Below are 143,222 nucleotides of genomic sequence, written 5' to 3'. Positions count from 1 at the left end.
GGAAGAGAGACCATTTTCAAAAGGGGAAGATGCCCTAAAAGGGAAAATATATCCTGAGCTAGGTGAGTAGGAGAGATCTGTCCTGTAATGCAACATCCCAGGTACAAACAAGTCTGTTTAATACCAAACATAAGGTGTGTTGGTTTGCAACAAACCAGGTGACTCAGTGAGATCTCAGCATCTTATAAATTGACACATAGTGAGTCACTCCCCAAGCCTGCACCTGTCATGCCTTCTCTTCCCATAATGCAGGAGCAGGGAACTTTTATGAGTCTGAGAGCCTGATTACCTGGACTGTAAAGTTCTTGGGGGTGCATTTCAGTAGCAGGTGAGGCCAGACTTCACACACACACACACACACACACACACACACACACACACACATACACACCGGTCACATAATACATTCAACACAGATGCACACAATAACACACACTGTAACACCAACAGGGGAGCCCTGTTCACACGGCGAGCTCTTGATCCAAGCTGAACCCTGCATAGCAACATTGATCCACTGCCTTGGCAGTAGATCAAATCAAAACAGATGTGTCAAATGTCCACTCCTGTAGATAATTCATATACTGTATCTGAGTACTGTTTAATGGTGCAATGGCAATCCTAATATTGGCCTTTTCCACTAAATACACAAAAAATTCTAAAAGCTAGAACTGTCAATTTAAGTCTGCTCCTACCACACCCCTCTGTCTTTAAGGCTACACACCACACAGATTGTCACAATCTAAACTTAGGGGCAGCAAATTGCATGGTATATTGTATTTCTATATGGTGGTACCTCGGGTTACAGACGCTTCAGGTTACAGACTCCACCAACCCAGAACTAGTACCTCGGGTTAAGAACTTTGCTTCAGGATGAGAACAAAAATTGCATGACGGCGGCACAGCAGCAGGAGGAGGCCCCATTAGCTAAAGTGGTACCTCAGGTTAAGAACAGTTTCGGGTTAAGAACGGACCTCCAGAACGAAGTAAGTTCTTAACCAGAGGTAGCACTGTACTAAAACAGAAGTTTTATTAAGTTTAAAGTATTCCAGAAATGTCCAGTTTTTTAATTGTACATAATCAATCTATCTCTACACAAAACAATAATTATCTCCAAAAAGAGCACAAAATTTTACGTAAAGAATTATTGCCGCACTTTGATGATAAAAGCACCCAGTTGGTAAAATGCTAAAAGCTTTCCAATGGACAATGAGAGCCTCCAAGGGAGAGGTAAAATGTCTACCGTGTTTCTCATATTATAAGACACGTCTTATATTTATTTTTTCCTTAAAAAAACACACTATGGCTTATTTTCAAGGGATGTCTTATTTTTTTCCTCCTCCTCCTGCCGCGGCCGGCATTGCTGCTGCGCCTATCACTATGCCTTATTTTCGGGGTATGGCTTATATTCCTTGAATGCTTAAAAATCCTGCTATGGCTTATTTTATGGGTATGTCTTAAAATATGAGAAACAGGGTATCTTAGCGGAGTCCACCTTAAAAACCAGATCAGTTTATTCAAGATGAACAGGTTTCTTGGTGAAAATTTCCAGTAACTGTTTTGCCTGTGGGTAAGCCAACCTGTTTCAGGGAGGAAATCTTTGCAGAGGAAATATTTGTTTACCTACATGTATCTTTAGGAATGAGACACAAATATCAAGGCTGATACAAAGCTTGGCAGCAAACTTTGTGGAAATAATAAATGTGTTTGCAAGATTTGTTTGACCAGTTGTGATTCCCAAGATATCTGCCCACAAAACTGGGAATACTTCAGAAACTGAAGATTGCAGCTACCGTATACAGTCATTGTACTGTATATACCGTATATAGTCATTGTACCCACAGTGTAACTCTATTGAACACAATGGGGCAGTTAGGCTGCAACTCTATGCACTTTTACTGGCAGTCTTTCTCATGGTTCGACAGGAATTTTGTCCAGTCCTTTATGTGGGAATATCACAGGTTGAACCTAGAATCTTCTGCACAGAAATCCAAATCGTCTCACAGCGAGCATTAATTTCCAAGAAACATACGGTAACTTAAATTGATGACATGTCTATAGTCAACACCGTTTTCTCCAAAATGATGGAGAAGGCCAGTTCATACTGGTACTATTATGTATAGCAGGAAATCCTGATAGCTGGGTCAGCTGTACTATTGGGCAGTGTGAGGTAGCTGCCTCAGGCAGTAAATGCTGAGGGAGCAGTGATGTCCCATCGGCAGTGTTGAACCAAGATGCAGCTACCAGTCCGGCTGGTTTCTGTACATAAAATGGCTGGGGGTGCCATCTTTTCCTCTGTCTCAGACAGCAAAATGTATTGGGCTGGCCCTGCCTAATTTAAGATTTTTGGACTGTGGTGGTTTAAAAATTCAAGAATGTCTTGAAATCTGCAATACGCATGGATCCAGAGACTCGGTTGTACATCTGGAACCAGATAGTACACTGTAATCTCCTAAAGCTTTGCAGTATATTCCTGGCTAAAACTTTATGGGTAGGGTAGTTCTCTGTTTCACTCTCATAGAGGTCAGTATCACAACAATTTGAAAGTTATGACTGTGGCCTAACTTGTTATTCAAATTTGTGAAAAAAGGAACACTGTATTCCAATACCTTTCTCATTGTTTGCCTCCTCTTCTGAAAACATCTGGAGAGAGAAATGAAGTCATCACAATACAAATTTATCACTTTGTATTAATTACCGTAATATTTATGTGGTTTCATGTTATGAGTTTTCTTTCTACTACAGTATCTGCACAAAGTTTTGCTGATGTTGTGATTTTTTCCCAATAAACACAGTGCATTTATTACAAGATTGCCCAGACAATATGTAGTGTTTTTGTTTTAAATCAAAGTGACTCCACCATGTAAGATGGGGGACCAGAAAAAGTTTGAGTTGATCGGCAGGCAGCCAGCCACCCACCTCCTATACACCCTGTTCCTCTCCACCTCTGTATGTCATCCTCCAGAGAGGAGGGCAGAGTACAAGATGGTTAACTCATTTTCTCCCCCTAACAAAGCTGAGATAGGTTTATAGAACATGATGATTAGCCCAAGGTTAGGGATTCAAAACAAAGTGTAAGTGTCCCTTGTCTGATCCAGACATTCTGTTCAACTACCATGTAAACAGAGGCCTGAAAAGGCACAAGGCTGATTAGTTTGCATACTTTGTTCAGAGATCTCTCTGCAGTAGTTGCCATCTCTTGTTTCTCTCCACTTGCAAAGTTCCTGTACCTTCCAAAGCTGCATGAATAATTACACCAACTTTATATTAAACAAATGCAGCTTACCCGGTTTGGAAATACAGAGGACAAAAGGAAAAGCTTTACCCGCTGAGCATCTGCCTGAAATGCAACTGAGGCGTTCCCACCCCAGAGGACGTGCCAAAGGCAAACCCTACCAACCCTGATCCCTGAGAAAAGGAGATGCCGAGAGCCGTGCTGCGGAAAGACCAGCTCCTTCATCCTAAAGATGAGGGGAAATGTGGTACTCTGCACATGCTCAGAGACAATGACATTCATTCACAGGCCCCAGGACTGAACCCCCACCTTCCTAAATTTAGGGGTCCCCAGGGAACCCTGAGCGCTAAACCTGAGAAGCCGCGCTTGGCGCAGCCTCCGGCTCCCCCACTTCTGGCGCCCGGCGCTCGCGCCAAACTTCTCCGATTGAGCGCCCAACTTCAGCCCACCCCCCCGCCTACCCCACCCGCTTTCCCTAACCGAGGAACATCGCCGATTGGCTGGGGCGCAAGAGTCTCCGCGCTCCAATTGGCTGAGGGGGCTCGGCTCCTCCGCGCTCCTTTCCACGCCCACCTTTTCCGCCCTCCGCGGGCCAAATTCAAATCGTTGACACGGGCGGACAAGCAGCTTTCAGCCTAGCGAGGGAGGGGATGGCACGCGTTTCGTCTGAACGGCGACCGCCGCGTCGCGCCCGAGATTCCCTCTAAGCGGAGACGGAAGGTGAGGGGGGGAAACACACACACACACAAAAAAAAGGTAGGTGAGGGCGGGGCGGGGGTTATTCTGGTCGCGGGGTGTTGGCGCCAAACGATTTAAACTGGATCAGGGGAAGTCTCCGCCCCGCTCCCATCAAAAGCCAATCAGAGGCGCCATGCGCCCGACGGGTGGGAGGAGCTTATCCCGAACGAAAGAGCGCGGGTGGAATCCCGGGGCTGGAAGGAGGGGAAAGTTGACGTGGAGGAGGAGGGGGTGAATGACTGGTAAAGAAGGAGCTGTAGCAGAAGGCAAAGGAGACCTTGGGGGCGTGCTTGAGAAACTAGCCCGCAAAAAGGTGATTTTAAATAGTGGGCGTTTGGGGGCGTTTTATTTATTTATTTTTAAAAGTGCTGCTTAATGGTTAAATCGTGTTTGCTGAAATTAATAACCTTAACGATATTAAGCTCAAATCTGATTGACGTGTACTTTGACAGATGCACCATTCTTTGGTTGTATCTGATTAAGGAGCCTCTATCCTATGAAAGTGTGTGTTGTGATAAGCTTTGTACATTTTTATGGTATCTTGGGGCTCTTTGCTTCGTTTTTGCTACAACTGGCTTCTGCTTCTGTGATTTGTAACAAATAGCAATGAATTGGACCTTGGAGGTAGCACAGGGCACACTGGCCAGATTCGGTTCCTCCAACAACCATGATAGCTGCTGTACAAAGTACTGGTGCTTTATTTCATAATATCACAGGCCTGCAAGTTTAAAAAAATCATATATAATTATGTATTTCACAACACAGGTGCCCCACAGAACATGTACCTTTGCTCCACAGTACTTTAAAAAATGTCTGGGAACTGTTGGGACAGGGAAAAGAAACCCACTCAGCTTGATAAGCAAGGGGCAGTCCTTGATATGTTTTCCAGAGAATGAATGCTCACCTTTGGACGGGATTACTGGGAAGGTTGTTTTCTGGATGACATACACTGCAGTCATCAAAACTCTAAAGATATGTGCAGACTGGCAGCCTTGGAGTCAATCTGCTGTGGCTGCAAGAAGCTGGTAATGTGCTGCCCACCATGTTGTGTAATCTGTGGTTATCCATTCTGCCAGTAAATGGTGGGAACCTCCAGTTGCAACTTGTTAAACAGATATTGACCAGTGTTTGCCAGTCTGGTGCAATCCAGATATTTTGGGCTACAACGTCTATCTGTTGCTGCCTGAATGCCAGCAGGGGCTGGTGGAAGTTGTACAGTGGTACCTCGGGTTACAAACACTTCAGGTTACAAACTCCTCTAACTCAGAAATAGTACCTCAGGTTAAGAAATTTGCTTCAGGATGAGAACAGAAATTGTGCTCTGGCAGCGCGGCGGCAGAATGAGGCCCCATTAGCTAAAGTGGTGCTTCAGATTAAGAACAGTTTCAGGTTAAGAATGGGCCTCCGGAACGAATTAAATTCTTAACCACTGTAGTCCAAAACATCTAGGGTGCACCAGATTGGTGAAAGTTGGTACAGTCATACCTCAGGTTGAGTACGCTGTGGGTTGCATACTTTCGGCTTAAGAACACGGTTCCTCCCCACGCGCATGCACAGAAGCATGCTTCATGCATGCGCAGAAGCACTCTATCAGCACTTCGTGCATGCGCTAAAGTGCCGCTTGGGCTGTGTAATTTTCGGGGTGCGAACGGCACCCAGAAACGGATTGAGAACGCAACCCAAGGTACCACTGTACAGACCTTCCTACAACCAGTTTGGACAGAAGTCTCATGCAGCATTTTCTGATCATCAGCCTTTATTATTTTTCTTTATTGTTTTTATGTTATAATGCTGGTTTGGCAACTTCAGAATCACAAACTTGACTGAAGCAAGAAACCTGAAACAGGATTAAACAAAACTAGTGCTAATCTAGACACATCCTTCAGCAAATTGCATCAGTCCCTTTCATGTAAAGACATGTGATCATAGGAGGAGAAATTTAGCAATATGCAAGAATAAGACTCATGTAGACACATTCTTAGCAATGGAGTTGGGAAATCTTTTCATAACCCTGCAATCCTAAGCATGCTGCCTATGGAGTAAGTCCACCTAAACTCAGTTGGCCTTCTGAATACAGGTGCTTACTGCTGTGTGGCACAATTTGTCATCTGAATGAATGGCCAAAGTCCTCATTCTAGAAGTCTTGCACCAGTATTCCCACATCAAATTTGTTTCAGCATCTCTTGTAAAATGATGTCGTCATCATCCCACCTTTCCTCCACGGAGATTAAGGTGACATACGTGGCTCACCCCCTCCCCATTTTTTTGCCACAACAACCCTGTGAGGTAGGCTAGGCTTAGAGAGTGTCCTGAGGTCACCTAGAAAGCTAACTGACTCAGTGTGGACTTGAACTCTGTTTTCTAAATCCTAAGTCCAACACTGGTCACTGTACCATCACAGACTTCCATCTATTCTGTTTTTTGTTTTGTTAAGTGCATATACATAAACTAATTTTCCTTTTTTCTTCTTCTCAAAGAATGCTGTAAAGGTTGCCCAACCAACAAAGCCCTTATTGTATTTAATTCAAACTAATATGAATAAGAGAAAAGCTTGCAGTGGCAAAATGAATGCTGAAGACAAGGTAACCTATCTGAGACTGTTCAGACTCCCACTTTATCTACCGCATACCAAGTACAGTGGTACCTCGGGTTATGAACACGATTGGTTCCGGAAGTCTGTTCATAAACTGAAGCGTGAAGTGAACTTTCCCATTGAAAGTAATGGAAAGTGGATTAATCCGTTCCAGACGGGTCCGCGGAGTACTCAACCTGAAGCGTACTTAACCTGAAGCATGGGTATAATTGGTTCCGGAAGTCTGTTCATAAACTGAAGCGTTCATAAACTGAAGTGAACTTTCCCATTGAAAGTAATGGAAAGTGAATTAATCCGCTCCAGATGGGTCCACGGCGTTCGTAAACCGAAAATTTGTAAACCGAGGTGTTTGTAAACCGAGGTTCCACTGTACTGGCATCTCAATGCTGCTCATTGGGCCGTGGTTGACACAGCTCTAAAATAAACAAATTGCAAATTACATATGAACAACCATTGCTATGCTTGACATCTTCTGTTTGTTGTTTGGTTTAACAATCTGGTTTTACTTCAGTCTTGATAAAGAACTGGACCTGAAGAATAGTTACCTTCACTAACATTCAATCATTTTGTTCTCTGCATCTGTACGGAGACAAGTCACTTGTGAAGCTATTGTCGAAGGAAGTTCCAGACCCAGCAATGGGTAGAAACAAAACCCCATCAATTTAACTCACTGTATTTTATCAGCATTAAAAATGGCCACTCCTTTGACTTTGAAATTAGCTGACCAAAAAATGTTATTCCTAACTTAGGTTTTCTTCATATAATTTTCATGTTCACTGGTTAAATGAGTCTCCTGGAAAAAGCCACTGTGAGAAGAGAATGCTGGTTTAGATAGGCACTTGATTTTATCCACAGGCATGGTGGCTATTTTTCCTCCCTTTTTCAGGAACTTGTTTACACTTTTCGCTTTGTTAGCAACAAACAAAACTTACTTGTGTTTTGATGCCATCCATTTTTTTGTCCCCAACATTCAGTCATGTAGAAATGCATGATGTTGTATATCAAAACACAAGTAAATTGTACACATTATGCGGGGTGAGCCTTATTTTACTGCAGCATGTATTTCTACCCTAAAGCAAAACGATCAAGACTGACTGAAATACTTAGGAAGTCTGATAAAATCCCCTAGGAACTAAACAGGTGAAAGTTCTGACACATTGGTTTTCAACTGGTGGTATACTGCAGCCTGATCTAAGATGGGTCACAACTACCACCATAAAAATACATGGCAAAATGTAAAGGAATGTGTCCTTTACATGTTTGGGCTAAAGGTGGGTCCCAGGTCTGAAAACATGGCAGACTACTGTTTTGACAACAGGCACTTGATTGATTTCAACATGACATTGGTTGGTTTATTGATTAAAAACAGCATTGCTTTTATGCCTGGCATTGCTAATCTCGAGTCACACAGTTTCATTTCTTCTTGGCTCAGGAAAATTGGTCTTTTGAACCACATGAAAGCACATTGAAAACTCCTCTGAAACAGGGAGCGACCTCCAATTGGCTTTTGGCAGAGAAGCCGCCTCCTGCTTCTGGCCATCTGACAACGCCACCCAAACCTAATGAAATCTCTCCTGGAGACCCATGGACACCGACAGCTAACCTGAAAATGCTAATCAGTGCAGCTAGTCCTGAGATTAGAAATCGAGAGCAGGAAAAAAGATTGTCAGACAGCAGAAGTGAAATCCCTGAGGTAAAACATTTTTCTTCTCCTTATCTCTATAAATATTAGTGAGCACTGTACTCAAAGCTTAAGTATGCACTTGAAAAGTAGCTCAGCTTTGGTTTGTTTCAGTATTTTGTGCTAGACCTCAAATCTGGAGTGTTAGTTATTTTTAGAGATTATAGTGTGTGCATAGCAGGCGCTTCAGGGTAACTATTATTCTGAGGCTCACCAGCTGTCACCAAGAAGGCACTTGGCATTGCACATTGGCCAGAAATGCTGTTACTAAATCTGTCGAATCTTAATATTTTCCGTGTTTCTGCATTGTTTTCTTTCCGCAGGACCATTTGTCAGGAGACGAATATGAAAAATCTCAACCCAGCCGTAAAGAGAAAAGTCTAGGATTGCTGTGTCACAAATTTTTAGCTCGCTATCCTAGTTATCCCGACATCTCTAAGAACAATGAAATTTGCCTTGATGAAGTAGCAGAAGAGCTTAGTAAGTTTGGGGCTAAGATCTGGTATTTATTACTGGAAAAAGCAAAACTCATTTCACACTGTTCAAAATTATAAGCGATTGATTAGAGTCTTGGTAATTCTTATAAACAACTTTATAATGTGGTTCAGTATCCTTAAACCCTCACTGTAGCTGATACTAATAGGTTATTACATTAATAACTACCATTTTTATTTATTTACTAAATTTATATACTGTCCTTCATCCAAATATCAAAGGGTGGATTTTGTACTGTATTTTGACAAAACATATAACATGATACCCCACCCCACCCCCCAAAAATACCCTATCACATTTTAAAAGCCACAGATTGTTTAAGCAGCCCAAGGCCTGGGAGAAGGAAAATGTTTTTGCCTAGCGCCTAAAGATATGTAACGAAGGTGCCAGGCGAGCCTCCCTGGGGAAAGCATTCCACAACTGAGGAGCCACTGCAGAAAAGGCCCATTCTTGTGTTGCTTCCCTCTGGACCTCTCATGGAGGGGGCATATGGAGAACGGCCTCAGATGATGAGTGCAGGGTCTGGACTGGTTCATATGGAGAAAGGCGGTCCTTGAGGTATTGCGGTCCTGAGCCATTCAAGGCTTTATAGGTCAAAACCAACACTTTGAATTGGGCCTGGAAAGTAATTGGCAGTCAGTCCAGGGCTGGTGTTACACGCTCAAACCATCTTGCCCCAGTGAGCAACCTGGCCATTGAATTCTGCACTGACTGAAGTTTCCAAACAGTCTTCAGAGGCAGCCCCATATATTGCAGTAATCTAATTTAGAGGATACAAGGGCATAGACAACAGAAATTATAGTCTATCCCTGTCCAGATATGGATGCAGCTGGGCTGCCAGCTAAAGGTCATCATAATACAGGTGACTAATCAGCTCCTTACAGCAACCAGGAATTTGGAACGGGCATGTTATAGCCAGTCAGACTATGTGGAAAGAGCATAGTCTTTCGTTTTCCAGTCTTCCAGTTTTCACGTGGAATCAAGATATCATCACAAGGGTCTACCCATCTTCCAGAATGTGACAGGATTAAAAAGCAGGTGGAAAATAACTTTTAAAAAATTGCCCTTCCTACAGATGTTGAACGCAGGCGTATCTACGACATAATGAACGTACTAGAAAGTCTTCACATGGTGAGCCGACTTGCCAAAAACAGGTATTCTTGGTATGGGCGTCATAATCTTAAGAAAACACTACAGATTTTGAAAAAAGTGGCTGAGGAGAACAACTATAGTCAGCAAGTTGAGCTGATTAAAAGAAGACAATATGAAGAAGAGCCTGAAGAGGATGACCAGAAGATTCAGTTGGTAGCAAAGCATGTTAGGCCAAATGACCACACAGACATCTGCTTTGTGGAACTTCCTGGGATGGAGTTTCGAGGAGGTACATCTTTGCTTTGTAGTTTTGGCATGCCAGTATCTTCTGATTTGAATTTGATTGGTTGCAAATGCTTGCATCTGGGGCAATGTTTAATTAATTAGTTGGGTTAATTTGTTTTTAACTCTCCTTATGTTTGGCTTGTAACTCTCCTTATGACTGGGCAGCAAATCATTCTTTAGAAAGACAGTATATAAATCCTTTAAATAAATAAATGGAATCTGCATGGAAACATTTATTGGGGGGAGGGGGTGTGCCTGAAGCCTAGGTGAGTTAGGAACAATGATTTCAAAGTTCTCATGACTTGGATTACATTCTGCCATGGTTATCTCTCCGTACAGCTTCAGTAAACAGTCGTAAAGACAAGTCTTTACGGGTGATGAGTCAGAAATTTGTGATGCTGTTTCTTGTTTCAACCCCGCAAGTTGTGAATCTTGAAGTTGCTGCTAAAATTTTGATTGGCGAAGACCATGTTGAATATTTGGATAAAAGCAAGTTTAAAAGTAAGTGGCAGAAATTTGCATATCTTCTCTATACTGTGCTTGGCCTAAGTGTCTTAATTTTTATTTAAACACTTTTAATAATAATAATAATAATAATAATAATAATAATAATAATAAATTTTTATTTATACCCCGCCCTCCCCAGTCAAAAACCGGGCTCAGGGCGGCTGACACCAACAGAACCACAATAAAACATAAAAACAATTAATTAAAATACAGATTAAAATACAGTATTAAAATTTAAAGTGCAGCCTCATTTCAAGTAGGCCATAAGTGGCCGACACCAACAGAACCACAATAAAACATAAAAACAATTAGTTAAAATACAGATTAAAATACAGTATTAAAATTTAAAGTGCAGCCTCATTTCAAGTAGGCCATAAATCCAAGCCATGAGGGAGAAAAACACAGGGGTCAGGCTGAGTCTAACCCAAAGGCCAGGCGGAACAGCTCTGTCTTGCAGGCCCTGCGGAAAGATGACAAATCCCGCAGGGCCCTGGTCTCCTGGGAAAAAGCGTTCCACCAGGTTGGGGCCAGTACTGAAAAGGCCCTGGCTCTAGTAGAGGCCAATCTAGCCATCTTATGACTCGGGATCTCCAGAATATTATTGTTTGTGGACCTTAAGGTCCTCCGCGGGGCATACCAGGAGAGGCGGTCCCGTAGGTACGAGGGTCCCAAGTCGCATAGGGCTTTAAAGGTCAAAACCAGCACCTTAAACCTGATCCTGTACTCCACCGGGAGCCAGTGCAGCTGGTAAAGCACTGGATGAATGTGATCCCGCGGCCGGGACCCTGTAAGGAGCCTCGCCGCGGCATTCTGCACCCGCTGGAGTTTCTGGGTCAGCTTTAAGGGCAACCCTGCGTAGAGCGAGTTACAATAGTCAAGCCTGGAGGTGATCGTCGCATGGATCACTGTGGCCAGATCGGGGCGAGAGAGGTAAGGGACCAACTGCTTGATGCGGCGGAGATGGAAAAATGCCACCTTTGCTGTGGATGCAACCTGCGCCTCCATGGAAAGGGAGGCGTCAAAGGTTTCCCTGTAGCCCATCAATACAAGACTAAAAATATGAAAAAAATTAAGATAGCATACTAAGAATGTAGGTGTTTTGCAACTTAGTATGCCCTTGGTACAAATGTTCCCAGGTGGGTTTAGACGTTAGCTCTTAATGGCCAGGTTTGGCCCAGTGTTGGCCCATGCAACTGGTTTATTAGAATAAACTCAAATAATGTTCCCCCATTTTCAATCCTCACTCCTCCCCTTTGCTCATCTTTGAAGATATCATGATTTCTTAAATCATAGTTTCCTATGATGTCCATACTGGGAGGCTGTGGTTCAAGAACCAGGGTATCTAACAAGCCAGGCACACAAAAGCAGGATTGAATACACAAGCACACACCTTTTTTCGGTTAAGTAAACTGGCTGATTGGACCTAGATAGTGACTCCTGAACCAGACGTTGATGAGGTTGGCTTCCTCATAATTCATGCACAGGCCTTCCCAGTGGCTGTTTCAGATGTCATTGCTTAACTGGCTAAGCAAGTCATGAAGGAGCCCAGCCTCCTCTACCTGCTTCTATCCTCCTGCACAGCCAGGAAGAATTTGGGAGTCTTCACTTCCACTCAGTTCACTGCAGTTTGTTGTATTATACAAACTGATCGAGTGGTGACATATCAACTATGGTTAGTTTGAGACAGGAATGTGTAACATTGGCAGGGATAAAGAGTTGTCCAACATTGGAGGGCCATGGGTTCCTCATCTCTTGTTTGAAACAAGCCAATGGCATGCAGCGGATTAACTGTAGCTACAGTCCTGTGTTCAAGCTGCAGCTAAGTTAAAGCTTGTGAATGTGGGAAAGGTTACTCTTTTCTCATCCAGCTTCCATCTAACAAAGCAAGGTGTCTGTTGAGAATGTTCTTCAGTGGGGACACAGTTCTTTGGGCTCCTACCAAATTAAATTTTCCACAGTTTCCTAAACCCCACCCTTCTGTCATCCACACAGAAGCTCATTTAAAAATATTGAGCATATGACTTGACCAAGGGACCAAAATTTAACTATTTGTGTACTCCTGTCTTGTGTGTACTCCTGTCTTGTGGATCCTTGGAACATAAATGACCCCATTGCTTTTGTTTTGTATGTTTAAAGCACAATTTGGATGAATAGGAGAAGAAAGCTGATGTTTTCATAGTACTGAACCTCTGCTTAATGGTGATGTAGTAGTACTGCATTTTCATTTGTCTTTTAAACTTATTTCAGCTAAAATTCGAAGGCTGTATGATATTGCTAATGTTCTCAGTAGCCTTGAGCTCATCAGGAAGGTTCACGTTACAGAAGAGAAGGGTCGCAAACCAGCATTTAAATGGACAGGACCAGATGTTTTTTCAGAGATTCTGGGTAGGTGGACTATTACTTCTGTACTCTAGAATTGCAGGCAAGTCCGTGTTTCCGCAGGGGTTTCGTTCCAGGTCAAAGCATGCATTGGGGGAATGTGCATAAGTGTGCCCTGTTATGGCACTATTCCTCCCTCTTCTGGGGTCCCAAAGGACCTGCAGGTCAGTGGTTACATGTCAGTTGGACTCGCCTAAAATGGTCGCTGCCTGTCATTGTAATGGTGAGGCTTTCTTATCCACTGCTCCTTGCTGCTACCAACCAAAGAAGGCTTTTTGTGAAAGGCATTTTTCACTAACATGTAGATATAATCATTTCCCAAATAGTTCTGCCAAAACAAAGGCTTAATAACAATTTAGTGTGCGGTTGATTTATAGCTGCACAGCCTGAATCTGCACCCACTGCGATTGCTTCATCTCATCCTGCGGAAGGGAAGTCTTCCAAAGAGCATTGTTCCAAGAACCTCTTCCCTACGAGAAGCAAGCAAGGCTTCATACGGCACCCATCTTTAATGAAATTGGCAAAGGATGTGCAAAGCAATCAGAGGAAAATTAGATCTGCTCCAAGCAGTCCTGTCAAGAAAAATGCAAGTACGTAGTTGAAATATAAACTCTATTCAGTGTCATCGCGGAGATGCTATTGAAATGTTGAGTGGTTCTGCTTAATGCCTTAGCGCAGAAAAACAAACAAACCCCAGTTTTTCTTGCAATCTCTTGAGCTGTCTGCTCCTGAGCAGCCTTCCTTAGTTTGGCTAGACTTATACAAAGGTATGTCCTATACTCAGGTTGGAAAGGCTAATGGGTAATTGTGTTAGGTGCAGTCACAGGTTTCATTTGAAGCTTTGAAGTGTAGTAGGCTCCATAAATGGCATTTCCAGCTGATGACTTTGAGTAAAAAGGCGCTGAAAAACCTTGAACCCTTGGAGATGCTGTGTCGGATCAAAATGCTCTTAATATGACAGCTCCATGTAATCCTATGGACTTGTCCCACTGTGGCAATGGCTGTGTGGGTGGCCAAATCCAGGCTACAAGACAAACTGTATGCAACACCTTATGAGCAGTACCATAAGGTGTTGCCCTTCCAGTGATGGACTCTGGAAGGCCATGAATTGCTCATCCTCAAGCTATGCAAACAGTACGGTTTTAGTGAAATCTCTTTATTTATCTCTTCTCCCAAAGGTCAAATTCCACCAAGCTTTCCAAGCAAGATGGCTCAACTTGCAACAATATGCAAACAGCAGCTGGATGAACAGTCAAGGTATGTTCGTAAAAGAAGAGATGCATACAAAGCCTGCCTATTGAAAGCAAAAAATCCCAGCTAGGTGAATCCTCCAGCAGCATATCACACTTACTAACACTACTCCTCAACAACAGGACTAAAATTAACATATTTGGTGTAAGAAGAGCATGACTTAATGTTTGGCAGTGCTTTCTTTTCTAAATAAGAAGAGCCAATTCTACTGTATTTCTTTGGCGGAGCCATTTTGGATGCAAGGATTTTAATGCTGTGGATTTCTTTTCTTAGGGAATTCAAGAAGAGAAAAATGAAATTGGAACATTCTACTTTGCCATCCCCTCTAGGTCTGCCACCCAAAACTCGTTTGAAGCCTAAACCATTCTTGTTACCTTCTCAGGCTGAGATCCTACCTCTGATCCAGAACTCAGTACCTCCAGCAATGCTACCTCTCCATCCCAATGTGCCCTATGCATTATATCTGCACCCTTCCCAAGCACAACTAGTGACGGCATACAATCCAGGTTTCACGGTGCGGCCTGTCCACTGTGCTAATGTGGTTGGAAGTAAGTCCCCCAGCTCCCAAGTAGCCCCCGGTAAAGTATTTATTGAAGACAATGGCAGCAATGGAGAAGGAAGTGCTTCCTGTGCTAAAGGCCAGGACCTCTGGCTGGCGAAGGAGCAGGAAGGTACAAAGGATGGCATGGTGCCCGAGAGACCTTTTAAGAGACGTAGAATGGAGGGTAGTCCAGTGAAAAAATGTGCGAGTGAAGAAGTGGCGCTGCATGATGTGCTGCTGGTAAGCTGTATTAAAGTGCACACTTTTCCCAGATACTAAATGGGCGGCTAAGGCATGAAATGCATGGGATAGGGCTCTCTAATTGGTTGCTGTGGAAAATCAGTTCAATAGTTAAGGGCTCCTGTGAGTCAGGTTCATGCACAGGACCTGTTTTTAGCAGTGGCAGCAGCAGCTTTTTCAAATCTCAGCTGTGCCGCAGGTAGCAACATTATCGGTACAGCTCCCCTTCTGACTGCCTGACCTCCACTCTCTTTCTACACAGCCTTAGGAGCAGAGAAAGAAAACAGCTTAAGAAATACAGTAAGTTTTATTTTTTAAAAACAACAACAGCTGAAAAAGTTCCTGCCAACACCCAAGGCGCCAAATTCATTTCTTCCTCCCCATTCATCCCTATTGCAAGCCCACCTAATGTAGGGTTGCCATACATCCGGACATACCTGGAATACTGCAGTCGGAAGCAGTGTCTGGATATATGGCAACCCTGTGTATGGCAGTGTTGTTTTTGGCGATTTCCCTTAAAAATAGCTCAAAAACTCATATTTTTTGAACTTTTGCCAGAAAAGCTTAACAATCTTTGGCAAAGCTAAGGAAAAATTCAACAATTTTGGCCCAACAACTTTTGTGTCCAGATTTTCACTTTTTGAAATATGGCAACCCTAACCTTATGGAGGAGGCTATCTGCTTGGGCTCCCTCTTAACTTCCAGGTAGCTTTGCTTTTGTGGCATTGGAGCATCCAGTTACTCCCCATATAGAAGGACAGCAGTTACCCAGCCTCAGAAGAAGCTGTCTTGTGTTTTTGGATGAGTTACAGCTCTGGGCAGGGCTTCTTTTCAGCAGGAACTCACCAGAACTCAGTTCCGGTACCTCTCAGGTAGGTGCCATTGCCATTCTAAAAGAACAAGGGAGAAGTTTGTGGTGTGCACCTCTTTTTCTAGAAGAAGAGCACTGGCTCTGGGCCTGCCTTCTTCCATCTGGCAGGTATATTCAAAACTGCTGCCACACACACTAACATGATGTAACACCATCTCCTGCCGGGGGAGGGCGCGTGGAGACGTAATTCATACTTCTTTCACCCTTTACAGATAATGGGCTAAAGTATGCTTTGGGAAATTGTGCCCTAGATGCTGCAGAACGGTGGGACACATATTACAGAGTGCACTACGTTTTTGAGCAAGCCTGTTATTTTCTGCCTGGCAAATCAGTAATTGCAGATTATCAGTTGTTGCAAAAACTGCCCTCCTTAGGGCAGAGCTCTTGTGACCCATATATTGAGCTGCTCTTTTTTAATAAGAAGTTGATCCAAAGGTGTGTGTCCAGAAGTCTTCAATCATTGAGATGGAACATCAGTGAGCACAAAGCAATACATAAGTAGATCACATTCCTCAGTTGAAATGAATGCAGAAGGCATTAAGGAGTGGAAGAAATCCTTTGTAAAATTGAGGCATCTGCACACAGAACCAGCTGCTGCATTAGATTTATTTCCTATTTTCCTAGCCCTGATCAAATGTTCTGGAAACTATCAAATGTATTTACTGTGTGCACTTTGATGATAAAGCAAAGTACTGTACTAGAGTATGCTTGTACTTATCTCTTTTCCTTTTGCACTTCAATCAGGTTCATCAGCTATTCCCTATTCCTTTTCCCACTCCTTCTTGAGTCTCTTGGACCAAGCTAGTCCTGCCTTTTCTGCTATTGATTAAATTTCATAACTTATTTTTACTTTCCCTCTGCCTTGTTACTTTTACTGACTTTAAGCTTGGGATTCTTCTGTATTATTGGTACTTGGTGGCAGTAGCCAGGATTTTTATACTAATTTTGTGGGTGGGGTGTTAATGAGGTCTAGAACAGGGGATTGCTGTGGTCAGGATTGGCAAGTAATGTGAGGGGGTAGAAGACTCCTTAGTAACAAATAAGTGACAACATGACTAAAGAAAGATGAAATAGACCTCTGTTGGGAAGGATTACATAAGGATGACACCTTTTGGAGAGGCACATTTCACCAGCTTTGCCAAGGTGAAGAATGTCTTGAATCTGACTAGTGTCTTGTGTGTGTAGAGATCTGGGGATTTCAGTAGCCCCAATCAGTTGCTTTTTATAGCTATGTTTTCAAGGCACCGTGTTTCCCCATATATTTATTTTTTACTCTGTACTGTATTCCTGTTTTTCTGAGTGATGACAGCCAGTTGCTTGTTTCAAAGAATGTGGTTTTATATAGATACAGAATTCTGGGAACTGGATATCTCTCCGTTGTGCTTTGAGGAGTGCAATAGAGGGTGGGGAAAGTCCAGCCTCAACTTAGGAGAAGGGAAAAATAAGAATTGTGTTGGAGGATGGAGTTGACATACAGAATGCAGGAGAAGAAGGAGAACAAGAAGGGAGAAGGCACCTTTAATATTACTCATTCTGAGATATGCTTTCTGTGTGTGCGTGTGCGTGTGTGCCTGCCTATTCTGGGTGGGGTTTCATTCACTCTGAAAGAATAGATTTGGGGCTGCTCCCCGATCCAACTTTGTCACTGGAAGCTTAGGTAGGCTCATTAGGGAGGGGTACCTATTACCATGTACAGCCAATATGCCAATGGCAATGATTATTGGACAGGAATAGTCTTGCCATAGTGAATAATGCCTTAGTAGCCTCAAGACTCAGTTATTGCAATGTGTTTTATGTAGGGCTGCACTTGGGCCTAGTCTGGAGGCTTCACCCATTACAGAACACTCCAACTGTAGTGCCATTGGGGAGAGACTATCACCAGCACATAACTCCATGCTCCGAGGCCAGGCTCCAGATTCTTGTTTTAACTTGCAAAGCCCTTAACAACTTGGCTCTCAAGGACCACCTGATTCATTATATCCCTGCCTAATCACTGAGGTCTGAAGTTGTTAGCGGTCTCCCATGGCTTGGATCCACCAGGAGTCGCACATTCAGCTTTGTGGGCCCAATTGTATGAGACTCCCTTCCAGTTGAGGTCAAACAGTGCCTGCCCTTTGGTTGAACTTCCATCACCTACTGAAAATTTTGTTTATTCCAAAAGGCATTTTAATTGAATTCTGATATTATACTTTTAACTTGTTTGTTGTTTCTGTCCTGAGTCTCTTGTAAACCGCTTAGAGACTATTGTAATTAAGCAGTATATAAATTGTTGAAATAAATAAACAATATCCATATGTGTGTATCCCCTCTAAATTAGCCTTTGGTGTTTTTTTTTGCATTTCCCCCACCCCAGGGAGTATCTGTTGAGAGCAAAAAATCCCAATGTCCCATAGCTTCGTGTCTTGACCAGGAAACCTTAACTTCATCAGCTGTGAAACAAAGTAAATCTGAAAAAGCAGATCAACACTTGGAGGGTCCACCTAGGCAGCAGAGGCAAGGGGAATTTTTGGAACCTGACAGCGTCACCACAATGCAAGAGATGCCCGCAACATTTGCAATCCCTACACACAAGGTATACTTCCCCTTAAGCACATTTGTCCTATATCTTTGCTCTTCTGAAAGGAGCACTGAATGTCTTAAAGTCGGCATTTTATGTTCTATCTTTACAAAAAAAAGAAAGAAAATTGGATCACATTCAGGACCAAATGTAGTATCTGATAGGTAGCTTCAGCCCATGGACATTTCCCCCTCTTTCCTTTTATATTTTAATTAAGGACTGCTGCTGGAATTTACTGTATTGCATTTCATACAGACCCTCGCTATTTGGACAAAGCACATGTTTTGCGTGATCTGTGAGCAGAATTGTAGAATGCAATAATGGACATGTCATACTGTCCAGCAACACTGATAATACATCAATAAGTTGCCCATATTAAAATTATCCTTTATCTATAAGACTCCAGGATGAAAATTAATGGTCTTTTAAAATATTTTATCATTTTTTAAAAAATATTTTAAATCAGAATGAAAAAGAATCATGCATTCTGCAAGCTTGTAAAGCACAAACACGTAGCTCCATTTAAAAGTTTCTCCACCCCACCCCAAATATGTTTAAATTTCGTCATTATTTATGGATGCCTTTTGCTTCATATACATGAGGTCCTCATTTTTAATGTGGCATGGAAAAAGAGGAAGAAGGAAAACGTAGAAGTGTGGCATGAATTGAGTGTGAGATGGTCCAAAATTGCATCAGGATGGTGGTTGTTTGCGATCTTCTCCCTCCTACAAAGTTATTATTATCCATTGCAACATTGGACAAGTGCAGTGTCAAACTTCGTTTCGAAATATTGGGCTAAAACTCCCATCTTAGCCAGCAAATGGTCCAGGACGATGGGAATTGTAGCGAAATCTCATCATTTGGGGATCCAGTGTTGAAGAACATTACAATATAGGAACCCCCCAACCACCCATGCTTTGCGAAGAGGGGTGGTTTTCCATCTTAGAAATGGCATGGCCAAGTTCTCTTAATGTTTTCCTTCAGTCCCAGTGGCTTTTTAATTGTTAAATAAGACATCAAGAGATCCAGTCATTGTTCTGCCATGATCATATCTATTTTGGCCCTTTCTTGTTTAGGAACAGTGCAGTACCTGGGCTAAATCTATGAATCTATGTTGATTATTGTTGTGAATATAAACTGCACATTTCCCCTTGTTCTTTAGACTTGGTTTCCTTCAGGATACCTTATACCTCTTCCTCACTGTACCAAGCTTGGTAATGAGACCATTTTTTCTAACAAGGAGAAAGCTGAGATGTGTGCAGCAGAACAGAAGTCTTATAGTTCTCCTATTGCTGGTGTGTATTCATTAACTATGCCTCTACAATATTCCAGACTTGTTTATATCTGATGATTCCTGTCAGCTAATGATGAAGGACTTTAGGTGGGAAATTTAACTACAGCTATTGTATGCCTGAGGCCTGTGCCCTCCTCATTCAGCTTTTGCAATGGTGGCTTGTCTCACACGGTTCCACTTTCTGTGATCTGAAGAAGATGGATTTAATCAGTTCAGTAAAATATGTATTAACAGTTCTGAACTCATTTGCAGAGGGCTTACAAAACTGCAAATAAAATCTGTTTTGGTTATCCTTTTAACAATTCATTAAATAAATGCTCTTATTGCCTCCTATAATTCTCATTTCTTTTGAGCGTTTCTTTGTGTTTGTTTATTTCATAAAATTGATATGCCGCTGGATTGTTTTTGTTTAAAAAACTTCAAAGTGAATAAAACAATAAAATCATCAGTAACAATCCATAGAAACCACACAGTAAATCATTCGAAACATAAAATCAACAATAAAGGGAAAAAACTAATTAAAACAAACATCTACATTCTACACATGTTCCATGTTCGTGTCTTGAGGGGGCCAGTTTATTCAGTCATTGAATGTACCAATGTTCTAGGTGAGTCATTTTCTTGGTGTTGCAGGACCTTTTCAGAGTTTCTTATGATGTGATAGTTTGTGCATTAATATTCTATGCCAAGGTTTCATTGCATTCATCTGAAGCCTGCTGTGACCAAGCTTCTGGTGTTTGGCTGGACTTTGTGTTCACGCCTGCCAAACATTGGCCTGTGCTCCTTGACGCAGAATTATTGTCATTTGTGACGTTTCTTTCTTTCTTTCTCCTCCTCATAGGTGGTATTCCAGTGACGTCTGAATTTACTGCCATTAATCTCCCTGCTTTTCATATAGCACCTGTGAACCTAAAGCTACCCGCATCTTCTGTAGCTACTGTCCCTGTGGTGAATGGCACTGCTGTGGCTTCAGACCAGGCTGATTCGATCCAAGCCCCGAGCGCTTCAGTTATGAACTTTACACTACAACACTTGGGACTGATACCAGCCAATCTACAAATGTCTGCCAATCAAGTACTTGGATCTGGCCCAGTTTGTCAAGGAGCAGAACATGCTAGTTTGGTTTCAAAAAGTGTAGGCTTCAAACAGGATAAAGCAGTACAGAATGTTTTGCCACCGTACGGTGATGAGTTAAATGGTAAATCAGTTTCAGCAGCTTCTTTACAGCCGGTAAGAGAGCTTTTAAATAATAGTCTGTTTCAAATAAGACTGATGGGTTATTAACACATATACTTGCCAGAGTGTACAGTCGCTCATAAGCAATGGGGCATTTACTTGGTTAAAACTGTTAAAAATGCAGACTCTGCTAAAAGAGCAGTGCAATTGTATGAAAGGGGCTAGAAAATTGCAGAAGGATACCTAATACAACATTGTGAAATTGGCTGTTATATTGGCAACCCTCTCCGTATTTACAAATATTTACCAGTGGACCAAAAGCATTAATAGAGCATGCTGAGAGAGGATAATTAGTAAGACTTACCAACAGGTGGCGCTGTGGTCTAAACCACTGAGCCTAGGGCTTGCCAATAGGAAGGATGGTGGTTCAAATCCCTGCAATGGAGTGAGCTCCCGTTGCTCGGTCCCAGCTCCTGCCAACCTAGCAGTTCGAAAGCACGTCACAGTGCAAGTAGATAAATAGGTACCACTCCGGCAGGAAGGTAAAGGGTGTTTCCGTGCACTGCTCTGGTTTCACCAGAAGTGGCTTTGTCATGCTAGCCACATGACCCCGAAAAACTGGACAAACGGCTCCCACAGCCAGTAAAGCGAGATGAGCGCCGCAACCCCAGAGTTGTTCGCGACTGGACTTAACTGTCAGGGGTCCTTTACCTTTTACCTTTACCAACAGTGTCCTTTTCACCTGCTTCTTATTTCCTTTTCTGTTGTTCCTGTTTTTTCTGCTTAGTTACTGTATTAGAAAGCTCTAAACAGGGTTCTAAAATATTCCTTCAGTTTAGTCATTTGTGCATCCTTCTGGCCAGTGATGTCAAAGCATTTTAGTTGTTTCAGTCTCATCACTTGCAAATTTAAGTTTTCTCTTCCATTCAGGCCACTGTTCCTGTTACATCCAGCATTCTGGGTAATTGCCATGCCTTCCAAGCATCATGCGAGTCAGCTGAAGTTCCTGAGTTTTGTTCATCCTTTCATGAATCGGATAGAATATCTCAAGCAACATTGGCAATTCCACAAAGAGAACATGCTGTTTCAACAGAAAATAAATTTTGAGTTGGTATAAAATATTGTTGAACTCTTCCCCCAAACCGATATGATTAAAACACTTATTTCTGGTATTATGAATGTGTATTCTGGAAATAATATTTGATCATAATGATGACTTCTTCATACTTGAATATCTTTTTAATTACAGTTATACTTGATCAACTTTATATCTTTTTTATATAAAAAAGTAAGGACACACACCATTGTCTGTAAAAATACCACTTAAATAAGCAATTTGGAATAATTCCATTAAATGTCTGACTTCATAGTTGTGTGGAATAAAAGCTCTTGTTCGTTATTTTTATAGAAACATACTAAATATGTACCGGCACATTGCAAGTACCAAACATGTAATATATTGTAATTTTTTTAAAAAAAACTATAAGGGGGCTCTTGTTACTTAAGTTTACATAACATTTTAATTTTGTGTGTTCTTTAATACTGTTGCAAAGTTTTAAAATCTTAATCACGTCTGTATAAATTATAAGTTTTATTTAAGGGATTAATCAATTTCTTCAAATTAAATTTTGTGTCAGTTTTCTAACTTTTATACTTGTGGGTTATTTCTTGGCACTGAAACAAAATGAACAAGCGCAGAAAGAGTGTGCATAAGAACGTGCCATATGTATATCAGTATGGATAAGGATAAAATGCTGCATAGTGCCTTAAAATGGACTGGAGTGTGTGAGGATTGGACCAAAGTGTCCATTTCTCCAGGCTCTCCAGCTTAGTTGGCCTCCCACCAGGTGCTGTCAATATAGTGACAAAAGTGTTGCCAACCAATCCTTTCACCTGCTAAACATGGTTATATCCATGCTTACAGGGGTCAGCAGAAAACCCCAAAATGGAGGGTAGGACTGAGCCAGGCCAGGACCCACTGAATCTCAAACTGCCCTCAGTTTCCGTATGATGGCATTGGGTCCAATTATTGCCCTAGCCTGGGGTTGTCACGGTGATGAAGCCTGATTGTTCATCCCCTACTTTCTGTCATGGCTGTAGATGCAGCAAAGCCTGTGTGTGTGTAAAAGGTTAAGATTTGTGCCCCTAAATCTGACTAAACCCTTGCCAAGGTTCAAAACCATGCAACCTGCTATGTGGATGTCATTTGGAAATGGCTGCAAAGACTTGTCTGTTTGGGTTGTAGCCAGAACAACTTGGTTTTTACTAGCTTCTCGAGCACATAGCTCATGCCCTTTCCCCCCATCTGTTGAATGTTGTCTTAATGTATAAATTGAGTAATAGATTGCATCTAATAAAAGCAAATGGAATCTATGGCACAGATGCGAGAGATTGAAATCTCTTCACCCCAGCAGCTGTGATTTTTCAGTATAGAAAGATGCCATGTTTGAAATCACTTTGACCTAAGGCCTGTTTACTATAATTTTATGCATACTATTATTAGTGTGAGCATCTTAGACCCCAATCCGAAAGTTAGTGATCTAGAAAAAGAAGCTGTATTGCTATTTGTAAATAAGTTTGTTTAGTGTCATTACATCAGAGTTGATATAAAGCACTACAAAAATATGAATGGAAGTACTACAATGGGCTTTGTATCGAATCACATTTATTATCATTTTCCAGTATTTCTAACATTAAAGCAGAAAAAAACAAGCTAGATTTTGAAAGGAATAATTAATAACTGAACAAAATCAATAGTGAGTCGAGGTGACAAAGGCCTGGGAAAAATCATAATCTTCCTGTACTTTATCACCCCGTACACTCGGTGTTCAATAAAAGATTGGCTTATCAGTTTTTATTTTTGAAAATTTTGCAGCTGATTGTTGAAAAACCTCACCATTCTTTCAGAATGAAAGAATGATCTCAGGCTAAAAGCCATCTCAAGCCTACTCTGATTTGTACTTAGTTCTAAGGTCCTGGGACCTTAAGGGCAGGTAAGAAATTGAATTAATAACGATGATGAGGCAATGATTATGCCTTCCACCCTACAGATCATTGGTCTGTCAAATATTTTGTCTACGTTGTCTTATTCATTTGAAAACTGCATTTTTATCTTGCCCTCTACTCACTTCTTAGCTCCTGCAGGTACTCTTTTGATACATTTTATATGAAGGATTGACTTAGAAGAATGAACTACACAAATTTATGTTTTGTATACGGGAAAAATACAGTACTCTTCTGTTTGCTATTGAGCCACTGCAAGATCAAGGCTTCCTGGCTCTGCTGAAATAACAACTTCTCTAAAACTTGCTCTTTTGTTTCTTCTGTTTAATTTCTTGAAGGTTCTCTGGTTCACGTTTACAACATGACAACCTTTCTGTTATTTCATTCCTATTTGTATCTCTTAATACCATCAGTGATCTGCTTATCAGACTTGCTGTGCTTTTCCGCCAGGCTGGCAAAATATGACCTCATTACTTCATTCACTTGCCCGCCTTGGGAAGCTCTCTTTGATCTTGGGTCTGACTTCATGTTCTTGATGTGCAGCTTTCAAACATTTGAACGGCGTTCGTAGATGCTGCACATAATTCCGTCAGTCCAAATAACTGCATCTTGCACTTCTAGTGATTGAAATAAAAATTGAAGCAGCTGCAGTGAATCATTTGATGAATAACAAACCTGCATTTCCACTTAGATTGAAATAAATAGAATCTATGGACAAAAAGAGACACTTGTGGTTCCTTTGAAGTCAAATAAAATTATTATAGCTTCCATGTGCTCCTGTCCTGAGTTATTGCTGTATACACCCATGTGCTGGAGTGGCAAAATTGTAAACAATTACAAGCTTAGTTGTTGTTGTTGTTGTTTAGTCGTTTAGTCGTGTCCGACTCTTCGTGACCCCATGGACCATAGCACGCCAGGCACTCCTGTCTCGCACTGCCTCCCGCAGTTTGGTCAAACTCATGTTCGTAGCTTCGAGAACACTGTCCAACCATCTTGTCCTCTGTCGTCCCCTTCTCCTAGTGCCCTCAATCTTTCCCAACATCAGGGTCTTTTCCAAGGATTCTTCTCTTCTCATGAGGTGGCCAAAGTATTGGAGCCTCAGCTTCACGATCTGTCCTTCCAGGGAGCACTCAGGGCTGATTTCCTTAAGAATGGATAGGTTTGATCTTCTTGCAGTCCATGGGACTCTCAAGAGTCTCCTCCAGCACCATAATTCAAAAGCATCAATTCTTCGGCGATCAGCCTTCTTTATGGTCCAACTCTCACTTCCATACATCACTACTGGGAAAACCATAGCTTTAACTATACGGACCTTTGTCGGCAAGGTGATGTCTCTGCTTTTTAAGATGCTGTCTAGGTTTGTCATTGCTTTTCTCCCAAGAAGCAGGCGTCTTTTAATTTCGTGACTGCTGTCACCATCTGTAGTGATCAAGGAGCCCAAGAAAGTAAAATCTCTCACTGCCTCCATTTCTTCCCCTTCTATTTGCCAGGAGGTGATGGGACCAGTGGCCATGATCTTGGTTTTTTTGATGTTGAGCTTCAGACCATATTTTGCGCTCTCCTCTTTCACCCTCATTAAAAGGTTCTTTAATTCCTCCTCGCTTTCTGCCATCAAGGTTGTGTCATCTGCATATCTGAGGTTGTTGATATTTCTTCCAGCAATCTTAATTCCGGCTTGGGATTCATCTAGTCCAGCCTTTCGCATGATGAATTCTGCATATAAGTTAAATAAGCAGGGAGACAATATACAACCTTGTCGTACTCCTTTCCCAATTTTGAACCAATCAGTTGTTCCATATCCAGTTCTAACTGTAGCTTCTTGTCCCACATAGAGATTTCTCAGGAGACAGATGAGGTGATCAGGCACTCCCATTTCTTTAAGAACTTGCCATAGTTTGCTGTGGTCGACACAGTCAAAGGCTTTTGCATAGTCAATGAAGCAGAAGTAGACGTTTTTCTGGAACTCTCTAGCTTTCTCCATAATCCAGCGCATGTTTGCTATTTGGTCTCTGGTTCCTCTGCCCCTTCGAAATCCAGCTTGCACTTCTGGGAGTTCTCGCTCCACATACTGCCTAAGCCTGCCTTGTAGAATTTTAAGCATAACCTTGCTAGCGTGTGAAATGAGCGCAATTGTGCGGTAGTTGGAGCATTCTTTGGCACTGCCCTTCTTTGGAATCGGGATGTAGACTGATCTTCTCCAATCCTCTGGCCATTGCTGAGTTTTCCAAACTTGCTGGCATATTGGGTGTAGCACCTTAACAGCATCATCTTTTGAAATTTTAAACAGTTCAGCTGGAATATCATCACTTCCACTGGCCTTGTTATTAGCAATGCTTTCTAAGGCCCATTTGACTTCACTCTCCAAGATGTCTGGCTCAAGGCCAGCAACCACACTACCTGAGGTGTACGAGACCTCCATATCTTTCTGGTATAATTCCTCTGTGTATTCTTGCCACCTCTTCTTGATGTCTTCTGCTTCTGTTAGGTCCTTACCACTTTTGTCCTTGATTATGGTAATCTTTGTACGAAATGTTCCTTTCATATCTCCAATTTTCTTGAACAGATCTCTGGTTTTCCCCATTCTATTGTTTTCCTCTATTTCTTTGCATTGCTCATTTAAGAAGACCCTCTTGTCTCTCCTTGCTGTTTTTTGGAAATCTGCATTCAGTTTCCTGTATCTTTCCCTATCTCCCTTGCATTTTGCTTGCCTCCTCTCCTCTGCTATTTGTAAGGCCTCGTTGGACAGCCATTTTGCTTTCTTGCATTTCCTTTTCCTTGGGATGGTTTTCATTGCTGCCTCCTGTATAATGTTACGAGCCTCCATCCATAGTTCTTCAGGCACTCTGTCCACCAAATCTAAATCCTTAAACCTGTTCCTCACTTCCACTGTGTATTCATAAGGGATTTGATTCAGATTGTATCTTACTGGCCCAGTGGTTTTTCCTACTTTCTTCAGTTTAAGCTGGAATTTTGCTATAAGAAGCTGATGATCTGAGTTACAGTCAGCTCCAGGTCTTGTTTTTGCTGACTGTATAGAGCTTCTCCATCTTTGGCTGCAGAGAATATAATCAATCTGATTTCGATGCTGTCCATTTGGTGATATCCATGTGTAGAGTCGTCTCTTGTGTTGTTGGAATAGAGTGTTTGTGATGACCAGCTTGTTCTCTTGACAGAACTCTATTAGCCTTTGCCCTGCTTCATTTTGAACTCCAAGGCCAAACTTGCCAGTTGTTCCTTTTATCTCTTGATTCCCTACTTTAGCATTCCAGTCCCCTGTAATGAGAAGAACATCCTTCTTTGGTGTCATTTCTAGAAGGTGTTGTAGGTCTTCATAGAATTGGTCAATTTCATTTTCTTCAGCACCGGTAGTTGGTGCATAAACTTGGATTACTGTGATGTTAAAAGGTCTGCCTTGGATTCGTATCGAGATCATTCTGTCATTTTTGAGATTGCATCCCATTACAGCTTTTGCCACTCTTTTGTTGACTATGAGGGCCACTCCATTTCTGCTACAGGATTCTTGCCCACAGTAGTAGATATGATAGTCATCCGAACTGAATTCGCCCATTCCCTTCCATTTTAGTTCACTGATGCCCAGGATGTCGATATTTATTCTTGTCATCTCATTTTTGACCACATCCAGCTTACCTCCACTCATGGTTCTTACATTCCAGGTTCCTATGCAATATTTTTCTTTACAGCATCGGACTTTCCTTTCGCTTCCAGGCATATCCGCAACTGAGCGTCCTTTCGGCTTTGGCCCAGCCGCTTCATCAGCTCTGAATCTACTTGTACTTGTCCTCCGCTCTTCCTCAGTAGCATGTTGGACGCCTTCCGACCTGAGGGGCTCATCTTCCAGCGTCATAACTTTTATATGCCTGTTGTCTTTGTCCATGGAGTTTTCTTGGCAGGGATACTGGAGTGGCTTGCCAGTTCCTTCTCCAGGTGGATCACGTTTAGTCAAAACTCTCCACTATGACCTGTCCATCTTGGGTGGCCCTGCATGGCATAGCTCATAGCTTCTCTGAGTTATTCAAGCCCCTTCGCCACGACAAGGCATTGATCCATGAAGGGGACAAGCTTAGTTAGCCCCTGGCAATTTTGCTATATCTAAAGCAAGTATATACTCTTACTGACCCTGAGGTCAGTAAAAGAATCCTCCATTAGTAATTGGACTAAATCTAAATCTGCATTTTCGGAGAAACATCACCACATTTCTCCACGAGGGGCACTTTGGTCACCTGACTCTGAATTCTAATTGGCCAAATGTCCCTTGTGACCTCCCTGCCTCTTTGTGGCAGGAAACCTACAATGATATCCCTCATAAACATCCCATACATGCATTAACTAGCAATTAATGTCCCTTTCTCTCCAGCGCTACCATTAATCTACTTCTGAACTAGAGCTAAAACCCTTCAGGAAATGTCTTTCCTATTATTAAGTAGTTCAGATTCCCAAATAGTTTAGCATTACAGGTTTTAACACTCACTTGGCCACTCTACACCTCTCTTCAAGCCTTCTTCACCCCCTGGATGCCTGCAGGAGCAAAATGTCTTCATCATAGCTCAATCCCTTTATGTTTGCCTCCTCTACTGCAGTATCTTCTTGTCTCTCAGCCATGATTGTTACCGTATTTTCTTTGAATTAGTCTGGACTCTTGTAAGCACAAGCCACTGTAATACCTTACTCTTCTTATAATGTTGAACTAGATTTAAAGGCTTGTGAAGGTTTCATGCCACTTCTAAGCTTCTTCACAGTCCTCTCCTTACTCTTGCAATGCCTAACTGTGCCCACCAACATCGTCCAGGGTTCCAGGTCTCTTAAACTGTTTCATTCCCTTTTCTCTCTTGCAGTTTCAAGCCTTCACGTTTCTGACTTCACAAACATCTGACTAATTGATCTATTGTTAAACATGACCTATATACAGTTGTTTTTTACTAACCCACCCACCCAACCTTTTACCCAAACAGGAGGAAAGGAAAGTCTGGGTTAATTTTCTATTTTCCCTTAATTTCCAGATGCCTAGAATGAAACTTTGACCCTCCCTGTGCAAAATGTCGGAAGCAAAAAAACGACCATTGAAACCAAGTAAAAACCCAGAACAAAATGTCTGAAAGCCCCATTGTGTGGCGATGTCCCTTGCTCCCCAGGAAATAAGACACAAGACACAGTGAAATAATTTTAAGTGGGCGAAAAGGCCACAACTTTATTGGTTTCGGATGTTGAGCGGTATTGGCTTAGGCATTGGAACCTAACCGACTATATCCGACTGTTACCCGTGTGTTACAGTCTGGGAGAAATGAACCACCAGAAAGGAGCCCAATGATGTACATCTACTGAGACACCTCCTGTGGCCACCGTTGGGGGGTGCCATAAGGCCCTGACCTCCGCAGGCTCAGGACAAAGCTACCGCCCCCGGAACCCCTTTAACGGGATTAAATCTTCAATTTCTGGGCAGAGGATGACATAATCTGCCCCCCTTCTTCTTCTATGCAAATTTCCAATGCCTGACCACCAAACCAAGTTGTGACGAATTGCTATGAGGTAGGCGAAAAAACCAGTTTGGCTAGTCCAAGTGGAAAAAGTCCTACCAGGCCCCCCGGCCAACCAAGGCGACCAACCGAAGTCCATAGCAGCATCGGCCTAACCTGCCTAGCCTAAAGGGCGGGTGGGTGGGTGAACCGAATGGGCTGAGAGCCGGGGCAGAAGAGGCTGAGCCCGCCTCCGGCTCGTTTAAAATAAGGGAAGCCCCGCCTCCTGGCCGACCCTATTGGTCGGCCCAGGTATGACGGAGGTGGGAACTCCCATCTCGCGAGGGGGCTGAGCACTCAGCCCCCATTGCGAGAGTTCACTCAGGCCACGCCCACAACACCACCTCCGTGAGATGCGGAAGTGGCTTTTCTTCACAAAAAGTGAACAGAGCATTCTATAAGGCTTTGTCAGAAAAGCTGCAGCTTGACAAAGTAGCGATGAGTGCCAACTCCACGCAGTTGATACCTGACCAACTGACACAACTGTTATTGGCTTTAGGTTGTGGCAACGCAATTCTCATATTATTTTCTTTACACGACTTAGTATTCATGTAAGGTCTTTCCCTAATGGCCATTCATCACAGCTGTGGGCACCGTCCTATTGCTGCCTACATTGTTGAGCAGTGTTTCTGCCTTTAATTTTATTTTTAAAGATTCAATCATAATTGACCTTTCACCTAGCACATGCCCTGTGTGACACATTGATTTATTTAATTCCTTTATATCTAGGCAGCTGCACTTGGAAAGGGCATCTGGGTGTAATCGGAGGGCCCTGCATTGTTCTGCAACTTGCTCATAATTGGTGCTCAATCCAAGGCTTTGTCACAAGTTATTTTAAGCCACCTGATAGCAGTAGCATTGCTCATGTACTCCTTCTCCTGTGCCCCATCACACACACACACACTTCTCCCCTCACCCTTTCCTAGCCAAAGCTTGTAACTACTTGGAAGTATTTAAAGACTTCCAGATCCTAGCTTAAGCTATTCAAAAAGACACAGGAGACAAGGGGATACAACTCATCTTGGTAAGTCATGATGATAAAGTCTCAAAAAGCTCCAATTACGGTATGTTTAATGAGGAGCATGTTGAGCATTTTCCTTTTCATTGAGAGAATGTTTTTTTTCCTATATCTCATTTAATTTACAAGCCAAGGTAGTGTTCTGTATTTTAAGTTTGCGGGGACATGATGCTTTATGTGAAGATTCCTGACATGCTGATTATTGGCATATTTATTTTGGCTACTTCCAAATGTTGTTGTGGTTCTCTGATTTTTCCTTCCAATAAATGAATGTCTATTTAGGTACAGCACAACTAAAAATGCAATGCTGGCAAAAAATATGTTAAGACGTGGCGGTTGGCATCTTGATATCCAAAAATTCTGTATGATAGATTTTTAAAATATCCTTAGAAAGATGAAAATTATGTGCTGTGTGGTGTCAAACCTCTGATACTGAATGAAAAGTTTGCTGCTCCTGATACTAGCACTAGTAGTAATTTGGAAACAATTATAATTTATGACAGCCAGATCTTCAGTTTTCATTATTAAATGGTGTTGTTTTAAACTGGAATCAGGCCTTAAGTTTCCTGTTAGAGAATTGCGGGTGGACTAGCCATCTAATTATCTTAGCCATCTTATATCACAAGAAATAGTAATTCAGTTGTTTTGCTCTAGCCGAAATCATTTAAGAATTTCTGTGTTTTTCTTCATAAAGAAATAAAGAAAATAGAAGTTTATTGAAGTCTATTTGTTCTTTAAAAGACTCTATGACAGTAGTGTTCCTAAGTCAATATTTCCTTAAACTTGAAATCTTCAGTATCCAGTATCATCAAATGCATTCAATGTGAGAGAATGCATTTATGTGAGAGAACAGGTTTAGTGTAATGCTCTTAGAAATGGCAGTATGAATAGTCCATAGCAGTTCTTCTATAGGTTTTCCAGTATTATGTTTTCTTTATAACTCATATCAGCTCAGATTATTTTGTGGTGTTTTTTAATGCTTTAAGCTGAGAAAGAATCAAAGCAACTCCTGTTTGTAATATATCAACACAAAATCTGCCCCATATTCTTTTTGACATTTAGAGGGTCATTTTTATGAAGGAAGGATAGAACTTGATTAATCTTTCACTATTCGAAATCCTTTGACTCAGTTAAGAATACCTCAGTTGTGGTTTTGTCTAGCACCACTGAGAGAAACTCAGCACGACTTTTATATTGGGGGTGAGGCTGCTATAATAAGAAAACAACTCTCCTGGCAAGGACTGGGTCAAGAACAACTTGATAAAGTTGATGTGATGTTCAAATGTCAAGCTAGCATTTGATCATCCAAGAAAATATGACTCAGAGACATCAAGAAAGCGCCATGAGCAAAGTAACTCCCCACCCACTAATTCTGCGGTACATCTGAAACATGAGTCAATGAAGAGGACATGGTGCTGACTTTTTTGCCACCAGCCAAGCAGCTGTGATCATATCACCTCTCCATGCTCATAGAATATGGCCAAAGTATTCATTTCCCCTTTTCTCTCTGAGCTTAATGACAATGCCAGTCACTAATAATAATAATAATAATAATAATAATAATAATAATAATTTATTATTATTATTTATACCCCGCCCATCTGGCCGGGTTCCCCCAGCCACTCTGGGCGGCTTCCAACAAAACACTAAAATACAAAAATCCATCAAACATTAAAAGCTTCCCTAAACAGGGCTGCCTTGATGAAGGAAGTGTCTAGACCAGGGGTAGTCAACCTTTTTATACCTACCACCCACTAATGCATCCTTCTTGATGGTAAAATTTCCTTACCAGCCACCAGTGCTCGATGGAAGGAGGATTCAGCTTGTACCGTAGAACCCCCTACCGCCCACCTAGAATCCTGATACGCCCACTAGTGGGTGGTAGGGACCAGGTTCACAACCCCTGCTCTACACCCCTTTTCTCTCTTCCAGCCATTACCAAACCTAAGAGGTGATTGGTACTGTAAAAGCCTGCAGCATGATGTGTGGTTCTGGATTAATTTCATGTTGTTTTGACCTATTAAATACAAAGGTTAGCATAACTAAACACACTGCCAAGTCCTGGTTTCAAAGAGCCTCTCTATACAAGATACTTTCACTAATCTCCTACTGAACAAAGTTCCTCTGCTCAGGACTTTAATAGATACACCTGCTAGATTGCTTTTGTTACGTGAAATTCGCACCTGGGCCCTACCATCAAGGTGAGGCAAATGATCTATCTATTAGGCCAGGCATCCCCAAACTTCGACCCTCCAGATGTTTTGGACTACAATTCCCATCTTCCCTGACCACTGGTCCTGTTAGCTAGGGATCATGGGAGTTGTAGGCCAAAACATCTGGAGGGCCGCAGTTTGGGGATGCCTATATTAGGCCTTGCTTGCACCATACAAGAAAAGCAGCATCACATCAGCTTAAACATTCGGACATTCGGCTTCCCCCAAAGAATCCTGCGAACTATAGTTCGTAAGAGCTGAGGGTTATTAGGAGGCCTGTATTTCCCTCACAGAGCTACAATTTCCAGAGTTCTCCAGAAAAAGGGATTGATTGTTAAGCCACACTGAGAATTGCAGCTCTGTGAGGGGAATTGAGGTCTCCAAACGACTCTCAGCACACTTAACAAACTGCAGCTCCCATAGTTCTTTGCGGGAAGTCATGACTGTTTAAAGAGGTATCATACTGCTTTAAATGTATACTGCAGATAGGGCCTCAAAGACATTCACCAACCCTTTCAGGAGAAGGTGAAACAATAGTGTGGGAGGCAGCATGCCTTTGAATACCAGCTCCTGGGCATCACAAGTGGGAAGAGTGCAGATATGCTCATGCCCTGCTTGTGAGCTTCTCATGGGCATCTGGTTGGCTACTGTGAGAACAGGATGCTGGACTAGATGGGCCTTTTGCCTGGCCCAGCAAGGCCTTCTTAGGTTCTGACTGTGCCGGTGCTGCGAAACAACACTTCAGAGTTGGAGACTTGGCCTGCGTTGCTAGCAGTAGCGCAGGTGATAAGCATCGGCCAATATACAGACATGCATGCTATGGAACTCTTTGGAGCAGATCAGCTGGTACTTATTTTGAGCTTGTTAGCACTGATAATTAGATAACTGTAATTAAGAATGTCAAACATCTGTAAAAGGTCCTGCCACAGCTTGAGTACAATGATGCAGAGACCTCTCATGACTGCAACATGTTGAAGAATCTGGTAATAACAGCAGTAATGGAACAGTAGAAATCATGGGTGTAGCCAGGATTTTTGTTGGGGGGGTCAGAACCTATGATTTATATTGATTTGGGGGAGCAGGTACCCCCCCTGCCCCCCTTTGCTATGCCCATGGGTAGAGATAGTGGATATTGAACCTACTCAGAAGAAGACTGCTAGGAGTGATCAAACTATCCAGAGACCGTCCAGATTTAAAGACATGTTTATGTAGGATTTTGAGGATTTAGAATTTTAGAAAACGTGTGTAAGTCTGTGGTAAGCTTTCTAATTTTAGAAGCGTCACTCAAATCTATTATTGTTCATTTTAATCTTTAAAAAAATAGGGAAAGGGGAAAGGTAGTATAGTTGTTGTTTATTTATTAATACTCCTGCAGGACTGTAGTTTCCAGGAGAGAAACTGGAACTTTTCTGTAAGAGATAGAAGAAGAAAAAGGAAGCCAAAACATAGAGAGCTACCCAGGGGGTTAAGAAGGAGCTGACAATTTAAGGGCTATTACAACAGGGGTGGCTACCCTGTGGTTCTCCCTTCACCATCAGCCATGCTGGCTGGAGCCGATGGCAGGTGGAGTCAAATGAGATTCAGAGGGCCACAGGTTAGCCACTCCTGTGGCACAGGAATAAGAGGCTAAAATAGGGTTTCAAAAAGTGAAAATCTGGGCACAAAAGTTGTTGAGCTTTTTTTAGGGGGGTGGGGGCAAAGTTCTTGGTTGTTTTTTGAAAAATCTTTCCCCCCATGAAGTTTATGCCTATTTTGGAGGAAACTTGCCCAAAAATCAGCACTGCCAATATGGGCTGCCATTCCTCCCGGATACTCTTTCTGATGGATGAATCCCGGCTATGTCTGGGAAATTCCAGATGTATGGCAGCCCTGACAACTCACTATTTAAAGAGATTTCATTGTTGGACAAACCTCAAAGAGACACAACAGAAGGAAACTGCTCCATTATCTCACTCTTTTCACTGCTTACCTGCTCAGAGAGGACAACTGAACAGGTAGTGAGACTGGCCCTGGGCTCTAGGATTATGCAAAGGAGAGGACAACCCTTCTCTATTTGTTTTTTTTTCACACCATGCATAAGCCAATAAACCTCTGTAATGTGTCTTCCCTCCCCATTTTTTTCTCTAAACTATAAATGTTTTAACCTCACCTCATAGGGGATTTGCTCCAGCTACTTGATAATTTGGGTTTTTTCCTTTTCTACTCCTTTTCCAATCCTACAATATCCTTTTTGAGCAGATACACTTTCAAATGCTCTGCGCAGATGTGTGCATCACTGTGCTGTAAAATCCAGCATGTGGGAATTCATTCTGCAGTCTGCCTTCGTAACCAACCGTATCATATCAGAGACACGCTGCCCGCGGGAAAGAATTCCTTTTAACTTCCGTCGCTGAGCAACACCACATAGCAAGCTGTGATAAAATAGCATCTGCTCAGGGGGGAATAAGTGAGAAGACGGAGCTAAATAAAGGAAAGGAGCTCAGCTAGAAATATGAGGCAGCAGAGAATATAGCTGCCTACTGGATAGGGTAGGCAAAAGAGGATATTGGTGTGCATAGGGTGGTTTTGGTGTATAGCTGAAAATTTAGGAGGAAAAAATGGAATAGAAATGTGAATCATCGCACCATGGTGGGAAAGACTCTGACCAGCTGAGCTGTGTGACTGCTCAATCTGCTGTCCAGGTGCTGTTGATGGGCAGCTTCAACTTCAGGGCACCTTCACTCTCTTATTTTTAATCTTTAAACCAGACTTCAGACAGAGGGCTTTCTTCCAATGGATCCTCAAACAGAAGACTGTCCTCTTTAAAATATGATGCACAGCCATCCTAGGGTCCAAATGTAGCTCTCCAGACCTCTTTGTCAGGCCCAGGCCACACCAATTACTGGTTTTGCTTCCCATCCCAAGTGTGTTTGCCTGGCTGGACTTTGTCCTTGAACTCTGGTAATGCCTCTTGCTTGCCTGGATGGAGGATAGAAAAGCTAAAAATTGTATTTGTTATTACACTCACTTTTGCCTCCACCCACCACTGCCTGGTGGTCCAGAAGAGAACTCAGTCCCCAGGCTGAAAGTTTTCCCACCCCTGTTTTAAATCAATAGAGTTATCCTATTACAATGGCATATTTTCCTTAGCAGTTTACTAGGGACTGGACTGCCAGGTATACCCTTATTCCTGATGAATATACATGGTCAGGAGTACCCCCAATGTATCATTGCAAGAGCCAGTACAAATGCATTCGGAATACAACTCTATCTCCTCTCCCTCCTCCTGGGCTGAGTACATGTAGTTAGGCAACATTTCCTTCTCAAAGGCAGAATCCTTCGTTTCCCCTTAATAGGCACACAGCATATTTCCACTATAATGTGGCAGAGGCTTTACTTTATTCTCGATGTGGAGATGAATCCAAAAAGTTCAGCAGCGCCTTAATCTCTGAGGCAATTGCATGCAAGCAGAGTAAAAGTGAAATACTTGGAAAGAACAAACTGCAGTTTGAGAAGGCAGGTGTGAACACATCACAGGCTTTGATGAAACGGTAATTGGAGCAGCAAGAGATGTCAGCTGTGTACCTGGTTCAGAACTGGAGGGGATTTCTGTGCCATTAATAGTTGCACAGAAGGCAACATTTCTTGGAGTGCATCTTTTTTAAAAAGGCAGAGCTGAAAATTAAATTCAGCTGAAAATGTCTGTGCAAAATTGGCAGGAAAATTTGGGGAGCTTTGCAAATTAAGCCCTATCCTATATGAAGGGTATTGTTGTTGTTAGATTTTCTACAAGGGCCAACATTGATGCCAAAATCCAGCATCACCTGAGCTCTGCGAGTGCAGCTTTCTCCCAATTGAATGAAGTGCAGAGTGTTTGAGGACCAGGACATTCGCAGGGAAACCAAGATGCTTGTTTACAAAGCTATTATACTACCAACCTTACTGTATGCTTGTGAAAAGTGGACCATTTATACATGCTATCTCCAGCTCCTCAAAAGAGTCCATCAGTGGTGTCTTCGAAAAATTTTAAACATCACTTGGGAAGACAGGCGAGCTAATGCCAGTGTACTGGAAGAAGCAAGATCACCAGTGTCAAAGCAATGATTCTTCAACATCAACTTCATTGGACTGGTCATGTTGTGCGGATGACTGATTATCGTCTTCCAAAGCAACTGCTCTATTCCGAACTTAAAAATTGAAAGTGTAATGCTGGTGGTCAACAAAAGAGGCTTAAAGACCCTTTCAAAGCAAATTTTTAAAAATGTAGTATAAACACCGAAAACTAGAAAACACTGGCTTGTGAGCTCTCCAATCGGATAACAGCCTTTACAAGGTGTCATGGGCTTTGAAGACACTCGAACTCAGGACGAAAGTGAGAAACGCCCTAAGAGGAAGGCATGCTTGGCCTCACTGTGATCAACTCCCGCCCAGAAACCTATGTCCCTACTGTGGAAGGACGTGTGGATCCAGAATTGGCCTCCACAGTCACTTATGGACTCACTGTTAAAACCGTGTTTATGGAAGACAATTTTACTCGGCTATGAGTGATTTCCAAAGAAGAAGATTATTGTTGTTAGATTTTCCCACAGAGAGGTAAAATTCAGATTGGGGTGGGTGGGTGATATGGTCTGGCCTTTTGATGCCAGAAGGGGATTTGATGCAAGAGGAGCACTGAATAAACACCTATCTGGAAGTCCCCAAAGTCTCAGGAAGGCATATCAGTTTCACAGTAGCAGTAGCAACCTCTGCTTGCCTTTCTTTTCTGCCGCTGCCACCAGAGGTTTTGGAGCTCCTCTGAGTGGTCGCTCTCCAGGAGTCCTCAGAATGCTCTAGAATGATACCACGTCATGATGTAGCTTCCTTCTAAGGGGCATTCTGAAGGGCTGTCGGAAGGGTGACTACTACTAAAGAGAGAGGTGGGAGAGAGCAAACTAGGTTACTATTTTGTTCTCATTCTGGCTCATTTGTATTTTGGTTTAAAGGTGTCATTGCAAACCAGTTGAAAGTTTCAAGGATGCCAAACTGGGGAGGTGGAGCCAAATGTGGTGCGTGTGACAAGACTGTCTACCATGCTGAAGAAATCCAGTGTAATGGCCGTAGTTTTCATAAGACGTGCTTCCATTGCAGTAAGTGGATCTATGCTATTTTATTTCACCAGCGAATCCACAATGTACTACAATTGATTGTGGCACTAACCCTACTTGTCTAAACAGAAAGGAACATGTGCAAAATGGAGGTTTATGGTGGAATAGTTATTATTTCAGGGGTAGATGGGGTTGTCAACCTGGGAAAGTAGCCCATCTAAGAGAAGGAAAGCTCTAATCCTAAACCAGGCATAGACAAACTCGGCCCTCCAGATGTTTTGGGACTACAGCTCCCATCATCCCTGACCACTGGTCCTGTTAGCTAGGGATGATGGGAGTTGTAGTCCCAAAACATCTGGAGGGCCGAGTTTGCCTATTCCTGTCCTAAACTTCTGCTGCCTTGTGGAATAAAAAGCAAAGCAGTAACCCCTGCATAAATTCAGAGTGGAGCCCCAAAGATGGTTGGATGGCACCTTGCATGCTTCCTTCCAGCCAAGCTGGTGCCCAACATATTGCTCTGCTTTCCTTGGGACCACATCAGCTAGGTCGAGAGTGGGGTCTTGTTGCCTGGGCAGCCCAGGACCTCCATACACACTGCCCAGGCTTGTGCCCTGGGGATGTCACTTGGTGCTGCTAACACAGTGGTTTAACTGGAAGCACACACCACTGTCTCTTGGGAAAGACAGATGCCGACAAGTTATTATCTTCAGTGAAGAATAGGGAAGAAATTACACTCAGTTTAACTCAACAACAACTTTATAATTTATATGCCACCCATCTGATAGGGCTGCCCCAGCCACTCTGGGTGACTCCCAACAAAATATTTAAAAACAATAAAACCAGATGTTTCAGATCAAACAATATGAGCATCAGATAAAGTTAAGGGAGAGAGGACAGGGTTTAAAAAAGGAATTGCTTAGCAAGGCATGGATAGAGGATTGATGGCTGGCAGACAGCAGCTTGTTTTCCTTACTGATTGTCTCTGATTGGTAAGACATTCTCCTCTAATGTTCAACCCCTCATTTACTTTCCCGTAATTTAAACTGAGATCCATTGAAGATAGGATAAAGAGTGATGGTTTTAAAGTACAGGAAAGCTGAGGTATGGTTAAACTTTAGAAAGGACTTCCTGCCTCTACAGCCCTGATCAGTAATTATTTTTCTTGCTGGCTCTCTGAATGACAGACTGACAATGAATGGTGCAGGGCAGTTTTAAGTGGGCTATTCACAATTCAGTTTCTCTCTACATAGTTTCTGCCTCTGCTAGGGAGGCAGGCAGTACTCTGCCTCAGCAGGTGATGACATTTCTCTTCCTGAAAGTATAAAAAGGGGGGAAAGCCCAAAGATGTTCTCTACCAACAATAAACCACATAAACTGATATCAAAATCCTTTTTTATTGGAATGAATAGGAGCATTTGTGAAGCGCATGCTACTATCATTAAAGACATTCTAACAGGTTGAAGATATCAATACACTTTTTAAGTTATTGGGTATAAGTTTTCTGTTATAAAGTGCACCAATTCTGTCCATGTTGAGCTTCATGCCCTGTTGGCATGGTAGTCAGCAGGTGAGTATTGCCAGAAATTGCAGACACCCTTTGTTCGAAGGATGTAAAGATGTAAATCTAGGTTTATTGCTGTCAGTTTGGGGCTGGAGTCCCATACATGCTTACTTGAAAATTAGTCCCATTGAACTGAGCAGGATTTATTTCTGAGTGAACATGCCTTTACTTGTATTGTGAATGTGTAATACCTTCTAGCTGTGCTGCTGTTGGTATGCTTTAGATTATACATTCTTTTGTATTGCTTTTTGAAACTTTGTTAGTTTTATATACAGTGGAACCTCGGTTTTCGAGCATTTCAGAAGCCGAATGATTCAGAACCCGAATGCCAGAAACCCGGAAGTAATTGCTTCCGTTTTTGAACACGTCTTGGAAGTTGAATGGCTTCCGAGGCGTGTTCTTTCCATTTCCCCCATTGAACTTGCCAACCACCCATTGCTTTTTGGTTTTCTCGGTCTTCTGGAATGGATTACATTCGAGAACCGAGATTCCACTGTATATGTATATAGTGTATGGTCTTATGCTAATGTTGTACAATACGCTGGGTACATTATTCAAAAATGGGGACATAATTAATAAATTAATATATTGATTATGATAGCAATAATAACAACTTAAAGCAAAGCAACAAGAATCTCAAATCCCCTGGCAAAACACTAAAACCACACCAGTCCATGTTGTTGTTGTTGTTGTTTAGTTGTTTAGTCGTGTCCAACTCTTCGTGACCCCATGGACCATAGCACGCCAGGCACTCCTGTCTTCCACTGCCTCCTGCAGTTTGGTCAAACTCATGTTCGTAGCTTCGAGAACACTGTCCAACCATCTTGTCCTCTGTCGTCCCCTTCTCCTAGTGCCCTCAATCTTTCCCAACATCAGGGTCTTTTCCAAGGATTCTTCTCTTCTCATGAGGTGGCCAAAGTATTGGAGCCTCAGCTTCACAATCTGTCCTTCCAGGGAGCACTCAGGGCTGATTTCCTTAAGAATGGATAGGTTTGATCTTCTAGCAGTCCATGGGACTCTCAAGAGTCTCCTCCAGCACCATAATTCAAAAGCATCAATTCTTCGGCGATCAGCCTTCTTGATGGTCCAGCTCTCACTTCCATACATCACTACTGGGAAAACCATAGCTTTAACTATACGGACCTTTGTCGGCAAGGTGATGTCTCTGCTTTTTAAGATGCTGTCTAGGTTTGTCATTGCTTTTCTCCCAAGAAGCAGGCGTCTTTTAATTTCGTGACTGCTAAGTAGCAAAATCAGCTGCAGCAAAGATTCAATCAGAGATTAAATAAAAAATCCATCAAAAACTAGAGATGTAAAAGCAGCTCATAATGTGCCATCAAATGCACAAAATCATCAGCCTCTTCTTATTTCTATAGTATAATGCAGGCAGAAAAGTACCCTTCCTCCAGTTTTTTTTAAATTAAATGCCCATTTATCTGCAGCCCTGTGACTGACTTGAAAGATACTCTTTCACGTGTGGCTTGCTATTTACTTACTTTGCTTCCCAGCTGACTTTTACTTAAAGCACATCTGTGGTGGACATGTGGCATGATCACAATTTGTAAGCCTAAAACTGATTCATGACGCCTGTGCTGCTTCTGCCAGCAGATTGACGAATATCTCCGAGCTGTTTCAACAATAGCACTTCAAGGGCTTTGACTCAATCTGTTGCAGCAAACAGATACTCTGTCCCGAAGGGGCCAGAAATAGAAGCACTTTATCTGCATCACTCCCCTTACACACAGAGACACACAAAATCATTTTTTCACAGAGAAGAATGCAGAAAAGGGACAGATCAGCTTCACATAGTGCCAGTAATGTCTTGCTTTACTGGTGTTAATTTTAGGACAACAATGTAATCTTATACATCACTCATCTAAGAGTAAATGCCGTTGAACTCTATAGGATTACTTTTGAATAGACACATATACAGTACAATTGCAATTTTGGTTTCTCTCTTCCCCCGGGGCTCCTATTTCTTCACTATTTAGGACTGGATTCAAAATCCAGTGATAGAAAATTAAATATCTCCAGTGGCATTTCTTCCATTTTATACCACTCATTATATCAGGATGTTTTATGTCTGAAGAGAAGATGGCATTTTCCACAACTGAAGCAAAGTATGAAAAGGATTGGAGGAGGTTACAATTCTGGTGATGGCTTTATTAAGTTCTGTTAATATGTGTAGAGGTAATAATCACTTTTAGAATCAGAAAGCAATTACTTCCCAAAGTGGCGGCTTAGATGTAATACACATTTCTGAAACACAAGCAAGGCTTAGTAAGACCAGACCTTGAAAAATATATGCAGCATTTATGAATACCCAAAGCACTTCACATAGATCTTCTTACAGCGGCGGAGCTTCATGCTCCGCCACTGGGGGCGGAGAGCAGGTGCGCTGCCCCAGTGATGTGGCGTGCGTTCTGGGGGTGGGGCACACCGTGCGCAGTGACGTGTGTGTTTTGGGGCAGGGTGTGCCGTGCGCAGTAGCGGGGTGCACGTTTTGGGGGCAGGGTGGGCAGCGGCGATGGCGCCCCTGGGATCGCGTCGCTCGGGGCGCACTGCCCCCACCTCCCCTATCTTCCTATGCCCCTGTCTTCTTAGTAATCTTTACAACAGCCCTGCAAGATAGGCCAGTGCAGTTAGTCCTGTTGTGGAGAGGGCAGGACTGTATGTGGTTTGCCCGAAACAACTTAAAGAGTTTGTGGCTGAGGAGAGATTGGAAAGAAAGACCTCTACAATTTGGTATTTGCTCTCCTAACTTTTCTGGGCCATTGACCTGTAATTTCATTAACAGATGCGAGTAGCATACTTTGCCACTGATTACTAAGTAGCTTTTAGTAGACCTTTAGGCTCCAGGAACCCTCTCCTGTCCAACTCCCCCAAACCTATAGCAAACTGCAGGTGCATATGTTTCAGTGCATTTGCTTCCTTTCCAGTGGCCTGCCGAAAAGCTCTGGACAGTACGACGGTAGCAGCCCACGAATCTGAAATCTACTGCAAAACTTGTTATGGGAGAAAATATGGCCCAAAAGGGATTGGCTTTGGACAAGGTGCAGGCTGCCTCAGCACAGACACCGGAGAGCATCTTGGGCTGGATCTACAGCAGTGAGTGGAATCCTTGGTTTTTAAAAAATAATTATTATGGCCTCTGTTGCATCAAGTCACTTCATTAGTTTCCATAACAACACGCAGGGGAAGCTGTAGCGCGGACTTTTCTTCAATAGATCTATAATTTTTATCCATTTTAATGATGTTCTGTCCCTGCAGAATATTACTTGAAAAAGATTTCCTATGCCAGTGGGCAATTACTGGCAAAGAGCCTTTGCTTTACATATCGTCACAGTCTTTACTATTGCAATTGTGACTCATTAAGTGCAGTACAATCAAAGGGATGGGTTCTCAGTACAATGGTGAAATTATTTTTCTGCGTTGTACTGAGATGTTATTAATACTTGGAATAGCCACAATGCAATGTGTATTGTCTAAGGAAGGCGGGCAGAAAAATGACTGTGGGTATTTTATATTTTTTGGGGGAAGGGCTGTTTCATTTGCAGAATTCTATGTTCATAAAGACATGGAATGAAAGGTTACAATTGCAACACAGTAAGGATAAGAAAGGGAGCATTACAAGATGTGTGGTGGCATGAATATGCTAATTCCATAAAGATTTTCACCACTTGTAGAATCAGAATATTATTATTTCCCAAACCTGTAACCTTAAGGAAACTTAATTGAAAATTGATAGGACTTACTTCCAAGTACAGTGGTACCTTGGTTTTTTAACGTCTCCGTTGATGAACATTTTGGTTTTCAAACGCTGTAAACCCGGAAGTAAATGCTTTGGTTTTCGAACACGCCTCAGAAGTCGAACAGGAAATGAGGCTTCTGCTGAGTGCAAGATCCTGAGGCCTAGCTATCGGCTTTTGAGTTTTTGGTTTTCAAACGTTTCAGAACTCAAATGGTCTTCTGGGATGGATTACATTTGAAAACCGAGGTACCACTGCACGTCTCATGGAGGAGAGGTTTATTGAAGGGTACTAGGCATGGCGGCTACTTTCTGCCTCCACAGAATGCCCCGTCTTTTTGTCTAAAGTATTTGTATTCTTCAACCAAAAGTGATTATTGTTTTGTTACGGATGCCACGACACATGTCTTCTGCTTGTACTGCTTAATTTAGCTGCTCTGAGATAAAAAGCTTAATGTACACTGAAAATTCTTGTCACCAGCTCACCAAAGCCAGCTCGTCCTTCCACTCCTACCAACCCTTCAAAGTTTGCCAAAAAATTTGGCGATGTTGATAAATGCCCTCGTTGTGGGAAGTCAGTGTATGCTGCAGAGAAGATAATGGGAGGAGGAAAGGTAAGAAACAGGCTTAAGCAGGTGAAGTGCCATTGTATTATAGCAGAGGGGCAGCTGCCAAAATTGAAATTTTAATCAAAGAGAATGGAAAGCACATGAGAGTGCTAACTGCTTGGTGTTGCTTCTGAAAAGACACATTTAGGGTTGACTTGTAAAGGCACGTTTCTGTTCTACGTTTAATTCAAACGATCAGCAATAGTTACAAGTAGGTAGCCATGTTGGTCTGACGTAGTCGAAACAAAATAAAAAAATTCATTCCAGCAGCACCTTAAAGACGAACTAAGTTTGTCATTGGTATGAGCTTTCATGTGCATGCACACTTCATCAGCAACAGGTAAGTCCATAGACCAGATTAAAAGAAAACAAAACAAGCTGCATTTAAATTCCACATAGAAATAAAATGTTTTAAGACTTCACATAAAAACACATACAACAGAATTTTACTAATTTTACTGAAACAGCTTTGCTTTTATTAAGGCAACTAAAAATTATTATTTAACAAATGTAAAAACCATTCTAAGCTGAAGCCATTGAAGGTGGGGGGTAAAAGATAAAAATAGAATGAAACACAGCTCTAAAAACCACAAACTCTACAGCCATCTTAACAAATTCTTTTTAAAAAATGCAATTAATATTCCACAAATGACTGGGTCAAACCCCAGGGAAAAACTTATTAAACAAAAATGTCTTCAGTAGGCATGCAAGCATCATGACACGAATGCTCTTGTCTAATTTCAGCTAATTGTCTAATTGAGTTTATATCCTTAAAACTCAAGATTTCTACCATAGTTGCCTGAAATGGATTCTAAATGTATTTTCCTGAGGCTGGAGGGCTTGACTGCAGAAGAGGCTACCTTCCCAGTCAATTACTGATTAGCTCCTTGTAATAAAAAATCTTAATGTTTCTTCCTCTCCCCAATATTTCTGCTGCCCCACAGAAGGACACCAGTGCAATGGGGCTTTTCCGTCTCCCCGCACCTGCCACATGCCTTCCATTTGCTATAGGGAGGGGTTCTCCGAGAACCCCCAGAATGGTGAGTGGGTGAGGGGAGGCGAGATCATTCTGTCAGGCAAGCAGAACTGCCTACACTAACAGCATGTTTGTAAAAGTGTGATGTCGAATTCCTCTCATGTTCTTTGTAGTGCTCTCCAATATCAGGAAATGGAAATTGGTACTTGGTGTGAATTTCTATTAACAGATGGAACTGGAGGACATTCTCTGGGTCAAATGATGTCTCCCTCTAATCATGATAGGCAGGACCTTCCAAGTCTTTTGCCTCCTCTTCCAGGAAGAGGAATTGTCTCACCCTCCAGTCCAAACTGTCAAAGGAGGAGCAACTCACGTGTTCCGATTCCCACATTGCAGGGGGTTGGACTAGATGTCTCTTGGGATCCTTACAACTCCCCAGTCTTATAATTCCTCCGCTCCCCCAAAACAAAAATGCACAGGAACAATATAAAACATAGAAACTTAGAAAGTAGATCAACAATTGGATGGAACAAAACACAAGCACTAAACATGATATGTATGATGCAGGCAGAAGCCTTAAAATCCAGCCTGCACCAGAGGTAGTCTGAGGAAGAAGATGGTCAGAATGTCCTCCAACTCAATAGAAATTCACTCTCCATTTTTACCAGATGGGGTTGGAGGCCATTCTTTGAGTAAAATATAATATAGCAGTGTCCACATAAACCCAGGAAGGTTTAGTCTGACCAACAGCTAGGCTACCCTCTGGAGAACCTTTCTTCCAAAGGATAGACCACCTGAGGAAGATGGGTCAATCTTGTAATGTGTGTTGGGATTGCCAAGTGGCTGCATGACAAACGTACAAGAGAGGAAAGCAACCCAATGGAGCACTGAGGTAACAGTCCCTTTCAGAGAATGGGGCATCATTTCTTTGGGTGTCCACCAAACCCATCTTGTAAATAAAGCTAACATCCAATAATATAGCAAAGCAACTCACTATATTCTTGAAATCCTTTCCAAGATGGCGTTCCCGCCTTTTTCTTTTGCTGTGCCTAGAGCAGGGCAGGAAGCCTTCCTCAAGTGGCAAAGGCAGGGAGTAGATCTGGAGTTAGGGGGTGGTCCTGCCCCTGCTGTCTTCCTCAAAAGTTTAACTTCCTGCCAGTGGTGAGATAGGCAGAGACAACCCGTATCACATTCCCTCCCTACAAGAGAATAATAGATTCCATCTCTTCCAGTCAGTCTGGTAATAGATTTCTACCCGAGCTGTTGAAAATGTTAAATCTGAGGAGAGATGTGTGGGTGTCTGTGCAAAGGGAGTTAATCTCTTTATTTACCAATGCATAAATCATGGAAAGGTAAACCTGCAATGTCTCCGATTTCCTTAATACTCTTTTGCTTTCCGTTTCAGCCATGGCACAAGACATGCTTCCGATGTGCTTTCTGTGGGAAGAGTCTAGAGTCTACAAATGTCACAGATAAAGATGGAGAGATTTACTGTAAAGGCAAGTGTAGTTGTCGTGCTTCAAACCTAATTCAGACGAATGAAGGTGCCTCCCTTGAAGACTTGTGGAGTTACCAAAAAATCTTTTTTTCAGAGTGAAACTCCGCTGCCACTTGGTTTTCTTAAAGGTCCTAAAAGAAAGAGGCTGCCTCTACTGCTCACATTTGGGTTGCAATAGCACTGGGTTCCTACCAGAAATTGGAAATATTAAACGAAAGGGGAGGGGGTCAGGATGGGAATGCTAGCTTTATGAATTCTAGGTGCAAAATTTCACAGGATCAAATTGTCTTCTAAGGGCTGGGCTAAACATGTGAGAAAATATATCAAGCTCCTCCCTCAAGTATGAGATACCCCCATGTCTTGACACCACACTATTCTGAATCTTCCCACATCAACCTGCCAGTGATGCTGAGGCAAGGAAATCCAGGATACCCTCTTCCCCTGGTGTCTTTCCTCTCCTTCTCACCCATGTGAAACTAGGCAAAGGGCCATTGATCTGTTAGTGCAATGTGGTTTTGCCCCCACCCCAATTGGCTCTTCAGGCTCAGAACCCCCAGAACAGCACACAGGCAGAGGGGAGGGGGATCTGGCAGGTAGAAAAGCTTGCACTGATGGAACAGAACGTTGTAGTGCTATATACTGAATTCCTCCCAATCTCATTTAAATTACACATACTTTGGCTTAGTTAAAATGTTATTGGTTGTTCCAAAGGCTTCTTCTAGAGAAGCTGAGTTTCAGGGATGGTCTTGAAGGAAGTATGGGATATGTTTTGTGTTGAGTGCCATGTGAAAACAGCTCAAAGATAATGCCTTTCTTTCTTTTCCAGTTTGCTATGCAAAGAATTTTGGTCCTAAAGGAATTGGATTTGGTGGCCTCACTCAAATTGAACACGCTTAGGCTTGTCCAAATAGTAACACATGATCAAGAACTTATTAAGAACACTTTTTTCATCTGAAGAAGTACTCTCCTTTCTCCTTTCTTCCACAAGTTTTGTAGAATGGTGCAGGAAAGCTTGATGTGAGAGGTAGTGTAGGAAAACATTTACTTTCTTAACAGCTACTGTTTAATATCTTAATTTCTGGACTGTTCACAAATAATTTCAGAATTGCTACCTATGTTAAATAACAGCCGCACTGGATAACTGCATATAGGATACCACTATAAACATAGGAGTGCCTGGTGTGCTCTGGTCCGTGGGGTCACGAAGAGTCGGACACGACTAAACAACAACAACATAAAGATTATTGCTTTTACATCAATGTTAAATAAACAGAACCTGATTCCTATTTTACATTCTGCTGCTTTTAAGTGCCACAATAGCACTTTTGAAGACGTGTTGTTGGTATGTCATGAAATAAAGATATTTGACATTAAGCAGCCACAATAATGTTTTTTAAAAAGCACTGTTCCAGTTACTACCAAGTCCATTTATGAGTATTATCTCATAATTTTTTTTTCACTTTGAACCTCTCAAAACCATGCCATCTCTCCTTGGGAAAAACTTGGGATGGGATTATCTCATCTCCAAACAGATATTACAAGGACAGCACTGAACGTAGAACCACTTGCTTATTGGCAGCCTGCTTTAAAATAAAAATATGCTTTACAAGTGAGAGTGCTGAAAAAAGGATGTTATATTTACCTCTTGGATTACAACTGATCATTTCTCAAATTCTTCTGAGTGTCTAACAGAGCCTGTAATATAATTCCACAATCCTGACTCTGAACTCTATAACCCTTCTAAAAATGGACAGCACTTGTAATTTTAGCAACAGAAGCCCAGTTTGATACCACCATCTTTCATCAAGAAAAAAACTTGACAGGAATAAGAGTGAAAACAGTATTAAAATCAAATCATGCTGCTGCTTCCTTAAGTTGTAATACACATGTTGCTTTTAATGCCATGGTGTCTTCTAAAATGACACATTGTGTATTAGCGCAAATAAATCCATTCCTATGTAGAACTCATCTACAAGCAAGTCTCTCACCGTAATTTCATTATTTCTGCTATTACATTTATATTTATATTCTGCCTCACCTCCAAGCTCAGGGAAGTATAACTGGTCCTTCCTACCCTATTTCAACTTCAACAACCACTGGAGGTATATTAGATTGGTTTTTACTGTATTCTACCGGTATGTTGAAAACGTTCAATTAAAAAAAATCTGCTTTGTTTTTTTTTAAAAAAAACCAACCCTAGAGGTAGATAAGACTAAGAGACAGTGGAGGGCCAAAAGTCACCCATTGTGACTGAGTGTCAAAGGTAAATCCAGGTCACATCAGTTCTGACATTTTAACTGCTACTCTATTCAAGATCTCATTTTTCACCCAGCCCTCAAATGTTGTGTTTGTATGGGAACTAAGCCTCATATCCAAAGCAAGAATCGTACCTCAAGACCAACAAGCTTGGACTAATTCTATAATCTTAAACAATGTATGTTTACTGATTATTAATTTTGACCTGCTATTCTTCAGTGTGACTTTTTTTACTCCAGTATGAATCTCAGGATACACAAGACTCTTGCTGTGTGTCACGTCTACTGAGACGTATGATTTGTGGTATTTAAGAGCTGGACACCCCTCTTAAACTTTAAGAAAGGTGAACCACAAACCTGTAGTCTGAAACAAGCCCTTCAAATGCCATGAGAATTTTGCGAACTCGTATTGAAGCTGCTGCTACCTGCTTTTAAATGCATTAGCACAACTGAGAGAAGTATTTCAGCCATTATTCTTCATTATTCAGTATATTAGGGCCTTAGCCACGGTTACTATTTCATTTATAAATGTTTTCCCTTGATTAGTTGAAAAGCCAGTAATTACACTTGTAAATACAAAAAAGTTCTAATTTAATAATGTGAGCATGAATATATTAAATCTAAACAGCCCTTATATACAGATTTACAGATCAAAGAGACAGTTAAAGTTACAAATCAGTTTTCATATACTAAAATATTTTGAAATTCAAAGCATCTCTCCCCACCCTTAATTATCAAGTGCAAATTTTAATGGACACATATGAACAGCAATGGCTAGGAATTCCAGGCTGCTTTACAAAAAAGGCCTGTCATTAGCAATTGAAAAGTGACATTTCACAGTTGTACTTACTTCCAACCTATTGGAAGATTTCATATATGAACTACAGTTGTCCCATTGCATTATCCACTTTGCTTCAGTTTGTTCATGTAAAACAACCTTTCCCAAAAGAACAGCAATACAAATATAGCAAAGGAAATTCCGAAATAAGTTGCAAACTGTAAAATGTATACCAAATATCCATATTTATTTCAGCTTCCAGCTGAATCCCAAGGACCTGATGTAGGTTATCTTCACACAGCGTGAACATTTCTATCCTTCAATGAATGAAATATTAGTGTGTACTGCTTAGTCCAGTCAATGATGTTGGGCTTCAACATTCCAAAGCATTTACACTGGAAGAAGTCTGCTAGGTTCTGAAGGCAGCCATAGCTAGGAAGGGGAAGAGAACAACACAATGAGAGTGGAAATATTTTCCCTTGTTTTGCTAATAAACAAAGTGTTTGTTTATTAGCCCTGGGAGAAGGAGACTGCTGAGCAGCACTCCTGTGAAGGGGCTGTTTGTGATAACTAATTTCTCAACATGCGGCTATAGCCATATAGAGATACTGGTTTGTATATATGGCACTTCCATACAGGCCTTTACATACTTCCAATGTACTCAAAATGGACATAAGTAATGCATTTATACGCTAAAAGAAATTGATCGGATTTAGCTATATGTGACAAACTTTTACAACACAGAAACAACATTAAAACTAAACAGCATCCCCCATCTGTAAAAGGTTTCTGACAAGTTTTGGGACATATTGGTTGGTTCTAATAAAGGCATTGGACTCTTGTGGGTATCTATCAAAACAGATATTAGAAGAGCTATCAACTGTATCCAGGAAAGGAATGCAAGCTTGTGGTCTATTTCAGTCTGCAAGTCCTTGCCATGGATGAAGGGATCCAGCTCAAGACTGAGATGTCTCTTCTTCTTCTTCGGCAATCACTCGTAGCTGAGTAATATTGTCTTCCATGAATACGTCTTAACAGTGAGTCCATAAGTGACTGTGGAGGCCAATTCTGGATCCACACTTCCTTCCACAGTAGGGACATAGGTTTCCAGGCAGGAGCGTCTCCACCCCCATCATTCTGCCCGGACACTGAGGTCCAGCGCCGAGGGCCTTCTGGCGGTTCCCTCACTGCGAGAAGCAAAGCTACAGGGAACCAGGCAAAGGGCCTTCTTAGTAGTGGCACCCGCCCTGTGGAACACCCTCCCATCAGAGGTCAGAGAGATAAACAACTACCTGACATTTAGAAAATACGTAAAGGCAGCCTTGTTTAGATAAGTTTTTAAGCTGTGATATTTGAGGTATTTTAATGTTTGTTGGAAGCCACCCAGGGTGGCAGGGGAAGCCCAGCCAGATGGGCAGGGTATAAATAATAAATTATTATTATTATGGTGAGGGTTTGCCAAACATGCCTTCCTCTTAGCACATTTCTCCCTTTGGTCCTGAGTTTGAGTGTCTTCAAAGTCCATGACACCTTTGGTAAAGGCTGTACATCCTTTAACATCCCAGTTTGAGGGGTGGTGGTGGAGGAGGGAATGAATAACAGCTTTGTTTCTCAAGGTCACTGCAGATGCTGCAAAGCAACATGGTTCTTTTGCACCAAGGTTAGGTGGAGGTCCCCTCTATATCATGTGAGTGATGCAGACATGAAACAGAAACTCTCCATACAAGTCTTCCCTAATCTTGTGGTCTCTAGAAGTTGAAGGCATATTGGCTTGGGATGATGGGGCCAAAAGTTACTTACTTATATGGAGTTTTCCTGAGTGAAACGGGATGCTTTGAACGCTTACTCTGCTTCCAGAGGGCGCTCCTCTCATGTGAGGTCAATCCAAGAAAGGTAATCTTGAAAGAAACATACAAAAAATTGGAAATTGCCTATTACATGCAATTCAGAAAGAATACGGAAAGAAATGAAGCTCTACATGAAATGTCAGAGGTACCCAAAAGATAGCATTTTCTTGCATTTTAATGAAGCCATAAAAAACAGGGCCCCTTTCAGTTAAAAGCATACTAACAGTGGAAAAACTGTGTGAGAGGTACCACTAACAATTAATGCTGGGTTCACCATCCTAAACTATTGACAGAGGTCTCAATATCAAGCTGTTAGAACTGTGTGCTTGAATCACTTTCTGTGTAATGCTATTAATTATTCAGCAACTTATTATTGGGCACAAGATACCAAGTCAAGAACAGTATCAATCTTAACTAAATTCTGTAAGCAGGCATTCTTACTTAAGATTTCCCCCCTGTGCAGTTTTAATAGCTCAACTAGAAACACATCTCCAATCACTGCCCCATATGCACAGTTCAAAAGAGTCAAAATCAGGAGAAGAGGAGAAGGGTAGATCTCAGACTCCTGCGAGAAATAACTGCCAGTGGGAGGGGGGCTACAGAATTCCCTCCTCCTTAGAATGTGCTCATGATGTTCAGCACATTCCGCTTGATCACAGCTTAAAGAAAATGAGCGAAGATGACTAGTTGTTGCTAATACACTTTTCAATGCTCGTTCCTTGGCTGAAAATGAGCGCACAAGTGGCTACTTATGCAGCCGAGCTGGCATCCTTGATTTGTAACAACACAAAAATAAAGAAGAGGAAAAGGTGACTTAACACTCCCAGGCAGCGATCTTCAAAGGTCATAAAGGGTTTAGCATGGAATAATGATGCACAGCTGAGCTGCCCGACAGTTTTCAGTTTAGCACTAGCCACTCCACTGGACAGGATCAATTATTCATACCATATTTTTAGAAACTGGCAACAGGACTATTTTTCTCTCATGTCCTTCTATCCGAACAGAACATTCTCAACAAGCATTTGCTACACATGAAACTTAAACTAACAGCCAACTTTGAAGGTCTAGTTTACCTGCAGCTAAAGCAAGATCCCAAATCTGGAAGTAGGGCAATTAAGAGCAAACCGGGCATGCTACACACCAGGGCAGGGGATGTCAGGCTTCAACCCTTTCATAAGCTGCCCAGGGAGACTGAAAATGAGAGCAACTCTGTTGTACAGTCACATTAAGAGGAGGACTTGTGCAGTATTGGCTGCTGGTGTGCTGGCATTCGAGTTGGAACCAGTCCCATCTCTGGCACTGGGGCACCACTTTGTTGCTTATGCCAGCGCTGAAGCTACTATCCAATCCTCTAAGCTGCTACATTTCCATAATAACTTAGAATACTGGATCATCATCTATGTCCAAACTTCAGAGGTGAGTGTGGATCTTTATGTAGCCAAAACACACAAGAAGGAACGCCAAGGCCTGGAGAAGTACAAAAAGTCTTTTTTGGGTGGAGAAATGGACAGGGAAGGGAGCCCTCCAAAACAACCCAATGAGAACTGAATAGTTTCAGTAGCCACAGAATTGGTTTGGGAGGGAAACCAGAATGAAATATCATGAAGGAAGGTGTGGGTGACTAACAGAAGCACTGTGCTGTAACCTTTTGTTGCTGGTGTACTGATTCACTGAAACACTCTTGACTGCCACCTACTGGCCTGAGATGTGGTGAGATCTGTACACAAAACTGAGGTTCAGTATTGAGATATTAATTATAGGGATGCAAGTGTAGGTTGCTGAAGTAGTATTACAACTGAAAAACCTTTAAGAACAAACCTTAGATAAAATCAAACAGTACCTGATAGAGCTGAAGGATTAGCAACAACATAGCCCATGACGTGTGGAAAGATATTAGTGTGAAAATGTACAACACCCATGGTGAACAAGACACAATCTGTGTGAAGGAAGTCCAAGCGCCATCTTGCCAGTATGTTGTTGTGCAGTGTTCTGACCAATCTAGGACAAGGAATTTTTATTTTCAGTTTTTAAAAAAGCTTGCCTGAGAACAGATCATGGTGATCTACCCAGAAGATCCAATCTGTACATTTACTACAAAAGTATTGTTCACATATTTAACAACCCACAGGACTAGCTGAATGTAAAGATAACTAGGGAGTGCCGTTCTCTCAGCGCGGCCAGGGTCAAAGATCTATTTGTAGCAGAACTCTATGAATTGAAAATAAAAGCTTTACGGAGAGATACTGCTCAACGTGCACAAGCTTCCCTAACAAAAGGTAACCTCCATTTGTTCCCTTGCCGTTTACATAATATTTTTTTTGTGTGTGTGTGCCAGAAGCTGTGCATTTTGCAAGTAGAACTGCTCACATGGTAATTTCTCCTGATCTCAACCTTTCATATTCCAGATTAGGACTCTGGAGTTTTTTTTTTTTTTTAAAAAAAAACACATTTTAGCTAGAACATGAAACAGTAGAATTTCCTAAAGTGCTACTCAATACAAGGCTAGGTATCAATATATAACAGTTTGTGGCAAACTAATTAGTGAAATAAGTGCAGGGAATACATACGCAGAATTGTTCCATATAGTGCCCAGATATTCACCATTGTCAGGAAAACGAGAAACAGGACAAAATAAGAATGGTTGCCAAAACCTAGATTAGAAAAATTGGTAAGGATTTGTTTATACCACAGTCACAAGACAATTCTTCCACACCATATCCCTAATCATCAAAAAATGCACCCAAGTACAGTAATTCATGGAAACAAAACTAGTTCAGGGAAATTAATAACTAAAGTTCTACATGTTTTCCGCTTTAAGAATTCAGGGGTTGGCCATTTGAGATCCCACCCAAATCACAGCAGTGTTAACAGAACAGAAATGTGCATGTTTACTCTGAAAAGCTCAGTAAGGCTTACTTTTATACGTATAGGATTTCAGCCTAAAACTACAGTTAATTTCATAACGAAACATAAAATGTATCTTAAGTACTTCAAGCCCAGCTTTTTAACAATACCCAAACTGTGCAATGTGCTTATGAAGCTACCATTACATTTTAACTGGTTGCGGTTCCCTGTGCAGCTTGTCAACATCCCATCACATAGCACTCAACTACTAGAATTTCTCTACATGATCTATTAAGAGCTCTGCTTTGAAGTCTCCAGAAACATTCCTGGCACTAACGATGGACTTCTAGTTCTGCTAAATTAAGCTCACCTATGCATCGTCCAATCCAAATGCAATGTTGGTCATATCTAGCTACGCATGAGTTGCAAGTGTGGCAGTGCATGGATCTCAATGGTTTTTTCACCTGGTGAAGAATGCAGGGGAAAGTAATTAACTCATGATTCAGACAATATATTCACAGATATCCTGCTTAGCTTTAAATCTTCATCCTTGCTTACTTACAAAACCACACAAAACCCAACAATATGAGCCACCACTTTGGGTGGCCAAGATCGTGGCTTGGTTGGATTCAGAGAAGTGCAAAGTGCTTCCATGTATGAATGGGAGGCGGGAAGTAGGGACGTTCCCATTCATGTAACATAAAGGGTACCATTCTGAAGGCATCCACTACCTTTGGGGAAATGGGTTTAAATCTGAATGCAGGCCAAGGCCAACAAGCAGGCTGCAACAGCTGTTTGTTGCCACTGATGGGCCACTTTTGTTGGCACTCCTACCAGGTCTTGTAACCCCTATTTCACGAGCTGTTAAAACAGCACAGCAGCTTGCAGGATTGGGCTACAAAAAATCACTTATTATATATATTGAATGGGGTATGCATGCGCATTTCACACATCCCCTGGGATGTGCTCAGCCTGAAATCAGACTCTACAAAAACAAAACTGCTGATCTGCAAGTGCGGTTGCTTGCAAACGTCTGGTGGGCACCTGGCTGGCTACTGAGAGAAACAGGATACTGGACTGGGCAGGCCTTTGATTTGATCCATCTGGGCTCTTAGAACACTTAGAACTCCTGCCATAGGACTGGGCTCTTTGGTTCTAGTCTCAAGAGCAAGCAGGAAGGAACTGTGCAAGAAGGCCTCAGCTAACACTTGTGCTTAGATGCTTGCTGACCAGCTGAAGAATAGAGGGAGGAGTACCCATGTTTCTGGGGGTCATTCCAGAATAGCCATGAATGCACACCTGTGTAGACACGCTTTTCTCATCCCATAAAAAGCTGTGTGTGTAATTTCTTATATACCAAATTAAAGATATATCTGTGGAATAAGAAAAAAATCAAAACGGCTAGAACAAAGCATGACTTACAAGACATGATGTGCAAAAGGTTCTGAAATCCAAGGAGCCAGATTCTCCAAGATTAATAATATTCTGAAAGACAGATATTTTGCAATCATTTTATCTATTGTTTTTGTGAATCCTCATAATGCATCATCATTGAGAGATCCTACATTCACCTTCATATACTTCTGTAACCCCATTTTGGATGCTGGGAGTGGGATTTTCATCCCTTTCAAGGCAGCCTTGACATCCATATCTAAAGCAGTTAATCACTGCCTGATTAGTATCAGAAGCTTCTCCCCACCCCTTCCTGGATCCTTTCAGCTTTAAATGACCAGAGCCTTAAAAGTTTACAGTATCTTAGTGCTGTGTGTGTGAAACAAAAGAGTGGAAGAATGTTGCTGGCAAAGAAGTATGATGCTGGAGCAGTGTTTCTGAAACTGGGAGGTATCCCCAATATTCTTATGGCCCTGGAGAGTCCTTTTACTTGTCCTTGTATATCCTATTTTCTTGAAGTGCTGACAAGTTTCCTTGCTATACTCTCACAATTTTTCCCAAGTTGCTATCACTGGTGGTGAATATTTACATTACGAGGAAAGTGCTAAGTAAAGTATCTCCAAAATGCATTGTTCTCAGGTGACAAATGTATTAAAAAATACAATGTATTATAGGAAATCATAGCATACATTTGATGTAAGCAAATAATACCTTTTTATTCTCTTCTTCTGTAGTCTTAATGAATCCAGGATCAGTTCTGATAGTTTTGTATAAATAATAGAAAAGACCCAGCATACCAAGAAAGAAGGGAAGCTGAGAAATTGTGCCTGAAAAATGTAAGCTCCAGTTAAGGAATATGTCTAAGAAGGTGCTGGATTAGAGGACCCTTTGTTCTGACCCAGGAAGGCTCTTTTTATACTTCCTAAATTCATGTATTGCTGCATATTAAGCATCCCTCTCCAAAGACTCAGCTAGACTGGTAAAGAAAAAGCAATTTATATGCATTGTATAAAAAATATAACATTGTGCCACAAGATGGTGATGTGGAGTCCCATTTTCTCTACCTGTTTTCTGTTTAAATTTACGCTCTAAACTGAAACGCTTCTTTGATGTGTCTAGATCCAGCCCAAGCTATGCTTCAAAGTTGAATGGATGCTTTAATGCTTGCAAAGCATGCTACAATAACATCATTTACAAAAAATTTGTAAATAAAGCTGCAACATCATAACACTGAAGCAGCAGTAGCGCCACTGGTATAAAGTATCTTTCTTGGAAGCCAAGGAAATATATGCATGCATTTTAGCTGGAACATGCCCAAGCAGATCACAGGAATTAATCCAGATAATTGTATTAATGAGATCTCATTAGAAACCATGCAAAAAGAAAATACCACTTCAGAGATGAAGTAATTAACATTGAAATGCTATCTAGTACTAGAACAGATTAAAGATGGCTTAAAACAGTAATTATTGTTGCTGCCGAATCTCTGTTATCCCTTTTCATAAAAAATAAAGCCCCATGTGCAAAAGCTAAACAAAATAGAGGGCTGAAAATACAAAATTTGAGAATCAGAATCATGTTACTCGCATTATGCAGCCATGTGAAATAGCAATTCTTTGTCAAATACAGCAGCTGCGAGCGAGAACATACTGTTGTACTAGCTACGACAAACTTAAAGGCAATGTGGAGAGACAGATATTTGTTATGCTGCAACCTAGCTGTTGTCTACCAAAACATGGCTAATCTTTTGCACCGTTAGCACAATATATCAACACATCAGGCTGCTTGCACCATTCTCTCACTGAGTTTTGGTAATGCTTTGCTGCTATTCACCCAAACCATGCCATTGAAAAGGAGGCGATCCGGACTGTATTCCAGTTAAAGACAAGGGAAAACTATTTGATTCATTGCTGGTATCTGCTTTCCTTTCCTCTGACTGCCAACAGCCCTGACGGATGGCGGTGGTCCCTATAGCAGGAACATGACTCATGACTCTTTCTTGATAAGAAAAAGCACACCTATTGCTCTCAAGCTGTCAGTACACTGAAAACTGTATTTTATGTTTCCATCTCAACAAATGACTTATAGCAGCTTCCAATAAAATGTTAAAAATCAGAATTCCTTAAGATTACTAGAGAATGAAAGCATTTTAATATCTGCAAGAACAAGACCAGTGTTTCGTCTATGCAATAAAACACAAAGGATATCAGGCAGGAACAAGATGAAACAGGTCCAAGATATCCAGAAGACAGAACCAAGCAAGAATGCTAATGGGAAATATTGTAGTTTGTTGACTCCTACAAACTGCCTGAAAAGGAAATTTGAAAAATATTTCCATGATGTATAAAACATTTAAACATTCAAAATAACATCTGACATACAAGCATTCAAAATAATATTTTTAAAACTTCAGTGAATTTATTTTTCAGGTTACTCATAAAAAAATATTTTTGGTTTGTTTGAAAGGGTTACAACAAACCACAGTTCTGAGTTTATATGTAACACAGAACTGCAGTTTGTTCTAAAATGAATTAGAAGCTTTCACTATTTCCCTCTTCCATGAAGGCAGGGGATGGAGAGTCCCAAAGCTCATGCAGGCTTATCTACAAGGTGGGAAACCACGGTTTCCTGTGATGTCTCAATTAAGCCTTTTTAAACCCCCCACCCCAAAACAAACACACACACACACACACACACACACACAGAGAGAGAGAGAGAGACTTAAAATACACAGTTTATGCTGATGTATATTTGAATAATGTTCCAAGGCTGCTTCACACATTACTATTTTTTTCTACACAAAATATATGAAATCACTTGTAAGCAGTGCTACAGACATGCCTTGCCTTGCACATTCACCTGGTGCACACATTGTGGGAAGTTGCAGTCAATTATTGCTGCATGTAGCCAACAAATGACACATTTTTAAGTAATTTCTGTGTAAGAAAGCCAGTGTCAAGCAGAACTTTTCTCCTTTGGATACTATTCTGTGTCATCTCTCCAGACAATACTCCCAAGTGCCACAATTAATATTATTGAAAGACTACAATCTTATTCATGAAAGAGGGCAATGTTTACTGTGGCTCATAGTTTAGGAGGTGATCATCTTAACCAGGCCATATATAAGCATGTGTTTTCCCTTTAACTTAAAACAAGTTCCTTGTTGATCTTCCAGGAACACAAAGCATAACTCTTTGCAGTGTAGAAATAACCACAAGGAAACTAGGGGCACCTACCTTGCAATCAGGGACATGATAACAAATATGAAGACTAGCAAGCTTCCTTTCAACAGCCACGAATCTGAATTTAAGTCCGCTACATATCCTATAGCCCATATCAACGTCAATGATGACACTAGCAAGAGTAAGAACTACAATAAAATAAAATAAAATAGTATCAGTTTCATAAGAACATGGTATAGAGGGAACAACATGTGAAAGTTGGGAAACAGGTCAGAAGAAGCTGATGCTGAAGAATGGGAAGGGGAGAGAAAAATTCTCACAACTCAGAAACGTTTGAAGTTCCTTGCTTATCAGCTAGAAAGTAGAGCCTATCTGGCATCTCTCAGGTACACCCAGTGCTTCCCAGTGGGTACTCAAGGGTACTCAGTACTGATAACCCTTTTTGTTGTTGCAAGTGTGGCACTTGCTGTAACAACTTCATGGTGAGTACCGGCACCTATTTTTCTAGGAAGAAAAGCACTCTGTACATCTCTTCACTTGACTTCTGCCTCTCTCGATGGGGAGCAAGATCCCAGAAGTACAATTTCCCTCTTCCCCAGCCAGATAACATATAAGTTTTTTTTTTGATCATGCAAAATATTGAAGCTCAAGAGATGCATTCTTTTTTTAAAAAAACAAACCAACCAACAACTTTACGATTAGAGAACCATAGCCAAGTATTTGGAGAGTTTGTTTAAATAAGTATGTGACTGTAAGCCCACTACCATGTCTGTCTCTTTGATCTTAATACTCACAGTTGCAAGGTTCAGATCCTAAGAGAACTCTTGTGGCTGTCAAAGAATGGGAGACTTTGCCTTGTTTGACTTTCCCCATGACAGAGCAACTGTGTTAGAGAAAGCGTATTGGGAGCAATTTTCTCTTCTTTTAAATTTAAAAGAAGCATCCAATGGCCTGAACCAACAACCCTGCATTCCTTGCGTCGGCTAGTTGTCCACTTTCTACCAACAATACACAAGATCTTACTTTTCCTAAACCCATCACGAGGTTTCTCTTCCAGATACACTTTCTCCTTGCTTTCATCAACTTTTTGCCTCCACCATTCATTCTTTGATGTTGACTCAACCAGCAAATTCTATCAAGTCTTGTTCGATTCTAGCCTAAGCAGTAAGTGGGAATCTGAAAGCATTCCTAATTCAAAAAGGTTTTCTGTAAAAGTGCACTGCTGCATGCCAAGTTGTGTATCACTGTACAATAAATACCTCATACTTTTCCAGAATCCTCAGAAACCTGGAATTTTTTCTGGCTCTCAGTTTTTCTTCTTCACAAAGCAGATGAACAAGTAAGCGATTTTTAGTTTGATGAGCAAGGTCAAGCGGCCTCTCACCCTTAAAATAAAAAGTTTTAAAGTTCTTTTAAAAAACAAGTAAGAGGAAGAAAAGATCAAAATGGTTATGTAGCTACTTCAGTTTAGAATTCTAACTACCTCACATTCCTAAGTGTTATATTTAGACTGGGGTTATTCAAGAGAAGGGCCTGCCAACCTTTTTGGGCCCATGGTCCATTTGCAAACTGGAGAAACTGTTGTGGGCAGTATGCACACACAGACACATACTGCAAGCAGGCACATAGCACAACGTCTTGTATTGGTTACAATAGAATGCTTATTTCAGGCCTAATGTCAGCAACCCTGCAGGTGTCAAGAGAAACTTGTAGAAATGTTTAAAACTTAAAGGGTGCAAGGAGATTAACGGATATATTAGCTTTGCACAAACGAATCCAATTATGAGAAATAAGTGAACTATTATAACATCAGCACTACAAATAGATGGGTTTTTAAAGCAGTCCTCTATATGCCATGCAGTCCTAGCTGCAAAGTTAAAATATATACCAGGATACTCAAACGGGAAATGCTTTTAAGTATTTTGCAAAACAATAGGAGCAACAAAAGCACAGATTAAATGCCTTATCATGTATTGTAATGCTATACTCAATTGCCTTGAGATCTACCATATTATACTTTGGTTTACGTGTATGGTTGAATTACTGTCAAAATCTCATATTTATTCAGCTACCCCATTTAAAACCACAATTCACATACAACTGTGCTGGTTAGGGCAATGGGAGTTGTAGTACAAAAACATCTGGAGGGCACCAGGTTGTCAAAGGCTGCCATAAAGAGGACAGGTGTTTTCAGAGACCAGGTGTTCCACCTGTTCTAATAATAAGCTACTCCTCTCCCCACACTCCACAAAAGATGACCACTTATTCTCTTTAGAAAAAATTCCTCAAATTGATTTCCCTCACAATTAAGTATGAAGCTACACTACTCCATTTTTTTTCAAACAGAACAGCCATACAGGTGAATGTGGTGTTTTCCTCTACAAGTATTTCTTAAAGTAATAATAGTAATATTAACAGCTGGTATCCAAAGGACCATATCCAACACAGCGAGATGTGCACATGGGCTTGGGCATGATCCATGGAATTGACTTTTTTCTAGAGCAGACTACCATGCCATATCACAACCTACTTTTGAAGGCACCAAGAGATTCAAAAGTGGTTATCCACATGCCATGGAGAGTGTGGCTGCTGTTCCAAGAAACACAAGCCCCAAGCCCTCTTGGGTGCAGTCATGGATTCCTTTGGATCTCACCCAACATTTCTTCTGCATTCCAAACACTACAAAGTACTTTACAATACACAATTGCAGTAATCTTTACAACCCTGTAATGTAAAGTTTTTATTATCCCAATACTATAGATGGACACTGAAGCAGGGAGATAACTCCCTGCTTAAAGCCATTTGGTGAGTTTAAGATGAACCAGGGACTTCCTGACTCACACTCCAAGCCACTATAGCAAATAAATAAATAGTTCAATATGATTGTTTTTCTTTTATTTCTTGTGAGCTGCCCAGGTAACCGATGTTGTTGGATGGCTTATATAAATACAGTTAGCAACAACGGTGCTAACCATGCTTATGTAGAGGTGAGGCATCTAGATGCACATATACAGAACTTCTGACCACCATGGGAAGTAATATTATCTGTGATTTCAGGAAACAGAACAGAACAACATAACTCTTGTGGCTAGCATTGCTCTTTGCTTTGAAACAGAAATAAAGATATTTTTGCTTTTGATGGAAAGAGACTGCAGCCCTGAAGCTGTGCTTTGAAAACTGTATTGTGATTTTAATAGCCAGAGGCTCTGTATTGATGAAAACAAACTCATACCTTGATATTTTTGATGTCCAGACTCGACCCAGCTTCTAGCAACACATCTACAGCACTAACATTTCCTGATACAACAGCCCAGTGCAATGCAGTGTTTTTCTCTATGTTGTCTACAGCTTTGAGGGAAGGATTAAACTTTAACAGAAAACGGGTAGGTTCCGTCCTAGATGAAAACATACACAAGTCAGCGAAGAGAAAACACACAACACCTTTAAAATGTATTTATTTTAATAATTTATTTTATTAATAAGTAACTCTGGTATGCTTTTACCTAGGAATAAATTCTAGAGGTGTACTCATGTTAACCTGTTACTGCAAACAGAAGAAAGTGGTACATTTAAGATTTTAAAAATCTTAATAAATTTGGCATAATCAACCTGTTCATCTTTAAAGTACCACAGGACTCTTTTTTGAGTCACTTTGGAATAAGGACATCTAAACATCTGAAGTAAAATATTCATGGCAGGACATAGAAGATTCATGACTGCAATCATTTTTCTGTGTTTTTGACAGACAGAGGAAAGCATTTCAAGAGCAGAGAAGAAGTAGCGTTGAGCTGGATAGGATGCACAGTGCATAGATATACATGTTTGCCTATTTAAAGAAGAATTTGTACATGGCAGAAAAAATTATAAGCAGCTTACGAGAAACAGCAAAATTACAGAAAGCAGAAGAGACAGAAATACTTAGGATTATGATATTATCTGTCAAAAAGGTTTCGCCTGCAGTAGATAAATAAGTGTTCAACATAGATGTATTGATTTCATGACAGTTACACTTATGGGAACTCATCATATTTTCCATTATAAAAGCAACTCTGAACAATTGCTTTGGTAATGAATATGTCACTTGGTATTTCTTCCTGAAATATTTGTTGAGATTTTTTTGAAATAATACAGGTTAAATGCTGCAATCCTATGCATAGTTATTCAGGAGGAGGTATCAGTGAAATCAGTGCAACTCACTTCAAAATAAACATTTTACAATGGTACAGCACCTTAATTATAATCATTACGTACCCAATTACTTTGTGTGCTGACAGCATAAGAGGTGTTTGTCCATTGTGATCAGTTGTATCTACACTCTAAAAATGAAAAGATATTACCATTTCAGGAAATGAAAGCCTAAGCTAGATGTACAAACAGAGCCATAAATTGACAATCCTGCATAAAATTAAATTAATCTACTTATTTCATTGAACATTTACAGCTGAATAACAGTTTCATATGGCCCACAAGCCCTGCCTTTCTTACTCTGGTATATATGATATGTATCAATTGTTCTCATGAACTGGGAGTTTTAGAACTGGTACCACTAAAAAGCAGCACAGCACACTCTGGCAACATTACATTCTATAAATATACACTCCAAATCAGAGACATTAATTGAAAAGGCGATATATCTGAATGGCTTACTTTCAACGGTCACTTTTTGTTAGACTCTTAAGTATTACAGCATGAAGTATTAGAATAATAAATTATATTAAATGAAAATAAGATGTGCTAGACAGAAGCAGTTTGGTGCATCTAAAAAACCACTAATATTACTAGGAACATTTTTCAGCCCTGCCCCAAGCTGGCAATTCTTTAAAATATACATGGGATCTGAGAAAAAACATGCATTTTAATGCACTTTTTAAACTGAATAAGTATGATAGTATGAATTGGGCTGACAGATAAAGAAATCTTCAAATCGACATGTTAAGGACTGAAACAAAGGTTAAGAGGTTGAGAAGTAGCACCAGACTCCTCTGGTTATCAAGCTAGAATAACAGCACTGTTTGTGCAGTTGGATCTCTAAACGAAACTGGAAAATTAAATACTTATCTGGTGTAATATTAAGTTTACCATACTAAGAACATACCTGACCCTTTGATATGAGGTAAGCTATGACGGGCATGTGCTGAAAAAGCACAGCTAAATGCAAGCTGCTATATCCTTCACCATCAATTAGAGTTGGGTCTGCACCACATTTTAACAACAGTATGACCATAGACAAATGCCCTTGTCTGGAAAGAGACAGAAGTGTTTAGTTTTAGAACACTACCTGATATAGAAAATATAATGCATTATTTCTTACGGAAAAGAGAAATGCTGATACTGCCAACTGTCAGCTTTAAAACTGTAATTTGGAATTACATTATTAGCACAAAAATTAGCAGCCACACTATTAGTCACTAGCAAATGGAAGAAGAGAGATATTCCTATTGCTAAGTGATTGTGTGAGGGACAGTAACTGATGAAGCACTGATCAGATTAGAATAAGAAATGAAGACGGAAAATTGGGCTGGATTTGCCTAACCAGCCCCATCAGCAGGAGCCCTGCAAAAGGATTTCCACTTGTACAATGTGACTTTTTCAACATGTACCGTGCCTTTTGTTTGTGTTTCTTATTTTTATGGTCAGCTGGGTTTTTTTGCCAACAACTGAGGTGAAAGAAAAGAGTAGAGAAACAAATGAGATGAGAGAGAAACAAATTAGTAGTTATATAAAATTAGTAGTTATGTATGGGTCAGGGGATAACAAGGGAGTGAAAACTACACCTTTTTAGCAACCTAATTGTTAACCATTAGCAGCTCCTGTCCCCCCACCAAGAGACAGGATATTTCCCTCCCAGCCCTTCCCCACAGTACCCCATATCTTCCATGGTTGCAAGCAAAACTATGTTTCCCTCTTGCATCACATGTAACATTCATACACTCAAGAAGTCTAAAGCATGATTTGCTCTTCATTAATTCCATACCTAACAGCCCAGTGAAGTGGAGTGGAATTTAAATCACCTCCTAGTTGATCCACCACTGCACCTTTGGAAATAAAGAACCTGTGGTAACAAACAAACAAAACGTCAATGCACCAATAAAACGGAATGCTTGTTCTAAAAGTGGGTCGTTCACTGAACATTTGCCCACAGTAGATTTTAGAAATAAAATCATTCAAGAATTAGCAATAACTTTTTCTTCAGTCACCCAAAATGCATTTTGAAAAATAACCATTCAGTGGTTATCATGGCAGTTTTAATAGCTATAAGTATACCACTTCAGGTCTGAGAAGGAACAAGTTCTGGCAAATATTTTAATACTTGTCTGAGATACTAACATAAATGAATACCAGTTGTTGGGGAACAACAGCAGAGTGTGCTATTGCCCTTAAGTCCTATTTGTGGGCTTCCCATAGGCACCTGGCTGGACATTCTGGGAAACAGGAGGCCTGTCTAGATAAGCCACTGGTCTCCTTAAATTTGGAAGTAGTGACAAAATCCTTTCCTGGCGATAATTGCAAGGTTGTTCTCCGAAATGAACCGGCACAAACACTAAGTTTATATCAGAGTCCCTGTTCCATGTACTTTTACCCTCAAAGATGCAGCAGACAGGGAAAAGGGTCAGGACATTTCCTGTATTGGCAGTGAGAGTCAGGAATATCCTCCCAAGAAAGGTCAGTATGGGCTCATCTTTAGACAGGCAGTTTTATTACAATAGGCCTTTGGGTCCTTTTGTCGATGTATTTTGAGCGTTTGGTTCTTAATCTGTTTTGGTTGGTTTGTATTTCGAGTTAAGTTTATGCCTAGTTCTCCATTATTATATGACACAGTAGAGTACAAACGTATAAAAATAAATACATATGCTTGTAAAAAGACATGTGACTAATTTACAAATATCATGGTATTGTTTGACATTCTGTGTACTCAAAGGCGGCATCTGGAAGAAGTAGTACCAGCCAGGCTGGCTAAAAGATTTAGCACTGCTTTTACTGGTTAGCTAATCTTAAAATATAATAGTATGTTGTCTTTGCCCTAACTAAACCTGGACTGCCCTGAATGTTCAAAATGAGGCTAACTGATAACCTCCATCACAAAGCATTTTGCAAACGGTTTTCAAAATTTTAGTGAGCCATATTTTCTATGAAGTAGTTTAGTGGAAGGCAGAACACATAGGCTTGATCCAAGAATAATAAGTGGAAGAAAAATAACTGAATAATGCACTAGCCCTTACACAAGAGTTTACAGAAGGCTTTCTGCAGTGCAGTGTCACAATATCTCAGGGGTTGTGTTACAGTATGAGAAACAGTGTCTTGATTATGAAAGTTTCTCCTAGCAGTTAGATTCTTGCCTTGTGCATAATATCAACTTAAATATCTGACTCATGCAAATGGCTATTTGGATTCCACCCACAATTCAAAGTAAGGCATATAATAAAACTGCAGTTACTGAAAACTAACATTTTCGATATTGGTATCTGTAACTATTATATCAATTATATTTGAACTTAAGACTCACAAAGGTAAGCCTCACAAAGGTCACACTAACAAATGTGAATATGAATAAAATGAAGTTTCACAGGCATAACTAATGCACAACATGGACAGGTATTTCTAAAACTAAGCAACATGTTTTATTTATTTAAGGTGTTTGTATGGCACTTAATCATTAGAATTTATTAGCATTCTAATATAATATTCAATTAGATAATTTAACACATTACAAAGAAAAACCCAAACAATTTTTCATTTATTTCATTTATATACAGTGGTACCTCGGTTTACGAACACCTCGGGTTACGAACTTTCGGTTTACGAACCATCGAAACCCGGAAGTAAGTAACCCGAGGTTTCCGAGGCCCATGAAGGCCTCCATGGAGGCATCGGAGGGTCCGCGACTGGGACGCAGCCACGGAAGTGCTCCGATGCCTTCACGGAGGCAAACTGCACAGAAAGGAGCCTTTCCCCGATGCGAGTGCCCTGCGCTGCAGCCGCCTCTCAGTCAAGGCGGCTGAGTAAAGCGCGGGAACCCCGGGGGGGGGGTTCTCTTTGGAAGCTCTTACCTCGCGCTTAGAAAAGGGCTTCCAGCAGCAGTAGCAGCAACAGCAGTGAGAGGTTTTGCGAGTCGTTTCGCTGCACGGCGGTGGCAGCGCTCGCAGCTCTCCTTCCCCCTCTCTCTGCGGTGCCGGCCGGGCGACCTTCCTCCTCCTCAGAGCAGACACCACCACCAGACGCCAGGACTGGCCGGGGTGGCTCGCGGTGCGCCTGGCTCTGGTTGGAGCGGCGGCGGCAATGGCGGCTCTCTCAACCCCGAGCCTCTCCACTCCGCAGGGGCGCAATGGTGAAGGCCCGGCCTCGCTTCTCTTGACCCCTCCGCGAGGCCGGGCCTTCACCGTCGTGCTCCTGCGACGTCTCTCCACCTTCGGCGTCGCGCTCCTGTGGAGAGGCGTCGCAGGAGCGCGAAGGTCCGCTTCTCTTGAGCCCTCCGCGAGGCCGGCTCAAGAGAAGCGGGCCTTCGCTGTCACGTTCCTGCGACGCTTCTCCACAGGAGCGCTACGGCGAAAGTGGAGAGACGTCGCAGGAGCACGAAGGTCCACTTCTCTTGAGCCCTCCGCGAGGCCGGCTCAAGAGAAGCGGGCTTTCGCGTCACGCTCCTGCAACGTCTCTCCACCTTCGCCCTTCGCCGTAGCGCTCCTGTGGAGAAGCGTCGCAGGAACGTGACAGCGAAGGCCCGCTTCTCTTGAGCCGGCCTCGCGGAGGGCTCAAGAGAAGCGGACCTTCGCGCTCCTGCGACGCCTCTCCACAGGAGCGCGACGCCGAAGGTGGAGAGATGTCGCAGGAGCACGACGGTGAAGGCCCGGCCTCGCGGAGGGGTCAAGAGAAGCGAGGCCGGGCCTTCACCATTGCGCCCCTGCGGAGTGGAGAGGCTCGGGGTTGAGAGAGCCGCCATTGCCGCCGCCGCTCCAACCAGAGCCAGGCGCACCGCGAGCCACCCCGGCCAGTCCTGGCGTCTGGTGGTGGCGGCGGCTGCTCTGAGGAGGAGGAAGGTCGCCCGGCCGGCACCGCAGAGAGAGGGGGAAGGAGAGCTGCGAGCGCTGCCACCGCCGTGCAGCGAAACGACTCGCAAAACCTCTCACTGCTGTTGCTGCTACTGCTGCTGGAAGCCCTTTTCTAAGCTCGAGGTAAGAGCTTCCGAAGAGAAACCCCCCCCCCGGTTTCCCGCGCTTTACTCAGCCGCCTTGACTGAGAGGCGGCCGCAGCGCAGGGCACTCGCGTCGGGGAAAGGCTCCTTTCTGTGCAGTTTGCCTCTGTGAAGGCAACGGAGTGCTTCCGTGGCTGCGTCCCAGTCGCGGACCCTCCGATGCCTCCGTGGAGGCCTCCATAGGCCTCGGAAAGCTCTTGGTAGAAAGTAAAATTATTGTTAAATTGCTGCTTTAGGGGGTGTTTTTCATCGCCTGGAACGGATTAATCCACTTTCCATTATTTTCAATGGGAAAGTTTGCTTTGGTTTATGAACGCTTCGGTTTATGAACAGACTTCCGGAACCAATTGTGTTCATAAACCGAGGTACCACTGTACAGTCCAAAGTCCTTACACACGCAATCACTGACAACACTTACTTTACAAGATCAAGCCGATTATTGATTGCTGCCCAGTGAAGAAGAGTAACATTTTCTTTGTCTGGCTGTCTTACATCATACCCTGCTTCTACCAATTCCTGACACCGATCCAACAGGCCATATCTGAAATCAGAGTAAGATAAATTTGAATGGCAAAGAGCTATAGCTTTACTCTAAGTCGTCATTATGTCTAAATCCGACAGTAAGAGTGGACAATACAATATATTACACGCATCAACACAGAGTCTCTAGAATGCAACGTTTATTCCAAAAAAGCATAATAAACACAATCTAGCAGGGGAGGGGAAGACTTTCCTATGAGAAACAAGTCATTTTTGAGCAACAGGGAGAGAAATAGCTAGGCTAACACACACACACACATTACATATTTAAATGCTAGTTACTAGTACCTTGCTCATGTATACAACATACTGTAGTTGAAATTCAATGCATTACTTTATAACAAGTGAATTGTTCAATAAACTTACTGAGTTGCTTTGACAATATCAAAATTACTGTAGTCCTCTGCGAAAGGAAGCACATCTTGTTCTTTTGGTAGATCTTTTTCTTCATACATGTTAGACCAGCTATGCCCATGATGGCCAAGGGGACCGTGGCTATGATTTTTACACTGTTAATGAACAATTAACATATTTCATAAGAAATATTTTACCCGAAAACATTGTATTCTTAAGAGACACTGTTGCTTACTTGCTATTTACAATATGTGTTCCTGTTATAAACCATCTGCCAAATACAAAAAAAAAACCACCTGTAATGGGCGTAATCCAAGCCTCTGAGTAATTTGCATTGACCATAATTAAGGACAGTCAGTCATTTTTCCTACCCATGTTAGTGTGAACATGATGGGAATTAGGGCTAAAATAAACAAACAGCAATGAGGGAGCACATAATCCCACATCCTAGTTCATGGTCAAACATATCAATGTATGCATCTATACAAAAGTACACATGAACCTGTGTCTTATCCTATTATCCTGTGTCTCTTCCTATTACACAGAGCTAAGTAGAGCTTGTCTTATATGGAATGAAGATGGGCACTAGGGAATCAGGCAGAATGCAGTGCAGGCTTAAAATGTGAGGGGGGGGGAACTTGAATGCAAATGACTGAGGTTTGAACTAACACAAGGAGTGAGAGACAACTGGACTAAGGAAATGAGAAGGGTAGAAAAAGGAATTGGTTGGTTGGCATCCGTTCTGTCTTGGATGAATGAAACACTATTAATGAGTGTCCCAAGGAAGGAAGATAACAGAGAAATGAATTCAGTCACAAGTGCACAGTCACAGCTGATAACAGTTTCTGACAGTGATTTTAAAAGGGTGACCAAAGGTAGGCAAGCCTTTGCAGAGAGCTTCTGAGCCAAAGGCTGATTTCACCTTCTTAGTATTTTTTAAAAGCTTCCTTTTGGATTAACACTGCTTCCTGCAAGGAGCCTAATTAATCTGAAGAAACAAATACGACTGATAACCAAGATGGGGAAAGGAGGCAATGATAAGCAATTTAGATAGGCTGGAAAAAAAACCATTGCTCTCTAGTATGAATATTTATGGAAATCTTTGTACTATTAATGAAGGAACATATCATAATCAGTTTCAGATGATATTTTGAATGTTATTTCCATACTATCATGAGATTCACAGAATGTGAATATTATTCATTATACAGTATATAAATAATACTTTCAATGCAATATATTTAGGAATATTATATGTCTATGTACTCTCTCTCTCTCTCTCTCTCTCTCTCTCTCTCTCTCTCTCTCTCTCTCTCATCTTCTTTTAAAAGTATAGGAAAGTCCCTGAAAGGCGTTGGCTCTGTGATCTGACAGAGATGGATGGATGAGCCATATAATGACAGGAAGTAATAGCAAGGATTACAATACAATTTTCCTCCAGAAACTTGCAGGTGACAAAGAGTTTCTGGCCAATCAGAATTCAGATGAGAAAAAGATGGAGATGTTTCCCAGGGAATGTACATTGACACCAGTGAAAGATGCTTGCTGGAGGGAACTTTCCCAAAATTAGTCTATGCATAAAGGCATTCAAGCAATCTAGAGCATTGCCATACAGGTTCCTAGAACATGGATACCTCTGGGAGAATAGCAGAATTTGCTAAAGCTTCGTTCCTGCAGTTGCTAAGCAATCACCCTGCAAAGGGTGCAGGATGTCGGGGTAGCTACAAATCGGTGCAGCTCCGCTCATGCACCTTTTCTACGTATGAGCTTTTCAACTGAATCGGGCTGGTGTGTCTCAGCAGAGCACCTCTCTCCATATCACCAAGAATCTTTGATCAGGATCATTTAACAACAGATCATCAACTTCCTTTATACTGCATCTCACATTCATTTCTGGTTATATGCCTCTTCCAAGTTCTCTCCATCATTCTCTGTTGTCTGAATCTTGCATCCACATAAGCTGCTAGTTTTGGATTGTCCACACACACATCAGTTATGCTGAACACTCTTTATTTGGGGGTGGGGGTGGGGGGAAATGTCTGTAAATGCAACACCTCTCGTGGAGCAGGGTGCTTTCAGCTCTTGTTACCAAAGGGAGGCTTGAGTCAGGTCCGCCCATAGTTGAGTGGAGGAGAGTGAGGAAACTGGGATCCTCCTCCCATCAGCCCAATACCGCCATAGGAGCCAACTCCTAGGGGCCAAGATCCCTTCAGCCCACCCGCACCATAAAACACTTGAGGGGCTGCCCCTCCAAAGTTGACAGGCATTGCCATTCAAGTGGTGCCACATATTGTGATCGATCATGTGGGGCGGAGCTTACCTGTACCACCCCCCGGGTGGCCAATTAATTACCTCTAGATGATACCTGGTATGTGGACCGAGAACTCCCAGAAGTGCAAGCTGGATTTCGAAAGGGCAGAGGAACCAGAGACCAAATAGCAAACATGCGCTGGATTATGGAGAAAGCTAGAGAGTTCCAGAAAAACGTCTACTTCGGCTTCATTGACTATGCAAAAGCCTTTGACTGTGTCGACCACAGCAAACTATGGCAAGTTCTTAAAGAAATGGGAGTGCCTGATCACCTCATCTGTCTCCTGAGAAATCTCTATGTGGGACAAGAAGCTACAGTTAGAACTGGATATGGAACAACTGATTGGTTCAAAATTGGGAAAGGAGTACGACAAGGTTGTATATTGTCTCCCTGCTTATTTAACTTATATGCAGAATTCATCATGCGAAAGGCTGGACTAGATGAATCCCAAGCCGGAATTAAGATTGCCGGAAGAAATATCAACAACCTCAGATATGCAGATGACACAACCTTGATGGCAGAAAGCGAGGAGGAATTAAAGAACCTTTTAATGAGGGTGAAAGAGGAGAGCGCAAAATATGGTCTGAAGCTCAACATCAAAAAAACCAAGATCATGGCCACCGGTCCCATCACCTCCTGGCAAATAGAAGGGGAAGAAATGGAGGCAGTGAGAGATTTTACTTTCTTGGGCTCCTTGATCACTGCAGATGGTGACAGCAGTCACGAAATTAAAAGACGCCTGCTTCTTGGGAGAAAAGCAATGACAAACCTAGACAGCATCTTAAAAAGCAGAGACATCACCTTGCCGACAAAGGTCCGTATAGTTAAAGCTATGGTTTTCCCAGTAGTGATGTATGGAAGTGAGAGCTGGACCATAAAGAAGGCTGATCGCCGAAGAATTGATGCTTTTGAATTATGGTGCTGGAGGAGACTCTTGAGAGTCCCATGGACTGCTAGAAGATCAAACCTATCCATTCTTAAGGAAATCAGCCCTGAGTGCTCCCTGGAAGGACAGATCGTGAAGCTGAGGCTCCAATACTTTGGCCACCTCATGAGAAGAGAAGAATCCTTGGAAAAGACCCTGATGTTGGGAAAGATTGAGGGCACTAGGAGAAGGGGACGACAGAGGACAAGATGGTTGGACAGTGTTCTCGAAGCTACGAACATGAGTTTGACCAAACTGCGGGAGGCAGTGGAAGACAGGAGTGCCTGGCGTGCTATGGTCCATGGGGTCACGAAGAGTCGGACACGACTAAACGACTAAACAACAACAAAAGATGATACCTGGAGTTTCACACACTGTGAAAGTATAGCAGCCGCGGGCTCTCCTATACCGGCTGCTGCCTCGGCTCCCAACTCACAATGGGATCAGTTGGAGGATCCTCCAGGGGTTTTGCTCCTGATCGTTGGGCGGTGGGAAGGAGCAGGATCCACCCCCTCGGAAAACAACTCCCCCCCCCGTGCTTTCTCTTCTTCTTCTTCTTCTGAAGGGCACAAGGCGGGGGGGGGAGGAGGGCCAAGGGACGCCATCTCCTCCTCTTCGCTTTCTCCCGGCCTTACTGCTCTGCTTCTAGGCCTCTCCCTCCCCGGCCCTCGATTAGCAACCCCTCCAGCTCCCCCCCCCGGCTAGCGGCCTCCGCTTCTTCCCGCCCCGCGACCCCGGTGCTCACCTCACGCCCTCCGCAGCCTCCGCCGCCGCTCTCCATGCCAGGCCACCGAGACCAGGCCCAGCCCCGCTCGCCTGACTAGAGCCACTTCTTGGCGCCGCTTCCTGGTTACCGACGCGCACCTTCCCCGCCGCTCTGGCCCAGGAGGAGGAGCTGCTGCTGCAGGAGACGGAAGAGCGGCGGGCCTCCCTGGCTTACCCGGCCCCTGGCGGCGGGGAGGCAGCCTGCAAGGCTCCCGAGGGGGGAAAGCGCCTCTGCCTCGCGCTTACCTGGGGGAGGCCCCATGTACATGGGTCTTCATCCTGTGCATACGGTTGTGTTGTGTGGGTAAGGGGGCCAGGGGTGGGTTCAGGGCTCATGCAGTGGCATGTCCTCTTATTACTGTTCTCTTTTGCTCCTGGCCAACGCAGTTCAAAAGCTGCAACGCTGCCCACCGGTTTTGGGAGGAGAAAGCCTCGTTGGAGCAGCGTCGCAGCCTTAAAATAACAACATATTCCTTATATCCCGCCCATCCAGCTGTGTTTCCCCAGCCTGAGTCTGTTAGCTGAGAAGCAGGCGCTTATCAAGGGCAGATCTTACTCCCTGAGTAAATCAAGGTTGGTCTGAAAGTTCCACTGAAAGCAATGGGGGGCGGGGCTTCCGTTTTGACTAATTTGTTCCTTTTCATTTCGGCTGTAGAGCTGAAAGGGAAATCTTCAAAACTCAGCTGCTAAGGCTGCAATCCTGTTCATAACCCTGCAGGGTGCAATGGGAATACCCTGCCTTCTTAGTAATCATGTAGTACAGTATACAAGGAGTGTCAGGTTTCTGTTTCTCTACCAGGGGTGGCCAAATCTCAAGAGACTGTGATTACTCAGAGTGATCTACCCCTTTTGGGGGTTCAGGTCAAAGTTGTTGAACTTTTTTAGGGAGGAGGAAGGACCATTTTTTGGGGGTGCAGGGCAAAAATGTGGAGCTTTTTTATGGGAGACAAAATTGTTGAGCTTCTTTGGGGGAGCCAGTGATCTACCACAGACGTCATGTGATCTACCGGTAGATCACGATCTACCTGTTGGACGTGGCACATTCCAGCAGAAGCACTGTTGGACACATGGAAGCAGATGTTGATGTATTCTGTTTCCATTTGTTTTTTTCTCACGCGGACTTCTCTCGGAGAAAGGAGACATGTTTGTCTTTGTTCTGTTTTTAGCAATAAAAGTAATTAGTGCACAATCTCATGCCTCATTCCTCTGCAAGATTTATGGAACATGTGCCTGAGATCAAGACATACTCAGGTCGTGAATCAAGTTGGGAGGAGGCTGGAAACTTTCCTGCGTTTTGACCAGGGGATCGTTGGCCTCCCCACGCTGGTTCCCGACAAGGAGGTCACATCAGCATACATGATTTTCTCTACACAATAATCCTGTGAGGCTGAGAAAGAAACTGAATGAGAATTAGAACCCAGGTGTTCCTGATCAAAATTCAACAGTCTTAATGGCTGGTGCCCCTCTGGCTTCTTTATGTATGGAACTGAGCTATAAAGATGTTTGCAATGTTGTTCAGATTAAGCAGATCAGCAGATGTTGTTCAGATAAAGATAAAATGGAGCAAGTATTCAAAAGGTGGAGAAGATTTACCTCGTAACATTGTAGTTTTAGAAAATTCAGTTGATCACATTATTATTTATTAAATTTGTATACCACCCTCCATCCAAAGATCACTGGGCAGGTCACAACATAAAAATACAAATGGAAACATAAAATACGTAATAAACAAAAGTAAAACAAACCAGTAATTATGGCGATATGTAATTTTTCCATTACAATTTCTTAAGGCAAATTTTTCTTAGCACCACCACTAATAGTAGGAATAGCCAACCTGGTGCCCTCCAATTTGAGTACAACTCTCAACAGCCCCAACTACCAGTTATGGATGATGATGGGTGTTGTAGTATGACAACATTTTGTGAGCGCCACTGGCTGCACCTGCAATACTGTGAATAACGCATGGTACATTTGTGTGCTTCAAAGCATGTGGCATGAAAAATCTGGTTTCCACATCATTTCTTCTTTCATTTCATAAAAAACAGTCATACTTATAAACTTCTGGGGAGAAATGATATCAGCATTCATCGTGATATTTTATGTAAGACCTTGTGTAATATATTGCACAATGCCTTGCTTCTACCTATATTAGCAAACTGCTGGATTTGCATTCTCTGTCCTTACAAAAACTTACTGGCACTAAATTCAGAAAAGTCCATACGTACAGGGAAGAGGCCTTATGCTTGTGGAAGGGCATTCTGAATCCAACCCAATATCCCAACACAAATTAGTTGAATGCGCTTGGGGCTTAGACTATTAATGAATCACAGGGAAGTGTATTTATAACAATAAAGATGTTTTTATGACCTGGAAGCTGTACCCCGGCTCCCTCAGCCAATAAAGCGAGATGAGCGCCGCAACTCCAGAGTCGGTCACGACTGGACCTAATGGTCAGGGGTCCCTTTACCTTTTAAGGAGAAGATGACATTTTGGAAGATGAAGGTGATCATTTTATTAAAAACATGCTTGATTTCTACATAACTGACCGATAGTTTCCCATCTGTCCAAGAACTAGTCAGTGGGTTTGGTGAGCCACTGTTGTTATGCTGTGTACGTATGTGAAAATTATGCTTTCCTAATTACCAAAAATATATTCTTGCATGTGAAAAATGTGGTAAGCAAGCAAATAAAGCCACTTTAATTCCATGGCACTATATCTGGGTGGGAGCAGATTTAAGAAGACAGACAGAAGAAAACACTCCACTTTATTTTTACATTATCTCACTTAACAATGCATGAATGGAAAGAACACTCTGCCTTCTTCCTTTACCTTTGAATTTGTTTTTCCTGAAGACACTATTCCAGCACTGTTTTCACAGTAAATGGAAAGCACCAAAGACATCTAGGGCCAGGGAAGGGAGTTGTGCATTTAACTACAGGGTAAAGCCTTGGTGTCCATCACCACCTAGTCTTCCTCACCCTAACATTAAGCTGTATACGCGAGAGGTGTCATAGGAAAGACTGCATAAGAAATTTAGGCTAGGTGGTTCCTTGTCAAACAGGAACTTAGTTCTCAAAGTGGTAAATGATCTGCATCTAGTACGCAATTTTGAAAAAGGCAGAAGTGTTGCTATTCCCACTTAAAATATATGCATTTCCATAAAAGAGGGTGAACTTGTATGCAGAAAACATCTATGATAATTAGGGCAGTATTCAAACACATTTCTAGAATGCATTTTTTATCACAATTAACAGAACTGATAAGAGACCTTCTACCAACCCAGCTGTCGTTTTAGAATTTTGTGTTCCTTCATTATCTAGTATGCAGTTAGAGCTTTACTACTGCTCCAGCTTAACTCTGATGTAGTTACAATAAACCTATCTGACGACCAGATCATCAGATGATGATGTAACTGGAGCTCTGTTCATTTATAGCTGACCTGAACAAAAACAATAGAAGTTTTAAAGGGCTAGTCATTTGCCTGTGGGTTGTGCCCCAGAGTGAAGTAACATTGTAGATTCAATTACAACCAAAGGCTGTTCACACAAATGCTCCAAGTGTAGATGGAAGCAGGGATGTGCATTTAACCCCTCCCCCTAGCATCCTTGTGGCCAGCACACAAGCAAACCTTGTCCCCAAAGTTCTCACGAGCATCTTGCCCACCACCCCAATTCCAGACCTCCCTTGTGTTGCCCAATGGAAGTCTGCAGGCGGCTTCTACTTCTGTGAAGTTGAGAAAAAACATCTTCCATAAGGTGCAGTTAGGCGGGGGCACTTTCAAGCAGACGCAAGACCTTCCTCACACAACATGAGGACAAGTAGGACAGGCAGGGGGAAGACCCGTGAGGACACTGGTGGCAGGGCTTGTGTGTGTGTATTCCTGTCCCTGTACGCACTTTAGAATGTCTGTGTGTCCAAGGTGTCAATCTGAACGCACCTCAAGATTCAACTTTTAAATCCGAAGCTTAGTTGGTCAAAGACCGGCAACTTTTAAAAAACAAAATCCACACCTTTAAAAAAGTTAAGATCGTTTTTAGTGGAACAATGACCTTAACAGATAATAGAATCGTGTTTCATCAGGTGCAACCAAAAGGTGCTGTTTTTTAGATCCTCAAAACTTGCTGCACCGAAAAGATTATGTTCATAAACCTTTTGAAGTCGAGCATTTAAAAGAGCCCAGGAATTAGCCGGTAAGGTACTGCGTCAGTATACTTCTTCCAATCGTTGCCATACTTGCTGGAGCATCGGTGTTCATCCCGGATACAACGGTGAACCAGAAGAATGGTCATATGAATTATGTAGAAGTAAGGCAGAATGTGTTCAAAACCACAACACAGACAGTATGCCAGGGAGCCCATCAAGTCGCCTGTATAGTTAAAATGGCGTGCCACTCCCCAGAAGCCGGATGTCAACAACTTGCTGTGGTGTTTGATCCCATCCGTTGACGTATAGGAGCATTCAATGTACTTGGGCTTCCTGCCCCAGATTTTACAGTTGCCGTTTGTACGACGAAAGAGATCTTTCTGATGATTGGTCATTCTAAAGATATAGTAGCCCACTAAACCAAATAGTAGAATCCCAACTGCATTGCCTGTAGCCAGATGAACAGGGTGGTAGACCAAGTATAATCCCTAAAGGAGGATAGAGAAACATACCCCATAAGCAAACGTTTATACAAAATTGGTACCCTTCTGCTTTTCTTAGAGGAGCCCATACTAGAGAATGAAGCTGTTGCCTGCCAGAGGGGGAAACTGCTCTTATGATAAATACCCTATAACACAGAGTGATAAGCCACAGATGACCCTGCAGAGTCACTCACTCGCTTTGCCATAATGAGAGCAAATATGGTGTAGTGCTAAGACTGCTGGACGAGGCCTGGGGATATCTGGGTTCAAATCTCCACTTAGTCATCAACTCCCTGAGTGAGTTTGGATCAATCACTACCTCTCTGCAAAATATTCCTCACAGGCTGCTGCAAGGATAAAATGCGGTGGAAGGAGACTACTTATATCCTGCTTCTTGGAAAGAAAGAAAAAGCAGGATATAAATGTATTTGTATGTGTCCAAAGCAGTCAACAAAATTGAACAGGACCTTTATTGTAGCAGCTAATAATGCCATTGTTGTTACTACTGTTTCTAGGGATTAATGAATTCCACATCATGAACATATGAAAATACCTGCAGTGTATAGAGATATGGAAGCCAAACAGTGTCTCCCCAGCCCAGGTACCATCCAAAATGATCATGACAGATATCCATTGTTTTCAAATACCAAGCTTCATTCCAGAAAAAATCCACAACATATAAACCCTGAAAAAGAACACAACAGAGATCACTAGGGCTAGTCATAGATGGACAACAGTGAAATCCTTCCTTAAAATTTAAAGGCTTAAATCACTAGATTTTGGCAGTATAGTCACATCAGGCTTCTTTTGATTGCTTCTGTTGAGCCTCGTCTCACAAAATTTCTCTCATTTGAGATGGGATAAAAGTTTCTGACAAAAATTAAACAGCAGTTCTAGGCACTCTACACTTCAGAGAATCAAACTTCCAATATTTGAAAGTATAGCTACCCCCTAAACTTGATGGGCACACACATGCACTTATGTGAGCCATTATCCTTTACCAGAAGTCACTAACTTATCCTGATTATGGGCTACAAGTTTTAGCCTGAAGGCACATGAGGCCTCCACTTTGCTGAAGCAAAGCAGATCTTGTTCTGTTCAGCACCTGGATGAGTGACTGTCTGGGAATTACATGTACACTACCTTGAGTTCCATGATGGAAGAAAGTTGGGATATAAATGTAAGCAGGGGCAAGGGCATGAAGCTAGATAAATGCAGCACCTATGAGATCCTAAACTCCATCAACTTATATATTCAGACCATTAAGATGCACTTGGCATTTAATAAGGTCTTGGCTTACCTGGAGGACATTGACAAGTATCATTGAGTTAGTTACGTGTCCATATAATTCTTGTTGTTTCGCTGCATAAGAGAGGTTGATCAGAGTCCATGCTACAATGCCTGGGCGGCCATTGAAGAACAGTTTGAAATCAAACCACTTTCCTAAACGAGGATTAAATTCAATCCCCATCATGAAGTCGTAGAAGAAGTTACCAGTGAATTTGCTACAATTGTTTAAAACAAAAAAACAAAAAATGGAAAAGATTAATATAAAATCAATTTCAAAACAGGATATTGAGAAAATTCTTTTAAAAGGCACGTGATGACTTACTGACTAGTCTAATGAGTTTACATGGTTGTATGCTATAATGGAAAATATTAGATTTCTGCATCTAGGATCTCAAGTGGGAAAGCTAAAGTAGGGCTCTACTGGATTGATTTGTTTTATTCATCAGAATGAAAAATGCTCATCAAACATGCAAACACCATAGATGTAGCAATATATGCAATGCCAACATACCGATCTTCTGCATTAGAGGGGAAACAGTAGGCTTTTATCATTACAAATATGGAAACGGAATAGCCCAGGATATTTGCACACCACAAGAGAGGAATCCAGTTGTCAAAAATGATGGTGGGCGAGAACCAGTGGAAGTGGTAAACATTTGCAAACCAGAGTATGTGTGTGATAAGCCAGGCTTGAAGTCCATTGATCTCATAGCTGAGTACTGTGCCTGAAAGGGAAGAGAGTTGCATGGTCCAGTTTAGTGATGGTTGTGAACTTTGAAGTTCTGTACCCTGTTTTCATAAAGTGTGATGCAAGTCTTAATAGTGTAGAGTTTTGGAGCGGGGAGGAACCAGCTCATCCTACCCAGTCTATTTTTATGTATTTGCTTTGAATGTAGCGGAACATTTTGAAAATCACCCACTATCCCAACCCATTCTAATAGTACAACATGGGCAACTGTGTACCCAGATGTATTTGTAGACTGCCCTTTTGCAAGAGTCCCCAGAATGGTGAATGCTTGACAATAAAATGCTAAATAAAGCATCAGCCATAAAACCTATTTTCTGTAAAATTGAGTATCAACTACTATTAGCCAGGATAGCCAAATGGAAAATCCATGTTTAACAAGCACATAAAGAAACAGGAATCGTGTGGTTCTCATGTCCCGCTTGTGAACTTCCTGGAAGCATGTGCCTGGCTGTTTTTGCAAACATTATGATGGATTGGATGTATCCAGCAGAGATTCCTTGTCTGTGATATGTATTGGTTTAGTTCTCAATCCTTAATTTGACATTGGGATGCTCTCGGAAATTCAGCCAATATTAAGATGACCTTAGTCCAGGGGTCACCAAACTTACCCGGCTTTGGGTCGGATGCCCACCGTGGCAATTGTGTGGTGGGCCGGAAGGTGGGGGAGCGTGTGCAGGGGTGCGGGAGCGCGCACATGCGCAAACGCTATTTCTGGCACACTCCCGACCTGGAAAGCGTCAGAAATAGCTTGTGCACATGTGCAGAAGCCTCCTCCAACCCGGAAGTACAGTAGTGCCTCGCTAGACGAAATTAATTTGTTCCAGGACTCAATTCGTCCTACGAAAAAATCGTCTAGCAAGGCACCGTTTCCCATAGGAACGGATTAAAAGTCAATTAATGCGTTCCTATGGGCTCCGGGGGACTGGCGGCGGCAGTGCCGCTTGCTCTCTTGGCTCGGGGAAGGCAGGCAGGCTCTTGCCAAGAGAGCAAGTGCCGAGCCAAGAGAGCAAGTGCCGCTGCTGCCAACGACAGAGCCGGATCGGACGAAGCGGAGCTTCGCCGGATCCGGCTCTGTCGGGCGGGGTGGGGGAAAGGCGAAGGAACGATCCTGCACCTTTCCCCCACTGCCGCCAAGCCAGTGCCCGAGCCGAAGACAGCCCGCTTGCTTGCCTTCGCTGAGAAGGCGCCCGGCTTTCTCAGAGAAGGCAAGCGGGGGACACCTAGCCTGCCTGCTTGCCTTCGCAGAGAAAGCACCTTCTTGGCGACGGCAAGTGGGGGACACCTAGCCCGCCCGCTTGCCTTCGCCGAGAAGGCACCGTTGCCGCCAAATGCCGGCTCTGTCGGGCGGGGGGAGGGAGAAGCGGACTCCGCTTTCCCCTCACTCCGACACAGCAGGGATCGGACGAAGCTGTTGGCGGCAGGGGGAGAGGAACGAAATCGTTCCTCTCCCCCTGCTGCTGAGCGTGCACAGATCCTGGGGTTCGGACAAGCGCTTGCAGCGCTTGTCCGAACCCCGGGATTTGTCCTTTCTGTTGGCGGCAGGGGGAGAGGAAGGAAGGAAGAGAAAGGGCTGCTTTCCCTTCCTTCGTTCCTCTTCCCCCTCCTCCACTTCTCCCCCGCTAGTTCCTCTTTGTGTTCCGCTGATCTCTGCCGGTTGTCGGCAGAGACCAGCGGAAAACAAAGGGGAACCAGCTGCAGCGCGGGAAGAAGGCAAAGGAAGATCAGTTGAGAGTCGCTGTCAGCTGTCAGTGCCTCTCAGCTGATCTTCCTTTGCCTTCTCCCCTTTCTACAGCTGGTTCCCCTTTCGCTAGATGAATGCCCTGATTTTCTGATTGGAGGTTTTTATGGCCACGCTTCGCAAGACGAAGCGGTGGCCATAGAAAACCTCATTGTATAGCGAGGCAACCTCCGATCAGAAAATCCTTTCGTTAAGCGAAATTTTCGTCTGGCAGGGCATTCGTCTAGCAAGGCACCAACGTTCCTGCAAGGAGCTCAAGGTGATAGACATGGTCCTTGCCCCCCCCTTTATCCTCACAACAACTCTAACCACTACCCCATACTGACTTCATATAACCCTCTGTGGCGCAAATTCTAAGCAGCTGAAAGACACAGATCCCACAGATCTAAGAATTCCTTTGGGGTGCAGATCTAAGATCCCACAGATCTAAGAATTCCTTTGGGGTGCAGTTGTAAACATTCTCCTGCATCACAAAAGCAACACGCTTATAGGATTGAGTTTGCCTTTTTAGGTCTCTGCACATGGAACAACAAGTCCCTGACCCTTATTTCTTGGTGATGCTAAAAAGCCTCGTGAAGAAAAAGTATTAGCAAAAATGAGCTTACCAGCGGGAGTCACAGCCCCTTCTTGCACTCCTCCTCGAAAATAAGGAATAAATTTGTGACAAAAATCAGGAAGCATGTACAAAAACGCCTGTAACAAAAATTAATTTGTGAGAAGAATCTTAGAATCATAGAATTGTAGAGTCAGAAGGGACCCTGAGGGTCATCTAGTCAACCCGCCTACAATGCAGGAATCTTCATTATAAAAACGTTAAATGATTTCTGAACTGTCAGGTAGTTATGAAGGTTGGGTAATTTTGGCTCGTGTTCTCAATGCTCTTATTTCTGACAGTTGTTTTGTCCCCTTCCAAATCCCGCCTTGATAATTTCTACTTCCTGCAGTTTCAGGCATTATTCTATGTTATCTACATTTCTTCTCCCTGTGTAAAAATAAGTGTCTGCCTGCAGAGTAAAGTGTAATTCACAGGCAGCCCCTGCTGCAACTTTTCTTGTATTCTTATGTACCTACAGTCTTTCTAATGACTCAGCCATTGTATTTGGTGTGTGTATGTATGTAGAACATCAGCGGGAGGACAGAGTACTGGGAACAGCAATACAAATGAAAAAGGGTCAGCAGTAGAATGATCACACATGGGTCCAGAAAGCCAGGGGTCTTAACAGCTGATGCAAATCAGATGGTGACAGAATGTTGAACCCCAGAGCCAATAGCATTCACAGTGAAAGTGCACTGGGATAATAATGGACAGCCTATATCCTCTAGTTTCATGTGCGAGCTTTGATTCTACCAATAAAATACTGTTTTGTAATCAGAAAAGCTCAGTTTGGATCACATACCTGAGACTGCCTTACTTATGCCCTATTGGATTCCAACAGAGAAGCCTCAAGGCGCATACCTGGAAGATTACCCAAGAAGCATAGAGGGTTGCAGCTTTCCAGGTCAATGGTGGTGTCTTGTGCCAGATATCCAAGAGACTGGCTTTCCCCGTGACCAAGTCAATGGCTGGCTTAGTTAGAGAACAACTGTACTGATCACATGACATTATGAAGTAATATACAATGAAGGGTGCAAATAGGAGTAGAAAGATGACGCACGCCAAGGAAAACCAGTCGACTTTCCTGAAACGTAAGAGACACAAGAAACCGAATAGTTGCAAAATTCTGCTGCTTTGATTATGGCCTGATTTTGACACAGAGATAAATAATTTGTTTATTGTGCAATATTTGGTGTCTCAAGGATGACAGTAGAATTTGCAAAAGCAACCAACCAACCGACACACACCCTTCTTCCTGCCTTATCACCTTATTTCACCTAGGCTCACTTCCAGCATTTGCATAGGGTTGCCAGACTCAATAGAACAGCGTTCTTCAACCTTGGGTCCCCAGATGTCATTGAACTACAACTCCAATCATCCCTCATTATTGATTAATATGGCCGGGGATGATGGGATTTGTAGTCCAGTAACACCTGGGAACCCAAGGTTGAAGAACGCTGCAATAGAGGACAGGACTTCTGTGCCTTTAATTGCCCTGCTCTCTTTTGAGTCTGGAAACCTTAAAGAGAAACCAGCAGACCCTTTGTTTAATTTCCAAGCAAAGGGTCTGCTGGTTTCTCTTTAAGGTTTCCAGACGCAAAAGAGAGCAGGGCAATTAAAGGCACAGAAGTCCTGTCCTCTTTCTGGCAACCCTACATTTGCACCCTCTGAAAAGCCATAGCAAGGGACAAAGTTCAAGGAGGTAAATGACATATTGGGGGGAGGTTCAGCATCCCACATCTATTTTCTCTTTACTTCTAGAAATGCGACTGCTGCCACCATATTTATTTTGGCATTGATCCCAGATCTGCAACTCCAAATAACCGTACTAGGGGTACTTTCTGTTTCTTGTTCATAAACATCTGCCTATTACCACATGTGGGATAATTACCATTCACAGTAGCCCAACCAAGAGTAGACCTGGTGAAATCAATGAACCTAACTTAGCACAAGACACCTCCCTCACCTCCCTGCTCTGGATGCAACTCAAACAATAGATAACCCCTCTAACACAGGCCTAGGTAACCTAAGGCCACATGCAGCCCTCAGCGTAAGGTCCAAAAGCCCTCTGCAAGCAATGGGTTCAGGCCTCTGAAAAGAGGAATCTGCTTCTCTCCCCACAATCCTTCTGCATGAGGAGGAAGAGAGAGATGGGAGTGTCCCTGCTCTGTCCAATTTGGGGTCTGCCCTCCCATTCTGGCCCTGGTCACTGCTGGCATATTGACATCCCCCCAGCAATTATCCCTGAGGGAGTGTGTCCCCTGTATACAAAAAGGATGCCCATCCATGTTCTAAAAACTTCCAGGACAGGAAAATCAATAATCTGTTGAATGCCTTAATTCATTGCATTGATTGCATTGATGCATAAAAATCCAACACTGCCTCAAGTGTAGCAACTTCTGAAAATTTTAATTGTATTCTCAGCTTCCAGACTGTCTCAAACTATACCATTCCCATCACCCCCCACCCCCCCACCCTCTGAATATACATAAGGGTCTGGCTACTTCTGTTTCAGTGTATCTGATGAAGTGTGCATGCACACGAAAGCTCATACCAAAATAAAAACTTAGTTGATCTTTAAGGTGCTACTGAAGGAATTTTTTTATTTTGTTTCGACTCAGACCAACACGGCTACCTACCTGTAACTCAAACTATACCAGTTAGAGAGGATGTCTCCTGGCAGGTTTCCAAAAGAGGCTTTTGAGTCGATTTTTTCCTTTCTTTGGTACACATAAAATAACTTTGATACACATAAAATAATGCATCTAAAAGGAAATTACGACATTAATCTGAAGTGGAGCCGTAATTTGCTCTGGAGAATGGGTTGGACCTACATCACCTCTAAAACATTGTTGAAAGCACAGCCTTGTGATCTGACACTTCTTCATGTTGCAGTACTGGAAGCAACTTTTATATAGCACCTAAAACTATGTTAGGGCAGGATTCTCTTACCAGGCCCTCCCCCATTGTCCTTGAGAGGTTCCAGCTCCATTCATTACTGATTTACTTTTTCCTCCTTCAGAAAACTGTGTGTGCCGACAGGCAGCCATTGGAACCTACAGGGAGAGGAGATAGGAAATTCATAAACTGTTGAGTGCAAAACAAGTAACATACCCTTGCCCAAAACTCTGTGACTTGCACTAACTTCTTATGATTGGCTATGGCAAATCAGAGTTGCTGTCTTATTTGTAGGGGAAAATAAGAGTTTGCATTAGTTTACAAAGCATGAATTTTGTGTTATATCAATACAACATAAATAAGCCAGCAGAGTTCCCAAGGACTAGCATTTTTTGCAGGCCTTTTCCTGGCACTTCCCACAACATTAGTTGCTGGCAATCTTAAAGCTGGGGTGGGGTGGGTCTCCCAAAGGCTAGCAAAATCCTTTACAAGTCTCTGCTCCTTCTTTAAAATCACAGCAAGTTTGGGCTTAAGACTTCTCTCCCCCTTCAGCCTGATCTCATTCCATAGTGAAAGAGATTTTGACAGGTGAGTGGCCCCCTGATCAGGATCTGGTCCATGGAGCCTACAAAGTTCTGCACCCCTGGGCTAGGCTCTCCTCATGCCCATATGGAATTTCTTAAAAGACACGTCTATGAGAATATCCTACACACTGCCATGTTTAGGATTCAGAGAAGCCTGAGAAGAATTCTGCTTGCACGACAGGCCTTCCCCACATACCATTCCCCACTGATGCCCTCAGAACTCCCTAAAATTTTCAAACGTTGTGCAGGAGGGGATGTGGAGAGCTGGGGAGAGGAATTGGCAAAATTTGGTCAACATGAAAGAGACCAGAAGAACACAGCACCAAGCTGCAGGGGAATCTCCTAGACGAGGCACAGTGGAACAGCATTACCAAGAGGTTACAGCTTCCTGCATTTGTATGTGTGCCAGAGATCATAAACGTGAAACCAAAATGGATAGGGCCAGACCCAAACAGCAGCCTGGAGATTCCCTGCAGTACTTCTGCCACTAATCGTTTTGGAAGCTCTGGGCCTAGCTCATTGCTCGTTTGCAGAGGCCTACTACATCTACTGCTGTCATTCCAAACAGCTTTAACAATACTCAGGATTAGGCCACTATGTTTGCATTGTTCTGGCTCACTACTGCATCATACAGTTTTGGCAGCTACAAAATGCAAGGCTCCCTTTGCCTTTAACAAAAACAGTGACCTTTTAACAAAAAGGTCCTCACACACAAATGCAGAAAACAAAGCTCTAAAGTACAGATAAACAAGCCCAAGCTTGTACTACACTGTACCATTGTATACTACATATTTCCAAGTCTGACATTTAATGGTTTATTGAGGCTGTCATTGCTAAACAAACCTTAACCTGCCCAACACAATATAGTTCTGAGCAGTGCTATTTTTCTAGAAAAAGAGATGCTGGAAATCACCACGAACAATTCTGCAGTCTTTGCTCTTAAAAAAGACTTCAACATATGAAAGTGAAAATGCAGTGGTCCCTCAACTTACAAATTACTCGAAATCCGATGTTTTCGACTTACGAATGGGACAAATGGCCGCATGCTTACGAATTTTTCTATATCCTAACGGAAACCATTGGCGGTTTTAAATGCGGTTTCCTCGACTTACGAATTTTTCTGCATATTTTTTTTCCTATGGGAAACCGCTTTTCGACTTATGAACTTTTCGACCTATGAATGTGCATTCGGAACGGATTAAGTTCGCAAGTCGAGGGACCACTGTACCAGGTTTCCACCAGTGCGGTGCAGTGATTGGAGTGCCAGACTATGACCTGGGAGACCAGGGTTCGAATCTCCACTCAGCCAAGACACTCATTGGGTGACCTTGAGCAAAGCGGGTTCTCCTTCATGGAGAGCACGTGTTGTGGTGGGGGCAACCATGACACCTTCAATTGCTGCTGGGGAAAAGTTTATGTTGCAAAAATGATTGACGTTGGGTTGCTTTTTGGTCCCTGCGTGCAGCATTGAGTTTCCTCTTTTCGCTGCGCACATCAGATCACCCACCTACCCTCCCTATATTTAGGGTTGTTCGTGCTGGCCTTGCTATGCCTGTCATGGGGTCGTCTGCTTTTGGGGCAGGGGCCTGGTAGGAATCTTCACCATTTGGCTGATTGGCTGGTGCCATTTGGTTTTTGCCTACTGCATAGCAAATCGTCACAACTTGTAAGGTTGTGGTTAGGCATTGGTTAATTTTGGTTGGTGGAGGGGTATGGATAGGCTGTGCTTGCCCCTCCAATGCTGCTGCTGCGAGGGTATTCCGTTAAAGGGATCCAGGGGCTCGTCATGCTCTTGTCCGAACCCCTGGCAAGAGGTTAGGGCCACGCAAGAGTCCTTGGGAGCATCTGGGGAGAGGTGAGAGCCTGACACCCAGTTCTATTCTCTCCCCACAAATGTTTACCCTTACTGACTTCGCAGGCTTGCGGATGTCAGTTCTGCCCCTGGGCGGGGACAGATAGTCGCAACCAGTGCCTAAGCAACCACTCACATACTGTATAATTCAATAAAGTTGTGGCCAAAATTATGCCAAAAACCAAAACAAAAATTTGGTGTGAATTGTGTCTTTATTTTATGCAAGTCACCGCCTCTTAGCCTCACACGATTGTGGTGAATAAAGGGGGGGGGAAGAACCATGTACACCCATAGCTGCCAAGTTATCCATTTTTTTCAGGGATTTTCCATTATGCTGAATAGGCCTCCTCGCGAGAAAAGGGAAAACTTGGCAGCTATGTGTACACCACCTTGAGTACCTTAGAGAAAAAGATGGGATATGAATGCAAATAATCACAATAAATTTGCCCAAGTAAGCTCCAAGGAAATAAAAGTACCCTGCAGTTTCCTACTAGGCCAATTGCTACAACCCAAAATGGATTATGCACACATAACAGGCTTCCATCTTCAGATCAGTCTTCCTCTACCTGTGGGTTGTTGGCTACAGCTGATAGCAGTTAAAGAAGGAAAATTTCAAAGAAAATAATGGTGCACGCAGGTTTGTAGAAACTTTATGTCCTTCCTTCTTCTTTTCTTTATGTATTTTTTAAGCCAAAGCAAGACAACAGCTTATGAATTGTTGACCCAACTGACCAAAAACATCCTTACAAAAAGAGGTCTTAATGACAAAACTGAATGCAGTTAATAACGAGTGGTACAAAAAAAAGCTTCCTGAAAGGTGCATAAAAATGAAAAAAGCCACAAAAACCTCCACCTGATAACAAACTGTTTTCAGATGAATTTTTAAAATACTGAATTCAACCTTCTCGCGTGTTTTTCCCCTTGTGTATGAAGCACAGACTTTAGTAACTTAAATTATCTAAGACTGTTAACTTCAAGAGGGTAATTTAATTACTGCCTTTACTGGCGAACAATGAGCTTCTCTCCCAAAGGCCACCTTTTCACAATTATTTTGAATCTCATTGATTGGACTCCTGTGCATATATTACTTGCAACATCATTGAGGTGACCAGCTTCACTCTAAACTACTGTTTTGAGATCAGGTGGTCTCCAAGCAAAATGAATCCAAGCTGAAGTCATTTTTAAAATAATATAGGATAGGTGATGTGGTGCTAGAGGGTCTTCCCAGATTCCAAAGCTTCAATTAGCACAGGTACAACCTTACCTTGCTGGGATGGTACACAAGTGTGTTAAACCAGGGCTCCATAATCTGTACTGGCTCCCAATTGCTTACAGGTAAGATTAAGGCATTGGGTTTTAATCTACAAAGCTTTTCATAAATAAGAATCAACACATCTCTAAAACCACACCCTTTATTCTGCAACATCCAGCACCATCATAAACTGAGTGTGTTGCGTGTTTCGAACAGCAAGGCACTCAGTATGCTCTTCCCACAAAGGTCCGTCGAAACCTGGATCTGAAAGCTGTCAAACAGGTAGGAAACCTCCAGGTCTGTCGCACTTCCCAGACCCTACTCATGAACACAGAATGTGCTCTTCAACAACAATAATAATCCCTCTTGCTTGCCTGGACGAAGAAATACCTGTTTGTGAATGTGTAGAAGTGCCAGCTTTTGTACGGCTGGAATGAGTCACTGTAAAAATGTAAGAGACACATCTGTTACTCTTGCCCTGTTTCATCTCTGGCTTCATCTGACACAAGCCTCAGGCTAAAAAAGGTTCCCATGCCTACTATAAAACTTTCAGTTGCGAGAGCTAATAGAATAAGAATTCATTATTTACATGCTCCCCATCTGACTGGGCTGCCCCAGAAAGTGTCAGGGAATCTTCATCATAAATGGGTTATATAAGGTCAATATATAAGGTTATATTATATACAGGGTTATGTAAGTTCCAGCCCAAGGGAAGGATGTGAGCCAAAATTTAAAAAATGGTCCTCTTCCATAACAGCGTCAAAAAGTGCCTGGTCGTTTTTATTTATTAAATAAATATATTATCTAATTAATATAAACATTACATATGCTATATGAACTCCAAATGATAATGTAAATATCAGTAAAAAAAATCATACAATGTAACACATCCTGTTATAGACTGAGATGGAACAGCATACATGCTCTTTCTTACCTATGCCTTTTAAACTGCATTTAACTGTTATACTCAACTCACTTCCTCATTCAGATGACCCTCAGGATCCTTTCCAACTCTACAATTCTATGATTTTATATACAATGGGACCTTGGTTTTCGAACGTAATCCGAAATGTTTGAAAACTGAGGATCAAAGGGCTGTCAGCAAAGTGAATGGAGAAAATTGAGAAAAGCACCTCGGAAACCTTTCGACTTCTGAGGCGCGTTTGAAAATGGAAGCATTCACTTCTGGGTTTTCGGCGTTCGGCTTCCGAAACGTTCCGCAGCCGAGATATTTGAAAACTGAGCTTCCGTTGTAGGCTACTTTGTTTCTTTCCATCTGCAGTAGCTGTTCTGAAATGCAAGGGCAAAGGGTGCCTTATGCATGTATTTAGTAAAATTTATACACTGCTTGACTATTAAAAAAAACAAAACACCATCAAAGTTCTCCATTTCATAGAATCATAGAGTTAGAAGGGACCCTAAGGATCATCTAGTCCAACCGCCTGCATTGCAGGAATATGCAGCTGGATTGAACCTGAAATCTTGGTGTTTAGCAGCACCACACCCTAACCACCTGAGCTATCCAGTATGACCCATTTAAACAAGTCAAAAAATATAAGCAACAGTGCCTGCTCTTCACTTCCTCTTTCTTTGTTCCTTTTTTAAGGTTCCAAAACATGGAAATGCATGTTTCCACTTGGTACATTATTACAAAGTAGAAACAACCCCGTCCAGATAGTTATGTTTTGTAAACTGCCAAACTAATTATTAGTCAGCAAAGAAGTTGTGAAATATTAAAATCTTATGACTAATATATATTTAGCCTCTCTAGACAGTGTTTAGCAGTGTTTGAAATCAAGAGACTTGCATGAAACTACCCCAAATAATTCATGGCTATAGCAAATACAGGGACTTTCTGGCTCACAGCTGACTGCTACTAGATTGAGGTCTGCTTCAACAATATTTGCGCACATTTTCAATCTCAGCTTCTTCTAGACTTGCTCTGGAGGCATTCTACATATTTTGCAGAATAAAGTATCAGAATTCTGGTTGAATTCTGTATCACTTCAGATCATAGGTGCCAACTCCCAGATTGAAAAATCCGGGATCGGTGCGGCGTGGCACCGAAAGTCGCGCTGCGGCCATTTTGGAACTGGGCAGAGCAGCACCGGAAGTCGCTTCTACGCATGCTCTGCCCATTTCCAAAATGGCCACAGCGCCAGAAATCGCTTCTGCACATGTCCAGAGACTCCAGACATGTGCAGAAGGAGCCTCCCCGGGCCGGTAAGAATCCGGGGATTTACAGGGTTTTTTAAAAATCCGGGCTGCCAGCGGGAAACGGCTGGAAAAACAGGGATTTCCCGGGGAATACGGGAGACTTGGCAGCTATGCTTCAGATACAGGTTACGTGCCCATGCCCTAAAGCAGATGGGGTTCAATCTGGGTGTGAGGCAATTTCCTTCAAACCATGTTCAGTCACTGACATCACTCCTGATGCTGAGTGATGGGCAGGAGCAAAATCCTTCATTGGCTGCATAGACCTCTTCCCACCAGGGGCACAAGGCAAAGCAGCAGGATTAAACTCCCTGCTAATTCCAATTAATAGATGTATTAAGCAAGGATGTATACTGGCACCCTTCCTATTTAATTACTATATAATTAACTAGCTGGCCAGTCCACGCCTTGCTGTGGCTCATCCCTGTGATTCCCCCCACCCTATCCCAATCCATGACGTATCCCATCCCCTCCTGCCCCCAACCCACACCCAGGCAAGTCCCCACCTATTTCAGGGTTCCAAACCAGTGGGTTTTACCTGGTTTTTGTGGCACAGGTGTGACATGGAAACACTCGCCTATACCCATGTGACGTTATGGCCAAAATTTGACTGCGATCAGGCAAGCGGTTTGGGAGAATGCCGTGTTTTAACAAACTTGGACCCTCTACATTTTTATATATATAGAAGATAAAGAAGCTATTGCACTGTGCTGGAACATCACCAGCATCTCCTTAACTGCAAGTCCCCCGTAGTTGCTGAGGTCCTCTCACAAATTCTGCAAAAACAAATTAGAGATGAGCTTGCAGTATCTCCAAATCTGAGTGAGTTGTGTACAGCTATTAACCAAATGAAAAACAACAAAGCCACCGGACCTTTTTGGATATCTGCCAAAGTCTTCAAAGTGGGCGGAAATGAACTTGCACAACTTCTACAAGCTCATGAAAAAAAAATATGGGAGAGGAGATCCCAGCAGACTTAAGGGACGCCAAAAGTATCAATCTCTTTTAAAAAGGTGACAGAACGGATTGCGGAAACTACCGAGGCATCTCTTTATTAGCTGCGGCTGACAAAATTATTGGAAAGATCTTAGCAAACTGTCTCTTAACAATATCCGAGGTGACCCTTCCTAAATCCCAAAATTGTTTTTGACCTTCTAGGGGGACAGTGGACATGATTTTCACCTCTCAATAGCTTCAAGAAAAATGCAGAGCAAAACCAACCTCTTTATATGGCTTTTATTGACCTGACTAAGACCTTTGACACTGTAAATCATAATGCCCTGTGGACTGACCTTCTGAAAATCAGCTGCCCAGATAAATTTGTGAACATCCTTCGGCTCCTCCATGATAATATGACAGGAACAATCGCAGATAATGGCTCTCAAAGTGAACCATTCACAGTGGGATCAGTATGCTGATGACGACAACGTAGTGTGTGCACACTCAGAGGATGACCTCAAAACCATCCTAAATATCTTCACAAAAGCTTATGAAAAGCTTGGCCTATCGCTCAACATCCAAAAAACCAAAGTGCTGCACCAACAAGTACAAAATAACCCCTCTGCAGCACCACAAATCCAACTCAGTGGTGTAACGTTGGAAAATGTCGATCACTTTCCCTACCTGGGCAGTTATCTTTCCACAAGGGCCAACACTGATGCCGAAATCCAGCATCGCCTGAGCTCTGTGAATGCAGCTTTCTCCCAATTGATGTGCAGAGTGTTTGAGGACCGGGACATTTGCAGGGAAACCAAAATGCTTTTTCACAAAGCTATTGTACTACCAACTTTACTGAATGCTTCTAAAATGTGGACCGTTTATAAACGCCAACTCCAGCTCCTCGAAAGATTCCATCAACGGTGTCTTCGAAAATTTTTACACATCACTTGGGAAGACACCTAGTAGAAAATTTATATGCCAATTCTTAACTGGCTTCTAGGTCGATCTGTCACAGGAAGTGACATTTGAACTCCTAGCAGATAAACAGCTACAGTGGTACCTCGACTTACGAAGACGATCCGTTCCGCGGCCGTCTTCGTAAGTCGAAGTCTTCAGTTGCCCAAGCACCACTTGTGCAGATTCGCGCTTCTGTGCATGTGCTGAGCCCGCGTGCCGCTTTGCGTAGGTGCAGAACGCGTGCGACTTCCGGGGTTGTCGACTTCAGAAGTTGAAACCTTCGGAAGTTGAAGCGTTTGGTTGTCGAGGTACCACTGTATATATTACACACTAGGTAGCCAAGCCAAGAAGCTCCACTCCAGCTATGTGAATCCACTCCAATTTTAAAATGTAATGTTGTAAATTTCTTTATATGTTGTAAACTGCTACAGGCTACATGGTATAATCTTAGAGCAGGGGTCAGCAAACTTTTTCAGCAGGGGGCCAGTCCACTGTCTGTCAGACCTTGTGGGGGGCCGGACTGTATTTTTTTTAAAAAAAAAATGAACGAATTCCTATGCCCCACAAATAACCCAGAGATGCATTTTAAATAAAAGGACACATTATACTCATGTAAAAATACCAGGCAGGCCCCACAAATAACCCAGAGATGCATTTTAAATAAAAGGACACATTCTACTCATGTAAAAACATGCTGATTCCCGGACTGTACGCGGGCCGGATTGAGAAAGCGATTGGGCCGCATCCGGCCCCCAGTTTGGGGACCCCTGTCTTAGAAGAAAGTTTTCCATTTATTTTCTGTCATCCATTGTAAATGCCTTTGGCTGTATACAATAAAAATTGACTTGAGTGTAACTCCCAGCTAATCAGGTTAAATTGAGGTGAAATCCTGCTCAGTTTGCAGCATCTTGGACCAGAGTGTGCATCACGGTGCCATCATGTGATTGACAGATGAGTGGCCCCACTGAGCTGCCAAATTGGATCCATGAAGTTGATCCTGGTGCCTAGAGTGCATCAAAATAACTAAGGATGGAGAAACTGATCAGTAAATTGACACTTTTATAGTAGTTCTGCTTTGTGATCTTTGACAGTATAGCATTGTGAAACTTGACTCTCAGAATGATTATTTTGTCCCACACAGAAACTATTTTCTGTGACAGAAGAACATCTGAGGCTAGGTGAAAGGATACTGAAGAATGAAATGGAAGTCCAACGGGGTGAGGGGGGAACTTCCTCTATATGCACATTACAGTTTACAATATGTTTTACATATAAAAACATCAGAAGAACCTACTGAACCAGGGCAGTAACCCATCTAGTCCAGCATCCTGCTTTCACAGTGGCCAAGTAGATGCTTTTGGGAAACCTGCAAGCAGACCCTGAGCACAAGAGCCCTCTTTCTCTCCTGCCCTTTCCAGCTACTGATATTCAGAAGCATTACTGCCTCCAGTTGTGGAAGCAGATCATAGCCTGCAGCAAAGGCTAGTAGCCACTGATATGTACCCTTCATTAATTTTCCTAATTACTAAACAAACTAAACCAAAGGTAACAAGCAAAGAAATACTGTTACAGCAGGCATGTCAAACCTGCGGCCCTCCAGATGTTTTGGACTACAATTCCCATCTTCCCCAACCACTGGTCCTGCTAGCTAGGGATCATGGGAGTTGTAGGCCAAAACATCTGGAGGGCCGCAGGTTTGACATGCCTGCGTTACAGTATTTCTCAACCCATTACAGTACTATTTCTCAACCCATTACAGTACTGTTTCTCAACCCATTCAGATACAGTAGGAGATATGCTTCCCCTGGCCCAACTTTTAGCTATTATAATCTTAGTAGCAGTTAAGAGGCTGAACACTATTTCTTGATCAGTTTCTTTTAGATAACCAGGCAGAAACGTTTTAGGTTCCAAGGGTATAGGATATCCTATCAGAGCTATTAGGCTGAATGGCTATTAGGCACTACCCACGTGCGATCCACTCACACACGACTGTACATATGCGCGGCACCGGGAAATAAATAAATAATGCAATTCAAACCCAAAAATGGCAGGAGAGAGCTGCAGAGTTCTTGTAGCTTGTACCCTTACTTGCAAGTAACTCCAAGAACTCCGAGTATCTGCTGAATGCTTGCCTAGCCCTATGCGGCCTAGGACCCTCGTATTTACGGGACTGCCTCTCCTGGTATGTCCCGCAGAGGACTCTAAGGTCCATGAATAATAATAGCTTAAAGGTCCTGGGCCCTAAGGAAGCCAGACTATCCTCCACCAGGGCCAGGGCTTTTTCAGTGATGGCTCCGACCTGGTGAAATGCTCTGTCCCACGAGACTAAGGCCCTGCAGAACTTGATCTCCTTCCGCAGGGCCTATAAGACAGAGCTATTCTGCCTGGCCTTCAATTTGAAATAGCCTGATCCTCTATTTCCCTCTCCCCCTTTCCTCTTCTAAGAAGAAACCCTTTCTGGGACCCTACATTTAAATTCTTCCCTGGTCTCCTTGCTGGCCCTAGTAGGACCAACTTGGCCAGTTAGCCCTGGTGATCGTTTGATGTCTACTGGCTGGGTTTTTCTTTTCTCCCCCCCCCCCAAAAATGACCCCTGAATTTTTGCATTTTTTTGATATTGATGCTGCATTTTATGTTGTATTTTATGCTGTTTTTAAGTCACATTTTAAATCAATGTGTTATATTTGCTGTTAGCCGCCCTGAGCCCGGTTTTTAAACCGGGAAGGGCGGGGTATAAATAAAAATTTATTATCATCATTATTATTATTACTTAATTCCTAAAAGCTCAAGAACCATAGAAGAAAGAAACTGGCAACTTAGTACAGCGATATCAAAAGTAGGTTGTTTTACAGTTGTAGATTATGTTCTTTTACTTGTGTGGTTTGAACAGTTCAAAAGGTGAGCTCAGTCCAGCCCTGAGTGTAAAGAAAAGGAAACACCCTATTGCATAAACCAATGTATTGTTACTTAACTGTATAAATGAAGCAAGTATTAATGCACATGGCAAAAAATATTTTAGAGAAATCTAATCTTGTCCAAGCATGAATACAGTACACAATACCATCAGTGGTGTGAAAAAGTAATTTATTGCTAAGCTCTATGTAGCATTATTATATAGAAGAATATATGAATAGTGGCCAGTGATCTGCCATCATTGAAAAACAAATTATGAGATTTCCTACTTCCAATGCTCCTAACAATTCTTAGGACCATCTCTTCTTTCTTTTTGTCCAATCTTTAACATACAGTGGAGAATGCCAACTAGCAACCTTGGAGTTTTATCTGAGCCTCAGGGCTTCCAGCATAGATACCATATGTTCCCAAGGACACACATTTATTACACACTCAAGTACTTTTACTGGCTTTTACAGTCCTTTCTCCTTAGTGTGAGCAGCACTAGTGTGACCTTCCCTGCTGTTATGCTCCTAGGTCACTCTCAAGACAAAAATGTTCCCTAACCCATTCTCTCCCCTTCTCCTCCACAAGGAGCGCCTGAGATTAAGAGAGAGCCACTGTTCAAAAGACATATATATATATATATCCCCAAACAATCTTATCTCAAGGAAATCTTGTTCACTTATTAGGAGGGGAGAAGAGAGAAAGTTTCCATTTAGCTAGTTTTCTTTCAATACACCTTGAGGGAATTACTGTTGCATAATAGGAGGAGAAGTGTGCATGCACACGAAAGCTCATACCAAAATATAAACTTAGTTGGTCTTTAAGGTGCTACTGAAGGAATTTTTTTATTTCATTCCCACACTTATTCCAAAGAGTTTAGTACGTTTACAGTATTCACTTTTATCTGTACAACAACCCTGGGAACATGATGAGCCCAAGGATGCCCAGTGAAATTTAAGTACAGGGTAGATTCTTGAACCAGGGTCATGGTCACAGCAGCAGCTGATAATTTTAAACTGCATGGGTGGGGGAAGTTTTATAGATGCAAGCAGAACAATAGCTTTTTCCGCCTGCCTCAGAAGCTGCCCCTCAAGCAGAATGTCGCCCTGCCTCCCCTCCCAGGACTACAATGGTGAACATATTAGAGGCCTGTTTCATCTACAAGGACGTTAAGCAATCTGCACGATATGCAAAGTCAGCAGGGTTATCTCGGTGCACAGGTCGTCAACCAGTCAGATGATGAACACTTTGAACTCCGTTCAAAAGAAGGTAAAAAAAGGGGGGCTCTGTTTAGTTATACCCACCTCTGGCTTGGCAAACACACAATATCTTTCTTTTCTTTAAAGTGCAGACGGCATAAATGCTTCTGGCATATCCAACTCCCAAGAGACTGATCTACTCCCAGTATAAAAAACCTGGCAGTGATCTACCCATTGTCATTGGAGGGAGGAGGATCATGCGTGGGGTGGGTGGATTGCCCAGAGTTGCTGAGCTTTATTTAAGAAGGGAAGTGCCCAGAGTTGTTGAGCTTTTTGGGGGAAGGATTGCACAGAGGTGGGGTTTTATTGCTTTTTCCCTGTAACATTTTGTACATGATAAGGATCCCGCGATCTACCAGGATCAGCCGGGGATCTACCAGTAGATCACGATCTACTGGTTGGACGTCCCTTCTCCCCCCCCCACCAAACACCACCACCACCACTACACTGGTAGGATGCAAAGTTAATAAAATAAAATAAAATGGAATTAATGCTACTGCAGCCTAGAGATAAAACTGTCAACCGTTAACAGGAGCCTAAAATGACCCCCCTTCATGCCAGTGTTAAAACGGAGGGACGTTATAGGAAACATACAGTATTCAATTTCCGCTTTGTTTTATAACTAGAGTTTATGAAACCTGTTGTCCCCTCTTTTTAACTCCGAACAACCACGACCTGCACCTTCTCATCGCCGGAAAACTACCCAAGGCGAGTGCCGCTTTATTAATAGCATGCAAAACTATTTATTTTCTGCTTGCTTCACTACCGAGACCTCCATTCACTCCAATATCCCATTTCGCTTCGGGTTCCAGAAACCGATTCCCCCACTTACCTGCGCCGCTGCTGTGTAGCCGCCCGCGAACAAGGGAAGCTTTTGTTCGCGCCAGCGCCGAGGGCTCGAGATTCACTCTTCCCCTCCCGCCTCCTTCACCCTCCTATCTTTGCCACGCCCCCTTAAAAAAGCACCCTGCGCCCACCGCCCAATCACCTGCCGGGTTTGTTCAGCATCATCCCGTGCTTCACCGCTGGATTGGTGCATCTGCCTCAAGCCATCAGCTGAGCCGATGCCAGTCACCATGGCAGCAGCCGCCTGATGAATACTGCGAAGCGGAGGAAGAAACGCTTTGTTGATAAAGAGCGCGAGCGAGCGAGCGGCTTGGTCGTGGTGTGTATAAAAACGAATGTGGGAAATCCCACGGAAGCCTCCTTGCACGTGTTGCAAATCACTAAGAAAGACATGCTTCTTGGTGTGGCATTTTCTAGGAATGTTAAAAAGGCTTGCAATCCCCCAAAGTTTCAGGAAAGGGGCAGCTGAAATGGGACAGGAGAAATGCCCATAGGAGGAAAAAAGGTTGCAATATCTGGCGCTTAAAAAAGGAAAGTAGGGCGCAGGAAACAAATAAGACACGACAGGAAAGGTGAACAGGCTTCTTTCAAAATATTAGGACATGGGAATGTCTGATGATGAAGATGAATGCTGGATGATTCGGGGCAGACCAAATAAAGTATTACTTGTTTGTTTATTAAATTTATATATGTACCGGCATTCATCCAAAGATCACAGCGAAGTTCACAACATGAATGATCAACATGAGGACACAAATTACTGTACATACCATCCCCCACCAACAAGCTAATAACCTCCTTCCCAGACAAAGCACATCTTCAGGCAATGCACAGTGTGACGAAAGTCCTCTACTTTCCGTCTTTATTGTACAACCTACTTCTCAGATTGTGCAAGGCTTTAATGGGGATGTCCTGAGGTAAAGTTCACCTCCCACTATCCCAGTTATTCTCCTTATAAACCCCCTCACAACTCTTGGAGTTTAAAGGTAAAATGAAAGTGCTCTTCCAGCCCAAAACGTGGAACGGTTTCTTTTAAGCTCTGAGGGGAAATATGAGACTATTCTTAATGTACACAACAGTAAGGGGTTCTCCTCACTCAAGCTTTCCCCCACTTGACGCTTTCCTCCCACCTGAGGAAACTTTGTGTCACCCTCAAACCAGTCTCCCTCTTCCTCCTCCTCTTGGTGCACTCAAGGGACAACAACCTATTCTTACTGCCTTAGATAAGGGGTTTTGTCCTTTTAATGAGTATCCCAACCAGATGAGCCAGTTACCTCTGCTGGAAAGATCACACAGACGATAGTACAGATGGAACTTTAATTTAACATTTAATGGCTTATGAACTTGCAAGGTTCATGTGTACAAGCATGTGGTTTCATTGGAACTGTTCTTGTTAAACATATAACTTCAAACCTCACTAATTCCTCACCTAACACTACTCTATAAACCTATTCCACCACCTCGAATGGCAAAATGTATGGGGATAAAAATGGCTGTACTGTATATTACTTCCAAGATGAGAGGCAGCATAGGTGTAGCCATGGGGGGCAGGGAGGGGCAGTTGCCTCCTCAAATCAATAAATGTCACTAAAAATACATAGCTAACTGAGGTTCTCCCCCCCCCCCCCTTACAAAAGGCCTACCCTCACTAACAAAAATCCTGGCTACACCCATGAAAGGCAGTATAATTGCTGTGATTCACAAGTTGGGCTGCTGAGCTCATGTCTTGATTTGCATGTTTAACTGGGTCTTTTCCCCTTACGTGGGCTCTATTATAGTTATAACTTCTACATCACAAACATAAATTCAACAGGTTAATTTTTGCTCTTTTGTCGTCCTTCAGTGTGAGACGGCACGGCGTAACGGCAGCTCTGGAAGCAGCTGTTCTACATCTATAGAAGAAAATATGGGGGAGATGAGCATAGCAGTCTGGGGGATTTGGGCTAGGGTTAACTTGGATCATGGTCATCCCAAAATTGCTCTCAGGCCCAAGAAAAAAAGGCCACATAAATGGTGGGATTTTTTTTTTAGTAAAGGAGAACATATCTGACTATTTTTGCACCATCACAGCAGCCCCAGAACATATAAATTATAGAACATTGCTTTTAGTCAGATTTGTCTCTTAAGAACTACCAAGGAACATCCATGCAGGAGAAAAAGTTGCACAGGGGTCAGGTGGACAGAGGCTGCAATCCAAAAGATATGTTTAGGGAGCAAGCGTCAATGGACACAGTGGTAATTACTTCCATGTAAAAGTAGGGTTGCACTGTTTTAATATTGTGTTTTAGTGCCATAAACCTGCCTTGGGTCCTTAGGTTGAAGAGCACGTAATTAAGAGTAATAACAGCCCTCCAGGGGAATGCAGCTATGTTATATTATATTTTCCATATTTCAGATAATTGCTGTGGTTGTTAAACGCCTTACAACTTTCTAATAATGGCTTTATAAATGTGACTTGCTCAATCTTGATTGGTGAAATTGTTTTTCGAGTCTGAGACAGACGAATGCCAACCAACCATGATGCAACACAGACACTACTAAAACAACTACATAGGATATGCAGATATTTCAAGCACACTCATTTTTCTAAGTGTATTTAAATGAACCAAAATCTCGCACACTCATGCTTAAAACAGTAAGGACGCCAAAAGAGACGGGGGGGGAGCCAAAACAAACGCTAGACCTGAAATTGCAGCAAAAAAGCCAATCTGGTTTAAATGGCCCCCTCTATCAACCCCGTAAACCTTCTCTCCACCCCGACCCACCAACCTAGCGCTCCACAGGATACAGACGCGAGTTCAGCTGAACATAAATACTCCGTTCATTTATTTCCACGGAAACCACATAACCGTTCTCAACCATTTCTGGCCGTGCGGTGAGAAAACTGAAAACCCAAAGGACGCTAGGGGGCGCGTGAACGCGTTACTAATGGTATCGCGTCGCTCTACCCTCTCTCATCTCTGTGGTAAAAGCCGTATGCTTGGCGCTGGGATAACGAGAGTGGGAGGTTTACTGTAGTTCCATTTTCACATTCCTTCCAACCTCTATGATTTATCCCGGAAGTGTTCCGCAGGGCTTATGTGTGGACTCTCTCGCCCGCCCGCCGCCCCGGAAGCGAAAGGATCCGCTTTTGCTCTCGGCTGGGGCTGGGACTGTCGCTGTGTGTTGTTTACAGCCGACCAACTGTCCCCGAAGGGCTCCAGGGAGAAGCGAAGCCTCAGGCACGGAAGTACCATGGGCAGGAAGGTGACTGTGGCCACCTGCGCCTTGAATCAATGGGCGCTGGATTTTGATGGCAACCTGGAAAGGATATTGAGAAGTAAGGCAAAGCAAAGAGCGCTGGTGTTTCCTGGGGGCGGGGGGGGGACGTATATGGGAGAGAGCGAGCGCATGTGTGTATGCAATTATTCTTCAACATCAACTTCATTGAACTGGTTATGTTGTGCGGATGCCTGATGACCGTCTTCCAAAGCAACTACTCTATTCCGAACTTAAAAATGGAAAGCGTAATGCTGGTGGTCAGCAAAAGAGGTTCAAAGACTGTCTCAAGGCAAATTTTAAAAAATGTAGTATAAACACCAACAATTGGGAAACACTGGCCTGCGAGCGCTTCAGTTGGAGAACATCCTTTACCAAAGGTGTCATGGGCTTTGAGACACTCGAATTCAAGGCACAAGGGAGGCACGCTTGGCAAATCCGCTCCATAATCAACTCCCGCCTGGAAACCAATGTCCCCACTCTGGAAGGACGTGTGGATCCAGAATTGGCCTCCACAGTCACTTACGGACTCACTGTTAACACCGTGTTTATGGAAGACAATCTTACTTGTCTTCCATAAGACGGTTGGGCCCTTATATGTCTAACATGCTTAGGACTAACACAGGAACACCACAAGGATGTGTGCTTAGTCCGCTCCTTTATACTCTTTATACGTATGATTGTGTCGCTGCCCACCCTAGAAATAGGGTTGTCAAATTCGCAGATGACACAACCGTGATCGGGCTCATCTCTGATAAGGAGGGTAAACGGACTATAGAGATGAGGTGGAGCGGCTGACAGAGTGGTGCAGAGTTAACAACTTGCTCATAAATACAAAGAAAACAAAGGAGCTTGTGGTGGACTTTAGGAGACAGAAGAACAAGGTCCAGCCACTTTTGATTGACGGAATTTGTGTGGAGAGGGTAACAACGTTTAGATTTCTAGGCATTGAGTTACAGGAGGATCTGTCCTGGAGTGTTAACACAAGGGGGCTTGTGAAGAAGGCACAGCAGAGACTGTATTTTTTGAGAATTTAAAGGAAAAACCATCTTCCACAAAAGCTGCTGCTTGCCTTCTACCGTATCACTGTGCCATACAGAGCGTGCTCACATACGGTTTATGTGTGTGGTACGGAAGCTGTACTTCTCAGGACAGAGCAGGGCTGTGTAGAATTATTAAAACAGCAGAGAGCATTATTGGCTGCTCACTCACCACCTTAGAACAAATCTACACCACCAGGTGCCATAGAAAAGCACTAGACATATCAAGAGATCCAACGCACCCTGGTCACCATTTCTTTGAGCTCCTGCCATCCGGACGGAGATATAGAACAATGCAGGCAAGAACGAGCCGTCTCAGGAACAGTTTATTCTCTAGAGCGATTTTGGCCTTAAATGGAAAGCCTAGACTTTGAAGTCATCTTATTTTACTTGTTATTTTGTATTATATTTACTGTTTTTAATTAGGTTTTGTAATTTTGGATCATGCAGAATGCTTTATCTGAGTGGATGTAGCAACCGAGTAATTTCGTTGTTCCCGCAAGGGGACAATGACAATAAAGATATCTTATCTTATCTTACTTGGCTACGAGTGATTGCCAAAGAAGAAGAGAAGAGAGAGAGAGATCATAGTACAATATAGTTTATTTATTTTATATCTTTCTCCTCCTCTTTCAGCTATTATATTATATTATTATATTATATTATATTATATTATATTATATTATATTATATTAATTTGCTGAAAAAGAGGAGGGGGAGAAAGATGCTCCAAAGCTGTTTAGACCAGATACCCCTTTGGGTGCCTTCCAACTCTGCAATGAATACCTATGAAAGGCCGGCACTTCTATTTACTCCATGGTCATGGTGGAGTTAGCTTGCAGGTGGTAATAAATTATAATAAATTATGCAATGAGATGAAATAAATGCAATGAAATAATAAATTATGCAATGAGATGTTTCAGACACGGGTGTTCTTGTTCAGGGTGCCATGCAGATTTCCCCCTTCCAGGATTCTGTTTCTTTTCTCTTTTTTCAATTATATTTTATTAAGTTTCAACATTTTTAGTATAAACAATCAAAACACATTTTCATCTTTCTCCCACCCCATTTTCTATGGAGCTGTTGTTTCTCCCCTTCTGCTGCACCCTATCTTCTATCTATTAAATCAAAATCACAATATTATAATGAATTACTTCTGCTGCTCATAGCTCAAACCCCGCTCAGGACTTACCAGGCTTCTTTGTTGCACCGCTTAGAGTGGTTCTGTAAGGCATGAAGCTGGTATATATAAGTCTTCAGTAGCTGAGATTGAGCTCTTTGATTCAATTTCCTGTCTCTTTAAATGTCAAAGAGATGGGATACCTATTGATGACTCTTCATCATGTTGTCTAATTGGGCCCTGCATATTTGATGGCCTCATCTGGATATTTTTTTTAAATTGAAACACTGCTTTTTTTTGTTTGCAAACTCCAGTTATGGCAGAATTGGTTAATGTTTGTTTCCCCAAAAGGTGGAGGGTGACTGACATCAGGTGGACCACAGAGGCCAGACTACCGTGATCTCCAGCTGGCTAGCCCAGCACAGACTGGTTCAAGTGGCGGTTCTAAGCAGTTCTATTTTTCTAGAAAAAGAGATGCCGGAACTCACTATGGACGCCTCCCTGTTCTCTTATAACAGCAATGGCACCCACCTGAGAGGTGCTGGAACTGAGTTCCAGCGAGTTCCGGCTGGAAAAAAGCCCTGGTTCTAAGTGATAATGTTGCTGGGAAACAACAGCAGGAAAAGGCTGTTATGGTCAAGTTCTGTTTGTAGGCTTCTTGCAGGCATTTGGTTGGTGATGGATGCTGACTAGCTAATTCTTTGGTCTGATCCAGCAGGGCATTTCGTACAATTTGTAAAGCTTGTATGTTCTGTGTAAGCTATAAGAGAGCTCTGTGCATAGTTATTGCTCTGTGATAGCCATTTCATGCACCTGTGTTCTCTACTGATGGCAGTTTAAACAGTTCTGTGAATCTGAGTTGTACATAGGGTAGTAAGTACCCTATTGGAAAAAGAAAATATTCTGTACCAAGAAAAACTGCCGCTGATGGCAATTTGTATGTAGCGTGTCCTCTCAGTTATTGAATGCCTTGATAGTCTCTGGTTTTTGAGATTTCAAAATGGAGTGCTCACATATTTTCAAGCACTTTTTGTACAACCATAAGGGCTGGGAATTTGCTTTTAAAAACCCGAGATTCTGAAGAGGCTGGATTGAGGCATCACATGGTGCCATTTTTTTGTGCTCTACTGAGTCGTAGCATTCATGTCGCTCTGCTTGAAGATGTAGGATTCTTCCCTTCCAGGAGATTGTCAAAGATTAATAATTATAATTTGATATTCTAGGTATTGAAATTGCTAAACAGAAGGGAGCAAGATACCGGCTTGGGCCAGAACTTGAAATTTGGTGAGAATTTCTTAACCGTTTCATATAGTAGTAGTCCTTTTGCAGGGAAAAAGAGAAATATGATCTTCCTAGAATCATAGAATCGTAGAATCGTAGAGTTGGAAGAGATCACAAGGGCCATCCAGTCCAACCCCCTGCCGAGCAGGAAACACCATCAAAGCATTCTTGACATACGCCTGTCAAGCCTCTGCTTAAAGACCTCCAAAGAAGGAGACTCCACCACACTCCTTGGTAGCAAATTCCACTGCCGAACAGCTCTTACTGTCAGGAAGTTCTTTCTAATGTTTAGGTGGAATCTTCTTTCTTGTAGTTTGAATCCATTGCTCCGTGTCCACTTCTCTGGAGCAGCAGAAAACAACCTTTCTCCCTCCTCTATATGACATCCTAATCCTCCATAACCTTGGGGAGTAAGGATATCAAGTATGTTACAAATATAAGTAAATGTAAATGTAACTGAAATATTTCCGTACATAGCTATAGCTATTGTAATCATGCTTAAGTAAAATATTATTTTGCATTGCTTCTGAAAATTGTTCAGATACAACGCTGTGCAAACTTAGCAGGGGTGGCATCCAGAGCAGTCGACTAGTCACCAGAATCACATTCCACCCTCTTGTTCCTGTCTTTATATAGGAGAAGGGAAAGCCAGTTTTCGTCTGCTCACCTCTTCAAACAGGTGATCAGCACTTTTAAAGGTGACAGTGTTAACACACACTGCCATGCTTACTGGTTTTTGAGTTGGGGTAGGTACCGGTAATGTTTGAAACATTTATCCTTAAGAGATTAATTGTCCTCAACACTTCGCTTCTACCTTCTGAAATAATGTGCAAACCTGTCCATTTGTAGGGCAAAGGGGGGATTGTAGTTGGAGGGGAAAGAGAGCCACCTCATTCATGCCAATAGCATAACTAGTAGCAAATTGGGTTGTGGGCAGCAGAAGGATGGGATAGAGATTTTAATACAAAAGGAAATAATTCTGTAACCCGCATGCTTATTTCTTTAATGTCAATTACCATTGGAGTAATATAAATGTAGTTAATAATATACTCTTGGTGCAAGTGGTTGCTTCACATTAATTGGTATATGTGAGATGTGTACAATTTCCTATGATGAAGTGGTTCTGCTTTAGGTAATTTCTCTTGCGAAAGCTCAGAATTTCCTTCTTGGTATAAAAATAAGTGTTTCTTGATATGATTCTTGTTTCCATGCAGTGGATATGGCTGCTCTGATCATTACTATGAGTCTGATACTCTCCTACATTCATTTCAAGTTCTGGCCAAACTTTTGGAGTCTCCTGTTACTCAAGACATAATCTGTGATGTTGGAATGTAAGTTACCTTGTAATTATAATGTTTGTACATTAGCTGGAGAGCCATGGTTTATTTATTTATTGACTTTATACCCCATCCTTCCTCCTGAAGGAGCCCAGGGTAGCAAACACACCCACATTTTGTTTTTAAAAAAGGATTCTAAAATAGTATGATGATAATAATAATAATATTTATTTATTTATTTATTTCCCTCCCTCCCTCCCATCTGGCTGGGTTTCCCCAGCCACTCTGGGCGGCTTCCAACAAAATATTAAAATACAATAGTCCATCAAACATTAAAAGCTTCCTTAAACAGGCCTGCCTCCAGATGTCTGCTAAAAGTCTGGTTGTTGTTTTTCTGTTTGACATTCTAACAACAGTTTCAGTTAAAAATACCTAAAAACGGTTACAATATGCTAGTACGAACCCTTTGAATGGGCCTGGTAGTTCACTGGCAGCCAGTGCAGTGCTTTCAGGATCAGTGACAGATGTTACCATTAAAAAAGGTACAGGACCCCTGACAGTTAAGTCCAGCCGCAGACGACTCTGGGGTAGCGGCGCTCATCTCGCTCTACAGGCCGAGGGAGCTGGCGTTTGTCCGCAGACAGTTTTTCCGGGTCATGTGGCCAGCATGACTAAGCCGCTTCTGGCGAACCAGAGCAGCGCACGGAAACGCCGTTTACCTTCCCACTGGAGCAGTACCTATTTATCTACTAGCACTTTTTGGCATGCTTTCGAACTGCTAGGTTGGCAGGAGCTGGAACCGAGCAACGGGAGCTCACCCCATTGTGGGGATTCGAACCGCCGACCTTCTGATCGGCAAGCCCAAGAGGCTCAGTGCTTTAGACCACAGTGCCACCCGCGTCCCTATGTTCCCATTGGGTGCCACAATTACCAAACTAGCAGCCACATTTTGTACTAGTTGCAGCCTCTGCACCATCTTCAAATGCAGCCCCACATAGAAAGCATGACAGTAGTCCAAGCAGAACACTAGAGCGTGGACAACAGGTCAAGCTGCCCTGGTCCAGGAATGACTGTAAGTAGTGACTCAGCCAAAGCTGAGCATATGCTTTGCTCGCCACAAATATGTACTCTATGTGTATCCTTCCTAGCCACATGCATGTCCTGTTTTGCTACGCAGGCAGCACAATCCCTCAATTATTTTCTGTGACCTCGTTTCCTCCATGTTATTTTGTGAACAGAAAAAGAAGTAATAATGTATTGGGAACAGAACTTGTTCATAACTGGTCTGGAGTTAGGGGTGAGCAGTTAACTGACCAGGTTTGCTGATAACACCAGATTCTTTAGGGTGGTAGAATAAAAAGGGGTTGCGTGGAGCTGTACAAAGATCTCTCCAAACTCTGTGAATGGGTGTTAAAATGTCAGATGTGGTTCATTGTAAGCAAATAATGCACATGGGGGCTAAACAACAACAATCCTCAATTGCCCTGACTGCACACGGGATGGTAACATTGCAGAAGCAAGATATTGGGGTTTGTGGTAGATAGCTCAGTGAAAATGTTGACCTGGTTTGCTGCCCCTGTGTATGTGGGGGGGGGGGGTGGGGACACAAACAAATTATGTGCTAGACATCACTAGCAAAGGGATTGGGAATGAAACCAGCAACTTGATTATGCTCTTATATGAAAGTTTGATATTGTGGCCAATTTTATCTCAGTGGGTGATGAAACCACTGCCTTGAAAGTGTGTGGGTCTTGTAGAGAAGGAAGCTCAGGACAATTTTGACTTGTTATTATTAACTCTTAACAACCTAGCAGTAAAGGTAAAGGGACCCCTGACTATTAGGTCCAGTCGTGACTGACTCTGGGGTTGCGGCGCTCATCTCGCGTTATTGGCCGAGGGAGCCGGCGTACAGCTTTCAGGTCATGTGGCCAGCATGACAAAGCCACTTCTGGCGAACTAGAGCAGCACACGGAAACACCATTTACCTTCCCGCTGTAGCGGTACCTATTTATCTACTTGCACTTTCTAAATGCTAGGTGGGCAGGAGTTGGGACCGAGCAACAGGAGCTCACCCCGTTACGGGGATTCGAACCGCCGACCTTCTGATCGGCAAGCCCTAGGCTCTGTGGTTTAACCTACAGCGCCACCTGCGTCCCAACAACCTAGCAGTACATGATGCTATTTTCATTTAATTCATACTTTTGCAAGCACATGGAGGGGGCAGCCCTTACACGACTAGTCTTGATTAAAATGGGGGAGTCTTGGCAATGCATCTTCTTTAACCTCGTTCTGTTCTTCACTGGATACAGGCTTCTCATAGCTCTTTAGACGTTTTTATTTTTCATGACCTTGATTCCACATTCCATTCTCTTTTTGCAGCTGTTTCCTTCAAAGTACACACTGTTCTTATCTCCTGGTCTTCCTGTTCTGGCTGGTTTTCTGACAACTCCAGCAGTTTTTGGTAGTACTAGACTTCTAACCCCTTTAGCCTTGTTAAAGGGAAAAAAATACATGTTCACCCATCTGTGCCATATTTCATTCCATTATTTCACACGTTTGTTTCATAACAATATGACCGTCATTTGAAATACTGGGTTGTATTCAATGTAGTGCTGAGGGTATGGTTCTGTCAATGCAAGGATTTTCCTTCCGTGGCTGAACCTTCCCCTGTCCTCCTGTGGCACACCCTCTAAATCTGTTCCAGGGGCTCCCCCAACCCTTCAGAGCGGATTTAGGGATGGGGAGTGGGAATCAGGGGGAATTCCCACTATGTTAGTAGGAATCCTTCTGCTGGCTTCCCCTAGTGCAGTTCATTAAATATGGCCCATTGTGCCCACTTCTGGTCACTACACTTCAGCAGAGATGCTGTAGAGCTGGGAAAGGTACAGAACAGGATGGGCAAAATGATGAAGGGGCTGTAGCGACTCCCCTATGAGGAAAGGTGAAGCCATTTGGGTTTTTTTAAAGTTTTTTTTTTAAAAAAAGGTAAAATGATTAACAGAGATTCCTCTTTTCCAGTATTGAGCACATTTGTACAAGCTCAGTCATACAGTATATAAATGAAGTGGGATCTGTAGAAGGCTAGAATCTAGTTTTGCCTTGTCTAGATGATAGGCATAGAATGGGGATGCCTGCAGCACTGAATTGGCTGTTTCTGGCAAGGTGGGCTTATAATAGGAAGAGTGAAAACAGGGAGAAATATTTCTGGTGTGTGCTAGAACTGAGACGTTTTGAGTGCATCAGAGTCTAGGTGTGTGAAAGATACTCAAAATTTGATTATTTTGTTCAGGTCCTCTCATATACATATATATGTGAATGTCATCTGTAGTGAGGAATCTCTTGATTACACTGATTTTTATTTTTTCTGCAGGCCTGTTATGCACCGAAATGTTCGCTACAATTGCAGAGTGATCTTCTTAAACAAGTACGTGACTGCTTTCCAATCAAAGTACTCTTCCTCTCTTTTTTAGAATGCACCTCTCTGGAATACTCTGTGTGCTTGTGTTTAGGTGTAGCTTTAATCCTCATTTTTTAAGTGGAAAAAACTAATGCTTAGGCCTAAGTATATGTTTGATTGTTCTCTGTTGAAATAAGCAGATTTCAAAATCCTTAACTTTGGCTGGATTGCAGTAAAAGAACCTTTCTCGAGGGCCTTGTTTTCATTTTGTTGCACTGCATGTCCTCATGGTAGCTTTATTTGTTTTATTCAAGGAAAATACTTCTGATACGGCCAAAGATGGCATTGGCAAATACAGGAAACTACCGGGAGATGCGATGGTTCACTCCTTGGAGTAGATCGCGGCAAGTTCCTATACTTCATTGTGATAGCCATTCTAGAGAATTGGGTTGCTCCTTGACATATATCACACCAAACCTCTATTAGAAGATCCTTCAGGAGGCTTTGTTGTATGTCTTGTCTTAAACATTTTTAAAAAATCATTGCCAGAATAGCACCATGCTGACATTGCATCCTGATATAATACTTTGTCATGAGCGCCAGGTGGGGCATGCTAACCATGCATGGCAGCCAGCCAAGCCTGTATTTGTCCTTTGCATGAGACTGCAAAGCCAGGAGGGTTTCCTCTCAGGCTGTAAAGCTGCCCCTGAAACTGACCCACAAACTTCTGCAGGTGCAGAATACTGCGACGAGACTCCTTATGGGGTCCCCATCACGGGATCACATTCATCCAGTGCTATACCAGCTGCACTGGCTCCCGGTGGAGTACAGGATCAGGTTTAAGGTGCTGGTTTTAACCTTTAAAGCCCTATACGGCCTAGGACCCTATGGGACTGCTTCTTCTGGTATGCCCCATGGAGGACCTTACAGCCTGCTAACAACAACACCTTGAAGATCCTGGGCCCCGGAGAAATTAGACTGGCCTTGACTAGAGCCAGGGCCTTTTGGACTGTGGCCCCGGCCTGGTGGAACGCTCTCCCACAAGAGACCAGGGCCCTGCGGGATTTGACATCTTTCTGCAGGGCCTGCAAGACGGAGCTGTTCCGCCAGGCCTTTGGGCAGGATTCAGTTTGACTTACTTTCCTTTGTATCAAACAAGCCCGAAGGAGGCCCCCAACCCGCTCACAGGTCCTTGTATGATCAGTGGAAACAGTTGGTCCTGGCAAGTATTAACCACTCTCTATTCCAACCGGTTAATTGCCACCTGCCCAGATTTTAACTTGTCTGAATTAATTTTAAGATGTATTTTAATTAATTGATGTCTGTTTTTATGCTTATTGTGTTGTTTTTAATGATGTTAGCCGCTCTGAGCTCAGCCGGGGTGGGCGGGATACAAATAAATTATTATTATTATTATTACTAAAGCTGCATTTGACTTTTAAAATTATTATTTGTTGAATTTGCATACCACCCTATACCATAGATCTCATGCTTGGTAGGTTGCAAGTTGTGCAGGCCTGTTCATGAAAAGCTTTTGCTTTGACTTGATCTTTTTTATATATATAAAAAAACCTCTTTGGTCACATTTTTGAAAAGCCATGAAATTGGCTTCAGAGAGTTTTAGCTGAAGAGGTTTAGCAGTGTGTTAAAATTTAGTATATTGAAAAGTGTGTTTAAGTGTTTTATTTGTCACATAATTTCCCCCCTAACCCTTCCTTTAGGCATGTGGAAGAGTATTTTCCTCCCAGGATGATACAAGAGATAACAGTTCAGGTACAATGCTTTGATACATATGGGGGAAAGCAAAATAATAATAATAATAATAATAATAATAATAATAATAATAATAATAATAATAATAATATCCATCACCTTTGACTGTTAACCATGGCTGGATCTAGTCACATCAAAGAAGCGATTCAGTTAAACGCATTGTAAACTTCATACAGGGAAGTTCTGTTGGTGAAAAACGGGACTCCACAGCGCCATCTGGTGTTATAACACATATAAAGCGCTTTATCTTTACAAATGTTGTCGAGTCCCATGGTTTAGATCAGGCATCCCCAAACTTCAGCCCTCCAGATGTTTTGGCCTACAACTTCCATGATCCCTAACAGGATCAATGGTCAGGGATGATGGGAATTGTAGTCCAAAACATCTGGAGGGCCGAAGTTTGGGGATGCCTGGTTTAGATACTAGCGGTTTGATGTTACAGGTGCTAAATGGTGATTTTTGTTCTCCTTTCCATGTTCTTAAATTTGGAATATGCAGTAAATAAATTCAAAAACTAAAGAGGAAAGTTGATTGAAAACTCATGTATTATTATTGTTTATGGGACATGCATAGCCTTGCACTAATTAAATGTTACCTCAGTTTTTATACACTGTATTCTCTTGCCAAAAAGGTGGTTATTTAAAATTAAAGATCACCTATAACAAGCCATAGGATCTTTTGGGGACCATGGGCACATTTGCAAATCAGGTGAATTGTTGTGGGTGCCACACAATATCGTATTCTTCTGGCTAGATTCTGCAGGAAAAGGGGACTCCGTGGGTAACAGCGAAGGCCTCTGTGGTTGCCATGTTGGCAACTCTCATTTAATTCCATTAGCCTTAAAATTACGATTATGTTAGCATAGCCCGTAACCATAGCTGTTGCTCATCCAGATTCACTTTCAAACCAGGGTTTGAAGCAAGTTTAAATTATCTGATTTAAACTAAAAACCTTGCTTAACATTAAATGTTAATGCTGGGCTGATTGGAGAGAAGGGCAGGAGACCCTGTGAGGAGGAACTGTGAAACCCCATAGCCCCCTTGTGATACTTTTTACCTTGGTTAAGGGATCAGAAACATGCCTTTCAGAAGCACAGTTTCCAGAGCTTAATTTCCTGATACATTTTGTAGCTGAGAGCTACTGTGCCCAATATTGCATCTTGTGACTTGGATTATAATTGGCCATCCCTGTGCTATGGTGCAGTATGTTCAAACTAAAAAAATATAAATGATGTAAACTCTAGTTTCATAAACTTTTTGAGAGGTGTTTTTATTAGGATATTGTGATAAATGCCTTTATCACAGCTTTAGACGGATAATTTTGTATGTTGGTCAATCACTGGGTCATGGATTATTTTTTCCTATTCCAATGGCCCATCCTCACTCCTTGCTTATCTTAGGAAAGTGTCCCATTTGGTGATGCAGTTCTGGCAACTTTAGATACCTGCATAGGAAGTGAAATCTGCGAAGAACTGTGGACACCAGTCAGGTAAGAGAGGTGAATTAAGGTTTGGAGAGGATTCCCAAAACTGCTAAAATAAATCAAATCTAAATCAATTTTGCAGTTAACATTGAAGACCCCTTCGCCCCCCCTCTCTCTCTATATATGTGGAACGTTCTAGAGAACAAGTCAGGTTAATCAATAAGATGGCAATATGGAGAACTTAAGCTTTTATTGTAGATATTTCTGTATCCTTAAATTGTTTATTGCTTGTTTTGTACACTAAGTACAGTGGTACCTCGGTTTTCTAACTTAATGCATTCTGGAAGTCCGTTCTTAAACCGAAACTGTTCTTAAACCGAGGCGTGCTTTCCCTAATGAGGCCTTCCGCCACCGGTGTCCTTCCACTGTTCGGATTCTGTTCTTAGACTGAGGTAAAGTTTGCAAACTGGGAAACTACTTCTGGTTTTGCGGAGTTCGTAAACCGAATAGTTCGTAAACAGGGCTGTTCTTAAACCGAGGTACCACTGTATTTAGTAATTGCGGGGGGGCGGTTGAGCTTTTCTAATTTGAGGAAATAGATATTCATATGCTGGTAGTAACAATAACTCTGTATGCATAAAAAGAAATCTGATAACAAGCATCAGTAAATCATTAAATCAGAGGGTATCTATGATTCATGTAACTTGAGGTGCTCATAGACTATACCCATGTTTTTACCAGAGCTTCAGTTTACATTTCATATTTGCACAATAGTTTTTCTTAATTACTTTATAACATAAGCATGGGCTTGGCATTTGTAAATGGACTTTTCGAAAGTCAATATATGGAGCTCAGTCATCCATAAACATTTGATTCAGTGTAAAGCTACAAGGCATGTGGAGGTTGCACACTGTCTGCAGCGCTCTAGATTGGTGGCACTATCTCATACATTGGACTTGACGAGAGGCACTTTTACCAAAAAGAGTGGGCAACACTCACATAGATGAGGGTTTCCAAATGAAGACTTCATCCACCTTGCTGCGTACTCTACTCATGCAGTAATGGTGTAAGTGGTGTTTTCTATATGGGTATATCAGTTTTAGGGACCCAGGTGGTGCTGTGGGTTAAACCACAGAGTCTAGGGCTTGCTGATCAGAAGGTCAGTGGTTCGAATCCCTGTAACGGGGTGAGCTCCCGTTGCTCGGTCCCAGCTCCTGCCCACCTAGCAGTTCGAAAGCACGTCAAAGTGCAAGTAGATAAACAGGTACCGCTCCAGCAGGAAGGTAAACAGCGTTTCCGTGCACTGCTCTGTTTCACCAGAAGCAGCTTTGTCATGCTGGCCACATGATCCGGAAGCTGTCTGCGGACAAACGCTGGCTCCCTCGGCCTGTAGAGCAAGATGAGCGCCGCAACCCCAGAGTCGGACATGACTGGACCTGATGGTCAGGGGCCCCTTTACCTTTATATCAGTTTTATCCGAACATCTGTTCCCTAGAATAGCACTTTGGTGGCAGTGAAACTGCATTTTCCATGCAGTCAAACAGCAAGCTATTGCTGTGATAAATTTTGATCCAGTAGCACAATGCAGATTTTGGATAGCACACAGCTGCAAGCTTTTCACTTAATTTGTGGTTCCTCAATCTCATAGTCCTCACATTGAAATGGGAATTGATGGCGTGGAGATCTTCACAAATTCTTCAGCGAGTCACCATGTATTGCGAAAAGCTAATACCCGAGTGGAATTGGTAAATTTTGCAACAGCAAAGGTAGGTCTAATATCCCCACATTTTACTTGATTTTTCATTAAATGGTGTGTGTGACATTGCTATCTCATCAATATAATTCAAGGTGGCAACTGCAGTGTTGCCCGAAAGTCTCTGTTCCCAGAATCAGACTTCCTTAGGGTCAGCAAGGCGGCTTCGTCATCTATCTTCAGATCATAGTCTGTAATAGCATAGTCATGTTGTATTATCCTTTATAACCTGGGACTTGATTTTAGTGCATGTGAAAAGAAAGAAATCCCTGGCCATGGTAGTTAACTTTAAGCAGATGATCAGTTTTTGGAGCCCTGACAAGGAAACACAGGATAAATTTCCACAAGAAAACTGATTACTTAATATCTTCCTCCAGTATGGATTCTCTTGTAAATTGATATACTCTGCAGTGGCCAGAAGTTATTTCTCTGATCGCAGCAATTTGGCAAAGTTTCCCTCTTGATCATGGGAATGAGCTATGGTTCTCTGAAAAGTATCTGCATATGATGTCTGGCTCCCACAACCTCCCCGAATTCTTTACATAATTCTGTAACCAAGAGCAGATTGTGTGGGGAAGTGGCTGAGTTGTGTGGGTGGAAGCAAAATACTAAGCCTTTTCGCTTTTATATTTGCAGAGCTGGTATTGTGAAAGAACTTCCCACTGCTTGTTAACTTCCTGTGGCATGGGTAGTCCCAGTTGTTTGCAAGGACTTGTTGAGAACTGCCTTGTCTTTACGCTGATGCTCCTATTAAACATACAGGAGCTAGACTACTAGACTCGGCAGGACTATCCTTAAAGACAGTCTGAAGATGCTAGTGAATGCAGCCACCAGAGTACTGACAGGCACTTCTGTGCAATTTCACTGAACATCTTCTTTGTGCAATATGCGCTGGCTGCCTTTGTGTTACCAGGCCCAGTTCAGGGTGTTAACTCTTAATGCATAGAGCCCTGAATGACTCAGGGCCTAGGGATTTGACAGAGCACTTCTCCCCATATCAGCCAGCCAAAGCTCCGAGATATGGGGCAGGGGCTCCTGCTTGTGGTCTCACCAGTACATTTACCGTAGCTTGCTGTGTAGGGACCTTAGAGCAGTGTTTCTCAACCAGTGTGCCTCCAGATGTTTTGGGACTACAACTCCCATCATTCCTGACCACTGGTCTTGCTAGCTAGGGATGATGAGAGTTGTAGTCCCAAAACATCTGGAGGCACACTGGTTGAGAAACACTGCCTTAGAGTAGGTCCTTCTCTGTAGTGGTGCCTCAGCCGCAGAGCTCCCTGCCCTGGAGGCATAGGTGGCCACAATATTGATAGGATTGCACCACTTGGTGAAGACTTGCTTGTTTTCTCTAGCTTCTGGAGCTGTGGTTAGATTGTTTTGAACAAGCATTGAGTCTGCCTGGTGTTATACCACTGGTGTGTGTGTGTGTGTGTGGTTTTGTTATTGATGCTTTAATTGATGGTTTTATTATTATTATTGATTATTTTTTATTATTGATGTTTTAATTTGTTTTCTGTGAATTTTTAATAATATAGCTTTGATTGCTGTTATGGAAATTGCTTTGAGAGCACTTGTTGATGAAGCTTAGTATATAAATGCACTATATAAAATGAACGGGACACACTGTGCACTTGGGTAAAACTTGGTTCTGTTGACAGACAAAAATCTGGCTTCCCATAACTTGCGCACAGCAGCTCTCTAAAAGTAGAATGAAAAGCATTTTTTTTTGCTGTTATTTAAAAGATTAATGTTGTTGTTGCAGTTAGTGACGTATGGGCTGAATAGTTTTTTAATAATATGTGTGTGCATGCTTTTTTAGAATGGCGGGATATATGTCATGGCTAACCAAAAAGGCTGTGATGGCGATCGTCTGTATTATGACGGCTGTGCTATGATCTCTATGAATGGAGACACTGTTGCTCAAGGACTTCAGTTTTCTCTGGATGATGTGGTAATGCATTCATTTATTCATAAAAATATTAATATACTAATGTATCATAACAATATCTCACAGTGGTTTACAGCAGTATAAAACAAATCAAATCATAAATCCAAGTTAATAACAAACATCAGTTGTGGAAGATGTACTCTTAATTGCCTGCATAGGCCTGGTGGACTACAAAAGTTTTCAGTAAATGTTTAAATGCTGGCACAGAAGGTGCCCACTTGTAGGAATTGTGCTTGAGAGTGCCGCAAAATATTCTTAAAAGCACACTCCTGTGTGTTAGTGTGAGTGCAGAATGGGAGCTTTATTTACTACATTCAAAGTAAAAGTAGGTTAGACATTCTTATGTCTTTAGCATGTGTGAGAAAACACATCAAAAAACGGTTTTGTAAACACAGTACCTTATTACAGGTTGATATCGCTGTCATTTTTTAGGAAGTGTTGACTGCCACACTGGACTTGGAAGATGTCAGAAGTTACAGGGCGGAAATATCCTCTCGAAACTTAGCAGTAAGAATTCCTTATATCTGATTCCCCTCCCCACAAGGTGTTTGTTAAGTAAGAAACTACAGCCAATGCAAGCTAAAACTGAAGCATCCAGACAGATACTGCATTTCAGAACGTAATAAAACAGCCTGCTTTTCCTCAGGTAAAATGCCTCTCGTTTTCTGAACCGTCTCTTTTTCCTTTTTAATTGAGCAGGGAAGCAGAGTGACTCCTTACCACAGAATAAAAGTAAATTTTGCCCTGTCATGTTCCGATGATGTATGTACACCTGTGAGTGACCCATTCCAGTGGAGGTATCATAGTCCTGAGGAAGAGATCAGGTAAGCAAAATTAGGAAGAGGCCTGTCTCTTTGCATAACATCTCCCTGACTGATGCAAACAGAGCAGAGTTGGACGGCACCACTCAACCTTTTTCCTCCATGATCATTCCCAAAAGCCTTAGTTTGTACTCCTGGGCTCCCCAACCCCCTTTACTCGATCAGTCTTGTGTCTTTAGAGCAGAGAAAGAAGTCATTAATTATCCTCATTGAGATTTAAAAATGAGATATTGAACTTCTGAACAAAGTGTTCTACAAAGTGTGCTCTTTTTCAAGGCTGATATTTCTGCAAGCTTCCTTCCAAGGTTGATAGCTTAGTAAACAGATTTGGAGCAGTTTGGAACTTAATAGCAAGTGAGATTTCCATTCTCCATAACTCAACCCTGTTGAGCCTCAGCCTTCTGCTAAGTGGACATTGATTCTTTGTAGTGAAATGTGAAGAACAATGACAGAATCCTTCTTACAGACTTTTTTCCAGTTTGTACAGTCTACCTTCTAATTCCATTTTTCTATTATTATTTTTAATGCCTTAAGTGTTCTTATGGAAAGTGGGGACTTCTGGTCCGCTGCGGAGCGGAATGGTGGTGCGCTCCGTGTTGTCTGACTAAAAGACGACACGGTCCAGGTTGTTAGGGTTCTGGGGGTGCATGCCAGGGCTAGGTGCCCCCCACGAAAAAAAACCCACGAACAAGTGGGGACTCCAGGGGTCCAGCAGAGCGAGGAGAACTTGCCTTAACCCCAATCTTCCCTTCGCTGATGTTGCGAAGGGGAAGGGGCCTGAGTCCGCTCATGGCTCCATTGCACCCTACAGCCGAATCCACATACCGTCACCAAAAGCAGTGGATCTTCTGATTAGAGGTAAAATAAATAAATAATTTTTTAAAAAGAAGAAATTAGGCACATTTTTGTTGTTGTTGCCTGGATCCATTTCAGTCTGAATTCATGTCCCTGAAACTGCCTTGGTCACCCATGTTGAAGACATTTTGTTGATGGAGTGTGACCCTGCTCATTCTGACCTAGTCCCCTTCATGGTTCTCAATACCATTGACCAGTTTAAGTAACTTGCTCTGTAACCCTGTGACATAAGTCTGGAAATAAGTCACATTGATTTCATTGGAGCTTTTTTCTGAGTAAATACCGGTATGCATAGGATTGTGCTGTCAGTTGTGTGTGTATGTGTGCGTGTGTGCAATGTAAATAGAGACCATGAAATTCTTAATAAAATATAGGTGCCGCCAAGGTGCAATTCCAGGAGAAGCTCCAATGATTTTGTGAGAATATGCCTTTTTTCTTCAGTCATCTTGAAACATGTGCTCTTTTGCTTTCAGCCTTGGCCCTGCATGTTGGCTTTGGGACTATTTACGGCGCAGTAAACAGGTAAAGACTTCTACTCCCTCATTCACCTAAATTAGCCTTCTCCAAGCTTTTACCCTTCAAAAAAATTGGACTACAACTCATCATCCCTGACTATTAGCTGTGCTGACTTGAACTGATCAGAGTTCATAGTTCAAAGTATCTCGAGGGCACCAGGTTGGGGAAGGCTGATTTTTTAATTCAAAAAAAGGGTAATTGAGAGTCTGCATGGATTTTGAGATGAAGATACTTTTAACTTAGAATCGCAGGTTGCCCATTCTTGCTTCTTTCTGAAATAGGTAGCAAAACTGGTATTTATGGAGTGTTTTTTACTGTTTAAAGATGTTTTGACTTAATTTGATTTGCTTGATCCCCACCCCCCATTCATTGTATTCCACAGTCTTAAAGTTAAGGAGACAGCTGGCGAAAATCAGTAAAGATAAGCTTAGTGCATACAGGCTTCCTCAAACTTGGCCCTCCAGATGTTTTGATACTACAATTCCCATCATCCCTGACCACTGGTCCTGCTAGCTAGGGATCATGGGAGTTGTAGGCCAAAAACATCTGGAGGGCCAAATTTGAGGAAGCCTGGCTTAGTGAATTCTCTTGGAGGCAGGACACAGTTTTGCTTGCCATGAATAGAGATTTGCTGTGCTGACACACTTCTTTTATTTTTTAAAATTATATTCATATGCAGGCAGCTTTATTATATAATTACTCTGCCTTAAAAATCAATGAAGTGCCCTTTGTCCAAAAATGGATTTCAGGGCACTACACACTTTCTCTTTTTTTTAAAGCACCCAATTACAAAAATACAAACCAACAACAAAATCGAAGGAGAATAAAACCACCTAACCAGACAAAAATAAAATTTTAAATGCCTGGACAAGTAAAATGATTTTAATCTGGCGCCGGAAAGAATACATTGTTGGTGCCATGCATATCTGCCTCAGGAGGGCGTTACATAGTTGTGTTGCCACCATAGACAAAGCCATCCCTCTTGCATAGACATGGTGTACTTTTCCTAAAGGTGGAACACAGAGAAGGGCCACCTTGGACTATCGTAGTGCATAGGCAAGTTGGTGTGGGAGGAGGTGCCCCTTCTGATACTTGGGGCCTGAGTTGGTATGGGTTTTTAAAGGAAAGCACCAGCATCTTGAATTGCCTGATAATGAATATGGAGTCTATGGGTGGTATTCAACTAAGTCATTGTGCCAGTTTCCCACCCCTGCTTCAGAACCACATGTTCACTACATTCCATGTTCACTACATTTCTGGCAATATGGCTCCTTCCAAGTAAATCAGCTGGAAACAAAACTTTTAAAAAGGCCTTCTACCCATATTTACCATACTTAGAAGTAAGTTTTATTAGGGTTAGGATTGCAACCTTACAGTATAAGAGACATGATACATAAGGGGAAAGGAATAGGGAAGGCAGATAAGTGAATTCCGGTACCAACTATTTCATACTGTTCATAAACGTATTGGATATTTTTGTGTTTTTAATTATCTTCCATATATATCACCTTGAGGTGGTTGCTTAGAAGACGAATCATAAATTGATTATGATTATGATAGTCAATAGGTAACAGTATTATTATCCGGAAGGATCACAGCAGAAATCAATTCTGAGAAGGGTAGAGTCAAATGGGAGTTGTTCTCAGCCAAATTGACGGAAGGGGCCTTGTTTTGTCACCTCTCCCCTTGCACTTTCCAAAATGGTATGAGAAAAGGTATGCATTTTAATTCTGATCTGAAGAAGGGAGGCTTGGGACCACAGCTGGCCAGAAGTGAATAAGATTAGGATGGATATATAGTTTGTGCTGCGGTGGGCTGAACAGTCAGGTACATGGTTGCCAACAATGTTCTGTTTTCTTTCTTTCCTTCTCTGTTGCAATTCCTTAAGGGAGGATTTCTTTTGCCACTTAGTGGTGGCGTGGACAGTTCTTCTGCAGCCTGCATTGTGTACTCCATGTGTCTTCAGGTTTGTTATGCAGTACAGAATGGAAGTAAGTGCCCTTGAATAGTTGTGATGACCGGAGAATGTGATCCTCTGGATGTTGTTAGACTCCAGCATCCATGAGCCCTAGCCAGCATAGCTAGTGAGGGATGATGTGAGTTGTAGTCCACCAACATCTGGAAGGCCACCGCTTCCCCATCCCTGCTGTAGATGCTGGGGGTGTTTGTTTGAAAACTAATTCTTTGTAAAAAAAACAACAACAAACTTTCCAGGAACTCTTTCCAGTTCCGATCAGTCTGCTGAATGTATGAAGCTGAGACAAAAGAGGCAGCACGTGGACCGATGAATGATAAAGGCGTAACTCATAACTCTGAGGACTTTCTCAGAGGATGCTAAGAATCCTCTGCATGCGAATCATGTGCTTTACTATTGAGCTGCAACCTTTCTGAGCAGCTGGCCCAGAACCTGTGCATGTTGCAGAGGATCATGTGGCTTATCTTAGATTGCACACACAGCTCATTTAGAGCATACGGCAAGCACTGAGAGTGCACTCTTAATATTCCCCTGAAGTTGTATATTGCAGAGGAAGTTCAGTAGTCTGAGCATGTTGTCTTTCAGAGAAGGTAGTCCTGTGTTAGTAGTCTTCTTACTGAGATGCTCTTGAGGAGCTTTCAAGAAACCTCAGCGTTCTAAGCAAAACAGTTTTGAAGATGTCTTTCGAAATATGTCCTGCACGTAGACTCTATGCTTTAGATAAAGGTGGGATCTGTTTTACAGAGTGGGAACTAGATTCCAAGACTCTGGAACAAGAGTGAGTCAATACTTTTAATTTGGCCTAGACCCTTTGTAGTGTTCAAAATAATGGAAACAATTCTTTTTGCTCTTTTGAGTCACACAGTGTGTTATGCTGTAATCAGCACAGCTTAGAATCATACTCCCAAGTTGCTTAAGACTGCAATCTTAAAACATACGGTACTCAAACTAAGGAAGTAGGTCTTGTTGAACACAGTGGGATTTATGTCCAACTAAACATGCATAGGATTATGTTGTTGGTGTGTTAGAACTGAAAGCAAATTGAGCTTCTCCTTTATTGAACCAAGGCTGTTTACCTGATTTCTCTCAGGTTTAATTTCTTTATTTTATTTGTAGATTTTCAGTTATACACTCTTATCATTTTACATTCTTGTTCATTAATTCTTTTGGACTTCCCACCCAGGATCCCATGACAGTTCTTTGTACATCTTAATTAGCTACATATACAGTAATACCTCCACCTGATTTTCAGCCTTGTCACCCTCAGGTTTAATTTCATATAATTTACGTTGTTTGGAACAAATGTAATCACACTTAAGATGTTCTATTCTGCTACCAAAGAGTGGTAAAGAGTCCAAACTTTTCCCAAAAAAGGGAGAAAGGGAGAAATGCTTACTTCAAATAACTGCCCCCAAAGTATGCATTTTCATCTTTAAATTAAATATTTGCTCTTCAGTTTAAAGTAAGCTTACCAGCATCAGCAAACTGTATTCAGAATACTTACCAACACAGAATTATGTTAATTTATGAAATGATGCAGCTGCTATTAGTTCTGATACACTCAGTTCATCTCTCATTTCCTGACTGCCTCCTTTCTTACCGTTTTCAGATCAGACTGTGCTAGACGATGTGCGCAAAATAGTAAATGATGAGGCCTACACACCAAATGAGCCTCAGGAACTTTGTGGACGTGTCTTAACAACTTGCTACATGGCTAGTGAAAACTCCTCTCAGGAAACGTGCAATAGAGCCAAATGTTTGGCTGAAGAGATAGGCAGGTATATGAATGATAAATGCATGATAAACTGTAGGTTGTGATTAAAAACCTTGATACAGATCTAGCAGTACCATTAGACAGGGGCATTACATTCAGATAGGCATCTGCATTAGCTACTAGCCATGACAAGCATGCTCTTTCTCCACAGCTGGAGACAGCAATGCTTCTGAATATCAGTTGCTGGAAATCACAGGAGGGAAGAGCCAATCCTTGTGAATTTTCTCCACGTGGAGATAGTTGCCCCTACGTGAGCTGTCTGGGCATTAGTCAAGATGCATTTATTTCTTCAGACCTCCACAAATCATTGGTGTAAAATCAAAGATGTTGCTAGATTATTTCTGGCTTTTATTTTAATCTTCTGGCTTATATTTTTTATGTATTGTTGGTTTTTCAATATTATATTTTGTCTTGGTGTATTTTAGAAATTCAAGTCACTTTGGGGTTGTTTACTAGACTGCCTCAAATACTTAGGAAGTGTAAATAGTAAGAACTGGGCAGCGGAAGGGAGGGAAGCACATTAACTTTTGTAAAGGTTGGCAAGGCTAGAGAAGTGTCTTCTGTGACATTCAGTTTTAACTTGTATCTTCAGTGAGTTAAACACCTGACAAACTTTGACTTGGTTCCTGAGTTAAGTTAATTTAAGGAAGTTCATGAAATGAAAGTTTATTGTTGCCTTCTCTCCTACAGCTGTTGCCTGAGCCCCCCAAAGTGTCTCTGGAGGTTTGGGGGGTTGTCTTGAAGATTGTAGAAAGATGGAGGGTATTGTTATGGGAGGTGGGGATGGAAAGTGTTCCTTCTGTGAACTTCAATAAGCCATCCTGGGACCAAGCCTAGTTTTGCACAGGAATCTCTTCCCCCAGAAGCCTCTGGTGCCCAGTTCACCTTTTAGAGAGGCTTTTCGTGATTCTTAGGGGCCTCTGCAGGTTAGATGAGGAGACAGGAAACTTTCCTTCTGTGAACTTCCTTAGGTTAACTTATATTTGGCTCCAAGCCTTTAATCCTTGTTGGACAGTAAAATATGTTAAAGCAAACTTATGAATTTTGTCTTGATGAGGTAGAAAATGCTTTCCTTTGGTGGTAAGTATTTGTTTCTTCTCTCAGTTATCATATAAACATAAACATAGATGGAGCTGTGAAGGCTGTTTGGAGCATTTTCAATGCCGTAACAGGACGATTGCCCCAGTATAAAGTACATGGAGGAAGTGCCAGGGAAAATTTGGCCCTACAAAATGTGCAGGTAATTTTATCTATATTTATATTTTTCTACTGATTTCCTGGGGACTTGGTGATTCTTCTGAGTATGGTAGAGCTAGCTGCTGAAGTCAGATTTCTCTCGCTTTAGACTGACACCATATAATTTCTCTATCTTGCCGTTTTAGTTCTCTTTCTTTGCTAGCAACATCTATTGCCTATGGTCCTTAGGAATAGGACTTGGCTGTCTTGCACTTCTTACAATGCAGAGTAATTTACTAAACATTCCAATAACTGACCTTGCTCCCACTTATTTTGTTGTCAGGAACCTCAGGCCTGGCTTTCAGGCCTCTCTGTCCGACCCTTGAGACTCTCCCCAGGCCACACATCCTCCTTAGGCAGGTCCTTGTGAGTTTTTGCCTGGTTGGAATGTGTCTTTGAACTCTGATAGTGCCTCTTGCTTGCCTAGATAGAGGATAGAAAGGGGTGCATGAATTTCTGCGTAAGCACCAGCCTACTGATATTCACTGCCCCACCGACTTTGGCCTCTGTCCACCACAGGCATGTGGCCCCCAGAAGGTTCCCCAGAAGGAAATGTGGTCCGCAGGCTTTATGTAATCCATACTGTTCTTAATATCCTCTTGCTGAGACTGATCGAGCTGCCACGACCTGCCACTTGAGAATTCCTTCTTCCTTAAAACCTGGTTTTCTATATTTGACTTTTAGGCCAGAATAAGAATGGTACTTGCCTACCTGTTTGCACAGCTGTGCCTATGGAGTCGTGGAATGCCTGGTGGACTGCTAGTGCTTGGAACAGCTAATGTGGATGAAAGGTGTGCATCTTAGGGGTTAGGAATGAAGCTCTCTAAATAACTTCAGTAGATATCTAACATGCTGGTAGAGACAAAAATATCATTGATGGGTTTGGGTTTTGTTACAAAACAAAAAACTAAAAAAAACTGTCCAGTTTTCTTCTGTATTCCAGTTTGGTGCCTCAGCAATCATTTTGTTTACCTGCTCAGCATTTTGGTTTTCTACAATCAGCTTGTGGGTTTTGTTTCTGCTTTCTCATTATCTTTTGTTAACATCCATTAAACAGTTACTGAAAACATATACATAAGCGTTTAATTGAATATAGGAGTGGATTGAGAAAGTTGTGTGCGTAGTACACACCTTTTACTTTCTCAGTTTGCGTAATGTGTCTTGATTAAAAATGGGTGGCAAACTATAATGAGTAGAGTCCATTAATTCAGTTATGTGATGATGTTGTTTAGTCGTGTCCGGCTCTTCGTGACCCCATGGACCAGAGCACGCCAGGCACTCCTGTCTTCCACTGCCTCCCACAGTTTGGTCAGACTCATGTTCGTAGCTTCGAGAACACTGTCCAACCATCTCATCCTCTGTTGTCCCCTTCTCCTTGTGCCCTCAATCTTTCCCAACATCAGGGTCTTTCCCAGGGAGTCTTCTCTTCTCATGAGGTGGCCAAAGTATTGGAGCCTCAGCTTCATGATCTGTCCTTCCAGTGAGCACTCAGGGCTGATTTCCTTCAGAATGGATAGGTTTGATCTTCTTGCAGTCCATGGGACTCTCAAGAGTCTCCTCCAGCACCATAATTCAAAAGCATCAATTCTTCGGCGATCAGCCTTCTTTATGGTCCAGCTCTCACTTCCATACATCACTACTGGGAAAACCATAGCTTTAACTATACGGACCTTTGTCGGCAAGGTGATGTCTCTGCTTTTTAAGATGCTGTCTAGGTTTGTCAATGCTTTTCTCCCAAGAAACAGGCGTCTTTTAATTTCGTGACTGCTGTCACCATCTGCAGTGATCATGGAACCCAAGAAAGTAAAATCTCTCACTGCCTCCATTTCTTCCTCTTCTATTTGCCAGGAGGTGATGGGACCAGTGGCCATGATCTTGGTTTTTTTTTTTTTATGTTGAGCTTCAGACCATATTTTGTGCTCTCCTCTTTCACCCTCATTAAAAGGTTCTTTAATTCCTCCTCACTTTCTGCCATCAAGGTTGTATCATCAGCATATCTGAGGTTGTTGATATTTCTTCCGGCAATCTTAATTCCGGCTTGGGATTCATCCAGTTCAGCCTTTCACATGATGAATTCTGCATATAAGTTAAATAAGCAGGGAGACAATATACAGCCTTGTCGTACTCCTTTCCCAATTTTGAACCAATCAGTTGTTCCATATCCAGTTCTAACTGTAGCTTCTTGTCCCACATAGAGATTTCTCAGGAGACAGATGAGGTGATCAGGCACTCCCATTTCTTTAAGAACTTGCCATAGTTTGCTGTGGTTGACACTGTCAAATGCTTTTGCTTAGTCGATGAAGCAGAAGTAGATGTTTTTCTGGAACTCTCTAGCTTTCTCCATAATCCAGCGCATGTTTGCAATTTGTTCTCTGGTTCCTCTGCCCCTTCGAAACCCGGCTTGCACTTCTGGGAGTTCTCGGTCCACATACTGTTTAAGCCTGCCTTGTAGAATTTTAAGCATAACCTTGCTAGCATGTGAAATGAGCGCAATTGTACTCTGTTATCTTTGTCCATGGAGTTTTCTTGGAAGGGATGCTGGAGTGGCTTGCCAGTTCCTTCTCCAGGTGGATCACGTTTAGTCAAAACTCTCCACTATGACCTGTCCATCTTGGGTGTCCCTGCACGGCATAGCTCATAGCTTCTCTGAGTTGTTCAAGCCCCTTTGCCACGACAAGGCAGTGATCCATGAAAGGGAGTTATGTAATATCTGCCAACTATTACTCACCATGATGGCACGACATCTAGCTGTTCAGGGCTGACCAGAAGTGGGAAGTGGGTCATTGCAGGAATACTGAGGTTTCTCATGTTTTTGTATGAAGCAACTAATAGATTCTCCTTCTGTGGAAATTTCAAAGAAAGGAGTTGTTCAGACAGTCATGGTCATGAGTTTCAGTGGGTCTACTCTGGATTAACATTAGTTGAACACAACCATTAAAATGCTTATACTGCTGCATGACTGTGTGTAAGAATCTGGAACTTTTTCTCTCTTTTCCTTTCTGGATTAAATGCAAAGTAAAAATACTTGTGTTCTGTCTGTCAGCCTTCGTGGATATTTCACAAAGTATGACTGTTCCAGTGCTGATATCAACCCTATTGGTGGAATTAGGAAGACAGACTTACTCAGCTTTATCCAGTATTGCATCAATAATTTTCACCTAACGTCTCTCAGAAGGTAAGACGTGCAGTGATAGGCTTTCCTTTGAACTGGACTACACTCTTGACACCACATCCTCTCCTGTGATGGTTGCATGTTAGTATGATTGAAGTCTGACCCCAGTTAGCACTTTTGACTATGTAAATTTCAATCCGGTTTTGAATGCCAGCAAGAAACAGTATTGCTCACCCTAAAGAACGATTGTATTTGACAGCTTACTTGACCAATGGGAAACAGTTTCCTGAGGCCAACTGTATTCCATCATCTTGACATTGATTGACAATTTATGTATGCTTGCCATTCAGTAAAAACAACACCGCAAAGGAGATAATAGTGGGAAGTGCATGTGACAGACACCCACACTTAAAATAGGTGCTGGGTAATAAGTTTTATTGGATAAATCCCTCTTTGTATTCCCACAGCAGACATTTTTATGTAACTCAGAGGACCTAAGTAAGGTTGAGGCACTTTTACAACAAAACTTGAACTTTATTTATTTACACTTGAAGGGGGTTATAACTTAGTGGTTACTTTTGAAAGGCACAGCACTTTGTTTCAAACCAACAGTCTTTACAGAAGATTTAAGATCTTCCTTAACTTCACACTTAAACCTGTCCTTGGAAAGTCATATCTCCCCCCTTGATATTTGTTCTGGGGAAAGGGGAACACAGTTGAGTCCTTGATGTGAATAAGCTTCCCCCTTGCAAGAAGAGCTAATTCTTTAAAGGAGACCAAAAAACTAATCTGGCTGGATTCTTCTTCTTTTTCAGTGTTGTGTCTGCACCATCAACAGCAGAGTTGGAGCCCCTGAAAAAAGGAGAGGTCACTCAATTAGATGAGGTAAAGGACAGCGACTACAAAAACCCTTTGGAAGCCTGATGTGTAGCTGTTTTTTGTTTGTTTAATGTTCCTGATTACATTATGTGTTGGTTTTGTGACTTATGCAGCACAAAAAAATCAAAGCAAATGTGAAAACATCACATCTTTTCCTGCAATTATTTCTCCAGCAAACCAATAAGGCATCTCAATTATAATATCATGTATTGGACATAATGTCAGTGAGGGAAGCTTCTGCGCAGCCGGGAAGGCTTAGTCTGACAGCTCGGACCACCCTGAGTTAGTTTGTGGCAGCTGTGAAAAGAGGAAATTCCATGCTCTGGATCAGTAGAAAAGGAGTTGAAAAGAAAACTGCCAATATCACAGTGCCATCATACAAATTTATAGCACAACTCCTTCAGAAATGTACAATTCTGGTCGCCTCACCTCAGAAAGGATATTGTAGGGTTGGAAAAAATTTGGAAAAAAGCAGCCAAAATTATCAAAGGGATGCAGCGACTCCCCTATGAGGGAAAGTTGCAGAATTGGGGGATTTTTAGTTTAGAGAAAAGGTGAGCAAGAGGTGACATGACAGGAAAATTAGGCGTGCTATGGAGAAAGTGGAGAAAGTGAAATTTGTTGACATCCAGTGAAGCCAAATGTTGGCTGGATGGGAATAATTCTTTCTGCTTTGCTATTTTTTTTTAATTGAAAAGAGTTGCTTCTGTATGTGAAGGAGCATTCAAATTGCTTTTTCTTCTGCTGTGTATAAAGAAAGGTCTCTTTTCCGAGCCTCAGAACAGATGATAACTGGGCTACATGTACCATGGGTCTGATTTGGTTGATGGTGGCTCCTTAGGAATTCATGGTTTTTATCTTAATCTATGTGATTTCAGAAAGACATGGGGATGACATATGCTGAACTCTCTGTATATGGCAAACTAAGGAAAATAGCCAAGTCCGGACCGTACACTATGTTTTGCAAGCTAATCACAATGTGGAAAGAGATTTGCACTCCAAGAGAGGTAAAGAGAACCCTTGCCCCATGGCGCAAACACAGACATAGTGGGGCATGAGATTTGGGAGTTCGGATGCTGCGGAGATGAGTGGCATGATATTTTGCAGGCAGGGTGCTAATGTTGGGCATGGTGTTCAAAGGCTGCAGCAATGAAATTGATAGCTGCAGGAAAAGCTTAATGGCAGAAGGACTTGGTCTGCATTTTTAAGCAAATGCAGGAACTAATTCTCACCTTCCAGACTAATACATTGATTAGAATATAATTATCCTTCAGATGTTGCATTTCTCGAAATTTTTTGATACTGTTCTAAGCTCAAACATACCACAATGCATTTAAAAATGCATATTTTATGATGTAATGTATTTTGAAATGTGTATGTTGAGATAAAATACATATTTACAGTTGCATTTTATTGCATATTTAAATACATTCCTTGTAAAAAAATTTTTTAATAGCAGATCATTATGGAAACAGAATAGAACTGATTTATAAATATATATGTGAAATTGACACAGGCGGGAAATAGACTGATGTGTCCATCCCTATTTGAGTGATATATATATTCAGAAGAAAGGAGGTTGATGAGGATTTGGAGGAAGACAATTTTATAAATTAATTGGCCCGAGATTGGTGCATTATGGGAATTTGGGAGTGAGTTGGAGACTTTCTCTTTTTCTGTGTGCCAGACAGAATTTGGCCACCATTTTGGAAAGAGTTCATTTTTTATGCACACGTCTTTGGCAAGTTCTTCAACTCAGATACTGAGGCTTAAGAACTTTATAGATTGTTAAAATTTGACCAAGAATATATTAGGTGAGATATCAATTCAACCCTGAGAGATGCAGTGGCGTAATTCAGACATCTTGCCAAGTCAGCATTGAGGAAGCTTGGTATCAGTACGTTCTGAGATGTATTCTGATATGTACTCTCATTCTCTTGTATGCTATACTAAAAAGATGCGTCTTTTAAGAGCCCTTTTCTCATCTGGGATTCTGATTGTGGTTGTGAAGCACCTTCAGGTTGTTTTATCCTGAAATTCTGTGTGTTGTACACCAGGTGGCGTCCAAGGTTAAGCATTTCTTCCGAATGTATTCTATCAATCGACACAAAATGACAATTCTCACCCCATCCTACCATGCTGCAGACTATGGCCCTGATGACAACCGATTTGATCTGAGGCCCTTTCTTTATAATACCGCCTGGTCCTGGCAATTCAGGTGCATAGATGAACAGGTAAGTGGGAGCCTGTTCTTTATTTTAACATCACAGCCCGAGTCCGGGGAACAATTGACCCTCCAGATGTCGCTGAACTGCAACTTCCATTACCCCCTAGGCCTAGTCCATAGCTAAGGATGATGGGAGTTGACTTCATGATGATGCATAATATGCTCAGTATATGTATAATGGAAGTGTGGTTAGTAATGTACATCTCCAGTAGAGAGAAAACAATGGCCATTACAAGGAGCTAAAATATTCTATAGAAATGGATGTCAAAATATTAAAGTAGTTAAGTGTTATGGAGACCTTTATAAGCATGCAGAAGTTCATTTAATGTATGAGCTATTCTTTTGTGCATCTATAGGCACCCTTCCTCTTTAGGTTGGTCAGCATGGCAGAGGTTGCCATCAAACTTCATAGCCAAGCAGGGATTGGAATCTGGGTTTATTGGGTCCATGCACAACAGTTTAGCTCAGAGGTGGAAAACATGTGGCCCTCCAGCTCCCATCAGCCCCAGACAGTGTGGCCAGGGATAAAGGGTGTGGGTGTGGGTTGTAGTCCAGATTCCTCAGTCCTGTTCAAGCCTACACTAGTAATGGGATTTGTTTACAACCATCTAGCTTTCGGAGCAAAGGTTGATATTTGTGGATGTCAAAACTACCTCTTTTAAGGGGTCCCAAACCCATTTCCTAACTTGCTTTTCTTTTGCGGGGACCATTGGGTGAGGAAGGTTCTGAGCCATTGTCCATCCCCTCCAATACAGGCAGAATGTGGGCTTCAATTTTGGGTACACGAGTGGGGAGAAGACATGTGTCTTGCAAAGCTTAGGCTCCCTCCTGAATTTACCTGTCATGAATGTGGTGGCCATTCAAGGCCATGTTCCCTCTTTGCCTCTGTCTTTTGCAATACTATTACTCACACCTGGATAAATGTGAGCTTACCCCAGCCATGGCATTGATTTAAAAAATAATAATAATAATAAGCTTTTGTGGGGCTTGAACTGGCTTTCTTGCCCAAAGCAAGGTTCATTAGGTTCGTAGCAGCATTCAGCCTGATCTGTGGAGTTTTAGACCTGGATATGGTTCTGTTCCAAGACAAGGTACTGGAAGGTATGGAAAAGATCAAGCAGGCATCATAATTATGACTTGCTTGTGGTCTTCAGTCACAGCCGTAACATTATTTTAATGTATTTTCTTTTGCTGGACAGAGGAATGTTAACACCTTCACATTTTCCCTGCCAAAGATTTTTACACCTTGGTTGCCTTTAATAGTATGTTTATGCATGCAATAAAATGCTAGTTCCCACCTCCCTGAAATGCCAGACATGCTGTAATAGTATCTGACTTCCTGGAAACGCAAGATAAAAGATGCCATGTGGTCCCTGCTTCTTTTCTCTTTTTTTAAAGCGTTGTATTGTTTTTCCATCATTTTTTCCACAACATAGACCTGACCCAGTCTCATTGAAGTCAAAAGGGGTAGAAAACCTTACTAGCTTCAATTAGAGCTCGTTTGGATGTTATTGCAGGGTCATATTTTTAAAATCTTTCTGTGCCTGTAATAATTTATGGGCATGATTAATCGGGGCTTAAGTATCTAATTACCCGGTATATTGGTGTAGTCATTAGCCTTTGCCAGATGCCTAGGCAATATTGCCAGGTCTTGCAGCCTTATGTGGAGCTTGGACTGCACACAAGTGTTATGCTGGCAGCCGGATTGCTTAACTTAAGCAGTTTGAATTGTCAGGAAGGATGACATTCCTAATATCTCATGTATTCAGGAGGCTAGAATTGTAGAGTAGGAAGGGATCCCAAGGGTCATTAGTCCAGCCCCCTGCAATGCAAAAATCTCAGCTAAAGCATCCATGACAGAACACCAGAATGATTTGTGTTGCAGGCCCAGTATCCCTCTTCATATTCCCTGCCACACTCACTCACTCAGCTAGTTTCTGGGGCTAAAGCTAAAGCCACATTCCATGCATTTGCAGACCCCTGCAACTCTTGGTATTTCCCTTTTCACTCCCGGCTACTTCCCTGCCAGTGTCCCTTCTAAGGCCGCAACTGGCACGGAGTTGAATTGTTGGTGTGAGTGAGGTGCACGTTTTCACACCAAGCCATTTCTAGGCCTCTCTCATGGTCCTTGGGAGTAGAAGGACTGCTCTGCTCTCTTCCCATCAGAGCCATGGAGGGACTTTAAGGCAGGCATCCCCAAACTGTGGCCCTCCAGATGTTTTGGCCTACAACTCCCATGATCCCTAGCTAACAGGACCAGTGGTCAGGCATGATGGGAATTGTAGTCCAAAACATCTGGAGGGCCGAATTTGGGGATGCCTGCTTTAAGGGATGTAACTGTGCTGGGCAGGAGAGAGGGAGACGCAATTTCAATTTCAGCTGCTCAGATCCTGAATGCTAGTCCATTTCCTACCACTATGAGCACCAGTATGTGTCGCCACTACAGCCCTATGAAATGTTGAAAGGAAGTACCTTTTAGTGCGGAAACTGTGGCTCGTTGGGAACATGCTCATCATGATGAGGGGGCATGTATAGTGAACATTATGGCAGTTGGGGAGGAGAAAGGTGTTTAACAACAACAACAACAATAATAATAACAACAATTATTTATACCCTGCCCACCTGGGTGCTTTTCCCCAGCCACTCTGGGCAGCTCCCAAAAGAATATTAAAAACACCATAAAACATCAAACATTAAAAACTTCCCTAAACAGGGCTGCCTTCAGATGTCTTCTAAAAGTCAGGTAGTTGTTCTCATTTCCTTTACATCTGATGGGAGGGCGTTCCACAGGGCGAGCACCACTACCGAGAAGGCCCTCTGTCTGGTTCCCTGTAACCTCACTTCTTGCAGGGAGGGAACTGCCAGAAGGCCCTTGGAGCTGGACCTCAATGTCCGGGCTGAACGATGGGGGTGGAGATGCTCCTTCCAAGTATACAGGGTTAAGGCCGTTTAGGGCTTTAAAGGTCAGCACCAACACTTTGAATTGTGCTCAGAAACATACTGGGAGCCAATGTAGGTCTTTCAGGACCGGTGTTATATGGTGTTTAGTGTCCCTTGGTGAGAACAGACAGGGCAGAGCTTGTGCGATATGAGTTAAGCTATTTTCACACAAAAGGAATTGCCACAGCCTGTTACAGCAAACAGCCTGGGGTGCTTGCTTGCCTTCTCTACCAGTAGTTCTGCTCACAAGGAAGCACCCCAGTCTGCCATTTGGAATGGCATACTGGGTCCATTGACTCACAAAGTCATTTCTGTGCTTCTCAAATTGTTCCCCTGCTGCTTGGAAAACTGGGTGTGATATTTTTCCCACAAGCAGATCTGTTTGTTGGGAGATATTCCAGGTTCCCTGCTTTAAACTGAAGGTTGAAGTATGTTTGTCTTCCAAGCAAAGTGTGTTAGGTGACAAGCTTTCAGGAGACAATGTAGAGAAGTCATGGACTGGAAGGGCTAAGAAGCCCACCTGCTGATTCTGTTCTACTTTTTCTTGGAAGAAAAGGCCACAAGGGTTGGGGAGTTGATGCAGTTATTTGTGCATAACATAGACTTCAGCTCTTAACTGGAGTTTTTTCCTGCCTGGATCTTGATGAAAGATTAAATGGTTGCTTGAACTTCTGATTTACAGGTTTCAAAAGTAGAATCTAAGGAAGTGAACTCCAAGCTTGAAGATGTGGCTTGATTCCTCTCACTCTTGTTGATATTATGAAGATCAGAAGTTCTGCAAGTTCCCTGAATTATCATCATCATTATTTTTGATCATGTTACTGATTTATGTTGCTGTAATATCAACAGCAGTAAACGATCAAAACTAAACACATAAAGTATGGTTATGATTATAAAATGGTTCCAATTACACAGTTTAGTATGTTTTCTTGGTTTCTGATTATGTATTTATGAAGGACATTTTAGTCCTTGTTTTGAATCATCCCTCTCCACAGTTTGACATGAGACAATCTCAGCTGTTTTTTAAATCAAATAGCTTTTTTTAAATAGAAAAATCAACAATCACCAAAAATAAATTAAACTCAACGTTTAAACAGAAAAGAAGAAAAAGCACTGACGCAGAATTAAATTGCAGAATTGAATTGAATCGGTCAATTTTCTAAGAAATTGCTCTTGCTGTCATGGACCTGTGAGATTATAGAAGCGCCAAGTTTACGAATTCTAAAGTTGGTCAGACTCTTCACTATAATCAGTAACATGTGCAGAATTAAGACCAACAAAGTAATAATTCAGTTGCACTTTTTGTATACATTAAAGATTTAAGATGGATCAACAACATCTTGGACGACTGTTCCAAAACTTTGGTTACTTACAGGTCATATAATATGATTTGGCCATTTAACTTGCCTGGATTTATTGCAGTGTTCTGGCTGGGGTGGCAACTTTTAGAACACGAGTAGTAGCTGTGTCTGAGGTTTTGGATGAAACATAAAATGTTCAATACTTGGAAACCATTGGAATATATGGAAATAATTAATATGACCAACACCAGTCATAGCAACTCAATCTTTAGTTTGGGAAAATATTTGCTCCTCTAATGAACAGTCTGCATATGATTTTTCTCTTTTAACTTGTTGAACTGAAATCATAAAATTTTACAGTCACTGGCACATGTGGACGTGAAAAATGATTTTTTTTCATTTTACTGTGTAATAAATTCACATTTTAATGAATCTAATTGGCTCTGTTTTTATTTTTCATATTTTTTTGTTATTTACATAGGTTTAACTGCTCTGGTCTGGTGGCTAGGACAGCAAATAAAGGCCCTGATTAAGCCTGGTGGTAGAGTATGTGATTAACTTTAAACACGGATATAATCCTGCTGACGTCAGAATGGCCTAAACAGGGACTTCTGGGTTCTTTGCTTGGCACTTTTGATATTTAATAATTTATTTAAACATTAAAACCCTTGAGAGCTTGCCCTTGCATTTCATTTTTGCATTGCTACCTAGGGTAGTTCCCATCTGCCTCCATTTTTATGTTACAGTGCTTATCTCTGATGAATTTTAAGTAGTACTTAGAGGCTACCATATAAGTTATTGCCTTTTAGTGACAGGTCTGGTGGCTTGATTTGGCCCCCAGGTGCTTCATCTCTGGCTGCCAGCACAACCATATCTCTCTTCCCCACCTACTCCAACCATCTGCCTACCCTATTCTGTCCCTTAGCTTTTCATTTCCACTAAAAATTGGTTCACCAGACTCACCTCTGTAAGAACTAGGCTTTAGAACACCATATAGCATGCAAGAAAACAACATATGCTTTGGAGACAAAAGGAAAGTCTCTCCACAGTGGGTATGAATTAAATTTATGGCCTTATTTATGAATGAACACCAGGGACTGTAGACTGGACGGCCAGATTCTGAAGAAAAACGATTTGTTATTGGAGTACTGTATTCAAGAGAATTTATGTAGAAGGTTTTGCTTACCAATAGGCTGTGTGTGTGTGTGTGAGATCCAGTAAGAGTCTTTGTGCTTAAGTAAACTTCTGTGTTGGCAGAATATGGTTGTGCAAGTCTCCCCACACACAGGAAACAGGGCAAGAGTGTGGAACAACTGAAGATTTAGAAAAGAGCCTAGTTCTCACAGTAGGAGTGGGGAGCTTGGAGACTCGAAAAGCCTTTCAAAACCCACTGAGAGATCATGGTATAGAGTTTGTCTGTTTGTTCATAATATGTACATAAACAGGAAAGAGATGATGAATAACAAAGCTCGCATTTAAACTAAACTCCGGCTTTTCAAGGTTGCCCATTCTCACCCTGAATGGTCTTCTTGTCCCTTGTAGAATTGTGTAGAAGCTAATCTATGGTTTCCAAACCATCACGCTCCATACTTGCCTATTTGCCACACTTTTTTTTTTAAGACACTGGAGTTACTTTGACAGGAGGAGACAGGTTTGGAATGTCTGAAAAGCTTTGCGGTTCCTGTATCTCATAATACTCTCCCTCCCATGCTTTAAGTAACTCCACATAGGAACACTCATAAGTTGGCCCATTAAAATGCTGCAGGCCTTATTGGGATGGCTTCCAAACAGCTTCTCCCCAGGGTCACACTTAATGGTGTGAGTGACATTGGTCCATGTGCGTATTAGGCTAACACATGAGAAGGGCATTTTCAAATTCTTGGGGACTGATGTTACAGAGGTGTAACAGGGCTTTAAATGCCAGACCTGCCACAGGGAAACAGATTTTAGCAACTGCTGTGCAGAGCCTGTGATGCTCAAATTGGCCAGGCACCCTTGTATGTGGCACACATACCTGGCAAGGGCTTTTGTCTCTGCTTCTTCCACATTTAATGCCTAGAGAGCTGGGATATGGAAGCAGTCATTCGTATTCATTTGCTTTTTGGTCTTCATCAAATAAAAAACATGTCTAAAATGTTTAAGAGGTGATGTGCCAGAACTATGAAGGGAAAAAAAGTGAAATGGGTCTTTTATGTTTAAGAATAGCCCAGATGTGTGAAATGTTTGCTTCAGGAGAATGTGACCAAGTATTCCCACCAAAATTTCCACGGTCACTTACACAGACTGTAAGTCATAAGGTGGTCATATGACACCATTGTTTGGCTATGCTGTCTTCCTGGAATTGACCTCATTACATTTTTAAAAAATACGTTGCTTTCTGAGACACTTATGATTCATATAAAGCGAGATTCTTTTAAAAGTTCCATAAGTCTTTCCTCTTGGCTCTCCCTCACTGTTTTTAGCTTATTTGCACTAAGGTTCACAGTGTCATCTGTGTCTTGCAAGTGTGTGGCCAAAATTATAGGAAAGGGGAATGAAATAGTCTCTCTTGATTTTTTTTTCTTTTTAGGGGCTGCAGGCCAACTAATTTTTAACGAGGGCTATATTTTTTAGCTGAATAAGGGTAGACTAGCCAGCAATGTTGGCCCATATGTATGAGCTGAGACATAGGCAAAAAAGCTCTTTAACCCTCTTTCCCCCCATTGTGAACAGAAACAGAGGCACGAACTTCATTTACTTCAGTGCCTCACTGCCATTTTCTTATGTCTTGGCATGAGCAAAAGAGTTTTTGGCTGAACAAAAAACAATAAGCCTTGTGGCAACTGGGAAGCTATTTTGGTTTGCTCATCTCATACGTTTGTGGACTGGGGAAATAGCCTTTTGGGTAAAGAGATGCCTTTCTCTGTTCCTGCAGTGGTAGGAGAAAGGATTTAAGTGCATTCTGCCTTTGTCTCTGCTTAGGAGGAAGAAGTGGCTGATGTACATAATGGGGGCATGGGATTAGGTAGGAGCTACGCAGAGGGTGAGAGAGAGAACTTGGAGAGGGGCTGGATCTAGGCCTTAATTTATCAGCTAGTGAACACTGAAGCAAACACATTTCTCGTTAATGTGGTACCTGTACTAGCCGTGATCTGGTGTGAACACCCCACTGTTCCATCCTCATGTAATAGCTGAGACAGTCTCACTGCAAGTGTTTGTGTATTTTAGATTAGGGTGATGTATGCTGCAATGCTAGATTACAAGAGTTCAAAGCCCTCATGAAATGGCAAACCACAGTTTTGGGGGGTGGGGGCAATGTGTTTGAGAGATATGGTTGCTGAACAGAAATAGCGAGAGATCCTGAGAGGCTTAAAAAGATGTATTCTATGATAAACATCTTAAGAATAATCTTATGCCTTCTAGAAGAAAAGAATATCATAAGAAGAGCTTGCTGGATCAGGCCAATGATTCATCTAATTTAGCATTCCAGACCCTCCAAGTGCCCCTATTTTCCAAGGACACCCCTAATTTAGAGAAGCCGTCCCGGCTTCTGATTCGAACCCAGAATATCCCACTTTTCCTTAGGATGTCCCTATTTTCATTGGAGAAATGTTGGAGGGTATGGAGTTATCCGACCCCCGAGCTGTCTGAAGGCAATCCTGTATCAGGAAGGGTTTTATTTAATGTTTAATGTTTTATTATGTTTTTATGTGTGTTGGAAGCTGCCTAGAGTGGCTGGGGCAACCCAGTAAGACGCGTGGGGTATATATAGTCAAATTATCATTTTGGAATGGGACGTCCCTATTTTCATTAGAGAAATGTTGGAGGGTATGGCATTCTGTTCTCACAGCAGTTGACCAGATGCCTGTGGGGAACCAGATTGTGGTTTGCAGCAACTGGTATTCAGAAGCATTGCTGTCTCCAGCTGTGGAGGCAGAGTATAGTCACCATGGGTGGTAGCCATTTATAGCCCTACCTCCATGAATTTGTATAATCCTCTTTTAAAGCCACCCAGTGCCTCCTGAGGGAGGGAGTTCCACAGTTTAACTCTGCGCTGTGTGAGGAATTGTCTAATAAGGGCCAGACCAATGCATACCGGAATTTATATCTTGCAGGTACCCTAGCTGTGATACTGTTACCCACAGATCTAGTGGTCACACAAAATGACCACTATCAATGAAATCCTGTGCGTTTCTCCTCAAAAGTGCCATAGACTTGACTCTGGTAAGTGTGTACAGTATAGGCCACACAAGACATTTTAAATCACTCCCACTAGTGTCTGGTTCTTTGCAGCCTATTTGCATGCAGCAGTGTGCAGTATAGATGGAAGGATTCTGTCCCAGACCATAAGTGAAAGAGAGTTTCTTTTGGTGCTGTAGGTAGGCAAAATCTCCTGCCTAATCCGTCCTCTGAATGGCTTGCTGTGTGGAAAGAGTGGCTGAGCTGCGGGAGAGCAACAATATCCATGTGGTGAGTCCTTATGTGCACTTGGCTCTTACTTTAATTCTAATTGTTTTCAGACACAAAGGATTAGGAATGAGTAAATAAGATTTTACTTATCCCCTTTGAAGGGTCAGCAATTAAGAACCAGCCTCTGAACCTGATCTTTTTTTTTTTTAATGATCCTGCAGCTTGAGAGCTGCTTCGTGTAACTAGAGGCTTGCAAAAGTGAAAAAGCAGGTTACCTGCTACTAAAGAAGCCTTTCCCTGAAGTATAGCCCGGTCATTTTATGGGAAGTGCCATACCAAGGACCACCTGAAGTCTTGTGCCAGCCTTGGGGCTGGCAAACCTGTGGCCCTCCAGAAGTTGCTAAACTACAACTCCCATCATCCCTGACCCCTGGGCCATGCTGGCTGGAGGAGATGGGAACTAGAGTTCAACAACACAGGGCCATAGGTTCCCCACCTGACTTAGATAGTCTCTCTGTGTGTGTCTCCCTTTTTTGTTCTCTTGCAAAGGCTTCTATAGACATACACTATCAGAAGAATTCAGAGGCAGAAGTTTAGTGTTTTGTTAATGTCCTCACTGTGTGTCTTCCAAGATAAAGAAGGAACATAACGTTCTCCTGATAATCTATTTTTGGGCAGTCCAATTAGTTGCTTGCTACTGCTTTTGTAGTAGAGAGCTGTTTATTCTTCCTATCAGCTAAAGTGATACCTGGTCTGTTCTCCTGGTCTCAGATGAGGCAATAATTGTTTAACAAAGGCTATTTTTTTCAGTCAACAAATGTATTTTATGAGGATGGCCCAATAAAGATACATGTAAAGCTGTTAAGTCTTTAAAATACCACAAGACTTTGTTGGCTTTGCTGCAGCAGATTAACCTGACTGCCCTGCTGGGAGATACGCATAATCACTTTTAAAGGACATGATTTTTCACAAACCTCGCAACACCTGCTTCTGTCAGCCACACCCAAGCAGTATTAGAAATCCCACTGTTTCTTCCTTTGCTGAAAACTAACGTCACCATACACATGCCAAATCATCAAATATAATGTTGGTCTCTTTAAGCCCATGTTGACTTAAAAATGCATATGGCACCAGGCAGAGGGCCTTCTCGGTGGTGGCGCCCGCCCTGTGGAACGCCCTCCCATCAGATGTCAAAGAGAAAAACAGCTACCAGATTTTTAGAAGACATCTGAAGGCAGCCCTGTTTAGGGAGGCTTTTAATCTTTAATTGATTATTTTATTCTTCTGTTGGAAGCCGCCCAGAGTGGCTGGGGAAACCCAGCCAGATGGGTGGGGTATAAATAATAAATTATTATTATTATTATTATTATTATTATTATTATTATTATTATTATGTAATAATGCCTCGTCCCATTTCTTTTATTCCTCCTCCTTTCAGGGCTAATATTAGCCTTTTTCTAACACACACACATAAATATTTACTTCTTGAGATAGTAGACTTTTTAAAAGGTGGAGGCAGAGAAGCTGAATTTACATAATGGCTTTCATACATGCATCACAAATTATTCAGTGGTACCTTGATTCCCAAACTTAATCCGTTCCGGAAGTCTGTTCCAAAACCAAAGCGTTACAAACCCAAGGCTTGCTTTCCCATAGAAAGTAATGCAAAATGGATTAATCCGTTCCTGACTTTTAAACAACCCCTAAAACAGCAATTTAACATGAATTTTACTACCTAACGAGACCACTGATCCATAAAATGAAAGCAATAATCAATGTACTGTACTATAAAATAAATAAGACAGTATTGTAGATGGTAGAAATTAAAATTTATTTATTTTCTTACGTGCACTGATGATAGTCATTGTTTGGATGGGGGGCTTTTATTCATTTCCGCAGTCGCACAATCAATCAATCAGTCAATCAGTAGCTGAACTGGGTTCAACTCTGTCACAAAAACAAGTCACAAAAACGAAGTCACAAGCCACAAAAACAAGTCAGTCCCATAAAACAAAGAACAAGTCACAGTCAAAAAAATGAAAGAGCCGCACAAACAAAATCACAAAAAATAGCAAAAACAAAAGCTCCAAATATCACCTCTGTGTTGCGTGGGTGCTTGGGACTCAACAGCCGACAGACTCAACAGGAAGCCTCTGATTAGCAGCGGGGGACTCAATTTACAAATGGAACACACTCAACAGGAAGCGGAACATATTCAGCTTCCAAGGCAAACTTCACAAACCAAAACACCTACTTCCAACTTCCAACTAAGCTGTTCTAAAACCAAGGAACCACTGTAATGGTGTGTGCAAAACAAAGCCCAAGTGAGACTTTTGCTCTCCTCCTCCTCCTGCCATTTCCCTATGCAATAAGATCTCCAGAGTTTCAAATAGGGTGGTTGTGTGCTATTAGACTACAATGGCATTAGGCTACAATGGTGTTTGAGAAAAGCCCCACAAATGGTGTTTTCAGAATGGTGCCGTACTTGGAGTTAAACACCAAACCTCCTGCAGATTATCTGGTTACCAAAATGTTTGGGGGGAAAAGCCAAAATCTAGATTACATCAGAAAAACTGTTCCTTAAAATATTAAATAATTAAATACTAAATTACCTGCGTTCCCCAAAGTTATAAGAAGTTCCAGGGTTGACACTACTTGGTAGTATATTTGTAATATTTATTTTAAAATGTACAAGTTGTGCATATTTAAAGCAAACAGGTACTCCAGCAGCTGACAGCACAGCCACTAAATCTTGCATCAGATTCTGACTTCACCAAACTCCAAGCTCTCTTTACCTCTTGTGATTGCTTCAAAACCGTACTCTGTCCCCTCTCAGTAACTGAACATTGTTACCTTTCAAAGGCAGATTACAGTCTAAATACTGGGCAGAGATCCCCAACTATCAAGAGAACCACTTTTCATTGATGAAATATTGACTTGGTTATCAGACCACCAGTGTAAGAGAATTTTTATTCTTGTGTGGGTTAAAAAAAAATACAAATCATTACCTAATCTGAACTGTAGCTGAACTCTTCCTCAGTAACTTCTCATTATAACTTATTTCATAATGAACGAAGAAACCTCCACCACTAAGTCCCACAATATAACCCATGGCCAGCAGTAAACTTTTTTTTTATAACTCCGCCTAATTATTGTGTAAGTTATCATGGGAACAATGATGTCATCATTTATAAACCAATAGCCAAACTATGATTATTGCATGGAATAAAATCACTATAGGCCCAATTACTAATGAGATTTTGGCTATTATATAATAAAAAAACTGAATTTAAAATGCCAGGAAGGAAAACCCAAGAGTTTCTCACCATGTACAGGCTTAAACTTACTCAAATTTTATTACAGTGGTAAGAAATACTAGCCTGACACATTTGAAATTGATGGTTCTTATTTGTTTCACTGAATGGGCCAATTTTGCTTTTCTGTTAGATCAAATTTAAATAAGAAAAATCATTTATAGTTACTTAAACTAATTTGGATCTCAATGATAACAGATGTCTAGAAAGCAAAATGAGGCTTTCCTAGTTTGATATTAAAATATTGTTAGCTAAATAAAGGTCATACAAGATCTCAGTGGAGTTCTGAAAGGCAAAGTTGTTGCTTTTTTACCTTGGCAATATAGGAATTAAGATATATTACTAGATTGTTTAGCCACTCACAATTATTATTATTTTTAAAAATCCTCCATCTTGGGAGCATTATTATTCAAAATTTGTGGTAACACATGCTTTACCATTTTTGTTCTGCAAATTTTCAAAAGACCCCTGCAAAATGGATCATATTTCCAATTTTCTAGATGGATAAGCGGCAAAGAGCTCATCACTCTGCTCCAACCAGGTGCTTAATTTTATAATGAAGCTATTCATTTTTCTTATTGCAAAAGTTGTTTTTCTTTTTCCAATTCCTTTTAGATTATTTAATATTACATTTCAATTCTTTTCAAAGTTGCAATTCTTATGGAATTAGTATTCTACTTAGATGAGGGATAAACAACCCTCTGTCTTAGAGGGTTGTTTCCAAATAGCCCTACTCTGAGTTGACTCATTAAATTAATTGATATGACTGAATCAGGCCCCTTAATTTCAATTTCAGTGTGTCTACAATGAGTAGGGTTTATTTGGATACAAGCCAGAGTCAAGATTTTCTATGCAAGGGTGATGGATATACACATAGTAGCATTTTCACTTCGAGTTATGTGTCAAAGAGGTGTGCCAGGTTTTCTGTCATGATAATTTATTGATAGGCAGTGGGAAATGGTTAAGTATGGTGAAATGAAAAATGGGATACTAGAGTTTGAACCAGTTGAAAATAAAGTATGAACATATAACATTCAGAAACATTAGCTTGCAAATTATCATTGGTTCCTGACACTTCAAAAATATAGTTTCAATAGTAGGAACATACACAGATAATCAAAATACTTCAGGTTTTGCCTGAGTTAGTTTTACCACCTTTATTAGCATGCTAAAAATTTGCAAATATGTGCCAGATTGTGTGGTTTAATGCTCATTTGTTTGTGGGCACCATGATGCTGGTTATGGAGGTCATAATTTGTTCTATTTTGTTTCTACTGTGGCCATATAACATTTTGCTGCTGTTGTTTTTCCTTGCATTTGTGTTTTTACACCCTTTGCCTGATCTATGCATTAAACTGAGTTTTTATCTTTTTGTTGCTGACTTCTATGGTTTGGAGAATTTGTTCTACTTATGCTGGCTGGATTCCCTTGTAGGAGGTAACTGCATAGTAATGCTTTACAATGTTGCCCAGCATAAGCAACAGCAACAACAAAAAAGGCTGGCATTTAGAATTGTATCTGTGGACATACGATAAAAATCTGAATGAGATCATCTTTATTTGGATGACTTCACCTTCGTGAATGGAATGCTTTTATCATCGTAAAAGCTTAGGCAACGAAAATGCTAGCTGAACTAACCTGAAAAGCTGAACATGGGGGAAAAAAATCCTTCCAGTAGCACCTTAGAGACCAACTAAGTTTGTCATAGGTATGAGCTTTCGTGTGCATGCACACTTCTTCAGATACACACTTCTTCAGATACACATGCATGCACACGAAAGCTCATACCTATGACAAACTTAGTTGGTCTCTAAGGTGCTACTGGAAGGATTTTTTAAATTTTGTTTTGACTGCATCAGACCAACACGGCTACCTACCTGTAACTAGTACTATGGAAAAAATACTCACTGATTCACTGGCAACCAAAAATGATCCATTTTGAAAGGAGGAAGTTTTTGAATTAATTAAAATCCTATATAATAATGTTGAACAAAACCACTTTCCATGCAAGGACAAGTGTGATCAGTGAGAAATGATTGCCAGGGATCCCATACCTTTGACAGGAAATTTCAGCAGAAATATACTGGGCCGAGCATTCTCAAGAAAACAGCAGTAAAAGGGATAATGTGTGGAATTTAGAGTACAGTAATTCATTCTACCCCAGCCTTAAAGAGTTTGCTAAAGTGTCCTTCTGGGAAACCACCACAATTTAATGCCCACTACGGGTGACATGTGTAAAAATGAAATACATCGTTGCTAAAATGAAATTAATGGAAAAGTTACTGACATTTAGTATTCACCACCTTTGGTAATAAGTCAGCAGCAAACTTCTCCAGTTACACACACATAAATAACATCCAGTGCATGTTTAGAGCACATCTTCCCCT

General features: G+C 42.1%; 5 protein-coding genes and 1 long non-coding RNA gene across 10 annotated transcripts; 3 read left to right on the top strand and 3 right to left on the bottom strand.

Annotated features, from left to right (window-relative positions):
- Window positions 1–3,862: 3,862 nt before the first annotated feature.
- E2F8 (E2F transcription factor 8) lies at window positions 3,863–22,491 on the top strand. Of its 2 annotated transcripts, none has more exons than XM_035117222.2 (14): window positions 3,863–3,988; window positions 6,448–6,552; window positions 7,996–8,256; window positions 8,568–8,724; window positions 9,815–10,120; window positions 10,456–10,617; window positions 12,871–13,008; window positions 13,380–13,592; window positions 14,181–14,259; window positions 14,527–15,034; window positions 18,259–18,477; window positions 19,625–19,757; window positions 20,598–20,986; window positions 21,863–22,491. In XM_035117222.2, the coding sequence occupies exons 2-14, from the start codon at window positions 6,505–6,507 to the stop codon at window positions 22,037–22,039; spliced, it is 2,790 nt and encodes a 929-aa protein (XP_034973113.1). In that variant the 5' UTR covers window positions 3,863–3,988; window positions 6,448–6,504; the 3' UTR covers window positions 22,040–22,491. The 2 variants fall into 2 exon arrangements, with proteins under 2 accessions (XP_034973113.1, XP_034973106.1); XM_035117215.2 differs by lacking the exon at window positions 3,863–3,988 and adding an exon at window positions 4,216–4,283.
- A 7,852-nt stretch (window positions 22,492–30,343) lies between these two features.
- CSRP3 (cysteine and glycine rich protein 3) lies at window positions 30,344–47,525 on the top strand. The gene is made up of 6 exons (XM_035117204.2): window positions 30,344–30,490; window positions 37,659–37,802; window positions 42,261–42,429; window positions 43,551–43,683; window positions 46,059–46,152; window positions 46,978–47,525. The coding sequence occupies exons 2-6, from the start codon at window positions 37,691–37,693 to the stop codon at window positions 47,046–47,048; spliced, it is 579 nt and encodes a 192-aa protein (XP_034973095.1). The 5' UTR covers window positions 30,344–30,490; window positions 37,659–37,690; the 3' UTR covers window positions 47,049–47,525.
- Window positions 47,526–48,980: 1,455 nt separating this feature from the next.
- Window positions 48,981–73,002, bottom strand: ZDHHC13 (zinc finger DHHC-type palmitoyltransferase 13). Its single transcript, XM_035117191.2, has 17 exons — window positions 72,512–73,002; window positions 68,543–68,685; window positions 68,055–68,177; window positions 64,424–64,501; window positions 63,545–63,689; window positions 62,701–62,765; window positions 61,682–61,844; window positions 59,709–59,834; window positions 58,504–58,637; window positions 57,475–57,575; window positions 55,979–56,103; window positions 55,298–55,360; window positions 54,246–54,339; window positions 53,599–53,682; window positions 52,872–53,029; window positions 50,985–51,082; window positions 48,981–49,616 (listed from the first exon to the last, which is right to left on the bottom strand). Exons 1-17 carry the CDS (start codon window positions 72,545–72,547, stop codon window positions 49,478–49,480), a joined length of 1,875 nt encoding a protein of 624 aa, XP_034973082.1. The 5' UTR covers window positions 72,548–73,002; the 3' UTR covers window positions 48,981–49,477.
- Window positions 70,554–72,504, bottom strand: LOC132592187 (uncharacterized). The gene is made up of 2 exons (XR_009557653.1): window positions 72,126–72,504; window positions 70,554–70,895 (listed from the first exon to the last, which is right to left on the bottom strand). It is a non-coding gene; the product is annotated as an uncharacterized LOC132592187 (long non-coding RNA).
- A 2,277-nt stretch (window positions 73,003–75,279) lies between the features above and the next one.
- DHCR7 (7-dehydrocholesterol reductase) lies at window positions 75,280–97,296 on the bottom strand. Of its 4 annotated transcripts, none has more exons than XM_060275140.1 (9): window positions 97,214–97,293; window positions 89,248–89,404; window positions 84,481–84,584; window positions 82,390–82,612; window positions 81,539–81,626; window positions 78,959–79,172; window positions 78,458–78,662; window positions 77,711–77,842; window positions 75,280–77,163 (listed from the first exon to the last, which is right to left on the bottom strand). In XM_060275140.1, exons 3-9 carry the CDS (start codon window positions 84,576–84,578, stop codon window positions 76,699–76,701), a joined length of 1,425 nt encoding a protein of 474 aa, XP_060131123.1. In that variant the 5' UTR covers window positions 84,579–84,584; window positions 89,248–89,404; window positions 97,214–97,293; the 3' UTR covers window positions 75,280–76,698. The 4 variants fall into 4 exon arrangements, with proteins under 4 accessions (XP_060131123.1, XP_034973060.1, XP_034973053.1 ...); XM_035117169.2 differs by lacking the exon at window positions 97,214–97,293 and adding an exon at window positions 90,867–97,206; XM_035117162.2 differs by lacking the exon at window positions 89,248–89,404 and having other exon boundaries at window positions 97,214–97,296.
- A 3,026-nt stretch (window positions 97,297–100,322) lies between these two features.
- NADSYN1 (NAD synthetase 1) lies at window positions 100,323–133,576 on the top strand. The gene is made up of 21 exons (XM_035117153.2): window positions 100,323–100,546; window positions 103,869–103,929; window positions 105,141–105,257; window positions 108,574–108,627; window positions 108,915–109,004; window positions 110,322–110,373; window positions 111,773–111,861; window positions 113,444–113,561; window positions 115,368–115,499; window positions 115,929–116,003; window positions 116,196–116,320; window positions 117,646–117,694; window positions 119,577–119,679; window positions 121,273–121,441; window positions 122,542–122,677; window positions 123,358–123,464; window positions 125,717–125,848; window positions 126,601–126,670; window positions 127,543–127,671; window positions 128,722–128,898; window positions 132,514–133,576. Exons 1-21 carry the CDS (start codon window positions 100,462–100,464, stop codon window positions 132,565–132,567), a joined length of 2,124 nt encoding a protein of 707 aa, XP_034973044.1. The 5' UTR covers window positions 100,323–100,461; the 3' UTR covers window positions 132,568–133,576.
- Window positions 133,577–143,222: the final 9,646 nt, after the last annotated feature.

Source organism: Zootoca vivipara, chromosome 1, assembly GCF_963506605.1.
Source record: "Zootoca vivipara chromosome 1, rZooViv1.1, whole genome shotgun sequence".
Classification (NCBI taxonomy): Eukaryota; Metazoa; Chordata; class Lepidosauria; order Squamata; family Lacertidae; genus Zootoca; species Zootoca vivipara.
The sequence above is the reverse complement of the archived record's forward strand: the minus strand, read 5'-3'. Positions and strand labels throughout refer to the sequence as shown.

What these genes read in the sequence shown, in the direction of transcription:
- ZDHHC13 (XM_035117191.2), bottom strand. Translation starts at nt 72,547, where the DNA reads ATGGAGAGCGGCGGCGGAGGCTGCGGAGGGCGTGAG. An exon ending in ACTATATGGAACAATTCTGC is followed by an intron (nt 53,030 to 53,598) that starts GTATGTATTCCC and finishes TCCTTGTCCTAG; the next exon opens with ATTGGTCAGAACACTGCACA. An exon ending in CTCAGGAAAACTCCATATAA is followed by an intron (nt 49,617 to 50,984) that starts GTAAGTAACTTT and finishes TCCCCTTCCTAG; the next exon opens with CTATGGCTGCCTTCAGAACC.
- DHCR7 (XM_035117162.2), bottom strand. Translation starts at nt 84,578, where the DNA reads ATGGCTGCCTGTCGGCACACACAGTTTTCTGAAGGAGGAAAAAGTAAA. An exon ending in AGGGGCTGTGACTCCCGCTG is followed by an intron (nt 79,173 to 81,538) that starts GTAAGCTCATTT and finishes CTTCCCTTTCAG; the next exon opens with GCACAGTACTCAGCTATGAG. An exon ending in CCCTCTAATGCAGAAGATCG is followed by an intron (nt 78,663 to 78,958) that starts GTATGTTGGCAT and finishes AAACAATTGTAG; the next exon opens with CAAATTCACTGGTAACTTCT.
- CSRP3 (XM_035117204.2), top strand. Translation starts at nt 37,691, where the DNA reads ATGCCAAACTGGGGAGGTGGAGCCAAATGTGGTGCGTGTGACAAGACT. An exon ending in TAAGACGTGCTTCCATTGCA is followed by an intron (nt 37,803 to 42,260) that starts GTAAGTGGATCT and finishes CTTCCTTTCCAG; the next exon opens with TGGCCTGCCGAAAAGCTCTG. An exon ending in TGGAGAGATTTACTGTAAAG is followed by an intron (nt 46,153 to 46,977) that starts GCAAGTGTAGTT and finishes TTTCTTTTCCAG; the next exon opens with TTTGCTATGCAAAGAATTTT.
- NADSYN1 (XM_035117153.2), top strand. Translation starts at nt 100,462, where the DNA reads ATGGGCAGGAAGGTGACTGTGGCCACCTGCGCCTTGAATCAATGGGCG. An exon ending in CACCTAACGTCTCTCAGAAG is followed by an intron (nt 125,849 to 126,600) that starts GTAAGACGTGCA and finishes CTTCTTTTTCAG; the next exon opens with TGTTGTGTCTGCACCATCAA. An exon ending in TCAGGTGCATAGATGAACAG is followed by an intron (nt 128,899 to 132,513) that starts GTAAGTGGGAGC and finishes TCTGATTTACAG; the next exon opens with GTTTCAAAAGTAGAATCTAA.
- E2F8 (XM_035117222.2), top strand. Translation starts at nt 6,505, where the DNA reads ATGAATAAGAGAAAAGCTTGCAGTGGCAAAATGAATGCTGAAGACAAG. An exon ending in TTATAGTTCTCCTATTGCTG is followed by an intron (nt 19,758 to 20,597) that starts GTGTGTATTCAT and finishes TCCTCCTCATAG; the next exon opens with GTGGTATTCCAGTGACGTCT. An exon ending in CAGCAGCTTCTTTACAGCCG is followed by an intron (nt 20,987 to 21,862) that starts GTAAGAGAGCTT and finishes TCTTCCATTCAG; the next exon opens with GCCACTGTTCCTGTTACATC.